The sequence below is a fragment of the Schistocerca gregaria genome, chromosome 5 (genome assembly GCF_023897955.1).
Source record: "Schistocerca gregaria isolate iqSchGreg1 chromosome 5, iqSchGreg1.2, whole genome shotgun sequence".
In the NCBI taxonomy this organism is placed as follows: Eukaryota; Metazoa; Arthropoda; class Insecta; order Orthoptera; family Acrididae; genus Schistocerca; species Schistocerca gregaria.
Genome location: NC_064924.1, coordinates 100,661,034 through 100,805,212, shown reverse-complemented (window position 1 = coordinate 100,805,212; position 144,179 = coordinate 100,661,034). Strand labels below are relative to the sequence as shown.

At 44.1% G+C, this 144,179-nt stretch overlaps 1 protein-coding gene across 1 annotated transcript; it reads left to right on the top strand.

Moving 5' to 3' along the window:
* Nucleotides 1-25,634: 25,634 nt before the first annotated feature.
* LOC126273245 (pro-resilin-like) lies at nucleotides 25,635-140,602 on the top strand. The gene is made up of 4 exons (XM_049976789.1): nucleotides 25,635-25,768; nucleotides 44,090-44,465; nucleotides 56,315-56,586; nucleotides 137,680-140,602. Exons 1-4 carry the CDS (start codon nucleotides 25,754-25,756, stop codon nucleotides 138,031-138,033), a joined length of 1,017 nt encoding a protein of 338 aa, XP_049832746.1. The 5' UTR covers nucleotides 25,635-25,753; the 3' UTR covers nucleotides 138,034-140,602.
* The last annotated feature ends 3,577 nt before the right edge of the window (nucleotides 140,603-144,179 follow it).

Below are 144,179 nucleotides of genomic sequence, written 5' to 3'. Positions count from 1 at the left end.
TGTACGAATGTCACTTGCGATCAATCCCCAGAAAACTTTATTACAAATAGTCAGGAACCATTAACTCATTAGTGGGTATAGTCACAGTTACACAGAGATGACGAAGACATGGGATAGCGATAGCTACTTATTAGGTAGCTATAGTATCGCACACGCAACTTATGAAAGGCCAGTGCATTGGTGGGCCTGCCACTTAGGTGATTTATGTGAAAAGGTTTCGAACGTGATTACGGACGCATGATGGGAGTTAACAGACTTTGAACGTGGAATGGTAGTTGCAGCTAGGCCCATGGGATCCTTACCCAGAGGAAAACCGTGGTCTAGTTAGATGATCCCGGTTTCTTTTGGTAAGAGCTGATAGTAGGGTTCGAGAAGGGCGCAGACCCACGAAGAGAAGGACCCAAGTTGTCAACAAGGCACCGTGCAAGCTAGTGGTGTCTCCATAAAAGTGTGGGGCGTGTTATAATGGCTCCCTTGGTCCAAGTGGATCGTTGACAGGTATCTCCATAATAGTGTGGGGCGTGTTGACATGGAATAGACTGGAACCTCTGGTCTAAGCGAATCGATCGTTGACAGGTGTCTCCATAATAGTGTGGGGCTTGTTAACATGGAATAGTCTAGGTCCTCTGGTCCAAGTGAATCGATCGTTAACAGGTGTCTCCAAAAGTGTGTGGGGCATGTTAACATGAAATACACTGTGTCCTCTGGTCCAAGTGAATTGATCGTTCACAGGAAGTGGTTATGTTCAGCTACTTAGAGACCATTTGCAACCATTCGGGGCGTTCATGTTCCCAAACAACGATGTATTGTTCATATTGACAATGCACCATATCATCAGACTACAGTTGTTCGCGACTGGCTTGAAGAACATTCTGGACAATTAGAGAGACTGATTTGGCCATCCAGATTTCCCGACATGAGTCCCATCGAACATTTATGGGACATAATCGAGACGACAGTCCGTGCACAAGATCCTCATTGGAAACACTTTCGCAATTAAGGGCGGCTTAGGAGGCTCAATATTTATGCAGGGGACTTCCAACAGTTGGACTACGCCGGACAAAAGGAGGTCCAATACCATATCAGGAGATATCACATGACTTTTGTCTCCTCAGTGCAGTAGACATGCAGATAGTGATAAGTAACAGGGAGTTTCATTCTACAGTTACTGGCGCACCCTACGATCAGCGTTTCCACTCACTGATTTATGTGGTGTTTATTCATCTCGTGTTTGCTGTGTGTTTTCCTATTCTTCTCCAGTTCAGTTCAGAATACTCCGTTTTAATTAAAAATTTTCTTCAAGGGACAGTTTGAAACACACAACGATCACTAACGTAATATACCTTTAATTACTTCAGAAGGCATACACTGTTGTAATTGCACTCATTAAAATTCAAATTTTTAACACAAATGCTTCCTTTCCACGCCTCTGTCGAACTCCACATTACCTCTGTTCCCAGCGTTACTAAACCTTTCCATATATGGGAGGTACTATTGCTGCGAAAACCTTTTAAACATTATGACATAAACTTCAATCGGATGATCGTGGCATAGACTGAGATCAGCATATTCTAAAACACACAAACAGTCAAATACTTTCCAATTCCTTGAACACACATGTTACCAGACAACTCTTCCCTAAACTGTCGCGCTGTCCCTCTCTATCGACGTACAAAATCTCGGTGCTATTCCCCGTTCGGCAAGAAAACTTCGGTGCTCTCTGGCTACCGGTGATAATCGCTCAGTGCATCCAGCTTCTAGCTTTAAAGATCACTATTATAGCGCAAGGCCGCCTTATCGAGCAAATAAATCCAACTTCTCGTCCAATGCACTCATTAGTGTGATCCTTTTAGTACTCCCTCAGTGGCTTAAACATGGCCGGAAAGTCATTCACATAGTTGTTCTTCTCTTTTTCTTACTTTTGTCCACGCCTTAATTGATTGTTTCAGTTTACACAACATTATCGTCGATAATTTTTCTGACAAACTGTATAACTAAAGAACTTTATGGCTGACATGTTTGCTCTTTCGTGACCTTCTCCTTGTCGTCAGTAACACTTCATCGTTCAGAAACTGTCTCCATCATATCGCTCGCTGCGGCTATTTCGTGGCGGCCCATTACCTCAAACAATATTTACACTCCTGGAAATGGAAAAAAGAACACATTGACACCGGTGTGTCAGACCCACCATACTTGCTCCGGACACTGCGAGAGGGCTGTACATGCAATGATCACACGCACGGCACAGCGGACACACCAGGAACCGCGGTGTTGGCCGTCGAATGGCGCTAGCTGCGCAGCATTTGTGCACCGCCGCCGTCAGTGTCAGCCAGTTTGCCGTGGCATACGGAGCTCCATCGCAGTCTTTAACACTGGTAGCATGCCGCGACATCGTGGACGTGGACCGTATGTGCAGTTGACGGACTTTGAGCGAGGGCGTATAGTGGGCATGCGGGAGGCCGGGTGGTCGTACCGCCGAATTGCTCAACACGTGGGGCGTGAGGTCTCCACAGTACATCGATGTTGTCGCCAGTGGTCGGCGGAAGGTGCACGTGCCCGTCGACCTGGGACTGGACCGCAGCGACGCACGGATGCACGCCAAGACCGTAGGATCCTACGCAGTGCCGTAGGGGACCGCACCGCCACTTCCCAGCAAATTAGCGACACTGTTGCTCCTGGGGTATCGGCGAGGACCATAAGCAACCGTCTCCATGAAGCTGGGCTACGGTCCCGCACACCGTTAGGCCGTCTTCCGCTCACGCCCCAACATCGTGCAGCCAGCCTCCAGTGGTGTCGCGACAGGTGTGAATGGAGGGACGAATGGAGACGTGTCGTCTTCAGCGATGAGAGTCGCTTCTGCCTTGGTGCCAATGATGGTCGTATGCGTGTTTGGCGCCGTGCAGGTGAGCGCCACAATCAGGACTGCATACGACCGAGGCACACAGGGCCAACACCCGGCATCATGGTGTGGGAAGCGATCTCCTACACTGGCCGTACACCTCTGGTGATCGTCGAGGGGACACTGAATACTGCACGGTACATCCAAACCGTCATCGAACCCATCGTTCTACCATTCCTAGACCGGCAAGGGAACTTGCTGTTCCAACAGGACGATGCACGTCCGCATGTATCCCGTGCCACCCAACGTGCTCTAGAAGGTGTAAGTCAACTACCCTGGCCAGCAAGATCTCCGGATCTGTCCCCCATTGAGCATGTTTGGGACTGGATGAAGCGCCGTCTCACGCGGTCTGCACGTCCAGCATGAACGCTGGTCCAACTGAGGCGCCAGGTGGAAATGGCATGGCAAGCCGTTCCACAGGACTACATCCAGCATCTCTACGATCGTCTCCATGGGAGAATAGCAGCCTGCATTGCTGCGAAAGGTGGATATACACTGTACTAGTGCCGACATTGTGCATGCTCTGTTGCCTGTGTCTATGTGCCTGTGGTTCTGTCAGTGTGATCATGTGATGTATCTGACCCCAGGAATGTGTCAATAAAGTTTCCCCTTCCTGGGACAATGAATTCACGGTGTTCTTATTTCAATTTCCAGGAGTGTATTTTCTGCATACACCTATACGTCCACTTACTAATGATTCACATTTGTGACCTCTTTTACTACCCTGATTGTGCACGAAATACCTTCAGATTTTATAGCATTCATCATATCAAAGAAATATTTATTTTCTGCATTCATATACGTGTTCGAATATTAATTTTTCGGAACTCGTGACTTCTCACATTCTTTCTCTCGTCTCTTATCGCGCTTCCAGAGCACACAATACTTCCTACCTACTGAATTTCTAGACGTACGCTAACTACACTTATTGACAAAGGAAGTTCCTATGTGTGGTTCCCGTATTATGGCAAAGTCAGACACTCGGCCGTCGGCCATTTCTGCCTCGTCCTTTACGGCCACAAGTTAAGACTCGCAACGTTCTCAGTGTAAGAATTTCCATCTTAATACCTAATTTTCTTCCAGCAGTAACCTAGTGCATCCCAGCGGCTTATGTAGACAATTGAAACAAGTACTGACGTGGAAACACTTTTCAGCAATTCGCCAACTTTTCTATACACCAAAACGTTACTGTTTTTTGTGCTTTCATTACCAAACAGTTCGCTGCCACCTTGACTATTGCCAGATATCATGTCTAATTTCTCGCGAAAAACTATCAGTTCGAAAACTTCCTGGCAGATTAAAACTGTGTGCCCGACCGAGACTCGAACTCGGGACCTTTGCCTTTCGCGGGCAAGTGCTCTACCGACTGAGCTACCGAAGCACGACTCACGCCCGGTACTCACAGCTTTACTTCTGCCAGTATCCGTCTCCTACCTTCCAAACTTTACAGAAGCTCTCCTGCGAACCTTGCAGAACTAGCACTCCTTTCTTTCAGGAGTCGGTAGAGCACTTGCCCGCGAAAGGCAAAGGTCCCGAGTTCGAGTCTCGGTCGGGCACACAGTTTTAATCTGCCAGGAAGTTTCATATCAGCGCACACTCCGCTGCAGAGTGAAAATCTCATTCTGGAACTATCAGTTCATTTGCGACATTTACATGAAACACTGGTATTGGTTCCAACCATGGTACAATATTACGGATTTCTCTCCTCTTACTGATAACTGAATCAAATTTACAGTGTGTTAGTTATTGAACTATATGAAATAAACGTAAATTAGTTACAAATAACGGCTTGAACACTCTTTATTCAACATGTAAACGTCACTACAGATATTCGGGTTTAGATTGAAAAACGTTGGATATGCCTGCCATCATTGGCGATGACGTGGCGCGGGCGAATAGCGAAATTCTGCATGACCCGGTGAAGTGTCGGAACATCTATGATAGCCCTACAAAAAGGATTCGCATGTGTTCAGACGCGGAGAATATGGCGGCCAATCAAGGTCCATGCCAGTGGCCACTGGGTACCTGAGAGCGAGGATGCGGTCCCCAAAGTGCTCTTCCAGGACATCAAACACTCTCATGCTTCGATGGGGTCGAGCTCCGTCTTGCATGAACCACATTTTCTCGAAGTCAAGGACAATTTGAATAAAGAAGATGAAATCATCTTCCAAAACCTTCATTTACCGTTAGGTAGTCACCGTGCCATCAACAAACATCGCACCGATTATTTCGTAACTGCGCATTGCATACTACATAGTCACTCGTTGGGGAGAAGAGAATTCTCGCTCGCGAAATGCAGATTCTCAGTCCCCCAAATGATCCAGTTTTCCTTTTTGTCGATCTCATCCAAATGAAAGTGTGCTTCGTTGCTTAACCAAACCATGGATGCTCATACTAATTTCCATCATGCCAACCATGTAGTTTGAAAGTATTAAACCAAACCGTTCAGATGTTATAACGATTTAATTACATATAGTTCAATAATTGTGACGCTGTGCAGCGAGCACAACCTTAACGATTTCGTTAACTCTTTCTTCATCACTATTCTCTCGATCCTATCTGAGTACAGCAAACTGATTCAAATCTGCAGCAGGCAGGATCCTGTGTATTTCGTTCATTATTACTGCAGAGTTATTCTCTTGATTCGCTTGTAATACAACAACATTTGTTAAATCTGATTCATTATTAATTACTTAAGTTGAATTACGTCTTATGGTTCGTGACTAACCTGCACGGCGTCTTCATCATGTACGGAAACAATATCGTCTCGAATGTCTGTAACAGCCTGCACTTCCAAGTGCCCCATAATTTGATTCCTTAACTCAATTTGAACTACATCTTCTAGCTTCTGGCTAACTCGTACTGTGTGTTCACCTGGTACAGATAAAATCCTCACTTTAATATCTGTAACCTCCTGCACTTCAGTACGCTCTTTAATTTGGTTTGCAGTTTCAGCTTCCTGAACAACCGTTACCTTAACTTCTCCCTCGATCTGTTCTCTTTTACTAATATTATTTTCCAGTTCTTTCGTTTCATCTAAACTCGCATCTAGCAATTTCAATTCCATGAGGATAACCCCATCAAGTTTCATTAGTGTAATCGTATGACGCTCTTCCGCCTTTCCTTCTCACTCATCCATCCTCGCAATTAATGATGACAGCACTTCACTGAGAGTCAGTGAAGATGAATTTGGAGCGCGATCGGTAACATCTTATGTCTTCTATCTCTACGTCGCTTACCTATGATGAAATATTGTCTGAAAAAGTTGCCCAAATTTTCAGTCAGAGCTCGACAAGATTTTATAGCGGTACAAAAATTGAAGAAATTGCTTTAAATGGTATAAAATGTAAAATTGTAAGCTTCACAGAACGCTGAAATGTACTGAGATTTTGAATCAGTCAACTCACACATATACCTGGGTGTTTCAATTCGTAGGGATTCTAATTGGGTCGGCCGGTGTGGCTGAGAGGTTCTAGGCGCTTGAGTCTGGAACCGAGCGACCGTTACAGTCGCAGGTTCGAATCCTGCCTCGGGCGTGGATGTGTGTGATGTCTGTTGGGTTGGCAGACGAGCCAACAGCGTGTTACGAAAGGAGGCCGAAATGCACGCGTTTTAGCTCACGCAGGCTGTCATGATGAGGGAAGAACTATACTGACGTGAAGTCTGGAACATAACAAGGAATTAGAATTGAGAAAGCGGACTTAATTAGTTTGAAACTTAATCCGTTAATGATGAACGTCCCTCTTGACGGTACATGATTCACAATATAGTCTGTTCAGAATTCATTCTAATTACTGAAAATGGCGCCTTGCTAGGTCGTAGCAAATAACGTAGCTGAAGGCTTGCTAACCTATCGTCTCGGCAAATGAGAGCGTGTGTAGTGAGTGAACCATCGCTAGCAAAATCGGCTGTACAACTGGGGCGAATGCTAGGGAGTCTCTCTAGACTAGACCTGCCGTGTGGCGGCGCTCGGGCTCCAATCACTGATAGTGGCGACACGCGGGTCCGACGTATACTAACGGACCGCGGCCGATTTAAAGGCTACCACCTAGCAAGGGTGGTGTCTGGCGGTGACACCACAATGTCCTTTGGTTAGTTAGGTTTAAGTTCTAGGGGACTGATGACCTCAGATGTTACGTCCCATAGTTCTCAGAGCCATTTGAACCATTTTTGATTTTAATATTCGCATAGGTAAATCAGGTGGCAGATTTCGGTTCATAGATAGGATGCTAGAAAAATTTAATCATCCTGCACAGAAGGTTTCTTCCAAATTACTTATGAAAACTTCTAATATTGCTCAAGGTTGTTGACACATACCTAGTAAAACTTCGGAGGATTGTCAACGCATATAGCAAAGGACAAACCAGTGAACTGTGGCGCCATTGAGTTAGTAGACGGCTCAGTCTGGCGTCACTGACTGAGGTGTCGTGTCGACTAGACTACCCTTATTGCCAATATGTATGAGGAAGAGTTGGTATCTGTGGGTTCTGTCCTTAGAAGGTCTTTGCTTGCTGATATATATAGGGTGTTCACTGGCCAGAGAGAGTCCGCCAGCACCACCTCCTTCCCATTACCCAGTGTGGCTTTCGGCCATCCTTCTCTTCCGACGACCTTCTCCTTCACCTCACTCATCTCCTTCCTGAACAGCTTAATTCCCGTCGCTCTGCAATCTTCCTCTCCCTGGACCTCGAACAAGCTTATAACTGCGTATGGCATTCCTGTCTCCTCTTCAAGCTCCAAACCTTCGCCCTTCCCATTAATTAAGTCCGTCTGATCGGCTCCTTTCTCTCCCGCCGTCCTTCCTACGTCGCCATCCATAACACGGATTCCTACACCTTTTTTCCCTTCGCCGGTGTGCCCCAAGGCTCTGTCCTCTCCTCCCTTCTGTACCTTTTGTATACGGCAGACATGCCGCCACCTCACCCCCTGTCCACCTTCTCCAGTTTGCCGATGACACCGCCTTCCTTGCCCTTGCCCCCACCCTGCAGCACTGCCAACACCTTCTCCAATCCCACCTTTACCAGTTCACCGCTTGGTGCAACCAGTGGTTGCTCAAGGTCAATCCCTCCAAAACCCAGGCGATCATTGTAGGCAAAACCACCCCTTCCTTCCGCCTCCTTGATTTCTATCTCACCATCTATGGCCGTCCTTTCGCCCTCACTCTCACCCTTAAGTACCTTGGCGTCATCCTCGACCGTCGCCTCTCCTGGACCCCCCCCCCCCTCTCCGGACAATCCAAGTCAAGGCACACTCTCGACTCAAGCTCCTTTCGGGCCGTACGTGGGTTCTGGACCCCTCTACCATCCTCCACACCTATAAATCCCTTATCAGCCCTATCCTTTGCTACTCCCATCTGGCCTGGATCTCCGCCCCCCTACCTTTTATAAATCCCTTCAAATCCTTGAACGCTATGCTCTCTGCCTCACCTATCGCATCCGTCTCCCCTCCCCCACGCGGATCCTGTGCAATCTCATTCCTTTCCCCCACCTCCTCCTTTTCCTTGAAATGATACGAATCCTGTACATCTCCCGCAAACTCGACCCTCCCCACCCGCTTGTCTCGCCCATCCTCTCCCACCCCCGCCCGCTGCTGCAGCTGTATTCCCACGTCCCACCTGGTCTCCATCTCTCCACCCTCCTTACCCTCTCCCAAGGTGGCTTCCGCCAGCTCCCCCTCCCTGATGATGTCCTCCTCCCCTCCATCTACCCCTCCTATCAACTTTGATCCTCCCCACACCCACTTCCTGTGTCCTCTTGGCACCCTCCTTCCCTTCTCTTTCCTTTTCCCCCGTCCCCTTCCTCCACCCCTCTCCCCCCGGGCTCTCCCCCTGTTCTCCCTTCCCCCCCATCTCCCCTGCCCATGGCATCGTTTCTTCCCTCTCCTTCTCCCTCTCCCTCTTCCACGCCTCCTCCCTCCTCCTCTCTTGGCAGGTCCCCGGACTCGTACACGGTTAGTGAACATTTGCCTTGTGTTTCTGTGTGTGCCGTCGTTGCTTCAGTGGTTCAGTGTAATTCGTTTTGTACACCTACGTTCACGTGTGGCAATTTTCGTCTATGTCTGTGTCCAAGTGTCTGAACAACTTTTATCTTGGACTCTACGCCCGTGAATGGCTCCATATATTTTAAAAAGTGTTTGTCTCCGTTTACATGTCCACTGTATTTTTTTTTTCTCTCACATTGTCTTCATTTGTATCTTGTATGTTTCTCTGCGGCCAAAGAGCGGCGTAGTATGCTGCTGCTAGCCCGCCTGTAAACAGGTTTGAAAATAACGATAAAGAAAAAAAAAAGCCAGAGGAAGAAGCACGAAAGTTTGGGAATTGGCGGTAGCGTCGCGACAAGAGTTGGTCACGAGGTCCGAGCGGCCGAAACCACGAGCTGCACAAGCAGGGCCTGCGCAGAGCGAAGATACCGGAGCAGGCCGTACTTCACCGGGGTCAGCGTCGACTACAAACAGCAGGCCGACACCCCGTCGGTTGGTTGGTAACACTCGTGTCGGACGACCGCTCGTGGCCTGGCTGCCCTCTTCTACCTGGCTTCCATCGGTATCACTCAGTAACAGCTGCGACCTACCGTGGAGCCATGGAACTGCTTGCTGATAAAGGGGAGTAACATTCTGTAATCCTCGTGGTCATTTGTTTCATTGTCTACCTGTCCTCATTATCTACTGGTTTGTACCCGACCCTCAGAATTTTACTCGGTCGGCTCTTTGGTCGTAAATACAGGCAGTAGTATAGTACTAAGACACTAGTTGTCGTTCGAAAATTTGTCCCGCTATTATATTGCCTTTCCTTTGTGGTTTGTACCCGATCATTAATGTTCTAATGAATCAGCTCTTGGTCGTAAAGACAGGCGGAACAATGGTACTAAGGCACAGGTTGCCATTAAACAAAAGAGGGGCCTTGTGGTTAGATTTAGCTGTTAACCGGCTCAATTCTTTGGTTGTATTTGTATTTCTCATCATTAGTTATAATCTGAACAATAACCAGCTGTTCTTTTCTGTGTTTGAAAGACCGGGTCATGATTGGTGTATTTTAGCTGGATATTGTGGTTCCGCCGAGTGAGTTCTCTTGTAATAAGCGTTCACAAGTAATGTTTTAACGGGTTCCTTCAGAGCGGGCTTAATAACTGACAATCAGTTTAACTCTGAAAATATTAACAGCCAACTGTCACCAGGGCTTTAGTCAAAATAAAATTGTCAGAAGGGACGGGTTGGGATACAGTTGCACCTTGGCTGCTTATTGAAATGAAGAGGTTGGTTCCGTTGAAGTAATTTTTATCATTGTCATATTGTTGTGTGTTTATCCTTTAAGCAGTGGTGCGTATCTTAACCTCGAACCTTTCGACATACAGCTTTCAAATTAAAGGTTAAGTCATCTGTTTTGAGTAACTGAATCACTCTTGCCATCAATGGTGCTTATATAGTTTTCATGTGTTGCATAAGGGCAATTAATAAGACAGAGTGTGCCCAGCGCGGTAGTAAACACCTCTGTTTCACCCGATAACGGGCGGGCTACAGGTCCCGCCGTCTTGTAATCATTGTCATATTGTCGGCTGTTTTGCAATACAGCAGATTCCTTTTGCAAAGATTAAAAGCTTATTCAGCTTCAGGTTTGTTCATTTTGTTAAAGAAAATTTTATGGTTAAATGCTTCCATTATCTGTAAAATACGGTTAATGTATTCTTAAATAAACAGGTTGTGTAAAAAGAAAGTTATATTGGTGGATCCTACCTTCCACGTTTTCCTTAATTCACGTAAGTGCCACGTATCAACTAGTGATCATATTTTTGTTTTACTTACGGTTAAGTGTCACAGAGATACTAAGAAAACTTGAGTTGTAGATGCTTCATGATGATACAAACCACCGCTATAAAGCCTACTTCCCGTGTTTCATTAGCCTAGCATTAAGTGATGAATCTAGGACTATACAGTCATGTTCAGAAAAAATAGAATACCTTCAACGACTAGGCACACGATGTTCATATTCACAGGACGTGTACACTAGTATGTTCTGCAAAATGATTAGCACTTTAGTCAGCTCGGTTCAGCATGTGTCCTGTTGCCTAGTAGACCTAGGATTCGCCATGGGCCCTGATAAGTGGTTCTGTAAGGTGTCAGGCAAATACAACACCTTACATGAAAACCCTGACATGATAAGCAAATCTAGTAGTATGTCACATAGCTCGGAATAAATCGTGACATTAAATTAACCAAGTAATACGAGTAACGAGTGAGCAAATGGAATACCACAGACCAACACAAGAATGCCTAAATGCATGTCGTGCCTTCCCACCGTGAGGCAGACGCAGTTCCGAGGGGAGAAACGAGGACAGAAGCCGAGAGCAGAACCGTGTTGAGCTAGAAGGCCCTACGATAAGGAACGAACGACCCAGCCAACCTGTACAACTACCACCTGCACGTTTTAGCGTGAGACTGTTTCGCGTCTCAGGTATGTCAAGGACCACCCCCAGCCCATGTTAAAAGCTAGAGCCCTCCAGAAAAGCAGTATAGATCTTACGATAACACAAAAAGGGCCACTACCACCCGCAAGTTTTAGCGTGAGACTTTTTCGCGTGTCTGTTACATTAGGACAATCCTCCAGCCCATGTTAAAAGATAGAGCCCTCCAGAAGAACAGTATAGATCTCACGATAACGCTAAAAGGACCACACCAGCTGCAGGTTTTAGCGTGAGACTTTTTAGTGTCTCTGTTACGTTGCAAACTTTAAAAAACATTGCCCCACCACGAAAAGTATAACGTTTCTCATTGGATAGACAGAATTTTTGTAGGCGGAGCTTAAGGTTAACAATGAGACGCTGATTGGTCAGATGAAAACATAGCCAGATAGTTTTTTTTAAACTAACTTCGGTAAATTGTAGTAAGAAGAAGTTAGGAGAGTTGCTTCCGAGATGGCGATGTGAGCGGAGCTGTGCCGCCGGTCGCTGCCGCCCTGACGCTGCCTAAACACCGACAAGGTAATGAACGCACGCGATGACGCATTTTTGAGCGCATAAAGCTTCACTCAGAACTGCAGAAGTCTCATCTATTACACCGCTTTTTGCGTAATACTAGTGTCGATCGTTAATTAAAACTCATGGTGTTCACATTTGCCACTTGAAGTAAAGATCTGAAACGCGATGATTTTTCTTTTATATAGTTATTGAGAAGCCACATCAGCCACTGTAATTTACGACAAGTTAGATAAGTAATTAAAGATAACTGAGGGTCACTGTAGACCATGTTGATAGTTTTCTCTTTTGTGAAACTTAAATTAAACCTAGACTATAGATGTGATATGGCATAGGTCATCCTTCGATCCATTGTAGAACTTGGAAACCCATTCAGGGAATATTCGTTCACATTTTTATTGAACGCAGTTGGTTTTTACCATCCTGTATTAAAACATTTCCTTTTATCAATAGCGCAATTTATAAACGATGTTTTGTGTTTAGAATAAATTTCCAATGGTAAACTTAACTGCTTATTCGACGTTATTTTACCAGATAACTAAAAATAGGAAAGCCTTGAACCCTTTCCACTAAATTTAGTTAGTATAAAGATTCTTTTACATGGAGTGCAGTGGAGATGACGCTGAGATAATTTAGTATTTGGTTATATCATCGCTAGTCTCACTGAACTCTTCTGAATTATACATGTCATGTGTGGCCTTTCTAAACATTCATGGTGGTGTCTGTTTGTTCTATATCGTGTCTCCCTACCACTTTCGGGCAACGACGCTCAGAGCGTGTTTTTTAGGGAATTAACTAGTTTGAACCTGGGACCTGTTGCTGGTAAGGAGACGCCAGACCACACATGACATGTAGAATTCAGAAGAGTTCAGTGAGACTAGCGATGATATAACCAAATACTTAATGATCTCAGCGTCAGCTCCACTCCACTCCCTGTAAAAGAATCTTAATACTAACTAAATATAGTGGAATGGGTTCAAGGCTTTCCTATTTTTAGTTAGCTGGTAAAATAACGTCGAAAAAGCAGTTAAGTTTACCATTGGAAATTTTATTCTACTCACAAAACATCGTTTATAAATTGCACTATTGATAAAAGGAAATGTTTTAATACAGGATGGTAAAAACCAACTGCGTTCAATAAAAATGTGAACGAATATTCCCTGAATGGGTTTCCAAGTTCTACAATGGATCGAAGGATGACCTATGCCATATCACATCTATAGTCTAGGTTTAATTTAAGTTTCACAAAAGAGAAAACTATCAACATGGTCTACAGTGACCCTCAGTTATCTTTAATTACTTATCTAACTTGTAAATTACAGTGGCTGATGTGGCTTCTCAATAACTATATAAAAGAAAAATCATCGCGTTTCAGATCTTTACTTCAAGTGGCAAATGTGAACACCATGAGTTTTAATTAACAATCGACACTAGTATTACACAAAAAAGGGGTGTAATAGATGAGACTTCTGCAGTTCTGAGTGAAGCTTTATGCGCTCAAAAATGCGCCATCGCGTGCGTTCATTACCTTGTCGGTGTTTAGGCAGCGTGAGGGCGGCAGCGACCGGCGGCACAGCTCCGCTCACATCGCCATCTCGGAAGCAACTCTCCTAACTTCTCCTTACTACAATTTACCGAAGTTAGTTTAAAAAAAACTATCTGGCTATGTTTTCATCTGACCAGTCAGCGTCTCATTGTTAACCTTAAGCTCCGCCTACAAAAATTCTGTCTATCCAATGAGAAACGTTATACTTTTCGTGGTGGGGCAATGTTTTTTAAAGTTTGCAACGTAACAAAGACGCTAAAAAGTCTCACGCTAAAACCTGCAGCTGGTGTGGTCCTTTTAGCGTTATCGTGAGATCTATACTGTTCTTCTGGAGGGCTCTATCTTTTAACATGGGCTGGAGGATTGTCCTAATGTAACAGACACGCGAAAAAGTCTCACGCTAAAACTTGCGGGTGGTAGAGGCCCTTTTTGTGTTATCGTAAGATCTATACTGCTTTTCTGGAGGGCTCTAGCTTTTAACATGGGCTGGGGGTGGTCCTTGACATACCTGAGACGCGAAACAGTCTCACGCTAAAACGTGCAGGTGGTAGTTGTACAGGTTGGCTGGGTCGTTCGTTCCTTATCGTAGGGCCTTCTAGCTCAACACGGTTCTGCTCTCGGCTTCTGTCCTCGTTTCTCCCCTCGGAACTGCGTCTGCCTCACGGTGGGAAGGCACGACATGCATTTAGGCATTCTTGTGTTGGTCTGTGGTATTCCATTTGCTCACTCGTTACTCGTTTTACTTGGTTAATTTAATGTCACGATTTATTCCGAGCTATGTGACATGCTACTGGATTTGCCTATCATGACAGGGTTTTCATGTAAGGTGTTGATTTTTCCTGACACCTTACAGTTCCAAGCGTGATAGCTTCGAGGCGTATAAGGTGAAAATGGCGTCCTGTGGTGTAGCCACCCACGTTGCATTCACCTGGTTCCAAAGTTCACCTGTGGTGGATGGCACCTGTGACAGCTCTGCATCCGTCGTTCCACCATATCCCACACATTTTCGAGTGGTGACAAGTCTGTTGATCTGGCGGGCTAGGGCAAAAGGCTGACATTCTGTGAAGCCAAGAAGGTACGTGTTCGTGCAGCAACATGTGGTCGTGCATTGTCTTGTTGAAATATGGCGTCTGGGGTGTTGTACAAAAAGGACATGGCTACAGGTCGTAGGACGTCTCACTGGTCACAGTGCCCTGCACACACACCGACTGTGGTTTGTGGCTGTAGCCAATAGCACCCCGCACCATAAGATCCTGAGTCGCCGCTGTGTGTTTTGTGCAAATGCAGTCACTGTGATTGCCGCTCCCCCTGTCTGCGGCGAATCAATATGCGGCCATCATTTTCAAACAAACGGAACCTAGATCCGTCCGAAAACACTATCCGATGCGATTCCTATCCCCAGTGACGCCGTTACACACACCATTACCGTCTAGCATCTTTCTGCAGATTCGTCAAAGGTAGGCGAAGAAGTAGAAGGTGCACCCATAACGCACGCCGTAATAAAAGGCGACGAACGGTCACCCTTGATAGTGTACGAAGCGTTCTGCTCTTCCCCTGTTGCGCCAGAGCCGAGAAGGACGCAGATATGTCCTGCAGTGCCATTCGGATGAGGAATCGATCATCTCAGGGGGGTGGGCTGGGTTATGCGACCTGACCCATCTCGTCATTCCGCACACACGCTTTGCACTGCCCAAACACTTCGCCCAACGCGAGCAGCAATTTCTCGAATGGATGCATCACAATCTCTCATGCCAATATTCCGTCCTGTTTCAAACCCACTAATTTGACGGTAGGTTTCGCGCATACATCTGCGAGGCATCCTGCGCGTCTCCTCAAGTCGCACTGATCCGTTACCCTCGGTTTATAGTAGCCCCGGACCTACAATATTTCCGAACCGGGGCAAAGACTTGATAGTGACACTTCCCTTACCCCCTCCCCCACCCCCCGCTCCTCAAACATTTTAGATAGGACTTCAAAAATTAAAAAATTGAATTTTTCAAATATAGGCTCATTTTGTATACCACATTCTTCTGAAGAGTTTGATATAAAAACATATATTTTCGAGAAAAGTTAGACATGTTGTTTGATCTTAAGTGTGGCAAAGTGCAGCGCCACGCCTCTTCACACAATATTCTTCTATCGCACGTCACAGTATTTTACTCAGTGGAATTCAAAAATACACTCCTGGAAATGGAAAAAGAACACATTGACACCGGTGTGTCAGACCCACCATACTTGCTCCGGACACTGCGAGAGGGCTGTACAAGCAATGATCACACGCACTGCACAGCGGACACACTAGGAACCGCGGTGTTGGCCGTCGAATGGCGCTAGCTGCGCAGCATTTGTGCACCGCCGCCGTCAGTGTCAGCCAGTTTGCGTTGGCATACGGAGCTCCATCGCAGTCTTTAACACTGGTAGAATGCCGCGACAGTGTGGACGTGAACCGTATGTGCAGTTGACGGACTTTGAGCGAGGGCGTATAGTGGGCATGCGGGAGGCCGGGTGGACGTACCGCCGAATTGCTCAACACGTGGGGCGTGAGGTCTCCACAGTACATCGATGTTATCGCCAGTGGTCGGCGGAAGGTGCGCGTGCCCGTCGACCTGGGACCGGACCGCAGCGAAGCACGGATGCACGCCAAGACCGTAGGATCCTACGCAGTGTCGTAGGGAACCGCACCGCCACTTCCCAGCAAATTAGGGACGCTGTTGCTCCTGGGGCATCGGCGACGACCATTCGCAACCGTCTCCATGAAGCTGGGCTACGGTCCCGCACACCGTTAGACCGTCTTCCGCTCACGCCCCAACATCGTGAAGCCCGCCTCCAGTGGTGTCGCGACAGGCGTGAATGGAGGGACGAATGGAGACGTGTCGTCTTCAGCGATGAGAGTCGCTTCTGCCTTGGTGCCAATGATGGTCGTATGCGTGTTTGGCGCCGTGCAGGTGAGCGCCACAATTGGGACTGCATACGACCGAGGCACACAGGGCCAACACCCGCATCATGGTGTATGGAGCGATCTCCTACACTGGCCGCCGTACACCTCTGGTGATCGTCGAGGGGACACTGAATAGTACACGGTACATCCAAACCGTCATCGAACCCATCGTTCAACTATTCCTAGACCGGCAAGGGAACTTGCTGTTCCAACAGGACAATGCACGTCCGCATGTATCCCGTGCCACCCAAAGTGCTCTAGAAGGTGTAAGCCAACTACCCTGGCCAGCAAGATCTCCGGATCTGTCCCCAATTGAGTATGTTTGGGACTGGATGAAGCGTCGTCTCACGTGGTCTGCACGTCCAGCACGAACGCTGGTCCAACTGAGGCGCCAGGTAGAAATGGCACGGCAATCCGTTCCACAGGACTACATCCAGCATCTCTACGATCGTCTCCATGGGAGAATAGCAGCCTGCATTGCTGCGAAAGGTGGATATACACTGTACTAGTGCCGACATTGTGCATGCTCTGTTGCCTGTGTCTATGTGCCTGTGGTTCTGTCAGTGTGATCATGTGATGTATCTGACCCCAGGAATGTGTGAATAAAGTTTCCCCTTCCTGGGACAATGAATTCACGGTGTTCTTATTTCAATTACCAGGAGCGTATATATATTTTTATATGGAAGACATCAAGCCTATAATCAGGACAGTGGGAATTAAAATGCCCTATGTGCCTCTCCTGCTCCCAGTAGGCCGGTTTGACATCCTACCCCCTTTAAAAAAAATCTCGTAACTTATACTGGGTGGGATTATTTGTGACGGGGAGAATAAGAACACTTCATAGAATTTGCACTCTTTATTGTCTGTTAGCTAAATCTTTCTCTTTTGTGTGACATAAAATTAAGTACAGGAAACAAAAACTACTAAAGTCCAGAGTCAAGCAAGGCAGTACACATTTCTTCAGTCCTTAGGTCTAACCATTTTTATCTCTAATCTTGCTACAGCTATACACGGCCTCCTATCCTTTCCTGCGAAAGAATCTATACCCCATCAAAGTTCGTCAAACGTTTTACTACATGAAAAATCAAAACCAAAAAAGCTGTTAACAGGAGTAGTAGCGAAGACTTATGTGGTTTCTCGACTTTATTACGTCTATTTTGTCACTGTCTGCTAGATAAAACGAAACAGACCTTTCTAATATCGCAGCAACTGTAACACACGCCAAATAAGCGAGATTGTTTTGGCACAAATGGTCACTTTCGTCTACTTCTTTTACATGAATAACACGACAGAAGAAAATTCACGAAATACCAATATCAAATGCCTAGAAGGTCTACTACAAGCAAAACGTTTAATTTTAGGAAATAGTTTCACATTTCATTCACATGCTCCAGTTTCTCAAGCACGAGATCGAAAAGTAGTAGTGCGAAAGTTTATTATGAATTTGGAATCGTCATATTCTTCCACAAAATCTGTGGATGTCCCCGTTTCTTCTCTTTCCTCGTTCTAACAAACAATCTTCTCATCACTAATTCTGTAACTATTCCTGCTAGTGTCAAAACTTTCTCTCTGGTTAACTACATTAACTCAGTCGGAATCAGAATTTTGGTTATCCCGTCTTTATTCTCCGGTTAGGCCTTATTACTTGTTCGTACAACGCGTTTTCCTCGCAATTCCGAGAAGTGAAATTAGATGGCTGCTAATAGGGGGCTGTTAAACTGGCCCTTGGTAGTGTGGCGATATGGCAAAAAATTTCTGTCGAAACTTCATTTTCTTGGATACACCGAGAAGATTAACGTAATCTTTCCCACCTGTTATTCCTGCTAGTCGTTTATTTCCACCCTGAATCTACGAATTTCGTTAGTAATTATAACAATGCTTATCATTCGTACGCACAATCAACCATATAAACAAACAGCGATTTGCATTCATCCGTTTGCGTTCATTCATCTCAGCTCGTATATCCCCGTCCCATTTTATATCTTCGGAACACAGACTTCGCTGGCAGAGACTTCACGTACACTATGCACACATTCAAGAATCACATTATAATTCGTTCAGAAATCAACTTAGAATGTGTTCCAAATGTTCAAAAATCAGTTGCGTTGCGTTTCAAAATCACATGAAAAATCGGTAGAACAACGTGCGCTCTATGATAGGCGCTTTGTGAAAAAAGGTTTCTTTCTTCAAGAATATGAATCTGGCGCCCCCTGAAATTGCCGCCCGGGGCAGACACAGACACCCAGGTTTTCCGTTTTCCCACCTCCCCCCCCCCCCCCCCCCCAGATCCGGGCCTGGTTTATAGGGACAACGAGAGCTGCAGACGTCACGATATCGATGTTGAGCTTAACCCACGGGCCAACAAGGTTCAAATGCTAATCATTTCTGCAGAACTTACTAATGTACATGTCTCTTGTCATTCAAGATGTTCTGTTTTTTTCTGAACGTCAATGTATTTGAACCCCCACTTAACTCTCCAGTAAAGATCACGAAGACATGATTAGACCAATAACAACACTCACAGAGGCGTTTAAGCAAATCCTTGTCGCGCTGCATACGCGAATGGAACGCGAAGAAACCATGATAACTGGTAGATTGGGAAGAGACTCGTGCATGCGCTTCAAGTGGTCTGCAGAATATAGATATCGATATACCACTCGTATTTACGCAAGCATACGGATCATTCGTTTCGTGGAAAACTATATACAGAATGATAACAAATCGCAGACAAATCCAGCCCCCCTTTTTTATAGTCATCAATATTCTAATTGAACTGATGAGACCTAGCACGAATTCCTTTCTTGTGCCAACCTCTTCATCTCAGAGTAGCTCTCGCAGCCTACGACCTCAACTATTTGCTGAATGTTTTCCAGTCTGTCTTCCCCAACAGTTCTTACCCTCTCTCTAGTACCATGGCAGTTATTGCATGATGTCTTAACACACGTCCTGTATACAATCCCTCTATTATCAGAAATTTGTTCCTCAGATTAAGGCGGATGTTTCATTCTCACAGACTCATTTTTGCCAGTAATACCCTCTTTGCCTGTGCTAATCTGCTTTTCATATACAGCTTCCTTCGTCCGTCATGTTAAGTTTACAGTTAGTCTCATTTATGCCACTCCTCGCTACTCTCGTCTTTCTTCAGTTTACAACCAATCCGTACTCTGTACTCATTGAACTGTTCATTGAATTCAACACATACTGCAACTCTTCTTCGTTTTCACTGAGGATATCAGTGTCATCAGTGAATCGTATCTTTCACTCTGAAATTTAATTTCACTCTTGAACCTTTCACTTATTTCCATCATTGCTTGTTCGAAGCACAGATTGAACAGTAACGGCAAAATACTATAGTCCTGTCTTACGTCCGTCTTACTTCGTTGTTGGTCCTCCACTCTTATTGTTCCCATGTGGTTCTTGCACATACATATTGTATGTTGTGCGACATTCACTATTATTTGCTCCTATTTTTTCTCAGAATTTCGACCATCTCGCAACAACTTTCATTCTCCAACACTTTTCCCAGATCGACAGATCCTATGAATGTGCCTTTGCTTTTCCGAAGTCTTGTTGCCTTTAGCAACCACAACCCAAGTATCCATTTACATCTAGGGTTGGAGGATAAGTTCGTAGTGTTTTTCCATAAATATGAGTACTGACAATAAATGTCAGCAGTGACGGTTACACCTCGGGGATGCAAAGCGTATTACGCCGGACCGTCGCTGATCCACAAGACGCATAACATTATCTATTGCGGAAGCGCGTGCATCTTCGTTCAGGGTGTTGCTGCTCTGTATCTGATCAACCACTCCTTTCTTTGCCTTATGTTAGCATAAAGAAATTATATATCGTAACCAATAACGAAGCAGGATGGCAAATCTATACTCAATGTTAACAAATTTCTCTTCTTCAGAGACGCTTTCCTTGCCATTGCCAGTCTACATTTTATATCCTCTCTACTTCGACCATCATCAGTTATTTTGCTCCTCAAATAGCAAAACTCCTTTACTACTTTAAGTGGCTCATTTCCTAATCTAATTCCCTCAGCATCACCCGACTTAATTCGACTACATTCCATTATCCTTGTTTTGCTTTTGTTGATGTTCATCTTATATCCTCCTTTCAAGACACTGTATATTCTGTCCAACTGCACTTCAGGTCCTTTGCTGTCTCTGACAGAATTACAATGCCATCGGCGAAACTCTAAGTTTTTATTTCTTCTCCATGGATTTTAATACCTACTCCGAATTTTTCTTTTGTTTCCTTCACTGCTTGCTCAATATACAGATTGAATAACATCGGGGAGAGGCTGCAACCCTGTCTCACTCCCTTCCCAACCACTGCTTCCCTTTCATGCCCCTCGACCCTTATAACTGCCATCTGGTTTCTGTGCAAATTGTAAATAGCCTTTCGCTCCTTGTATTTTTACCCCTGCCACCTTTAGAATTTGAAAGAGAGTATTCCAGTCAACGTTGTCAAAAGCTTTCTCTAAGTCTACAAATGCTAGAAACGTAGGTTTGCCTTTCCATAATCTATCTTCTAAGATAAGTCGTAAGGTCAGTATTGCCTCACGTGTTCCATCATTTCTACGGAATCCAAACTGATCTTCCCCGAGGTCGGCTTCTATCAGTTTTTCCATTCATCTGTAAATAATTCGCGTTAGTATTTTGCAGCTGTGACTTATTAAACTGATAGTTCGGTATTTTTCACATCTGTCAACACCTGCTTTCTTTTTGATTGGAATTATTATATTCTTCTTGAAGTCTGAGGGTATTTCGCCTGTCTCGTACATCTTGCTCACCAGATGGAAGAGTTTTGTCAGAACTGGCTCTCCCAAGGTCGTCAGTAGTTCTAATGGAATGTTGTCTACTCCCAGGGCCTTGTTTCGACTCAGGTCTTTCAGTGCTCTGTCAAACTCTTCACGCAGTATCGTATCTCCCATTTCATCTTCATCTACATCCTCTTCCATTTCCATAATATTGACCTCAAGTACATCGCCCTTATATAGACCCTCTATATACTTCTTCCACCTTTCTGCTTTTCCCTCTTTGCTTAGAACTGGGTTTCCATCTGAGTTCTAGATGTTCATACAAGTGGTTCTTTTATCTCCAAAGGTCTCTTCAATTTTTCTGTAGGCTGTATCTATCTTACCCCTAGTGAGATAAGCCGCTAGCCATGCCTGCTTAGCCATTTTGCACTTCCTGTCGATCTCATTTTTGAGACGTTTGTATTCCTTTTTACCTGCTTCATTTACTGCATTTTTATATTTTCTCCTTTCATCAATTAAATTCAATATATCTTCTGTTACTCAAGGATTTCTACTAGCCCTCATATTTTTACCTACTTGATTCTATGCTGCTTCACTACTTCATCCCTCAGAGCTGCCCATTGGTCTTCTACTGTATTTCTTTCCCCGATTCCTGTCAATTGTTCCCTTATGCTCTCCCTGAAACTCTGTACAACCTCTGGTTTAGTCAGTTTATCCATGTCCCATCTCCTTAAATTCCCACATTTTTGCAATTTCTTCAGTTTTAATCTACAGTTAATAACCAATAAATTGTGGTCAGAGTCCACATCTGCACCTGGAAATGTCCTGCAATTTAAAACCTGGTTCCTAAATCTCTGTCTTACCATTATATAATCTGTCTGATACCTTTTAGTGTCTCCAGGCTTCTTCCATGTATACAGCCTTCTTTTATGATTCTTGAACCAAGTATTAGCTATGATTAAGTTATGCTCTGTGCAAAATTCTACTAGACGACTTCCTCTTTCATTTCTTAGCCCCAATCCATATTCACTTACTATGTTTCCTTCTCTCCCTTTTCCTACTGTCGAATTCCAGTCACCCATTACTATTAAATTTTCGTCTCCCTTCACTACCTGAATAATTTCTTTTATCCCGTCATACATTTCTTCAATTTCTTCGTCACCTGCAGAGCTAGTTGGCATATAAACCTGTAGTACTGTAGTAGGCATGGGCTTTGTGTCTATCTTGGCCACTATAATACGTTCACTAAGCTGTTTGTAGTAACTTACCCGCGCTCCTATTTTTTTATTCATTATTAAACCTACTCCTGCATTACCCCTATTTGATTTTTTATTTATTAACCTGTATTCACCTGACCAGAAGTCTTGTTCCTCCTGCCACCGAACGTCACTAATTCCCACTATATCTAACTTTAACCTATCCATTTCCCTTTCTTAATTTTCTAACCTACCTGCCCGATTAAGGGATCTGACATTCCACGCTCCGATCCGTAGAATGCCAGTTTTCTTTCTCCTGATAACTACGTCCTCTTGAGTAGTCCCCGCCCCGAGATCCGAATGGGGGACTATTTTACGTCCGGAATATTTTACCCAATAGGACGCCGTCATCATTTAACCATACAGTAAAGCTGCATGCCCTCGGGAAAAATTACGGCTGTAGTTTCCCCTTGCTTTCAGCCGTTCGCAGTAGCAGCACAGCAAGGCCGTTTTGGTTATTTTCACAAGGCCAGATCAGTCAATCATCCAGGCTGTTGCCCCTGCAACTACTGAAAAGGCTGCTGCCCCTCTTCAGGAACCACACGTTTGTCTGGCCTCTCAACAGATACCCCTCCGTTGTGGTTGCACCTACGGTACGGCTATCTGTATCGTTGAGGCACGCAAGCCTCCCCACCAACGGCAAGGTCCATGGTTCATAGGGGGAGGCATCGGTCCATATTATGCAGTTAAACATAGAAGGCATGAGTCGCAGTAAATGTGAGCACCTAGGTAGAATGGCTAAGGAACACAAGTTGATGTAATTGCACTGCAAGAAACACATTTAGCTCAGGAAACATATCTTAACCTGGGCCAAAATTCAACGATATACAGTGGTGGAAACGGTTCTCTCAGAAACGTATGGGTCAATTACACACATACGCAATGGCATCAATAACTACGAAGTGGTAAAGAAGTCCAACACCTGCAATACTGGACGATAACTGATGAGCTAAAAACCAGAATATCAGCTGCTGTGCCTTCAGTGACAGAAGACACCTTACGCTCAGTTTGGGATGAATTCGGCTATCGGCTTGATGCCGTCCATGCAGTCAATGGAAGACACATTGAACACAATGATGGATTTTTATAAACTTCTGTCTTTCTGAGTAATTCAGTATGCAATTTTTGCTGTTAAATCCTTCTTCCTAAAAAACAATTCTATTTAAAATCGGGTGATTCTTTTTGGGGACACCCTGTATATCGGAAATGTTCGATTTCTCCACTAGTCAGTCAACTGTCTAGCGTCCACAGCTCCACCCATCTTCAAATGACTACGTGTAAAGTCAAATAGCAATAATGAACTACACTACTGGCGATTAAAATTGCTACACCACGAAGATGACGTGGTACAGGCGCGAAATTTAACCGGCAGGAAGAAGATGCTGTGGTATGCAAATGATTAGCTTTTCAGAGCATTCACACAAAGTCGGCGCCGGTAGCGACACCTAAAACGTGCTGACACGAGGAAAGTTTCCAACACTTCTCATCACAAACAGCAGTTGGCCGGCGTTGTCTGGTGAAACGTTGTTGTGACGCCTCGTGTGAGGAGGAGAAATGAGTACCATCACGTTTCCGACTTTGATAAAGGTCGGATTGTAGCCTATCGCGATTGCGGTTCATCGTATCGCGGCATTGCTGCTCGCTTTGGTCGAGATACTATGACTGTTGTCAGAATATGGAATTGGTGGGTTCAGGAGGGTAATACGGAGAGCCGTGCTGGATCCCAACGGCATCTTATCACTAGCAGTCGAGGTGACAGGCATCTTATTCACATGGCTGTAACGGATCGTGCAGCGACGTCTCGATCCCTGAGTCCACAGATGGGGACGTTTGCAAGACAACAGCCATCACTGCACGAATAGTTCGACGATGTTTGCAGCAGCATGGACTATCAGCTCGGAGGTCGTGGCTGCGGTTACGCTTGACGCTGCATCACAGGCAGGAGCGCCTGCGATGGGTGCACGAATGGCAAAACGTCATTTTTTCGGATGAATCCAGGTTCTGTTCACAGCATCATTATGATCGCATCCGTGTTTGGTGACATCGCGGTGAACGCACATTATTAGCGTGTATTCGTCTTCGCCATACTGGCGCATCACCAGGCGTGATGGTATGGGGTGCCATTGGTTACACGTCTCGGTCACCTCTTGTTGGCATTGACGGAATTTCAAACAGTGGACGTTACATTTCAGATGTGTTACGACCCGTAGCTCTACCCTTCATTCGATCCCTACATTTCAGCAGGATAATGCACGACCGCATGTTGCAGGTTCAAATGGCTCTGAGCACTATGGGACTTAACATCTGTGGTCATCAGTCCCCTAGAACTTAGAACTACTTAAACCTAACTAATCTAAGGACATCACACACATCCATGCCCGAGGCAGGATTCGAACCTGCGACAGTAGCAGTTCCGCAGTTCCGGACTGAGCGCCTAGAACCGCTAGACCACCGCGGCCGGCTTTGCAGGTCCTGTACGGGTATTTCTGGATACAGAAAATGTTCGGAAGCTGCCCTGGCCAGCACATTCTCAAGATCTCTCACCAACTGAAAACTTCTGGTCAATGGTGGCCGAGCAACTGTCTCGTCACACTACGCCAGTCCCTACTCTTCATGAACTGTGGTATCGTGATGAAGGTGCATGGGAAGCTGCACTTGCACACGCCATCCAAGCTCTCTTTGACTCAATGCCCAGGCGTATCAAGGCCGTTATTACGGCCAGAGGTTGTTGTTCTGGGTACTGATTTCTCAGGATCTATGCACCCAAATTGCGTGAAAATGTAATCACATGTCAGTTCTAATATAATATATTTGTCCAATGAATTCCCGTTTATCATCTGCATTTATTCTTCTTGTAGCAAGTCTAATGGCCAGTAGTGTACAAATAAAAAATTACAATCTGTAAATGATCCTTCAGCAACCGAAATACCAACACGAAAAACTAAAACGCTACGGACCTATGCACCACCCTATAATGTTTCCAGGAGATATGCACGGGAATGGAAATGCCGAGAGATAAGTAAGATGCAATGCGAGCCGTCGTCACGGCCTTGAAAGTGTGCCGCACACGGTTAGTATGTAAGTGGGCCACGCATCACGCAGGTGCGTGGCCGACAGTAGCGCTGGATCATCCCCGTGGAGGCTGCTTCGCTCGGGCGGCGGAGTAGGGAGAAGAAATCGACACATTGTGAAAACTGGACCCGGCCGGCTGGCTGGTGTCTGGGGGGGAAGGCTGAGCCACGCGCGCGCCCGTCTCTTAACTGGCCCATCAGACCGGCCGACGGCACAGTACCTCTCCGGCAACGACGCTCGCCGCTGCTACCGCCTCTGTACCGGCGCCACATCGCTCCATCCGGAACACAGACACCTTCCGCAGCAACATGACGTCCGTGCAGGTACGCGCCCGCGGCGGAGAAAGTCGGACTATTCTACCCTGTTCTCTTCTGTCTTCTCGCTTTCTACTGCGCGTACTCCGTCCCTCAGGCGATATTTTGTTTGGTCAAATATTTGGTCCGCAGCTCGTGGTCGTGCGGTAGCGTTCTCGCTTCCCGCGCCCGGGTTTCCGGGTTCGATTCCCGGCGGGGTCAGGGATTTTCTCTGCCTCGTGATGACTGGGTGTTGGGTGCTGTAATTAGGTTAGTTAGGTTTAAGTAGTTCTAAGTTCTAGGGGACTGATGACCATAGATGTTAAGTCCTGTAGTGCTCAGAGCCATTTGAACCACCAAATATTTGAGCGAAGCGAAAACAAGACTCTCTAGAAATTATACAATGGATTTTTGTACGACCTTTTTCATAGCCAAACGAAGAGTAGGAAGTGAACAAGTGGGGTATCAGATTCACGAGCATGAGGACTAGTTTTGCAAATAACGCTTTAATTGCTTCAAAGTAAACCATTAATTATAAACTATAATTAGTGTTTTGAGGCGAAATTAGACAGTGTATTTCAGTCCGGATTTTCATAACAAAAAGTAGTGGGACATGAGCAAATGGAGTATCAAATTGACCAGCAGGAAGCCATATTCTGCAACGATAGTTTTAATTGTTTGAAAGTGATCACAGTAATCAAGGAAAACTTTATTCGTGGTTTGAAGGGAAACTAAAATATTTCACGAACAGCTGTGTGAATGAAGTGTCAAAATGTTGTGTTGGCTGAAGAGCCAACACCGTGTTACTAGTTTCGGCCGACATGCACGCGTTTCAGCTCACGCAGGCTGGCGTGAGGAGGGAAGAACTATACTGACGTGAGGTCTGGAACATTCAGAAAGCGGACATAATTAATTTGATACTTAACTTTAATCCATTAATGATGAACGTCGCTCTTGACGGTACATGATTCACAATATTGTCTGTTCAGAATTCATACTAATTACTGAATATGGCGCCTTGCTAGGTCGTAGCAAATGACGTAGCTGAAGGCTATGCTAAACTATCGTCACTGCAAATGAGAACGTATGTAGTCAGTGAACCATCGCTAGCAAAGTCGTCTGTACAACTGGGGCGAGTGCTAGGAAGTCTCTCTAGACCTGCCGTGTGGCGACGCTCGGTCTGCAATCACTGATAGTGGCGACACGCGGGTCCGACGTATACTAACGGATCGCTGATTTAAAGGCTACCACCTAGCAAGTGTGGTGTCTGGAAGTGACACAAAAAATATCAAATCTCAGTATTAATTGAAACTTCTCTGCTTTGTCTTAATAATAGTACAATAAAACTCCGTGCAGAGAGGCCTCGGCACGCCCAACGATACTGACCGACCGCCGTGTCATCCTCAGCGTATACACGTCACTGGATGCGGGCGTGGATTGTGGAGGGAGGTGTGGTCAGCACACCGCTGCCCCGGCCGTTGTCAGTTCTTGTGACCGGAGCCACTACTTCTCAGTCAAGTGGCTCCTCAATTGGCATTACAAAGACTGAGAGCACCCCGCTTGCCAACAGCTCACGGCACGCCGGACAATCACCCGTCCCAGTATTAGCCAAGCCCGACAGAGCTTCGGTGATCTGACGAGAACCGGTGTTACCACTAAGGCAAGACCGTTGGCAACATTAGAATACCGATCTATATTATATATAACATGCACAGTGTGTCCCAGTCCCGTTAGGATTATTGCTATAAAAAACAAGTCATTCATAATGTTTACAAAATTCACTATTTTCATTAAAAAAATAGTCTTCCTCCGAATCAACACACAGCTGAAATCCTGTTAAAGGTGTCTTAAAACAGATACTGTAGTCCTTTTTGTGGAGTTGCATTTGACCGGCCGGGGTGGACGAGCCGTTCTAGGCGCTACAGACTGGAACCACGCGACCATTACGGTCGCAGGTCTGAATCCTGCCTCGGGCATGGATGTGTGTGATGTCCTATGGTTACTTAGGTTTAAGTGGTTCTTGTAGGGGACTGATGACCTCAGAAGTTAAGTCCCATGGTGCTCAGAGCCATTTTTGAGTTGCATTTAGACTGCGCTACAGTTTTCATGGCTGTCCTTAACTGCGTCATAATGTTGCCCTTTAATTGTCGGCTTCAATTTGGGGAACAACCAGACGTCGGTGGGGTCAATTCCGGCGAATATGGTGGGTTATCCCGGACTGTGGTCCGTTTTCAGTCCAAAGGCTCGTTCACAGTCGTCGCTTTGTGAGCTGAGCTCTCGTCATGGAGGAGCAACCAGGATCTGCCTCGAGGTATTCGGATCGAACTGCAGGAATTCTCGCCCACAAATGCTGGACGACTCAAAAAACTTGATTATGCCTCACTGCCCCCACTGTCACTTTGCGACGAGTTTCAGGCACGTATACTGTTACATTTGCGTCCAGGATGTCTGCTGCTTTGACTTTCCACACAGCTGTTTCCGAATCATGAAGAATCGAAACTCCACAACTCGCCACGAAATAGCTTTTAAGCTTGGAATATGAGACAAGTGGTCCTAACGGTACTTGAACACACTGTGTATTTCGTGCTTTCTTAGAAAAACTTGAAAAAAATATGGAAAAAATGTCAAAAGTTTTGTGAAATGATTTAATTAAAAGTGAATAGTGAAGTACATCAGAAAAATATCTTACACGCCTTCGAATGATGCTCGAAATCATTCATAGCGAAGGAGGTGCCGATTGACAATTTGAAGTTCGTTGTTTAAATTACTATCTTGGAATTTTAAACATTACTTGCGGGTATTTCTTTGGAAGAATTTCACTCAGTGGTCTTCTTACGTCAGTAATGTATGAGTACCTCGGCTGCTGTACACGACTTCGATAAACATTCAAGAGTTCGTGAACTGTTTTTCTAACCTATCTTATTTCTTACTTCATTACACTAAACATCTGACCAGTTTTTTTCGATTTTTTTTAATTTCTCTGTGTAGTGTTCTACTGCTTTTATATAACACACAAAGTTGTTAAAATCTTCATGAACTTCTTGTAATGGTGGTCCACAGCCTCTATAGATTCTTTGTTTATAGTATCCATTTCAACCATAATAAAAATAATATCAGTTAGGTTCCCTACAAGTTTAAAAAAATTTTAATTGCGCTCAGTTTGATCAGGCCGAAAACTGCTGCTGCTACGCTGCTGCATTCCCTTAGTTTGTCGAACTTACGAGCACGTCTTTTCTCACTCAGTTACTGACAGTATGTAGTCATGAACCAGTTTAGGCGAATTGTAGCGGAGTAAGTTAGTTTCTATATCAAGAAACACTTTTCCGTTCGGCTCCTGCCTACTTTTAACTTACCACACACTTCTCATTTAATGCACAGCCGCTCACTCCGTAATTTTTAAAATGTTTAGCAAACTAGACATCAAATTTATGGGAACATAAACGTGTTTTGAATTCACTCTGTGCTACAAACATTGTATTGTGCAACAAATGTAAAATGCAAACTTTCACGGTCGGAAATGTCACAATTAGTAAAATATTACGGGCTATTGCGCTGTGGTCGAATGGATTTCACATTAGAACCCATATGCGAACGTCATTTCCAATGGGGATCGAGCTTCTTTGAATGTCCGAGCCAGGGTGCGAATCGGACATTCAAAAAAACTACAATCCCCCTTTAAAATGTCCTCCGCAGATTGGGAAGGGAAGTTGGGTACTAAAGTGGAATCCATTCGACACGGCATATTAACCCGGAACAATTTATTAATCGTGATTGGAATAAATCTATTACAGCGTGTCCGTTATTTCTTCTGATGCGGAACGACAGCCTCTGTTTATTGTTGTGCAACGCTTAAAATGGAGCATTCCACATGCACACAACTGAAAAACATGTTATATATCTGTTTAGTGCTGTGGAAGTAAGTGGATCTGAAGTATTATACGACGTCATCCAGAACAAAACACAACTGAGGCTTGAATGGAAATTTGGACACAAGAGGGAGGCGTATTAGGATAGTCCGTGCATTGTCCCAAGGTTCTTAACAGTCATCGTTGGCTATGGCGTTTGGTTCTCTTCACCAAAGATATTAGCAGCTCCAGCATTTGCCTGACACATGAATAGCAGCTTACTTCGAATAAGGAGAAAAACGTAAGTTAAAACAGATTAGTACGAAAAATAATCCTCTAATATTCGATTGCAATATCAGTGGTGTGCTGCTTGACACACTCATGTCGATTAAATGTCTACCCTAAACGTTGCAAAGCGGCACGAAATGGAACCGGCACCCAAGGTCGTTTGTAGGGGAGGCGACTGCTCAACTTGGGAGAATTCATGTCTCTAGTGGAGGCCGCGTGCGGATCACTTGTACAGCCCATTTCTCAGCACTGCTTGTGTATTTGAGAATCACAGTAGGTCAAATTAAAGCAAGACATGGAAGCAATTCAGAGGCGTTCTGCTATACGTGTTGCCGAAGTTCGAGCAACATGCTGGTATACCAGAAGTACACTGAGAACTAGGATAAGAATCCCTGTTGAGCAAGTTTAGAGAACTAACATTTGCGACACTGTGCAGAATCAGCCAACTGCCACCAACATCACGTGAAGGCTATTTGAGAGAAATCAGGGCTCGTATTGTATTAGATAGTCGTTTATCCATCGCTCCATTTGCGAAGTATGTGCGAAGATGGGAAACATTACGCTCCTCATTCCTTCTTTCCCCATCCCCCAAACTCTTTTACCACAACCATTGGATTAGAACCTGTTTTAATTTAAATGAAACGGTATGGTTTCAAAGACGTTTTCAAGTGTCCCGTAGCACATGGCCCTCCTCCATCCAAATCCCCATTCACTCCTCACCCCACTTGGTATTCCCCCTAAACGCAAACGTTATCGCAGACGCTCTTGAAGTGTAATGGATCAGCACCGCAGCATCGAGTGAAACGCTGGTTCGAATCCCAGCCTTGGTACAAATTTTCATTCATCGCATGTTAGAGGCTTAACAAAGGTCGCTTGAACTGTATAGTTTCATCTGATTAAAGCACCTATGCTTGGGTTTCAGACGGGACGTCCCGTTCCATTCGATGCTGAGGTGCTATTCCAGTGGAGCTGGAGAGTCGCTGCAGCGCTGTTCGAGTCTAGGGGAGATTCCAGTTGGGCTGGGGCGTCAATCTTAATATAGACTGAGGAGGGATGCAGTTATGTAATGACACTGTGCCACAGTGGCATAGTGGTTAATACATCTGCCCAGTGAACAAGAGAACTGGGTTCGAATCCCGGCTTGTGTACGAAGTTTCATTCGTCGCTCACTTTTAATTTGTTTCTGGAACGATGTATGCAAAACATAATGTATGTATGTATGTATATATGTACACTACTGACCATTAAAATTGCTACAGCAAGTATAAATGCAGATGATAAACGGGCAGTCAATGGACAAATATATTAATTATACTAGAACGGACATGTTATTACATTTTCACGCAGTTTGTGTGCATACGTCCTGAGAAATCAGCAACCACTCTGGCCGTAATAACGGCCTTGATACGCCTGGGCATTGTGTTAAACAGAGCTTGGATGGCGTGTACAGTTACAGCTGCCCATACTGCTTCAACACGATACCACAGTTCATCAAGAGTAGTGACTGGCGTATTGTGACGAGCCAGTTGCTCGGCCACCATTGACCAGACGTTTTCAATTGGTGAGAGATCTTGCGAATGTGCTGGCCAGGGCAGCAGTCCAACATTTTCTGTATCCAGAAGGGACCGTACATGTCCTGCAACATGCGCTCGTGCATTATCCTGCTGAAATGTAGGGTTTCGCAGGGATCAAATGAAGGGTAGAGCCACGGGTCGTAACACATCTGAAATGTAACGTCCGCTGTTCAAAGTGACGTCAATGCGAACAAGAGGTGACCGATATGAGTAACCAATGGCACCCCATACCATCAGGCCGGGTGATACGCCAGTATGGCGAAGACGAATACACGTTTCCAATGTGCGTTCACCGTGATGTCGCCAAACACGGATGCGAACATCGTGATGCTGCAAACAGAACCTGGATTCATCCGAAAATATGACGTTTTACCATTCGTGCACCGAGGTTTGTCGTTGAGTCCACCATTGCAGCCGCTCCTGTCTGTGATGCAGAGTCAAGGGTAACCGCAGCCATGGTCTCCGAGCTGATTGTCCATGCTGCTGCAAACGTCGTCCAACTGTTCGTGCAGATGCTTGTCGTCTTGCAAAGGTCCCCATCTGTTGACTCAGGGATCGAGACGTGGCTGCTCTATCCGTTACAGCCATGCGGATAAGATGCCTGTCATCTCGACTGCTAGTGACACGAGGCCGTTTGGATCCAGCATGGCGTTCCGTATTACCTCCGTGAACCCACCGATTCCATATTCTGCTAAGTCATTGGATCTCGACCAACGCGAGCAGCAATGTCGCGATACGATAAACCACAATCGTGATAGGCTACAATCCGACATTTATCAGAGTCGGAAACGTGATGGCACGCATTTCTCCTCCTTACACGAGGCATCGCAACAACGTTTCACCAGGCACTGTTTGTGTATGAGAAATTGGTTGGAAACGTTTCTTGTGTCAGCACGTTATATGTGAGGCCACCGGTGCCAGTCTTGTGTGAAAGCTCTGAAAAGCTAATCATTTGCACATCACAGCATCTTCTTCCTGTCGGTTAAATTTCGCGTCTGTAGCACGTCGTCTTCGTGGTGTAGCAATTTTAATGGCCAGTAGTGTATGCGATACCGTGCTGTTGTCAAGATAGGCAGCAGTTTATTTCGGTGTAAGAAAACGTAATTTGCACATATCGGGGAAAATCTTTACAACCAGTTTAAAAAAAAAGCAAAAAAACAAAAAAGCTGATATTTAGTAGTTACTGTGCGTTAACTCAAACAAGAGTTAATTCTGTTGTGCGTTCGAATACTAAACTAAAATTTTTAGTAACGACAAGCAATGTAACTGGTCAGAGATGAAATACATAATCAACTCTCGTTAGAGTTGTATTCAGTTCATTTTGTCTGACTCTTACCAAACGCCATTAGTAAAAGAGAGAGGTTGCGCAGAAAATATTTGCGATTTTCACTACGGTTTGTTTAGTTAGGATGAGAGGCGTCACTGTGTACTCAGCAAACTATAACAAGATACGAAATGGACTGCTCCCGGAATTCCAGCTCGTTACTTTCACTGCTCCCTGTTGTGACCACGCGAAGCGTTTGCTGCAAGCGCGGCGTTCCTACATTCTGAGTTTCGGCTGTTATTCGAAGAGTAAGGTTCTCTCTGAATCACTGACTTTCTTGTAACGTCTGCAGTTGTGCTGCAACTGCAAGACTCTCCAAAAAAAGGGAACATGTAACACGGTGCCCTGCACAGATATCGTTATTCATTCCCGTGGCTTTTTATGACAGGGAAGTTGCTCCAATTCTCCTTCGAGTGGAGTAACAAACTGTGCTATGATTCACTCTCTAGGAAGACACATACGACATTCTCAGTTTTTGCAGACACAACCTTTTCTTAGCTCTTTTGCTTCACTTCTCTATGACGACGCTATCCATTTCACTCGAGAACCGAAAACATCGTTCTCGTCTTCCTCAGGAATTTCACGTTCACGGTATGTGTGTAAAATATCTTTTCTTTCGTTTGTTTCCTTGAACTTAAGGTACGAGTAGCACTATGTGAAAAGATACTCAGCGGAGATTGACGTTCGACATCATATTCAACGACAACGTTTACCTAGCTGTAATACACTAATTAGCCAACTTCAACTGTAAGCCCTGTATAAAGCGACATGCAACTTTTTTAAAAATTCTGTCAATGTGTTACAGTAATGGTATTGTAGTTGTGAATACATTCCGGTTCATAAAAGGTAGAAATTTCTTTAAACGGGCAAACCATTAAACAAACATTTCAAAAAGGTAAGAATTATGTGTAGAAATAGTGGGGCTATTCCGTCCACTCAAGAGGCTATCCCACCCAGTGTATTTCAGTGTTCAAATTACAAGAATTTATCACAAGTAAACATTTTTCGTCCTCTTGCACCCACACACACTTCGTGAAAATACGAGTATGTAGCACATTACTGGCAGTTTATCCAGACAAGCTGTCTGTAAGACTTGTTACTGCTTGTTTCACGTCTTCCTCGGACCATGAAGCACTTGGCCTTTTTTTCCCTTCGTACGTACGGACCATCTGAAAACAAACCAAGAAAATGTGATCTCTAGATTTCTGCAGCAAAGCAACAATTAAACTGATAATCTGACTGAGCGGAAATAGCCCCAACTGTACGGGGCAAAATAGCTCCATGTGCAGTCATTTCAAAAGACGTCGAAAATCAGACCTTTGTGGAAAAAGCTAGCAATATTTATCGCTGAAAACACTGCGTAATCTGTGTTCTTATACAAGTAACAGCGATAGTTTTAAATTTCACAGTATTGTGCATGGTCACCTTAATTTGTAGGTTGTATACCTTAACTATGCAATTGGTTTACCTCTAGAGTTTGTTCTTCTGTCCTGTCAATAATGCAAAAGAAAATGCTGTTAACTAGAACCACATGCGGCGACACAGAGGTACTGGCAAAACGACCTTGACTCGGTGCGGAACTAGCGCACTGCTGCATCACTTCTTATTTCCGGTGGATAAGCCTCGTGATCGGTACAGCTCTGCTGTACCCAATTAGTAGTTACAATGTATAATTTCGGAGACAGACGAATTGTACGTGAAATTTATTGAATCAATAGTCTGTCCCGTTAATTCTTCGGCCGTTAAGAATTGCTGAATCATTCACCACACATAAAAGGCGACGAACTAGAGGCCTGCATACTGAAAGGGGTACATCAGCGAAGTAAATTGTCACGAGTGTCGTTCAAGCTCTGTATTGAGGGAGCCAGTGGGGAATGTAGAGACGACATGAAATAAACAAAACTTCATGCACCGGAAACCACAATAACACGATATACTGCCGACGTAGCAGTCACTGAGGAAGACTGAGAGAAACAGCGAAAAACGTTAGCAAGAATGAACGGGATCTTGAAACAGAACTATAACATAAAGGGAACTGAGGGTATGGAACCACCAAAATATGCAGCCACTCAAGCTGGTGATATACCACTTACAGAACACTCATCAACCAGATGGATAGCATCATCAGTGACAAGTCTAGCTAAAGAGTTAAATGTTGCGTCCGCAGGAGCTCAGATTTAACATATTTCACCTTCTAGAGTGTGGACCAACACAGTTACAAGACTTTAAACCAGTCTGACATGGCAAAAGTTCATCCGCTACAAAGAGCTGAACTGCACATTCAAAGGTAGCTCGTTACAAGGAAAAGGCCCTGCCATTGTCTGTAGCGTGGTCTTGTATGGCTCGGAAACGCAAAGTATCGGTGTACGCGACAAGGGACGTCTGGAATGAAATACTTTGGTCAAGGAGGATGGAGAAGATCTCCTGGACAGCAAAGCTCATAAACGGAGAATGCTTAGGAGAATACGTGAAATTCCAACAGTTTGGCGTTCTCTATCGACACAACAGTTTTTTAGTTAATCTAACGGAGGGAATGATTCCAGGCAAAAGAGCACGGCCTCTGACTGCAGCTGCCAACTACACACATTGTTTCTGGTTACGGTACAGAGGGAAGGCGTTTCCTTTCAATCCTTCCAGCATACAGTCACGACGTTGTATTATTTTCTGTTCAAATATGTTCAAATGTGTATGAAATCTTATGGTACTTAACTGCTATGACAAACACACACACCCATGCCCGAGGGAGGACTCGAACCTCCGCCGGGACCAGCCGCACAGTCCATGACTGCAGCGCCCTAGACCGCTCGGCTAATCTCATGCTGCTATCTTCTGTCATTTACACATAATGTAATAAGTTTTTATAATGTTTTTATGATAAATAGTGTATCTAGTTTACCTTGATTTCTAGGACTTCTTTTCTTGTTGGAAGTCAAAAGAGAAGGTACTTCCGTTACGAAAGGACTCCTGTATATATATTCGCAGCTGCAGACATCCGTACTGGAACACTGTCATATACACTGATGCTCATAATTTAAGGATAATTGCAGAATGTGGTGCCACACAACGTGGCACTACACAAAACTGGCGCTAATAAAATAGGAACATAGACCTGTAAGTCCACAGTATTGGTGAGAAGTTGAGAAAACCGTCCCGACACACATGTGCTACAAAACGCCAGTGTTACCTGCGCATGTACACCAACATCAATATGGGATATGATCACCGTGCACATGTACACAGGTTGGTATACTCTGGATCGGGTGGTCAAGCAGCTGCTGTGGTATAACCTCCCATTGTTACACCAGTGCCCTGAAGTGTCCTATGGGTTTGAAGATGTGCAGCGGTACGTTGACCGAGAGCATCCCAGACGTGCTCGATGAGGTGTAGGTCTGGAGAACAGGCAGGCCACGTGTACTCCTCCACGTTGGAAGCTCGGTGGGGCCGTGCGTTATCAACCATCAGGAGGAAGGTGGGACCCACTGCACCCCTGAAAAGGCGGCCATACTGGTACAAAATGACGTCCGGACACACATGACCTGTTACAGTTCCTCTATCAAAGACATGCAGGGGTGAACGTGCACCAATCATAATCTCGCCCCACACCATCTAAGCACGACCTCCATACAGATCCCTTTCAACGACATTAAAAGGTTGGTATCTGAGTGCTGACTAACGTCAGATGAAAACCCGGTTAGAATCAGTGTTCAAACTATGCCTGGACTCGTCCGTGAACATAGCTTGGGACCACTATTCCAATGACCATGTACTGTGTTCTTGACACCAGGCTCTACGGGCTCTCCTGTGACCAGGGGTCAGTGGAATGCACCTTGCAGGTCTCCGAGCGAATAAACCGCGTCTGTTCAGTCGTCTATAGACTGTGTGTCTGGAGACAACTGTTCCAGTGGTTGCGATAAGATCCAGAGCAAGGCTACCTGCAATACTCCGTGGCTGTCTGTGGACACTGATGGTGATATATCGGTGTTCTTGTGGTGTTGTACACTGTGGAAGTCCCGTACTGTAGCGCCTGGACACGTTTCCTGTCTGCTGCAATCGTTGCCATAATATTGAGATTTCACTTTGTGGCACATGGAGGGCCCGTGCTACGACCTGCTGTGTTTGACCAGCCTCCAGTCACCCTAGTATTCCACCCCTCATAACGTCATCATCAATATGTGTTCTTTGAGCCATTTTCAACACAGAGTCACCATTAACAGATTTGAAAAGGTCTGCACACTTACTCGCTGCACCGTACTCTGACATGCACCAACACACCTCTGCGTATGTGGTCTGCTGCCAGCGCCACCGTGCGACCACCGCAGGTCAAATGCACCGCATGGTTATACCCCGTGGTGATTTAAACCCGCAAACCGCCCACCAGAGCGTTGTTTCACCATGTATCAGCATTATACTTAATTTATGAGCAAGAGTGTAGTTTTGAAAGCATACCGCCTCATGAAAATTGTAAACCGAATGTTCAAAAGAAGTTCTTCATAAGTTTTAGCGTGATTTGCATCCCAAATTTTCAGCCGTGGATCTCTGGTAACGTTATCAGACTCGGAAAAATCTTTACTCACAAAATGGAAGCTTTGCAACTCTGCATCTCATGTGCTCTAAGACAAGTAACCGACGCACCACGAAGGGATTATCCGAATTGGACAGAAATCGGTAGAGGTGGTATACATTTATAGGCGAACAAAAGGTGACTATTTCAGAAAAATTTGATGATTTACGCAAGAGAAAGAGCTTCAAAAATTGGGTAAGTCAATAACACGTTGATTCGCCTCCGGCTCTTGTGCAAGCAGTTATTCGGCTTCGCCTTGATTGAATTTTGGATGTCCTCCTGATGGATATCTTGCTAAATTATGTCCAATTGGCGCCTTAGATCGCCCAAATCTCAATCTGGTTGGAGGGCTCTGCCCAAAATGCTTCAAACGTTCTGAATTAAGGAGAAATTCGGCGAATTTGCTGTCCAAAGTAGGGTTTGGCGTGAAGATAAGCAGCAGAAACTCTCGCCCTGTTTGGGCAGGCAGTATCTTGCTGAAATGTAAGCACAGGGTGGCTTACCGTGGACAAAAGAAACGGGGAGTAGAATATCTTCGACGTACCGCTGTGCTGTAAGGGTATCGCGGCTGACAGACAAAGAGGTCCAGCTTTGAAACGAGTTGGCACCCCAGACAATCACTCCTTTTTGTCGGGCCGTATGGCGGGCGACGGTAAGGCTGGTACCCCACCGCTTTCCGGGAAGCCTTCAGACACGTCTTTGCTAATCATCGGGGCTCAACCCGAAGATTTGGGGAGCCATTTCTGTTCATAGCAAGATACCTTTGTTTGTCATCCGCGGCACTCTTACAGCAAACCGGTACGTCCACGACGCCCCGTTTTGTTGCCCTTCATGGCAAGCCATTCCGGGTTTACATTGCAGCAAGGTACTGCCCGCCCGCACACGGCGAGACGGTCTATTGCTTTTATTCGTGTTTGTTAAACAATACCATGGCCAGCAAGGTCGCCGCATCTCTTCCCAGTTGAGAACGTTCGGAGGGAGCATTAGGGGGAGGGGGGGGGGGGGGGTTGCAACCAGCTCGAGACTTTCACGATCTAACGCGCCAACTGGACATTATTTAGCACAACATCCCTCAGCAGGGCATCCAGCAATTCTACCAATCAATGCCAAGCCGAACAGCTGCTTCCATAAAGACCACATGTTTACCAACAAGTCATTGATTTTGTCAGCTTGTGAAACTCTTTCTCTTGAATAAATCATCCAATTTTTCTGAAATTGTAATCATTTGTTTTTCCGTAAATATACATCGTATCTACCGATTTCTGTCCCATTCGGAGAATTCCTTCGTGATGAGTCGTTTTATGTTCAAATGGATCAAATCGCTCTGACCACTATGGGACTTAACATCTGAGGTCATAAGTCCCCTAGACCTTAGAACTACCTAAACCTAACCAAGCCAAAGACATCACACTTATCCATGCCAGAGGCAGGATTCGAACCTGCGCAGTTCCAGACTGAAGCGCCAAGAACCAATCGGCCACAGCGGCCAGCTCGTTTTATCTCTTAGAGTGTATTTCTGAAGGACACGGATTAACATATGAAGCACATTTACTGCCTAACCAATAGCAGTGCGTGTAACGGACTTATCTTTATAGGCTAAGCTCGACCAGGTACATTGTATTTGGCTTTTCTTATACACTACTGGACATTAAAATTGCTACACCAAGAAGAAATGCAGATGATAAACCGGTATTCGTTGGACAAATATATTATACTACAACTGACATGTGATTACATTTTCACCCAATTTGGGTGCATAGATCCTGAGAAATCAGTACCCAGAACAACCACCTTGATATGACTGGGCACTGAGTCAAACACAACTTGGGTGGCGTATACAAGTACAGCTGCCCATGCAGCTTCAAGACAATACCATTGTTCATCAATAATAGTGACTGCCGTATTGTGACAAGCCCGTTGCTCGGCCACCATTGACCAGACGTTTTCAATTGGTGAGAGATCTGGAGAATGTGTTGGCCAGGGCAGCAGTCGAACATTTTTTGTATCCAGAAAGGCCCGTACGGGACCTGCAACATGCGGACGATCATTATCCTGCTGAAATGTAGGGTTTCGCAGGGATCGAATGAAGGGTAGAGCCACGGGTCGTAACACATCTGAAATGTAACGGCCACTGTTCAAAGTGCCGTCTATGCGAACAAGACGTGACCGATACGTGTAACCAATGACACCCCATACAGTCACGTCGAATGACACGCCAGTATGACGATGACTAATACATGCTTCCAATTTGTGTTAACCGCGATGTCGCCAAACACGGATGCGACCATCATGATGCTGTAATCAGAACCTGGATTCATCCGAAAAAATGACGTTTTGCCATTCGTGCACCGAGGTTCGTCGTTGAGTACACCATCGCAGGCGCTCCTGTCTGTGATGCGGTGTCAAGGGTAACCGCAGCCATGGTCTCCGAGCTGACAGTCCATACTGCTGCAAACGTCGTCGAACTGTTCGTGCAGATGCTTGTTGTCTTGCAAACGTCCCCATCTTTTGACTCAGGGATCTAGACGTGGCTGCACGATCCGTTACAGAAATGCGGATAACATGTCTGTCATCTCGACTGCTAGTGATACGAGGCAGTTTGGATCCAGCACGGCGTTCCGTATTACCCTCCTGAACCCACCGAATCCATATTCTCCTAACAGTCATTGGATCTCGACCAACGCGAGCAGCAATGTCGCGATACGATAAACCGCAATCGCGATAGGCTACAGTCCGAATTTTATCAAAGACGGAAACGTGATGGTACGCATTTCTCCTCCTTACACGAGGCATCACAACAACGTTTCACCAGGCAACGCCGGTCAACTGCTGTTTGTGTATGAGAAATCGGTTGGAAACTTCCTCATGTCAGCACGTTGTAGGTGTCGCCATCGGCGCCAACCTTGTGTGACTGCTCTGAAACGCTAATCATTTGCTGCATATAACAGCATCTTCTTCCTGTCGGTGAAATTTCGCGTCTGTAGCACGTCATCTTCGTGGTGTAGCTATTTTAATGGCCATCACGGTGCACGGCATAGCTGCGGCTACGCGTTTTTACTTCTGGCTGCAGGAAGGTGTCTTTACTAGTGCTCGGTGGTTCTCTACGGACCCTCGGTGGCTTAGCACGGGCTGTAAACGCGATTGCCGCCCGTGCCTACAAAAGCACACGAAAGGCCTGGTCTCTCAGACTCCGCAAACCGCAGTCCGTTGGGAAGCTATTTGTGTGCACAGAGACCCCCGCAACCGGCCACAGAGAGCGGAAATGGACACCTGAATTGACTCGCCTCAAGACACTATGTTAGCTTTAATTATAAACGTAGGCTTCTGCTGCCATTGTCACAGTCAATAAAATTTTCTGGCTCTGTGGCCGCATTATCAATATGTAAAGCTACCAACGTTTCGGTCACTGTTGCATGTGACTTTCCTCGAGGTGTTTTTGTTTACTGTAAAACTTGCAACAGTGACCTAAACGACGGTAGTTTTACATATTGACATTGCGGTCACAAACCCAGAAAAAATTTACTGTTAATTTGTAGCTTTATTCCTGAGCTAAAGAGCCACACACTTTCTTCCAACATACGAAGCATGTTCAGAAAATGAATGTACTAAATTTTATATTTTTTTAAATTACCGGATAGTGTTGACACACTTGTTTATTTTTTCCATATAATCGTCATCTCGCTGAATACATGTGGCGAGCCGTGGCATAAGCCTCTTTATGCACTCCTCGGAAAGGTCTTCCGCCAGCTCCTTCTCCCACTTTCTGCATCTGCTCATCGGTTGAAAACTTTATACCACTCATGTGTGTCTTCAGGGAGGTGAAAAGATGGCAATCCGAAGGTGCCTAGTCAGGGAAATACGAGGGTGGTTTAAAACATCCTAACCAAATGAGTCCAAGTGCCCCTCGGTCGCTAAGGCTGCCTAAGGACGGGCGTTATCGTACAGCAGGTACACTCCTCTCGCCAAAATTGCCCTCCTTTTGTTCTAAATGCTTCTTTTTAGTTTTTTTAGGGTCTCACGTACCGTTTTGCATTGGTGATCACCACCGGAGGAAGAAATTCAACTAAAACCATGAGTCCTAAAATGCCGAGGCCGTGATTTATTTTATTATTTGTTATTTTTTATTTATTTATTTATTTATTTATTTTGCCCGATATGGTACATTTGATTTTTCTAGCAGCTTGGGAATTGGTGTGACGTCACTGCGTTGACTGTCGCTTTGTCTCAGGCGTGTAATGAGTCACCAGTGTTTCATTTCAAGTCATAATAGAGCTCAGAAGGCTCTCACCTTCCAATTCAAGTCGCTCAAGACCCTCGCGAGCACTACGGACCCGATTTTTCTTTGGTTGCTCTGTCAACTGTTTTAGTACCAATCTTCCTCAGTTTCCGATATCGTAGCGTTACTGCGAATGTCTCGTATTGGAGAGTTCTGGAGTTATGGAAACACCGTATAACTTTCATCCACAGTGACTCGGTGGTTTACACGAACAGATTCCTCGATTTTTTGCACCTACTGGTCAGTCAAACTGAGTCTTTCACTCCTCTGTTTCATCATGAGCGTTTCTTCTGCCTCCACTAAACTCCCTACACCATATAAACACAGTAGTTCTGCTCATAACATCTCCTTCCAGTAGGAGGCGAATCACAGCACTTGGAGGGATTGCTTACCGACGTCTCTCACGCAACTGGACACTGAAGCGAGAGTTTTCTTGTCGCCATCTTCCTATAATTCTCGGTCTGGTCAGGAGATCTCCCTCTAAAACACTGTGTTGCAAAACTACAAAAAAAGAAAAAAAACCACAGTCCGTTCTGGGCACAGTACACTTACTTTCAGAACGTGTCTGGTAGTTAAGAAAAATAAAGAAAAGGAAAATAATCAGACATCGCCTACCAATATGAGACTGTGAAGTCACAATGTTCAAGGCATAAACTAGTCTACTTTATGACGTCGTTGCTGAAACTATTTGTCAGAATTTGGTATCTTACAGCTTTCTTCCTACTGACTGCAAAAACTTATTTTGGTGTAGAGTGTGTGCTGTGACATTCACAGCTGACGTGAGAAAAAAATAAGAAAATAGAAAGAGAGAGGGAGAATGCTGTTATGCGATTGACATCTATATCTACATACATCCACCATACGGTGCGTGGCGGAGGGTACCTCGTACCACAACTAGCATCTTCTCTCCCTGTTCCACTCCCAAACAGAACGAGGCAAAAATGACTGTCTATATGCCTCTGTACGAGCCCTAATCTCTCTTATCTTATCTTTGTGGTCTTTCCGCGAAATGTAAGTTGGCGGCAGTAAAATTGTACTTCAGTCAGCCTCAGATGCTGGTTCTCTATATTTCCTCAGTAGCGATTCACGAAAAGAACGTCTCCTTTCCTCCAGAGACTCCCACCCGAGTTCCTGAAGCATTTCCGTGACACTCGCGTAATGATCGAACCTATCAGTAACATATCTAGCAGCCCGCCTCTGAATTGTTTCTATGTCCTCCCTCACTCCGACCTGATAGGGATCCCAAACGCTCGAGCAGTACTCAAGAATAGGTCGTATTAGTGTTTTATAAGCGGTCTCCTTTACAGATGAATCACATCTTCCCAAAATTCTACCAATGAACCGAAGACGACTATCCGCCTTCCCCACAACTGTCATTACATGCTTGTCCCACTTCATATCGCTCTGCAATGTTACGCCCAAATATTTAATCGACATGACTGTGTCAAGCGCTACACTACTAATGGAGTATTGAAACATTACTGGATTCTTTTTCCTTTTCATCTGCATTAATTTACATTTATCTATATCTAGAGTCAGCTGCCATTCTTTACACCAATCACAAATACTGTCCAAGTCATCTTGTATCCTCCTACAGTCACTCAACGACGACACCTTCCCGTACACCACAGCATCATCAGACAACAGCAACACATTTTTATCCACCCTATCCAAAAGATCATGCTCGTACCTTAGTTAGGATTTTGCAGTGGGGCACCGAGTCAAACGCTTTCCGGAAGTCAAGGAATATGGCATCCGTTGCATTGTTCGCAAGATATGTGAAAAAAGGGCGAGATGCGTTTCGCAGGAGCGATGCTGATGCATAGACAGCAACTTGTCTGTCTCAAGGAAATTCATTGTATTGGAACTGAGAATATGTTCGAGAATCCTGCAAAAAACCGATGTTAAGGATATTGGTCTCTAATTTTGAGGATGCGTCCTTCTACCCTTCTTATACACAGTTTGGAATTCGTATATATTTTTTTCATTTTTGTTGAAGCTGTGAATGAGAGGCCATTAATCAATAACTGATTCAAACGCATAGTCATTTACACAATCGCGTGATGGTGTTAAGATAGTGGAGCTTATGGCTACGGATCAAGTGTGGCCTCTCTCGTTACAAGATGAGCTACTGTGACCTGTAAGGCATGTTCAGGATATTACAGTGCCTCAAACGCTAACTAGGGCCTCATATTTCCGTAATAGGCTCATTAACCGACAAGCACCTTACTTTCCTCTACGTTACACCGCAGGCCAGAATCACGAAAACCGTAGTGGATTGAGAATTAAGAGGTTCAGCGCATGCAAGTGAAACCCGAGGCTGCAGTTCCGAGGGCCGTATAACACTCATAACGGCGGAGAAAAGGACGCTGCGTCCATCGGCGTGCCCCGCGGGCTGAGACCGAAAGCGAGCGACCGCCAGTGTCCCAGATGCCGGCGGGAAGAAAGCCGTGAGTGAGTGGTTCTGCTCTCCGCCGCCGCAGGTGCTGGCTCTGCTGCTGCTGTTGGCGGCGACGGCCACGGCCGCGTCTTCGAGGCGCGCGGCGGCCAAGGACGCGGCCGCTGACGTCATCTCGGGGGTGTCGCTGGACCGGCCGCACACGCAGAGGCTGCTGCGGCGGCAGCTGCAGGAGCTGGAGCGCCAGGACAGGCGGCCGAGGCCCGGCGGCCGCGACCGGCGCCGCTACGCGCTGGGGGGCTTCGGAGGCGGCGGACTGGGGGGCGCCAGCCTGGGGGGCGCCAGCCTGGGGGGCGGAGGACTGGGGGGCGCCAGCCTGGGAGGCGGAGGTCTGGGGGGCGGCTTCGGGCCGCTCGTGCTCAGCCCCTCCCTCATCGACACGTCTTCTCTCGGATCTACAGGTACGTACACAGTAACGGTTTCGGTTTGGAGCATATCAGCATTCAGCACATGTAGTTGTTGTCTTCAGCTTGGAGATAGGTTTGCTACTGGTCTCAGCGCTAGACAATCCTGTACAAGCCTCTTCATCTCTGCATGACCATCGCATCCTACTCCCATTTGACGCTACTTACTGTAGTAGAGCCTTAGTCTCTGTATACAGTTTTCACCCAACCATACTTCCCTTCGATACCAAACTGATGATTCCCTGATACCTCGGCAGGTGTCCTACTAACTGATCCCTTTGTTTACTCAAACGGCGAGCCGGTGTGGCCGAGCGGTTCTAGGCGCTTCAGTCTGGAACCGCGCGACCGCTACGGTCGCAGGCTCGAATCCTGCCTCGCGCGTGGATGTGTGTGATGTCCTAATGTTAGGTTTAAGTAGTTCTAAGTTCTAGGGGACATATGACCTCAGATGTTGAGTCCCATAGTGCTCAGAGCCATTTGACCATTTTACTCAAACTGTGACGTAAATTTCTCATCAACACATAAGCAGTTTCGATTTAGGCATCATTACCTGTTCCAGTTTCTTGTAGGCTGCACCTGATCTTTTTGTACTTTTTTTTAAGATGCCCAATATTTCGTTTCCCACTGGAGTGTATATCTGCGTATTAGGTTAGGAATACGTTCTTCAGACATCCTTTGAATGTACAGATGCCAATGTTTTCTGTACTACTCTGTTATTTAAAATATGGTTTTGAGGTTCATTTCATTTCTGATTTCACTATTCCTCATCCGACTGATGAATCTGTAACTAACAGGTGGTCTTAGGAGTCTCATTTCTGTTGCTTCTACCCTTCTCCTTTCACTGGGAATTTCAAAAATGTTCAAATGTGTGTGAAATCTTATAGGACTTAACTGCTAAGGACATCAGTCCCTAATCTTACATACTACTTAACCTATATTATCCTAAGGACAAACACACCCATGCCTGACGGAGGACTCGAACCTTGGCCGAGACCAGCTGCACAGTCCACGACTGCAGCGCCCCAGACCGCTCGGCTAATCCCGCGCGGCACTGGGAGTTTCAGTCAAAGTGTTCGACCCATACATTAGAACTGGTAATTCCATCACATTATAAAATTTTAGTAGCGTCTCTTTCCTAACGTTTGTGAGGAGAGTGCGATTTATAGTACCTACCAACTGTTGAAACTTATGCAGTTTTTATTCTTGATCATTGAATGTAATGTATGAGATCTCACAAGCTAGGTATTTAAAAGTACACTCATGCTCATAAATTAAGGATAATTGCAGAACGTGGTGCCACACAAGGTGGCACTGCACAAAACTGGCGCTAATAGCATAGGCACATACGGAACACACACGACACAGATCTGTAAGTCCACGGTATTGGTGATAAGTTGAGAACACCACCCCGAAACACATGTGCTACAAAGCGCCACTGTTTTGCGCATGTACCCCGACATCAATATGGGATATGATCACCTTGCACACGTGCACAGGCCGCACAACGGGTTGGCATACTCTGGATCAGGTGCTTGAGCAGCTGCGGGGGTAGAACCTCCCATTATTGCATCAGTGCCTGTCAGAGCTCCTGAAGTGTCGTAGGGGTTTGAAGATGTGCAACGATACGTCGACCGAGAGCGTTCCAGACAAGCTCGGTGGGGTTTAGGTCTGGAGAACAGGCCGGCCAGTCCCTTCGCCTGATATCTTCTATTTCAAGGTACTCCTCCACGATGGCAGCTCGGTGGGGCCGTGCGTTATTATCCATCAGGAGGAAGGTGGGGCCCACTGCACCCCTGATAATGCGGACATACTAGTGCAAAATGACGTCCCGATACACCTGACCTGTTACAGTTCCTCTGGCAAAGACATGCAGGGGTGTAGGTGCACCAATCATAATCCCACCCCACACCATCAAACCACGACCTCCATACAGGTCTCTTTCAAAGACATTAAGGGGTTGGTATCTGCTTCTTGGTTCACGCCAGATGAAAACCCGGCGAGAATCACTGTTCAGACTATACCTGGACTCGTCTGTGAACATAACCTGGGACCACTGTTCCAATGACCATGTACTGTGTTGTTGATACCATGCTTTACGGGTCCTCCTGTGACCAGCGGTCAGTGGAATGCACCTTTCAGGTCTCCGGGCGAATAAACCGTGTCTGTCCAGTCGTCTATAGACTGTGTGTCTGGAGACAACTGTTCCAGTGGCTGCGGTAAGGTCCCGAGCAAGGCTACCTCCAGCACTCCGTGGCCGTCTGCGGGCACTGATGGTGAGTTATCGGTGTTATGTTGTACACTGCAGAAGTCCCGTACTGTAGCGCCTGGACACAATTCCTGTCTGCTGGAATCGTTGCCATAATCTTGAGACCACAATTTGTGGAACAGGGAGGGCCCGTGCTACGACCTGCTGTGTTTGACCAGCCTCCAGTCACCCTAGTATTCCACCCCTCATAACGTCATCAATATACGTTCTTTGAGCCATTTGCAACACAGTCACCATTAGCACGTCTGAAAACGTTGTACACTTACTCGCTGCACCGTACTGTAACATGCACCAACACACCTCTGCGTATATGGACAGCTGCCAGCGCCACCGTGCGACGACTGCATGTCAAGTGCACTGAATGGTCATACCCCGAGGTGATTTAAACCCGCAAACCGCCCACCAGCGCGCTGTTTCATCATGTATCAGCATTATCCTTAATTTATGAGCATGAGTGTAGTTATCTGTTCTAGTGGTTTGTCATCAGTTATTATTGTTATTTTTAAATGCTTCTTACCATGGAATGCCAGTATCTTAGTTTAACCTTTGAAAGTTGTTCTACTGCAAGAGGAGATCAAAAAGTAATCGTTTGTAGTCCGTACAGTCCAGAATCGGTATGTCAGTTATGCAAAACTGTTGTGATCATTCAGGCAATCATACTACCGATGCACCAGACTGAAGATACCGTTTGGTAAAACACCGTGTCCTGCGACGTGAAAAAGTTCGTAACCGCCTGCTGCACATTTTAAGAGACCAAAGTCTTGATAATCGCGAGGGGAGAGATCTGGACTATAGGGAAGCAGCTCAAATGTCTCCCACTTTAGTTGTCCTAACTTCTGCGTTATGATATTTGCGACATAAGGGGTCTTGTTTTGAATCACGACCAGCACCGTGGTTTTCGCATTGTTCTTTCTCCGATGGATTTCCCACATGCATTGTTCATTCTCCGAAGGGGTTCTACCTGTGTTTGTCATTCAGCAACTTAGAAGGAAATAACAACACATTCGTCCTGTTCCCATTTGGTAATAAAGTCGCCATAGCTGACGTTTCCACATTTACCGCACGCGAGTTGTAAAGACACGAATGCCACATTTATTCCTTGGCTTCTATACCCGCATCGAAGTCGCGCTACGTTGCATATACGCCGTAGCAAGGCCTCAAACTGAAATTGTTGATCACCCCTTATAATACTATAGCAATCAAGGGTAACAGGAAGTGCTTAAATCCGCTACTTCTTCATCAGTTACTCGATCTGCTCAGTTAATCTTCAGTTTTGTTGTGTAGCTCCAAATTTAAAAAGCTTCCATTCTCTTATTGTGCCTGCTGTCTTTCTTCTGCATTTCACTTTCGTACAAAGCCACACGACAGACAAATACCTTCAGAAAGACTTCCTAACTCTTATATATAGATGTCGATATATTTGTATGTCTCTTTGTCAGTAAATCTCTTGTTGGTACGGGCAATCTGCATTTTACGTCCTCTCTACTTCTGCCATCGTCTGTTATTTCGCTCCTCTGACAGCAGAAAAAATATACTATTTTCAGCATCTCCGTTTCAAATATCATCCCCCAGTATCTCCTGATTGAAATGAAATACATTCCATTGGCACTGTTTTGATTATGTTCGTGTTATTCTTTTAATTTCTTTTTAAAGACACGACCCATTCCGTTCAACTAATCTTCCAGGTTATATACTGTGTCTGACAGAATTACAGTGAAATCAGCAAACAATAAAGGTTTTGTTTCTTCTTTTTCTTGGAGTTTAACTTCCTTTCCAAACTCGTCTTTGGCTTCCTTTCCGCTTACGTAATACACAGATAGTATAATACATGGACCAGACTATAACTCAGTTTCTCTCTCTCTCTCTCTCTTTCTTCTCAGGTACTGCTTGTCTTCATTACCTTCGATAGGATCGTTTCTGTGCAAGTTGTAGCTAACCTTCCGCTCCTTTTATTTTATTCCTGCAATTTTGATATGTCGAGCCATGCCGCCTCTATATCCGTACATCATTGTGAAAGTGTTGCCGGTGCACGATTTTGTGCACGATCTGACCTCTAGATTATGTCCCACAAATGTCGAATTGTAGTCATGTCGAGCAACCTGGGTTGCGAAATCGTTCGTTCAAATTGTCCAGAATGTTCTTCAAACCAGTCGTGAACAAAACCAACGCGGAGACGCATTATCACTCATAAAAATTCCATCGTTGTTTCTTGCCATGAAGTCCATGAATGCCATAAAATGGTCTCCAGGTAGTCGAACATAACCATTTCCAGCCAATGATAGCTTCAGTTGGACCGGAGGACCCATTCCATTCGATGTAAACATGGCCCACACCATTATGGAGCCACCACCAGCTTGCATAGTGCCTTCTTGGCAACTTGGCTCCATGGCTTTCTGAGGTCTGCGCCACTGTCGAACCCTACCTTCAGCCCATACCAACTGAAATCGGGACTCCTCTGGCCAACCCACGGTTTTCCAGTCGTCTAGGATCCAAACGGTATAGTCAGGAGCCCAGAAGAGACGTTGCAGACGATGTTGCGCTGTTAGTAATGGCGCTCGCGTCATTCGTTTGCTGCTACAGCCCGTTAACATCAAATGTCGCCACATTGTCCTAACGGATACGTTCGTCGCACGTCCTAAGTTTATTTCTGCGGTAGTTTCACGCAGTGCTGATTCTGTGTTAGCACTGACAACTCTAAGCAAACGCCGCAGCTCTCGGTCGTTAAGTGAAGTCCTTCGGCCACTGTGGTGTTCATGGTGATAGATAGCGCCTGAAATTTGGTGTTCTCGTCACACATATGTAATAGCTCTGTGAAGCAGGGTATGTTGCCAGATAGACTGAAGTATGCCATTGTTAAACCACTGCATAAAAAAGGGGATACGTCTGATGTGAACAACTACCGCCCAATCTCTCTGCTGACTGCCTTATCCAAAATTTTTGAAAAAGTAATGTATTGTAGAGTAGCTTCACACCTTTGTAAAAATAAAGTTTTAACAAAATATCAGTTTGGTTTCCAAAAGGATTTTTCAACGGAAAATGCTATATATACTTTCACTAATGAAATGTTAAATGCTCTGAGTAACCGGAAGTCACCTGCTGGGATTTTTTGTGATCTATCAAAGACTTTTGATTGTGTAAATCATGGAATCCTTCTAGATAAGCTCAAGTACTGTGGTATGAATGAGATAGTGCTCTAATGGCTTAAATCATACCTAACTGGAAGAGCGCAGAAAGTTCAAATAAGCAGTTCACATAATACGCAAAAATCTGGTGATTTCTCAAACTGGGGAACAATGAAGAGTGGGGTGCCGCAACTTTCGGTTCTCGGTCATTTGCTGTTCTTAATATATATTAATGACTTGCCATTCTGTATTCACGAAGATGCAAAGCTGGTACTTTTTGCCGTTGATATAAGTATAGCTATCACATCCAACAGACAAGAATTAACTGGTGAAATTGTAAACGAAGTTTTTCAGAAAATTAATAAGTGGTTCTCTACAAATGGGCTCTCATTAAACTCTGACAAAACACAGTATATACAGTTCCACACAGTAAATGGAATGACACCATTGATAAATATAGACTTCGATCAGAAATCGGTAACTAAGGTAGAATATTCAAAATTTCTAGGTGTATGCGTTCATTAAGGTTTGAACTGGAAAAAACACACTTAGGATCTGCTGAAACGTTTGAGTTCAACTACTTATGCTATGAGAGTCATTGCAAATTTTGGCGATGTATATATTTCAGCAAATTAGCTTACCATGCCTATTTTCATTCTCTGCTTTCCTGTGGCACCATATTCTGCAGTAACTCATCATTGAGTAAAAGAGTGTTCATTTCACAAAAGCGTGTAATCAGAATAATTGCTGGAGCTCATCCAAGATCATCCTGCAGACACTTATTTAAAGAGCTAGAGATCTTCACTGTAGTCTCACAATAAATAAACATATATATATATATATATATATATATATATATATATATATATATATATATATATATACTCCTGGAAATGGAAAAAAGAACACATTGACACCGGTGTGGCAGACCCACCATACTTGCTCTGGACACTGCGAGAGGGCTGTACAAGCAATGATCACACGCATGGCACAGCGGACACACCAGGAACCGCGGTGTTGGCCGTCGAATGGCGCTAGCTGCGCAGCATTTTTGCACCGCCGCCGTCAGTGTCAGCCAGTTTGCCGTGGCATACGGAGCTCCATCGCAGTCTTTAACACTGGTAGCATGCCGCGACAGCGTGGACGTGAACCGTATGTGCAGTTGACGGACTTTGAGCGAGGGCGTATAGTGGGCATGCGGGAGGCCGGGTGGACGTACCGCCGAATTGCTCAACACGTGGGGCGTGAGGTCTCCACAGTACATCGATGTTGTCGCCAGTGGTCGGCGGAAGGTGAACGTGCCCGTCGACCTGGGACCGGACCGCAGCGACGCACGGATGCACGCCAAGACCGTAGGATCCTACGCAGTGCCGTAGGGGACCGCACCGCCACTTCCCAGCAAATTAGGGACACTGTTGCTCCTGGGGTATCGGCGAGGACCATTCGCAACCGTCTCCATCAACCTGGGCTACGGTCCCGCACACCGTTAGGCCATCTTCGGCTCACGCCCCAACATCGTGCAGCCCGCCTCCAGTGGTGTCGCGACAGGCGTGAATGGAGGGACGAATGGAGACGTGTCGTCTTCAGCGATGAGAGTCGCTTTTGCCTTGGTGCCAATGATAGTCGTATGCGTGTTTGGCGCCGTGCAGGTAAGCGCCACAATCAGGACTGCATACGACCGAGGCACACAGGGCCAACACCCGGCATCATGGTGTGGGGAGCGATCTCCTACACTGGCCGTACACCTCTGGTGATCGTCGAGGGGACACTGAATAGTGCACGGTACATCCAAACCGTCATCGAACCCATCGTTCTACCATTCCTAGACCGGCAAGGGAACTTGCTGTTCCAACAGGGCAATGCACGTCCGCATGTATCCCGTGCCACCCAACGTGCTCTAGAAGGTGTAAGTCAACTACCCTGGCCAGCAAGATCTCCGGATCTGTCCCCCATTGAGCATGTTTGGGACTGGATGAAGCGTCGTCTCACGAGGTCTGCAGGTCCAGCACGAACGCTGGTCCAACTGAGGCGCCAGGTGGAAATGGCATGGCAAGCCGTTCCACAGGACTACATCCAGCACCTCTATGATCGTCTCCATGGGAGAATAGCAGCCTGCATTGCTGCGAAAGGTGGATATACACTGTACTAGTGCCGACATTGTGCATGCTCTGTTGCCTGTGTCTATGTGCCTGTGGTTCTGTCAGTGTGATCATGTGATGTATCTGACCCCAGGAATGTGTCAATAAAGTTTCCCCTTCCTGGGACAATGAATTCACGGTGTTCTTATTTCAATTTCCAGGAGTGTATATATATATATATATATATATATTCACTTATGAAATTTGTTATTAACAATCCGAACGAATTCAAAAGTAATAGCAGTGTACATGGCTACAACATTACGAGAAAGGATGATCTTCGAAACTCAAGGTTAAATCTAACTTTGGCTCAGAAGGGGGTACATTATGCTGCCACGAAAGTCTTTGGTCACATACCTAATAGCATGAAAAGTGTGACAGATAACCATATAGTATTTAAAAGGAAATTAAAAGAATTTCTTAATGGCAACTCCTACTCATTAGATGAATTTTTGGATATAATAAGTGGGTAATTTCCAAAACCCCCACAAAAAAATTAAAAATATTAAGTGTCATGTAATATTTTGTGTAATGTAAGATCTTGTATAGACACCTTTTATTAACCTGACACGTTCCACATCATTACGAATCGTATTCATGATCTATGGAACAAGTACTAATCTAATCTAATCTAGCTCTTGCCACTGTGGATCTCAGAACGTTGAATTCCCTAGCCATTTCTGAAATGGAGAGTCCCATGCGCCTAGGTTCAACTACGACTCAGCGTTCAAAGTCTGTTAATTCCCGTCGAGCGGCCATAATCACGTCGGAAACGTTTTCACGCGAATCACTCAAGTACAAAGGACGGTTGCGCCAGCGCACTGTCCTTTTTCCCTCGTGCAAGTGGTACTATAGCCATCTGTGTCTGTGCATATCGCTGTGACAAGAGCTTTGTCATCTCAGCGTATTTGTCTATACATGGTGATATGTGAGTGGTTCGAAGACTTCTTAAATAATAGAAAAAAAACGCAACGAACTTGAGTGAAGTATAAAGATATGTGAGTGGCTCGAAGACTTCTTCAGTAATAGAACCTAGTATGTTGGTATGTTGTCCTCGACCGCGGATGTTCATCAGAGACAATATCGTCAGGAGTGCCTCAGGGATGTGTGATAGGGCTGCTGTTGTTCTCTATACAGGGTGTTACAAAAAGGTACGGCCAAACTTAAAGGAAACATTCCTCAGACACAAAAAAAAGAAAAGATGTTGTGTGTCCGGAAACGCTTAATTTCCATGTCAGAGCTCATTTTAGTTTCGTCAGTACGTACTGTACTTCCAGTTGGCCCAATTGAAGGAAGGTAATGCTGACTTCGGTGCTTGTGTTGACATGCGACTCATTGCTCTAAAGTACATCAGTACGTAGTATCAACAGGTTAGTGTTCATCACGAATGTGGTTTTGCAGTGAGTGCAATGTTTAGAATGCCCATTCGATGTATGGATTAGCACGGGGCAATAGCCGTGGCGCGGTACGTTTGTATCGAGACAGATTTCGAGAACGAAGGTGTCCCGACAGGAAGACGTTCGAAGCAATTGATCGGCGTTTTAGGGAGCACGGAACATTCCAGCCTCTGACTCGCGACTGGGGAACACCTAGAACGACGATGACACCTGCAATGGACGAGGCAATTCTTCGTGCAGTTGGCGATAACCCTAATGTCAGCGTCAGAGAAGTTGCTGCTGTAAATGGTAACGCTGACCACATCACTGTATGGAGAGTGCTACGGGAGAACCAGTTGTTTCCACACCATGTACAGCGTGTGCAGGCACTACCAGCGGCTGATTGGCCTCCACGAGTACACTTCTGCGAATGGTTCATCCGACAATGTGTCAATCCTCATTTCAGTGCAAATGTTCTCTTTACGGATGAGGCTTCATTCCAAAGTGATCAAATTGTAAATTTTCACAATCAACATGTGTGGGCTGACGAGAATCCGCACGCGATTGTGCAATCACGTCATCAACACAGATTTCCTTGAACGTTTGGGCAGACATTGTTGGTGATGTCTTGATTGGGCCCGATGTTTTTCCACCTACGCTCAATGGAGCACTTTATCATGATTTCATACGGGATACTCTACCTGTGCTCGCGAGAACGCTACAGTCGCAGATTCGAATCCTGCCTCGGGCATGGACGTCTGTGATGTCCTTAGGTTAGTTAGGTTTAACTACACTCCTGGAAATTGAAATAAGAACACCGTGAATTCATTGTCCCAGGAAGGGGAAATTTTATTGACACATTCCTGGGGTCAGATACATCACATGATCACACTGACAGAACCACAGGCACATAGACACAAGCAACAGAGCATGCACAATGTCGGCACTAGTACAGTGTATATCCACCTTTCGCAGCAATGCAGGCTGCTATTCTCCCATGGAGACGATCGTAGAGATGCTGGATGTAGTCCTGTGGAACGGCTTGCCATGCCATTTCCACCTGGCGCCTCAGTTGGACCAGCTTTCGTGCTGGACGTGCAGACCGCGTGAGACGACGCTTCATCCAGTCCCAAACATGCTCAATGGGGGACAGATCCGGAGATCTTGCTGGCCAGGGTAGTTGACTTACACCTTCTAGAGCACGTTGGGTGGCACGGGATACATGCGGACGTGCATTGCCCTGTTGGAACAGCAATTTCCCTTGCCGGTCTAGGAATGGTAGAACGATGGGTTCGATGACGGTTTGGATGTACCGTGCACTATTCAGTGTCCCCTCGACGATCACCAGAGGTGTACGGCCAGTGTAGGAGATCGCTGCCCACACCATGATGCCGGGTGTTGGCCCTGTGTGCCTCGGTCGTATGCAGACCTGATTGTGGCGCTCACCTGCACGGCGCCAAACACGCATACGACCATCATTGGCACCAAGGCAGAAGCGACTCTCATCGCTGAAGACGACACGTCTCCATTCGTCCCTCGATTCACGCCTGTCGCGACACCATTGGAGGCGGGCTGCACGATAAAAGGGCGTGAGCGGAAGACGGCCTAACGGTGTGCGGGACCGTAGCCCAGCTTCATGGAGACGGTTGCGAATGGTCCTCGCCGATACCCCAGGAGCAACAGTGTCCCTAATTTGCTGGGTAGTGGCGGTGCGGTTCCCTACGGCACTGCGTAGGATCCTACCGTCTTGGCGTGCATCCGTGCGTCGCTGCGGTCCGGTCCCAGGTCGATGGGCACGTGCACCTTCCGCCGACCACTGGCGACAACATCGATGTACTGTGGAGACCTCACGCCCCACGTGTTGAGCAATTCGGCGGTACGTCCACCCGGCCTCCCGCATGCCCACTATACGCCCTCGCTCAAAGTCCGTCAACTGCACACACGGTTCACGTCCACGCTGTCGCGGCATGCTACCAGTGTTAAAGACTGCGATGGAGCTCCGTATGCCACGGCAAACTGGCTGACACTGACGGCGGCGGTGCACAAATGCTGCGTAGCTAGCGGCATTCGACGGCCAACACCGCGGTTCCTGGTGTGTCCGCTGTGCCGTGCGTGCGATTATTGCTTGGACAGCCCTCTCGCAGTGTCCGGAGCAAGTATGGTGGGTATGACACACCGGTGTCAATGTGTTCTTTTTTCCATTTCCAGGAGTGTAGTTCTAAGTTCTACGGGACTAATGGCCTCAGAAGTTGAGTCCGATAGTGCTCAGGGCCATTTGAACCATTTTTTCTACCTGTGCTGCTAGAAGATGTGCCTTTACAAGTACGACACAACATGTGGTTCATGCACGATGGAGCTCCTGCACATGTCAGTCGAAGTGTTCGTACTGTTCTCAACAACAGATTCGGTGACCGATGGATTGGTAGAGGCGGACCAATTCCATGGCCTCCACGCTCTCCTGACCTCAACCCTCTTGACTTTCATTTATGGGGGCATTTGAAAGCTCTCTTCTACGCAACCCCGGTACCAAATGTAGAGACTCTTTGCGCTCGTATTGTGGACGACTGTGATACTATACGCCATTCTCTATGGCTGCATCACCGCATCAGGGATTCCATGCCACGGAAGGTGGATGTATGTATCCTCGCTAACGGAGGACATTTTGAACATTTCCTGTAACAAAGTGTTTGAAGTCACGCTGGTACTTTCTGTTGCTGTGTGTTTCCATTCCATGATTAATGTGACATGAAGAGAAGTAATAAAATGAGCTCTAACATGGAAAGTAAGCGTTTCCGGACACGTGTCTACATAACGTATTTTCTTTCTTTGTGTGTGAGGAATGTTTCGTGCTAGTTTGGCCATACCGTTTTGTAACACCCTGTATTTCTATACCAGCCGCTGCCTGTGTTGCGTGAGTGACAGTGGTGGTTGCGCGCTGCTGCAGGCCACCAGCCGCGCACGCCGGTGTACCACGCGACGCCGCTGCAGCCGTTCGGCGCGCTGCTGCCTTCGCGGCCGGCGGAGGAGCCCAAACCCATAGAGGAGGAGCAGCTGGAGGACCACGAGCCGCCCCCAGCGGCAGTCGCCGTGCCCGCCCCGGCCAGCCACGGCCAGGAGCACAGCCCGGCCGCCGCCAGCTACCAGAACGCGGAGTACAAGATCGTGGAGCCCGCCTACCGCCACCAGCTGCACCACGACGAGGACGAAGGGCACGGGGTGAGCGCCCTTTTCCTACAGTTCCGGACACTAAAGTAGTTTAGCTTATACTACAACGAAGTGTTATAGCATTTTACAATTGAAAGAAACCAAAGCGATAGCTCGTTTTTTTACTTTACAGGTTACTATTCCTTGCTGTAGGGGCTGTGATTTTTGATATTTTTTTGTCTAAACCAGCAAGGCAAAACAGAGGCCACTACTTCCACCACATCCAGTGGATTTAGTGCTCACATACTCACACTGAGCCGTGAACATTGCCCAGTTTATCAATGGGGAATAGTTGAACATGATTACTGCTAGAATGAAAGGATATTGCGCAGACATGGCTTAGCCACAGACTGGGGGATGTTTCTAGAATGAAATTTTCACTCTACAGCGGAGTGTGCGCTGATATGAAACTTCCTGGCAGATTATAACTGTGCGCCGCACCTAGACTCGAACTCGGGACCTTTGCCTTTCGCGGTCAAGTGCTCTACCGGCTGAGCTACCCAAGCACGACTCATGCCCCGTCCTCACAGCTTTAATTCCGCCAGTTCCTCGTCTCCTACCTTCCAAACTTCACAGAAGCTCTCTTGCGAACCTTGCAGGACTAGCACTCCTGTAAGAAAGGATATTGCGGAGACATGGCTTAGCCACAGCCTGGGGGATGTTTCTAGAATGAAATTTTCACTCTACAGCGGAGTGTGCGCTCATATGAAACTTCCTGGCAGATTAAAACTGTGTGCCGGACCGAGACTAGAACTCGGGACCTTTGCCTTTCGCGGGCAAGTGCTCTACCGGCTGAGCTACCCAAGCACCACTCACGCCCCGTCCTCACAGCCTTACTTCCGCCAGTACTTCGTCTCCTACCTGCCATGCTACAGAAAGTGAGCCCTACCTTCATCTCGCAGCAACACTGGCAGTCTTTACCACTTCAACTGGCCGCCCAATAACGGAGAGAATCTCCTTCGATACAGAGTGACATATATCATTAGTACCGACATAAGCTACCACATGCAGCTGGGTGCACACTTTGCTCTTCAGGACACCCAGAAGCACCCATTCTACAACTAGAATGACTATTCCCAGTAAGCACACAGAGTGCACACTGAATGCCTGCCTCTCCTTGGCAGCAGTGTCCATAAGGGTCCCATTATGTGCCTATCGGTGCAGTTCCCAATTACTAGTAATCCCAACCTCTGTTACTGCCCAGATCTTGCAGGCCGAGGGGCTTCCTCTGGAACAGAGCAAGCAACAGCATCTGGTTCAGAATGTTTATTAGACACAGACAGCACCCGAAATCTGTCCTCAGACGAACCAGGGAGGCTCTGTGATTGAAACCCTGTAAAGTATTTTGCTGCCTGCCACCCCTTGGAACGAACTCCCACATGACCACGCCCATCGGTGACAACCTCAAGCTGCGTAACCAGAACCACCACAGCCTGGAACTGTGACTGAAGAATCACCACCTGAGTTCTCTTCAGAACACAACAATCACAGTTCCTATCGATACTGAAGACAGCGGTAATACATCCTAGACAGTTTTTAAAACGCGGCACTGTACCCGATAATAAACAAACACGCAAGAAATTTAGGGGATTAAACTAAAGAGTTCAGAGGAAATAAAATAAGTCACTTCTTATGAGAAGCCGTGTCAGTTCACAAATGAAATGGTGTACTACAATGCACTGCAGCAGCTATGAAAGCTACCACATAACTGCCAAGTACCACGAGTGAATGGATCACGTTTATTTCTAACCAAGACACACAGTGTATACCGTCTGGATTTACACTGCTGTATAGGTACGTATATTCAGTGCAATGGAGATATAAAGAGAATTTAATTACTCAGTAACGAACCACCAGAGTCATGGCTTTGTTATATCAAAACATTTAGAAAATATCTTTGAAAAATATACCTAATTTTTTCAGTGGTGTTCTTGTCCCCACTGTATAAAATACTTTGTTACCCACTTAGAAACGATGGGACCTCATAATGCATAAAGGTGTAATACGTAGCCATTTGTGGCAGTATGCCAGGTGCTGTGTGTCGTTTAGTTATAAAAACACTGAAAGTATATTTTTTTTAGTTTTTCGTTAGGATCGTTTATAAATGATAATGGAATACCGCTGTGATGTTAGGTCAGGACATCGGCTGCAACAGCGGGCGTTACCTGACCACTAACAGGTCAGTTACTAGAAAAAGAGCGTTCCAGTATTTTATTGAGACATTAATTTGTTCAGTGTCAACAGATTCATCCGAGGTGAAGCGATAGATGTCAGACAACTTCTTGTGTAAGTTGTTTGCCCACCGGCATAATCGTAAAAGATATATAGATGGTGCGATGGTTTATAGTCGTGTTGAAATGTGGGTTATCCAGACCTCTCAAAGTAATTTATCAACAGTTTAAAAATAGGTGGGGTTTTGTATTCAGGAAAAAATACAATTCCATTTCAGGTATTTCCAAAACTTTTTAAAGAGAAAAACCACTTTAACAGTCGCACGGAGTATAAAATTTTTTCTTAGAACTTTAAGGGCTTAAGGCCTTTTTGTTATATATAAAAAGAATATTCATTCTGTTAATAACCAATTTTAGCCGTGTTATGTGTCAAGTGAAATATTTAAATTACGAGTATATTTAATTTAGAACGTTCATGACAGTTTTTGATGTACTCTACAGAAACAGGTCACCAGAACTGCATTTCGACGGTAATTTATGTTTGCCTTCGTGCCACATATGATTCTTCTACGTCACGTGAACAATGGAAACCTACGGATGAATGAATGACTCTGACTGGCCAGATTTCATTCAGTGATGCCTGATGGCTACAGTCGTCGACTTCGCTCATTCCTGTAGAACGAAAGAAAAATAAAAAAGTAATCATCCATCACCAGCGCTGCTGATTCATCATAGCGCTGTTATTTTAATATCGCGGTCTATATTATCATGCGACAGGATGCGAATTAATGCTTAGTTAGTTGAAATACTCGTTTCATGGTAAAATCGCACAATTTGCAATCGGGAAAAGTGGAAAACACACGAATCCTTTGTAGTCACGAAGTTCTTTGTGTATTATTTGAGCCTGCAATTGCGGAACAGATTTAACAGCGCCACAAAGAGCTGATTGAAGTAACACATATATTTCGCTGTTCCCGAGTGCAGTTAAAAACAGACAACAGACAATAAATAGAATATTATTCATCGTTAATAATGGTTTAAAAACGGTGCATTATAACATGCATCACATTAACCGAATGTATGTATGTATCTACTATCAAAGAGAATCTTGCCTGTTGGAGGGATATTTTACCCTGATCTGTAGACGACAGGATCTCTTCTAAATGCAGTCGGTTAAAATTTGTGAGAAGCTTTTCCGAATATTCTGTTTAAAATTATTTGAGAAATTTTCATTACTCCCGTACGAACCTGCTTTCTAGTGCATCCGCACAGTCAAAGAATGTGATCGAAAACACGTTTGCCAGAAGCAGAACGAGCGTTAAAAAGTACACTATCATACCTTTCTTCTGATATTGTTTTAAAAAGACACTTACAGCTTAAATCGATTATCGTTACACGAAATACGAGAGTTGGAACCTAAATAGTGGAAACTATTTATTTACAAGCGATACAAAAGAGTTACATGTTTGCACCTGTTACTATCCTTCAAAGTAGTCAGCAGCGTTGCAGAGAACCCGTTGCCAGCGACGTGGAAGGCGTAGTATACCGTTAGCAGAGCCTGTTCTGTTGATGGTGCGAATGTAGTGGTCTACTGCCTTTCGAATCTCTGGAACAGTAATGAAGCGAATGCCGCGCAATGGTTCCTTCATTTTCGGAATCAAATCAAAGTCACAAGAAGTCCGGGGACTATGGTGGATGGTGCAGTACTTCCCATTCCCATAGACCCAACAGAGCAGCCATGTTGTTGTTGTTGTTGTTGTTGTTGTTGTTGTGGTCTTCAGTCCTGAGACTGGTTTGATGCAGCTCTTCATGCTACTCTATCCTGTGGAGGCTTCTTCATCTCCCAGTACCTACTGCAACCTACATCCTTCTGAATCTGCTTAGTGTATTCATCTCTTGGTCTCCCTCTACGATTTTTACCCTCCACGCTACCCTCCAATGCTAAATTTGTGATCCCTTGATGCCTGAGAACATGTCCTACCAACCGATCCCTTCTTCTAGTCAAGTTGTGCCACAAACTTCTCTTCTCCCCAATCCTATTCAATACCTCCTCATTAGTTACATGATCTATCCACCTTATCTTCAGCATTCTTCTGTAATACCACATTTCGAAAGCTTCTATTCTCTTCTTGTCCAAACTAGTTACCGTCCATGTTTCACTTCCATACATGGCTACACTCCATACAAATACTTTCAGAAACAACTTCCTGATACATAAATCTATACTCGATATTAACAAATTTCTCTTCTTCAGAAACGCTTTCCTTGCCATTGCCAGTCTACATTTTATATCCTCTCTACTTCGACCATCATCAGTTATTTTACTTCCTAAATAGCAAAACTCCTTTACTACTTTAAGTGTCTCATTTCCTAATCTAATTCCCTCAGCATCACCCGATTTAATTTGACTACATTCCATTATCCTCGTTTTGAGTTTGTTGATGTTCATCTTATATCCTTCTTTCAAGACACTGTTCATTCCGTTCAACTGATCTTCCAGGTCCTTTGCTGTCTCTGTCAGAATTACAATGTCATCGGCGAACCTCAAAGTTTTTACTTCTTCTCCATGAATTTTAATACCTACTCCGAGTTTTTCTTTTGTTTCCTTTACTGCTTGCTCAATATACAGATTGAATAACATCGGGGAGAGGCTACAACCCTGTCTCACTCCTTTCCCGACCACTACTTTTCTTTCAGATTGCGCTATATGCGCCCGCGCATTGTCGTGCAAAATGATGGGTGGGTTGCTCATAAAGTGTCGCCGCTTCTTTCGTAAAGCAGTTCGCAAGTGGTGCTCCAAAAATGCACAGTAATACTATCCATTGACGGTCTGCCGTGGAGGAATGTAATGGGTTCAGTACAGTCGTACACGAGAATCACCATACTTACAGTCTGGAGCTAGGCGACCGCTACGGTCGCAGGTTAGAATCCTGCCTCGTGCATGGATGTGTGTGATGACCTTAGGTTAGTTACGTTTAATAAGTTCTAAGTTCTAGGCGACTGATGACCTCAGAAGTTAAGTCGCGTAGTGTTCAGAGCCATTTTTTTCACCATACTGGGGCTCTGACGCACTTTCGACTTTCGCGGCGACCCATGATGACGCCATTCGTTGGACTGGCGTTTCAGTTTTGGCTCGTACGATGTGGCCCGTGTCTCATCCAGCGTTACGATACGGCGTAAGAAAGCCTCTCCTTGGCGCCCATAGCGCTCCAAGTGCGGCTGAGTAGCGTCTTAACCCATCTATTTCTGCGTTTCCGTCAAGCCATGCGGAACCCATCGTGATACAATTTTTCGCATGCCCAGGCGTTCCTTGAGGATGCGAAGAACAGCCGTACGCGCTAATCCGGTTTCGTGGGCGAGCTCACGAATTGTATGGCGTCGATCACTGTCCACTGACGCGGCAACAGCTTGCTCTTTTTTTCAGAGACGCTAGGACGACCTGCCAGATGCATGTCCGCCACAGTTTGCCGACCTTCGTTGAAGGCTTTTACCCAACGTGCCACTGTTCAGCACGGCCATGCGGATTCCCCGCACGCCGCTTGAAGACCTTGATGACACTGTCGTGCTGTACGATCTCTGGCAAGTTCATTCTTGATCCAGCTCCGTCATTCCTGTTTAGAACACATAGTGACACCGTTACGTCAGACCAATTGCTCACAAGTGACTGTGTTTCCCTCGACTGCGCGCACACTGGTGACGTGGGACGGACGAGTCCATTTGCTCGGAGGTAAGGTAGCTATGTCAACAACGTGTGCTGTCAGCAACAACAGTAGATTCCATTGCATAGTGTCTCCACAGCAGTGCTGCTACTATTTAAGTTCCAACCTACGTAATTTGACGCGCAAAGTCTCGGCGACACCTTGCTATCCCTACTGGGCATTTTACAGTAAGTCATTGTGTCGTATATCCCGGGTGATCAAAAAGCCAGTATAAATTTGAAAACTTAATAAACCACGGAATAATGTAGATAGAGTGGTAAAAATTTACACGCATGTTTGGAATGACATGGGGTTTTATTAGAACAAAAAAAAACAAAGTTCACAAAATGTCCGACAGATGGCGCCGGACAGAAAAACGTCAGTGACTGCGCATGACAATCGTGTATAAAAGGAGCTGTAATGAGAGAGAGAATCGGATGCGCCAGCAGTCGCAGCGTATTGACGTTACCTGAAAAGGCACCTTTAGTGAAGCTATGTTATCAGAATGGGGAATGTGCTAGTTCAGCGTTACGATCCTATCGCCATAGGAAGGGGATTCGAACGGGTAAAGGTCCGTTGACAAATGCAGCTGTGTCGAGAATGATTTCGAAGTTCGAAGCCACGTGATGTTTAGACGATAGACCCCGTAGTGGCCGAATGAGCACAAGGCGTAATGCTGCTAAGACAGTTCAGGAAGAAATGGAGACTGCAGCTGGTTCATCTATGCACGGGGAAGTCCGCGCTCGTGCAGTCGCACGTTGCACCGGCATTCCATACACTACTGTTTGATTGGCACTTAGGCGTACCCTCCGATGCTATCCATACAATATCCATCGGCATCACGAACTGTTACCTGGCGATGTAGTGAAGCGGAGGGCATTTGCGGAGTGGGCGTTTCAAAAGATCGCGGAAGATGACGATTGGTTGAGTAACGTGTTGTGGACCGACGAAGCTCATTTCACGCTCCGAGGGTCTGTGAACGTCCACAAGTGCAAAATTTTGGCTACCGAAAATCCTAGAACTGTCGTGGAAACTCCATTGCACGACGAGAAAGTCACGGTCACGGTATGGGTTGGAGTTACCACATCTACCGTTATCGGGCCTTTTTCTTCGAGGAAATGCGTGATTCTGGTTTTGTAACTGCTACCGTGACGGGTGAGAGGTACGCCGATATGTTACAGAATCGCATCATCCCCAGCCTGGCTGCTAAACACTTCCTCGAACGTACGACGTTTATGCAGGATGGCGCTCCACCTCATATTGCTAGACGCGTGAAAGATCTCTTGCGCGCATCGTTTGGTGATGATCGTGTGCTCAGCCGCCACTTTCGTCATGCTTGGGCTCCCAGGTCCCCAGACCTCAGTCCGTGCGATTATTGGCTTTGGGATTACCTGAAGTATCAAGTGTATCGTGATCGACCGACATACCTAGGGATGCTGAAAGATAACATCCGACGCCAATGCCTCACCATAACTACGGACATGCTTTACAGTGCTGTTCACAACATTATTCCTCGAATACAGCTGTTGTTGAGGAATGATGGTGGACATATTGAGCATTTCCCGTAAAGAACATCATCTTTGCTTTGTCTTACTTTGTTACGCTAATTATTGCTATTCTGATCAGATGAAGCGCCATCTGTCGGACATTTTTTGAACGTTTGTATTTTTTTGGTTCTAATAAAACCCCATGTCATTCCAAGCATGTGTCAATTTGTACCTCTCTATCTACATTAGTCCGTGATTTATTCAGTTTTCAAATTTACACTGACTTTTTGATCACCCGGTACTACGGAAACATTCCTTGCCTATTGTTTGTCAGTCTTGTGATGAGTTTGATGCAGTCCGCCACTACTTTCCCACCTGCACCCACCTGTTCATCTCGAGCAGCTTTTACGCCCAACGTTGTCAATTGTTTGTCGGAGTTATAATCTCTGTTTTGCCTTATAGCTTTTAACTTCTACCAATTTATTCGGTATAATAAACGTGACTGAAAATGGAAGCGTCTAAGTAGCATTCGCAATTTCAAGCTTACCCAGCGCGACACAAAAATGAAAGCAATATTAGAGCTTCAAGTACCATCGACGACAGAGCACAAGCTTCGACTGAGGAAGCATAGAGAAGAAAACTGCGTGTGATGTATCCAAAGGGTCCATCCTAGCATTCACCAGTAACGGATTTTTGGAAGCTGAAGATAACCGCTATCGAGATGACCAGGTGGAGGATTTGAACCAGTGCTCTGACGAATACAAGTCTAGTGTCTTTCTACTGTATAACTTTGTCCTGTTCCTGACATGGAGAACGTATGTGATCAAGCTTCGGAGGTGGTACTGATTGAGTGATTTATACAAGATTCAAATGTCAGAAATTCCTACAGATTTCAGGCTTATATTTCGGCATCGCAGAACATGTCTGCATAGTCCCATCACAAAGTGTTCTGTCGTGCCGTGGAATAATGGAGGTACAGCTGCAAACACGGAGTGTTTTTCCTGACATCCATATCTTGTCAAGCTAGTAGAGAAGCGAAAGTGTCCTTCAGCAAATATATTACTGAAACACAGAAATATAAAAGCGAATTTGCGAAAGTTAATGTTTCAGTGACTGAATTTTATATTTTGTAATTGCAATACTTTTTAATTCTTCTCTTTCACACTTGGAACTTGTTTCAGAAAATAATTGGTGTCAGATGAATAAAATACGTAACAAATGGCACACGCCCATTTCTATTACTCGTAAGTAACCAAGACTTGCGCTTCAGTGCTTTAATTGCAAAATAAAAATTCTATTTCCAGTAATAGCTGTATATATGAGACGACAAGCGGAAATGTCAAGAAAATAAACGCGTTTTAGTGGTTAAATCCTGTGTAATAAATAAGATACGATAGATTTATTGCGCTTTGTGCTGTCATTTTGGACTTTACAACTCTCATATGAAGTTTACGTGTATCTAGAGTAACAAACTACCAATTGTCAAAAATACTGATGTATTCCCATCGTTCCTAGTACCACATTCCATCTAGAATAACATATTAGGGTATCAGTGGAGATATTTCAATGGAGAAATAATACAGCCAACCTGATGCAGATAATTGTTGAATACATTTACCAAGGTTTCGACACCTCTAAGAGAGTATTCATCAGAATGAAGATTTAAAAACCCTATAAAATAATACATAGAAAGATGAGTTTTACAGTTACATTAACCAAGATTAAAAAGTGTCATAACATAGAAAGGTTACTTACTGTATAGTTACACTGCGAATAGGCAATACTCAATGTTTAGAGTAGACATACTCAAGCCAAAAATTAAAAATTAAAAGCGCTCCAGCGCTTGGTACGTTCACCTTGCAAGGAACAACATCAGTCCGAGAGGCCAAGTGGCTTACATTGCTACGAAAACAAGACACAGGTTGCGACCGCCTTAGCGGACGCGTACAATGACATATTCCCATTTGAGAAATTATAATAGGAATAATCGAATTAAACACCAGTTAATTATAGAAAAACAAAATTAAGAATATGAGAGCTTAATGTACTCTTGAAAATAGAAAGTAATCAAGTAAACGAAATACAACTGAGAACCATTTATTAGACTGTACTGAAATGCCCATTACGTGAAGCACGGAGTACTGTACAATGTTTTCACGAACAGCTGCATAGTCCAAAAACATCTGCATGAAGGAAACTTTAATAGCCCAAATCTATATGAGATTTGAAGGAAAAGATGTTTCGGAACTAATAAAGGAATCAAAAATCCGCGGATAGTGGATTAGGGTCTATCACTAAAATTCTTTGTGCTGGGTTTATATTTACGAAGATAATTAAAATGCTCATATGCTTCATTTAAATTTAAATGATTCACTCCAGTGTACAACAGTTAAAGTGACCCAGCCTAATTCTTACTCAATTGAGGATTACACATACTTCTGTCGACCTCTTTTGATTGGTCACTGCGGAGGAAATTCGTGAGAACTGTTTCAGTGAATCAGTGATAATACCACATCGTACGGAAAGTAAAACATAATTGACAAAACACGCTAAAAATACTTCTACATAGCCACTATTATGCAGAACCATACTTCTTTCTTTACGCTGGATTATTATTTGAAAAACAGCTACTTTATTCCCACGTAGTTGTTTTATATTGTTCAGATATCTGCGGCAATTGCGTATTTGAGAGGTAGTGGTTAGTGTTTAACGTCCCGTCGACAACGTGGTCATTAGAGACGAAGCGCAAGCTCTGTTTAGGGAAGGATTGGGAAGGAAATCGGCCGTGCCCTTTCAAAAGAACCATCCCGGCATTTGCCTGAAACGATATAGGGAAATCACGGAAACCTAAATCAGGATGGCTGGAGACGGGATTGAATCGTCGTCCTCCCGAATGCGAGTCCAGTGTGCTAACCACTGCGCCACCTCTCTCGGTGCGTATTTCATTAACTGTCCTAACGTATCTGGAGGGTTAGATCCGACACCTTTAAGTGAATATTGACGATTTATACTTACAAACTGTCTATTCACACCAATGTGGCCACTTGTCAGAAGCCAGAATAACCACCTTCTGCACCGTAGAACGCTGTGAAACGTGCAGGAAGAGAGTCAGTGAGGTTGTGGAAGGTACCAGCAGGGACCTGGAGTCATGCCAACTCCAGTGCCGTTGCAGCTACGCTAGGTTTCTCGGTCGAGAATCCATGGTGCGAACAGCCCAGTCCAAGTGGTCGCACATATTCTCGACTGGATTTAAATCCGGGGAGTGTAGTGGCCAGAGGAGTACAGTAAACTCATCCTAATGCTCTTCGAACCACGCACGTATACTGTGGGCTATGTGACACTATGTATTGTATTGCGGTTACATGCGATGTTGTTGTTGTTGTTGTCTTCAGTCCTGAGACTGGTTTGATGCAGCTCTCCATGCTACTCTATCCTGTGCAAGCTGCTTCATCTCCCAGTACCTACTGCAACCTACATCCTTCTGAATCTGCTTAGTGTACTCATCTCTCGGTCTCCCTCTACGATTTTTACCCTCCACGCTGCCCTCCAATGCTAAATTTGTGATCCCTTGATGCCTCAAAACATGTCCTACCAACCGATCCCTTCTTCTAGTCAAGTTGTGCCACAAACTTCTCTCCTCTCCAATCCTATTCAATACCTCCTCATTAGTTACGTGATCTATCCACCTTATCTTCAGCATTCTTCTGTAGCACCACATTTCGAAAGCTTCTATTCTCTTCTTGTCCAAACTAGTTATCGTCCATGGTTCACTTCCATACATGGCTACACTCCAAACAAATACTTTCAGAAACGACTTCCTGATACATAAATCTATATTCGATGTTAACAAATTTCTCTTCTTCAGAAATGCTTTCCTTGCCATTGCCAGTCTACATTTTATATCCTCTCTACTTCGACCATCATCAGTTATTTTACTTCCTAAATAGCAAAACTCCTTTACTACTTTAAGTGTCTCATTTCCTAATCTAATTCCCTCAGCATCACCCGATTTAATTTGACTACATTCCATTATCCTCGTTTTGCTTTTGTTGATGTTCATCTTATATCCTCCTTTCAAGACACTGTCCATTCCGTTCAACTGCTCTTCCAAGTCCTTTGCCGTCTCTGACAGAATTACAATGTCATCGGCGAACCTCAAAGTTTTTACTTCGTCTCCATGAATTTTAATACCTACTCCAAATTTTTCTTTTGTTTCCTTTACTGCTTGCTCAATATACAGATTGAATAACATCGGGGAGAGGCTACAACCCTGTCTCACTCCTTTCCCAACCACTGCTTCCCTTTCATGCCCCTCGACTCTTATTACTGCCATCTGGTTTCTGTACAAATTGTAAATAGCCTTTCGCTCCCTGTATTTTACCCCTGCCACCTTTAGAATTTGAAAAAGAGTATTCCAGTCAACATTGTCAAAAGCTTTCTCTAAGTCTACAACTGCTAGAAACGTAGGTTTGCCTTTTCTTAATCTTTCTTCTAAGATAAGTCGTAAGGTCAGTATTGCCTGACGTGTTCCAACATTTCGACGGAATCCAAACTGATCCTCCCCGAGGTCTGCATCTACCAGTTTTTCCATTCGTCTGTAAAGAATTCGCGTTAGTATTTTGCAGCCGTGGCTTATTAAACTGATAGTTCGGTAATTTTCACATCTGTCAGCACCTGCTTTCTTTGGGATTGGAATTATATTTTTCTTGAAGTCTGAGGGTATTTCGCCTGTCTCATACATCTTGCTGATCAGTGCCTAGGAAAAACAAACTGCATGTAGGGATGGGATGGATTCTGGTCCCAAGAACAGATGTAGATGCGTACTTTAATTGATCCATTGCCTTCCAGAATGACGAGATCACCCAGGGGATGCAACGAAAACATTCCCCAGACCATAACGCTCCCTCTTCCGCCCAGAACCTTTTCGTTGATTGTTGCAGTGCGTTTGCTTTCAAAAGTGTCACGCCGTCCACGCCAAAGGCCATCTGTCGGATGGAGCAGGAAATGTAACTTATCTGAAAAGACCACCTGTTGTCACTCATCGGACGTCCAGTTGCGGCAGTGGAAATCCCAGCCCTCGTCGCTGATGAACAGCAGTCAGTACAGGTGCACGCTCCAGGCGTCTGCCGCTGAGTTCTACACGCAGCAACGCTCGCTATTGGTAGCCCCCTGGTTCATATGAGCGGTCAGATCCTCAACAGTTGCAGTCTGTCCGTCCATAGACATCTCCTGAGCGGTCGTTTGCCCTCGTTATCTGTGGCCTATGCCTCGGCGCCGGTTTCGGATAGTGGCGTTTTGTCATGAATGGTATTCTTTAACCACTGCACCACGTGGACAGTTTACAAACGTAGCTTCCACCCATGGCCCGAAAGCCAATTGAAACGTCCCCTTGAAAATTAAGAATAACAGTGCTGGAAAAACTCTTACGTTGTTTGCTTTTCACACAGGTGAGCAAAACTGAACGTACTCAGACATTTCGCTCTTTACCTGTTCTGATCAACACTAAACTGCCACACAATATTTTAGCGCAACGCAATCTGACTTAACAATAATCACTACAAAAGAATGGCCCTCACTAACAATAACCTATACCTTTCATGAATCACTTACCTCACAAAGATCTTCGTTACTCGAACTACTGCAATACCGCGAGCGCCGATACTGCCAGCTAAATAAAAGATTCTTACTACTGAAGTCACTAACTACTGATAGGCATAATTAGCAAATGAAAGATTTTGGCCGGCCGCGGTGGTCTCGCGGTTCTAGGCGCGCAGTCCGGAACCGTGCGACTGCTACGGTCGCAGGTTCGTATCCTGCCTCGGGCATGGATGTGTGTGATGTCCTTAGGTTAGTTATGTTTAAGTAGTTCTAAGTTCTAGGGGACTGATGACCACAGCAGTTGAGTCCCATAGTGCTCAGAGCCATTTTTGAAAGATTTTGATAGAGAACGAACAATGAATTTACCTTAATAATGTTCAAAAGTCATCATATATATCAGTTCATGATATCTAGTATTACAAATTTGCTCTTTCTGATGGACACACGTCCAGATCGTCCGCTCTCAAAATTCTGCCATCTCTCTCCCCACATCCACCACTGCTGGCGGCTCACCTCCAACTGTGCAATGCTACGCGCTGTTCACATCCAACTGCCCAACACTATATAACGATATGTTTACGTAATGTGAATACATAAACATACAGTTATAAATGTCCCCGTTCGTAGTCGCTAATTATAACAATATGTTTACTTTTGTGCTGTAACATATAGCTATAATCGGCGGTGGAGATACATTTGTGAACGCCGACCGTGTGCGGCTGTTTCTTGTTGTATCGTCTGATCAGACGGAAGTTGCATTGCAGAGGAGAGTAAATGCCTATTCAAAATATAATTATTTTTGGATAGCTAAACATGAATTTGCTAAGAGACCGTATTTTATCATGCATTTACGAGTAGAATATGGCGCGGAGAAAATATTTCGCCGCATACAACTTCCTTCCGATTTCGACGAAAGAATTCGTGACTGTGAACTCTCTATTTGGCAGAAACATAAAGAAAATTAAATAACTTTATGAAGGAGTGAGACAGATTCTATATTAAATAAATAGTCCATACACCAGTTCCATTTAACTCTGAATTTATGGCAATTAATAGATGAACTTACACTGCAATGAATGATTTAACCTGGATGCCGTTTTGACTGGCACTTCTCTTCTCGCAATGAAAACAATTCCTTTGACGGTTTCACATACACGTCGCACAATAAATTTACTGCTATGCAGTATTGCACTTTTAGTATTGTACTTTTACTTTACACTAAAATAATATTATTTTTAACGATAATAATACGGCGGCAAGACATGCGCGTCCGAGACAAGTTACAAGAGACAAGAAAAGAATGAATAACTGTTCATCGAGAATATCTCGTACATAAAAAAAAGTGTAAAAGTGTTCTTCTTCTGTCCGTTTCTCGCGCCGCGGTTTTCAAAGTCAATAACTCACTGCATCTCTGACGGCGCTTCGACAATAAACAAGTTACGGCACAGGTCGTTCACCTTTTACATTCTCGCAACGTTATTTGCTAACTGTAGCTGTTGCCGAGCGACTGCTCGATTAGTGAATGATTTAAAAAGATAAGGCAATCACATAATGTTACAACTACAGTAGCGAATATTACAGTAATGCCAACCAGCCACAGACTGCACACAGCACAGTCAGTGATTTTCATACAGAGCGCTACGTGGTGTTACCAACATAAAAACCTAAACAGCCTACTTACACAGTGATCAGCTAAATTTATCGCTTTCCACACTATGACAATGACTACACTGTTTCCCGCGTCCTCCCCCCCCCCCTCCCCCCCTTCCCTTCAACACTTCACACGATTTATATACTCTCCACTGCTAGCGTTGCCACGTGCCACCTGGTTATTGTACGTTGATATCGAACATAAGTGATGGTCACATTACTATGACGGGACCGTATATACTGGTAACAGCCGTCTATATTATATTTCATTGTGAACATATTGATCTCTGGCTTGGTTATGATACGGTACAGCATTAATGGTTGTAGACGTGTGAATGTGATCAGTGCGCTCTTTGTTAGATTACAACAATACCTTCTAAATGAATTACGAATTAACAACCAGTCGAAATACATACGTAGGAATATCTTCTAGAAAACGGTAATGCAAACACATCATTGATGAGGATAAGACAAAACGTGACTGACGGAGATAACTGTTTTATTTCGTTTATTTTTTTATTATTTTTTTTCTCGATGTGACGTTCGACAGAAGCGAATTATTTCAGATGATCGCTTTTTATGAAATAACTGTTCCATGTAGGATACGAGCTTAGCAGTATTAGTCTCCTCGTTAACAGAATAAACAGCTAACTTTGGAGCGCTGCAGACGGTACTGAACTAAAGTTGAACTAAATAAGCCCTCGGTCACAATTTTTAGTCTTTTTGACCAGGTTTCAACCCTTCTATGAGCGCCTTCATCGGAATTAAATTTTAAAGTGGTCTATAATATAAGCACAAATTTATGGGAAAATTTTTATTTAGATATCAGTGGAAGTAGTGACTAACAGTACAAGAAAGGAACAGTATTTACATGTCTCATATAAAATAAATATCAAACCAGACATGTAAGTACTGTCTCTTTCTTGTATGGTTAGTCAATACTTACAGTTTTATATAATTTTTTTCCATTAATTTGTATTTATGTAATAGGCCGCTTTAAATATTTAATTCTGACGAAGGCACTCAAAAGTGCTGAAACCTGGTCAAAAAGACTAAAATTTATGACCGAGGGCTCATTTAGTTCAACTTTAATTTATAAACGGTCGCTGAACCAAGCAGACACGTTTAAAACTGTAGAGAACTGGTGCCAGGTCATCACGTGATCCTGTATCACTGACGTAGCTAGTGGCAGTAAAGTAGGGGGCCATTCTGCTGTATGGGATCAGCACAGTGAGATGTGGAAAAGTGTCAGAACGACAGAAAAAGAGTTATCCTATTTGACGTACCCGTGACCAAGCCGTTAGTGAAATTTCTCGTTTTGGTGGCGTCTGAACGCGGACTATCTCACTCGTCAAAGGGACGGCTTACACTGACAGCAATGTAAGACAGTGTAAAAAGATCGTAACCGACAGGGATTAGAGACGAGTGTCACGCTGGGATGGTTCCTTCAAAGGGCACGGCCGACTTCCTTCCCCATCCTTCCATAATCCCACGGGACCCATGATCTCGCCGTTTCGTCCCCTCTCTCAAATGAACCAACCAACAAGTCTCATGCATTGGCTGGGACAGTCGGTTTCAAGTTCGACAGGAATTACTGCTGTCAGGGATTGTACGTCTATCTCACCGAGGGCCGCCGCTGTGGCCGAGCGGTTCTAGGCGCTTCAAACCGGAACCGCGCTCCTGCTACGGTAGCATGTTCGAATCCTGCCTCGGGCATGGATGTGTGTGATGTCCTTATGTTAGCTAGGTTTAAGTAGTTCTAAGTTCTAGGGTACTGATGACCTCAGGTGTTAAGTCCCATAGTGCTCAGAGCCATTTGAACCATTATCTCACCTAGTTTCCAATCGAAAACCGCCAACGGAACTGCATACAATGAACATTTAAAGTGGGTACCTCGCCAAATAACTGCTCGCAGCGGCTCATGCAACAAATAATGTAGAAACAGAAAGTAGCTGATATGGAGGCTAGTAATGTGGTCGAAAAGTCGTGATTTTTACAATTTTTTGTAATGACTTATGGCGTAGTGTGCATTGGTTGTTCAAAGGGGACATTTACGCGCGGGGTGTGCAGGGTGTAATTCGCACCGGTGGCGGTGGAACGATGTTTTAGGTGTGTCTTCCGTACCACGACATCGGCGCGCTCATTCAGAATATCATCAACATGAATCAGGATGTCTACTTCACCACTTTTGGTTACCAGTTGCCGCTGTTTCGTCTAAATCTTCATGGTGTGGAACGTGCGGAGGTCTCAAATTGAATCCAGAACATTGATACGGAGACTTACGCCACCACCCTTCCTGTCCCCTCTGCTGTAAATCCAATGGGAAAAATGTCGACACTCCACGGCGGACCTGGATGGTCACCCATCCAAGTACTGCGCATGCCCGACGGTGCTGAACTTCGGTAATCTGATGGGGTTATTATCACGGCTAGAGCTGATGATACAACGTATTATTGTGATGTCCTGTGCTGTGATTAATTTTTCGTTCAGTGTGTTTAGTAACACTGAGAAAATCATTTTTCAAACCAGCTGAAACGTTAGTTCAGAAACTTAGGAGCATAATTTCAACTGTGACTCATCTTTAACTTTCTGCGGAATACGGCGCTTCAATTCGGACAAAATTCAATTTTAATTTCCCGCCATTTCCTAGTTCCCCCGGAAGTTGCGACTGGCGTTCTTGAAAGCCATAGCCATCTAGTAAATAGTGTGAACTTGAAAATGGCCGAGATGTTACGGATAAGTGCGGAGTACAAACGATGAGCCGCGATTATTGCGCTGGGAGTTCGCCTACTGAAATAGTTCGATTCTTCGGGTACCCGAGATCAACTGTTTATGATATTGTGGCCAAGTACAATACCTCGAAGAAGTCTGGGGGAGGTTTCGCTAACCCGGCGAGGAAACCTCATTCGAGGAAAAGCTTGTCATGAAGTGCGGCAGTCATCGAAAAGGCTCAGGCGCTAATTTCGAAGGACCCAGGCAATCGCTGAAGAAACTGGCATCAGTATAGAATGTCAGTGAGCGAACAGTGCATCGGATGGCACAGGAGGACCTCATACGAGCCGTTTAGTACAAAACTGACTCTCCGATAACATTGACATGTAGTGGTCAAAGGAGTTCTGGCCCCCGAATAGCCCGGATTTGTGCCCTCTCGACTTCCATGTGTCTAGCGTAGTCAAAAGAGCTACCAGGAAGACGAGGTCCCTTAATGTAGCATCCCTACGCACCGCTATCGAAGCAGAATTCGCCATTATGGACAGTGCTGTTTTACATTGAAGCGCCAAAGAAAGTGGTATAGCCATGCAGAGATATGTAAACAGGCAGAATACGGCGCTCCAGTCGGCGACGCCTATATAACCCAACAAGTCTCTGGCGCAGTTTATAGATCGGCTACTGTTGCTACAGTGGAAGGTTATCAAGATGTAGGTGAGCTGGAAGGTGGTGTTATAGTTGGCGCACGAGCAATCTCCGAAAATCTCCGAGGTACCAATGAAGTAGGGATTTTCCCGTACGACCACTTCACGAGTATACCATGAATATCAGCAATCCAGTAAAACAGTCTCCGACATTGCTGCGGTTGGAAAAAAATCCTGCTAGAACGTGACCAACGACGACTGCAGATAATCATTCAACGTGACAGAAGTGCTACCCTTCCCCAAGTTGCAGGGCCATTGGCAAGTGTCAGGGTGCGAACCATTCAAGGAAACATCATGGATATGGGCTTTCGGAGCCGAATGCTCAGTCGAGTACCCTTTGCGTGACACAAAGCTTTACGCATCTCCTGGGCCCGTCATTACCGACATTGCACTGTTGATGACTGGAAACATGTCGCCTGGTCGGACGAGTCCCGTTTCAAATTCTATCGAGCGGATGGTCGTGTACGCGTATGGAGACGACCTCATGAACCTATGGACCCTGCACGTCAGCAGGGGACTGTTCAAGCTGGTGGAGGCTCTGTAATGGTGAAGGGCTCCTGCAGTTGCAGCGATATAGGACCCCTGATACGTCTAGATACCACTCTGACAGGTGACAGGTAGGTAAGCATCTTGTCTGATCACCTGCATCCATTCATGTCCACTGTGCATTCCTATGGACTTAGATGATTCGAGCAGGACACTGTGCTGCGACACCACACACGTCCAGAATTGCTACAGAGTGGCTCCAGGAAATTCTTCTGATTTTAAACACTTCCGCTGGCCACCTAACTCCCCAGACATGAACATTATTGAGCATATATTGGCTGCCTTGCAACGTGCTGTTCGGAAGACATCTCCACCTCCTCATTCTCTTACACTTTTATGGACAGCCCTGCATCATTCATGGTGTCAATTCCCCCCAGCACTACTTCAGACATTAGTCGAGTCCATGCAACATCGTGTTGCGGCACTTCTGCGTGATCGCTGGTGCTCTACACGATATTAGGCAAGTGTACCAGTTTCTTTGGCTCTTCAGTGGAAAGAGTGCGTGCGATTTCAGGACTAGATTGGAGGCGGTCATTGCGGCTTAAGGCGGCTACATCGAGTAGTGTTACTCTTGAAAAATACCAGTACTTATATGTAAACGGATTTTCATTTTCATTTGCATTTTTTTAATAAATTTCATATAAAGAAAGATTTCCTTTGTCCGGATTTGAGCGCCGCATTTTGTATTTGTTGGCGGCGGTGAATCTTCCTCTGATCCGTCTAGTTGGAACGACAAGCTTCCGTTTCTGGAAAAAATGTCTGTTATTTTGTATGAGCAAAACAATTACGTTCCAATTTTCGGCACGTTAGCGTTGCTGGACTTCAGCAATTACCCGCACGTTCAGTTCGAATGTGCATTATGCCCGCCTTGTCCGTTCATCATACCCTCGGTGCTGGAACCTCCCTTTTTTTTCCTAACTAGCAGTAATTTTTGATCGAAACTAATGGGCGGATCGAGTGAGGAGAATCGTTTAATTGCAATCAGGGAGCCTTTTATCCGGGGCGCGCCCGCCCTAACCCCCTCTAACTGCCATTGTTTAGTTAACCCTATCAGCGCCCGCGAGGGTCGCTTTGTGCGGGTAATCCAGCGGACCGCCTGCCGGCTCTCGATGCGCCGCTCCAGCTCCCCCTGCCAGCCGGTTTGCCTCTGACATTTCGCCCCCTCGCCCTGCCGCCCCCGGCCACGTGCACCTCGCAGTGGCCTTCCTCAAATAGCATTGCTCACCACCAACTAATAATGGTTCCCATGCTTATAGCTTTTTTTACATTTCTAACGAAGGTGTTTTTACAAAAGTTCCGCTCGTGCACTTTTTTATCACCATGAAAATATCAGTGGTTCGGAATTTGGTACTGTTATGAGACTGTAAAAAGAAGCTGCCCTCAACTCGAAAGTTGATCTAAACAGCACATCACCAGACATGGCCTATAGGAGGTGCTATGCTCTTCCTTTTCTATCTCTAGCCTCACATCTGAGTCACCCCAGGTAGTAAAACATTGAGGGGACAAAAGTCATAAGATAGAAATATGGACATATACAGATGGCGGTAGCATCGCGTACGAAACACATAAAAGAGCGATTAGTGGTGAAGCTGTCTTTTGTACTCAGGTGATTCATGTGAAAAGGTTCGCGGCATGATTATAGTCGCACGATGGGAATTAACAGACTTTGAACGCTAAATGGTTGTTGGAAATAGGCGCGTGGAAAATTCCATTACGGGAATCGTCTGGGAATTTAATATTCCGAGATCCACAGTAGTGAGAGGCTGCCAAAAACGCCAGATTTCACCACGGGCAACACAGTTTCTGACTGCCTTCACTTAATGACCGAGACCAGCAGCGTTTGTGTAGAGTTGTCAGTGGTAACAGACTACCAATACTGCGTGAAGTAGCCGCAGAAATCAATGTGAGACGTACGACATACGTTTCCGTAGGACAGTGCGGCTAAATTTGGCGTTAATGGGCTATGGCAGCAGACGAGCGACTCGAGAGCCTTTCCTAAGACCACATCAACAGCAGCGCCTCTCTAGGGCTCGCGACCATATCGGTTGAACCAAAGACTACTGGAAAACCGTGGCCTGTTGAGATGAGTTCCGATTTTAGCTGGTAAGATCTGATGGTATGGTTCGAGTGCGCCGTAAACCCCAGGTGGCTATGAATCCAAGTTGTCAACAAGCACTATGCAAGTTGATGATTGCTCCATAATTAGTTCAAGCGGCTCTGAGCACTATGGGACTTAACATCTGTGGTCATCAGTCGTCTAGAACTTAGTACTACTTAAACCTAACCAACCTAAGGATATCACACACATCCATGCCCGAGGCAGGATTCGAACCTGTGACCGTAGCGGTCACGCGGTTCCAGACTGAAGCGCCTAGAACCGCACGGCCATACCGGCTGGCTGCTCCATGATGGTGTGGTCTACGTTCACATACAATGGACTGGGTTTTCTAATCTAACTGAACAGCTCATTGACTGGAAATGTTTATTTTGGCTACTTGGAGACATTTTGCAGCCATTCATGGACTTCATGTTCCTAAACAACAGTGGAACTTTTGTGTATGACAATGCACCACGCCACCAGGCCACAGATGTACATGATTGGTTCGATGGACATTCTGGCCATTTTGAGCGAGAGATTTGGGCACCCAAATCGTCCATCATGAATCGCACCGAACATTTATGGCACATAACCAAGAGGTCAGTTCGTGCAGAAAATCCTGCACCAGCAACTCATTCGCAATTATGGAAGGCTATAGGGGGGGCGTGGCTCAATATTTCTGCCTGGCACTTACAACGACTTGTTAAGCCCATGTCACCTCAAGTTGCTGCACTATACCTGGAAAAAGGAGGTCCTTCACGAAATTAGAAGGCATCTTGTCACTTTGGTCTCTTCACTGTAAGGGGCTTGCGAATTAACGTGGACTCCGAACCTTCAATGTAAGGGGACTTGCGAATTAACGTGGACTCCGAACCTTCAGTGTAAGGGGACCTACGAATTAACGTAAACTCCGAACCTTCAGTGTAATGGGACCTATGAATTAATGTGGACTCTGAACCTTCAGTGTAAGGGGACCTACGAATTAACGTGGACACTGAACCTTCAGTGTAAGGGGACCTACGAATTAACGTGGACTCTGAACCTTCAGTGTAAGGGGACCTACGAATTAACGTGGACTCTGAGCCTTCAGTGTACGGGGACTTGCGAATTAACGTGGACTCCAAACCATAGTGAAAATTCCTTGCCCATGAACAACTCATTCCCACCGACGAAAAGGTGATGAATGGTACGTAGAAGTCATAGGACCGATAAGAGACAGTAAAGATTACAGGTGCTTGGGAAAAAGATCCTGACACGACCTGTCACAAATGGCAGGGGCCTGGAGATTTTGGATTGTGATGTGGAGAGAGAATGGGAGTTACGACACATAAAGTATGATATGGAGAACAACCAACAAACCCAGACGACGAAAGAACTCTACCATGAACCTTTACAAAAAGAAGGAGCACCGTATTGAAATGCTGACTAACACAGGGACCGAGCCCGCTCGCCAACACAGATTTCGTCCAGATTTATGGTATGTTCGGGACTTGGTCTTAAATGAAAGTGACAGAAACGGAAGTGAGACCCGTCAGTCGTACCTAGCCACCAGCGAGGTCAACCCCTGATGATGTCGGACAGTTGTTCCAAAGAAATATTGTGGGATTTGCACAACGTCATCCTGCGGCACACCCGTGAAGACTATTTACAGAAACGGAAGAGTTTAGAAAATATAGCATTTTTTGTCGTGGGTGGCAACAGTTGGCGCAGTGGAAAGGGTATGGGACTGGGATCTAAGGAGTGTGAGATCCAGTTCTTCTACAGAATCTGTTCCTATTTTTTTACTTGCAATTTGTATGATGCTTACACGGCAAATAAACCGAAAAAATGTTCGGTATATTTTATTTAATAGTATTTTCATAAAACGCATAAAATAGATAGGCAAAGAAAATTTGCTGGATGAAAACGTGGCAAAATGTAGGAATTTCGTCCTTACTTCACCAAAATCTGGAAAACGTACAGCCTTATACAAAAATGTTTTGATTGATATGACGAAACCTCACGTGCAGGAGTATAAATTTGTTCTTTTTACTGACTCGTATGGACGAGAAACATATCCACAATTACTCAACCGACAGTTATCAAGTTGAAAAAGGACGGTTGTCACGCAGTGTTGCAGTGATTTACCCCGCCCCACATGCCCCCTCCAATCCCCGCCGACTGCATTCGCTACTGCAGCGCTGCGATGTCACATTTTCTCTCTCTCATCGAGATCAATTCCATTGCCGATATTTGATGAAATGATTCGTTAGATATGGTTCGCTTCCTCACTTTGCGATGAGGGAGAACCTTTTATGAACTGAAACCAGTTTCGTTTTTCAGTAGAAAATCTAAAACCAATATCTAATTGTAGTAATGCGGCGCCTATAAAAATGGCAAGAAAATTACTGCTCCCCTGTATTTACGATTATCACCCCAGATTACGTAAGTCATCAACTGTAAAATAATAAACGTATCCAGTTTTGTATACGAAGTTCTCGTATACGTCTTACAATCCATTCATAGAAATTTATTTGCAATCCCAAATTTTCGATGACCGTTCCCTTTCATGCTTTTCGTAAAAATGTTAATAATGCAATACACTGAGTATTATTTCGGTGTGTTTGCAGTGTGAGTAACGTAAAATTCAAAATAACGACCATCGGATTACCATTCAAATGCTCTTTCCTCAGCGCCAGCGCCTCTCTGGAAAAAAAATAGAGTGGTCCGTGCATCGCCCGCCGTGTGCCAAAAATGTGGTTTTCTCTGAACGCTTTGTCATCTAGACTCCCACTTTTGTCACTGTCATTTCTGGCCAAGCCCTGCATTCACCGTAAATGCAGATGAATTCCGTGGTGACGACATGGCTCGGTTCCCCGGTAACGCACAGATGAGTGAGCATGTTACCAACTGAAACGGACAGTAGAGAGATTCTGTAATTAGAATGAGAAAAGTATTAAAACTGCCTATCTTTTGTAAATGCCTTTTCGAGAAAGAAGAAAGTTTTGACAGAATGCTAAAGGAAACTGGTTTTGTATATTGGACGAAAATTCATGACGAATACAAACATATTATCCTAAATTACATGTCAATAGAAAAAATGGTAGATACAAGAAGAGTATTTGAAGAATGAGACAAGGCAGTATATCAGAAAGAACCGCTACAGAGGAAGTACTCGGTTGAACACAGAGAGAACGTGATGTAACTGAAGACATCTCGAAGAAGCCTTTGGTCTCTAGGAGAACAACGTTAAACAATCAGTAACTGAATGAGCTGTCGTTACTACAATTAATAGTTTCAAAGTACGTAAAGGGAACAAAATAAAAGAGTGAGAGGTGGAAAATTAGTAATAATGAGAAAATGTGTTGAAGAATAAAGAAAATATCAAAGTTCTTGGCAAGGTAAAAGTGAAAACTTATGTAAAGATGGTTACAGAATTAATAAGTGAAGTAACGCCGATAAAACAAGTATTCTAAACTTCTTGAGAAAAAATCGGCAATTTGTTGGATTAAATAGAGTAAAACTATGGAAAGAATTAACGTTCAGCTATTAGAACTACTACGATGGTTTTATTATAGGTGAAATATGTTGAATTAGAATCTGTGAGAACCTGTCAGTGCAGAGAGAGAAAAAAAAAACATTGTGAGGAGAAGAATAAAGAATAATTGACAAGTAAATCCTTGTAGGAAAAAACGACAAAGGAGAATCTGAAGTCGTGAATTGTGCTGCTCGTTGGTATGCGAATTTAAGAAAGAGGTAAAGGGTGGCTTCATCCCAACTGAAACATGGCGAAACCGAAATTATTAACAAAATGAGAAAGGAAACCGTTGCTTCAATGAGGAACCGAAAGTTGTATGGCAGGCCACTTTTTATGATAAAACGAGATTCTTTTTCCTTGTTTCATCTTTCTGAGCGATTAAAAGGTTACTTATATTCTGTATAAGCAACAAGGAACAGAAGGCGCTGCTACGACTATATGAAATCCGTAGAGTCGCTCGTTTAACGACAGAAATCACTCAAAAAGTTTCTTTACGTAAGCAGCGTTTCACAAGGTGCCGGGCCAGATTGAAGGGGGGGAAGACTACTTACCTCGCAGGAGCGGCAGATGGAGTGGTTTTTCCTCTCGCGGACGGCGAAAGCGGTCGGTCGCAGGAAACGTAATACATTAAAGGGCCCTCCAAACGGACGGTTACCGAGTCGGAGGTCGAGGACCCGGCGAACAGAACAAATCGGCGCGCTTGTTGGCTCGGAAAGACAAATGGGATATTTTAGGAAGGAACGTACGCGCATAAAAGAGTTCCTTTCCCCCAATGATGGTGCTCCGGATCGGTAAATGAGGGGCGGCTTAAGCGGAGGAGAGAGAGGAGAGAGAGAGAGAGGGGGGGGAAGGGGTGGTAGAGTAGGAGATGAGATCGGAGAGCGCTCTCGGACGGGCGGTGGGCGCAACCAGTGCCGGAAGTAGGGGAATGGGGGGAGTGGAGGGGGGAGGCGGTTAGCGGAGGCTGCACAGTGGCGCCGGAAATTGACGCCGGCGGGGCTGGACCCTCTGATCGAGCAGCCCTGCAAACACGGCGCCGTTCTGTGTGCCCGATGGCGGACGCCGACTCGGCGTGTGTCCAGTGCCTCGGCCGTTGTCCTCTCGTCTCAAGGGCCAGTGCACCGCCGTCCTAGCGTGTGCTTGAGGGCTCACGACAGATCGGTTTGGCGGTCTGCGACTGCCGGCTACACTGCCACCGGGCGCTGGCAGCTCGGTTGCGTCTCACGCCCCATCGTCGAGCGGTCAGTCCCATTTTCAAGCCGATCACAGGAAGAGATTCCTACTCATCTTGGGACAACTCCCTCCAGAAATCTCACATTTCCGCCCGTCTTCAACAGTAAATATTTCTGCCAGGGCGCCGCCATGTTAGCCGAAGAGCTTAGCGCCACAGATAAAATACTCCAAGTCAGAGATGTTGCGTGCAGTTCAAGGTCACACACTGCCTGGCCGCGCCCATGTTGGCACTATAGTTCAATGCTTTGCTTCGCGGTTCGCGCATGCCCTCCCAAACGCGGGAGATTGCTGCGTTGCCAGTTGTACGCGCCAAGAGAAGCAGCGCCATAGTATAGTTCGCAAACTTATGTTTAGGGGGGAGCGCGCACTTTATGGAGTAAAGCCGCCGCGGCCGCATTAACCCTTTCGCGGCTACAGAGACGTGCTCCCAGCATTCCGCGCTGTGCGCGATTTTGTCATCACTGCACTTCTCGCCTGTGCAGGCACATGGTGTTTCGACTGCTTTGTCACCCTTCATCATTCGATTTCACAAAAACTATTTGGGCCAAAAATTTGATTTTTACACATATTCTTGACTTGATTTTGTTTCGATGTTCAACGCAGTTATTGTGCAGCATTAGGTGTAGTAAAACATTGCACGAAATTTTGAATAGTTTTCAGAGGCAAAAGTCCATAGTGTATACTTTCTGTATGGTCGAATTTAGTTTAGAAATTTCAAAAAATTACATTTCGATATTGTTTGTAAATAAAGAAAATATTAAGCGCCGATCAACGTTTGAACTCAGAACCTTTCACTTAGCAGCCAAATATCTTAACCTTTATGCTAATGCATCTCGTCAATCAACATACCTCCCAGAGGACTTTAAAATATCACCACCGACAAACACCATTGGTATGATTATGAATTACTCACGTTTCGTCGAAGTACAATAGGAAATAAACAATTACCGCTGTTCTTTATTGCGAAAAAGCGGTTAGTGAGAATGATACAAACACCTCTCCTTGCTATCGCTTGAATTAGGTGGCTTATTGCTGGTTTGGTTTAATTAATTAATAGAATATGAAACAATTGGTATAAAGAATGCGTTTTCCAAACTTTCTATAAAAGAAAGTCTGCTATCAAGACATTGCTTTTGTTAAATTACTTTATTTATGGCTGAACGTTTCAGAAACTGAAGACACTCGTCCGTGCTCTGCACTGCAGTCGAGCTCTGGCAACGTGGTTCTCTGTTCATTGGCTGAATGTGTTTTGTGACGTCAGATGCGCAGAACGAACCTTAACTCGGCCGCGATCATAAATGACGCGCACTTTAGTTGTATGATAATCGTTAATATTTTTTTAAAAAAGGAGACAAGGGTAAGAGATAAGAAACTTTATTGTCTATAATACAACATACAGTCACCACTGATCTTTATTTTACAATTGCCATTTCCGACTTTCGCCCATATAAAAAGGTACTCATCAGCATTCAACTTCTTCTTTCTTCTGGTAGACAAAACAAAAGGCATAGAGGGAACAAGAGTACCATAAGGCTGTGTAGCCAAGAGTCCTGTAGACTCAGCACTACCCCATGTCTTTCAGTCCAAAATTTTAGCATCTGGAAATGCTTCAAGGCCATTATAGTCTGCATGATTGCCCCAAACAACAGCCGATGTGAGCCATGTTGAGCCTCCAAACACAGCTTGTACATCATAAGTGAAGTTCAGACGCAGTCCCCGAAAAACGTTGGGACCTCCAATCAATTGCTGTTTATTGAACTGTACAGCCAATTGCTTTTAAGCTCCGATAGCCAGGTACACTGCGCCGCCAGCGATGTCGGTAACCTAGACGTCGCAGAAACGTTGCTGAGGCACTGCTTTCGATTTCGCGATGGTTCTGCAGGGATGAAGCCACCCTTTACCTCTTTCTTCAAAAATGGTTCAAATGGTTCTGAGCACTATGAGACTTAATTTCTGAGGTCACCAGTCCCCTAGAACTTAGAACTACTTAAACCTAACTAACCTAAGGACATCACACACATCCATGCCCGAGACAGGATTTTCTTAATTATGTAAATAATGAAGTACAGTGCCAGTTAAGTCTTTTTGTGTGTACCAGGACGCATTTCATAAATTTATTCCCATTTTCAAAATATGTGGTAATTTAAATTAGTAGTGTTCCAATAGCCGCACCCTCGAATCTTTAAAGAACCGAATTCCCATGTGGAAGACAGCTTCAGACTGTGATTATGAAAAGCCAACTTTTCACTCATCTCAATGTTCATGACTTCATACCTCCTGAAAAACAGAGGGATTCTTTGATTATCTACAATCTTTCAGGAATGATGGAGAAGGCTAAATCTATCAATCTGATACAGGAAATGTATTCGCAGTTCCGAATATGAACCACCTTCGGCTGTGTAGTAGAATAACGATTATGAAAATTTTTGCTCGACCGAGACTCGAACCCAGATTTCTAGCTTTAGTTGAACAATCGCCGTAAGCAGTTTTGTATCTCATTTTGTTCGTTATTGTTTGTTCTATTTGTTCTGAGCGGAAGTTCGATGACACTTGTGCTAGTTCGTTGATCCATTAACACAGTTATTATTATTATTATTATTACAGAGGGTAGCTAACCCTCTTACCGAACACGCTGTGCTAGCGTGCCGGCATCACTTTGGCTATCCGTTCACGAATCACGATCACAAACAAATGTTGTCGTCGTCGTCGTGTCACAATCTGCACTTGAACGCTACTATTTTTCTGTCCAGAAAGAACACATGTTTGAGAGTTTTGTAAGTTAATAACTTCCCGTCCAGAAAGCACGTATTTATTGAGAGTCGAAGGCCTGTTATTGGTGCATAAATACGAAATAGCATTGCGTGTGTAGTTAGAAAGTGCGATGCAACATTCCTTCGGACATGTATGCATTCTTCGAAAGAACATTGGATCGTGTTTCTTAATAGCGTAGGCACTGTTATTTCGCAGCTATCAATTTGAGATAAGGGGCGCTGGTCCGGAAAGGAAGAGGTCGAAATTTAAAAGAAAACAATTCTGATACGTCTGACAGTAGAATAAAAATGCCGATACTGTTGTTGGTACGATTACCGTGTAAGCAGTTTCAAGAGACAATAGTTAGGACAAAGACAGTAAAAAATGTGTGGTTAACGTGGGCTAAAATGCATGCATTAAGCGCTATGAGCAATTGTTCATTTACGATACTGTGAAACGCATTCTTTCTACTACAAGCCCTGTGGTTTCTGTATTTCTGGAAGAAGTAGTATGGCTGAAAACAATACAAAAATGTCTAGTAAAGATCAGCTCTAACGTGCATGCCTGAAGAGCTACGAGCACTTATTCAGTAGAAGATGTATTTGAACCAGTAGTGAAGATGAACAGGTCCTCATAGCTCTAAAGATATGCGCTTTAGAGCTCATGTTAAATAGACATGTTGTTTTGGTCCATACTACCTCCTCTCAAACTATGGAAAGCAAAGAGCTTGTACTAGATGAGATGTGTTTTAGTCACAGCTCATAAGGTATGCATTTTAGAGTCCACGTTTACTAGACTTTTTTGTTGTTTTGGAACATACTATCAACGCATAACGTTGTCTGACATACAGGCCTAGCAACCGCAGCACCGGTTCACGTATTCCACTGACAGAGGCTATAAATTTCGAATCAGTCATTTCCGAATCAGAATCCCTTACCTCAGATTTGTACATATACCTTTCTCCAGCATCTCTGAAAGTTTGTACATCATCACAGAATGACCCTACATGTGTGACACAATGACATAACGTTGCAGCTGCGTTCAGTGTTATGTGTGGATACTGTCTGCAAAACTTGTTGAAGATACAGGATGTTAAAAAAAAAGTGTCGAATATTTTGCGAAGTGGTAGTACTCATCGAAACAAGAGAAATAAGTCCAATAACATGCGTCCGAAAACGCATACTTTCCGACGCGCGACGCTTGGTTGCAGATATTAACACAGTCGTTGCATTGGCACTCCGTCAAATGTGTCGGCAAGGTATTATGATGTCTTGCTCACAGTTTTGTACCTGCCATTAAATGGTCTACAGTCAGTTGTGTCGTTCGAGTCGCCTTGTTTTTTGTGCCGTTTTACGTGCCTTTATGTTTTTTGTGCCTTACTGTGGAGAACTGACAACCCTTGGTACGTATAATGTTGTTTTACCTTCTTCCAACGCGGATTCGCATCTGTGTTTACTGTTATTGCGCTGTTTGTACGTCCAAAGGTGTAGTGCATTAACATTTTCACCCTTCCACTGAAACGTCCCCTTTGAACAATTATACAAGACTGTGCTTAAACTGACACACAATATTTTTTTTAGCGCAACGCAGTCTGACTTTCAGTAATCCCTACAAGAGAATGGCCCTGACTAACATTAACCTATATGTTTCACCAATCACTTACCTCACAAAAATCTCGAACTACTGCAATACAGCGAGCGCCACTACTGCCAACTAAATAAAAGATTCTAACTACTGAAGGCACTAACTACTGATACGCATAGTTAGCAAATGAAAGATTTTGATAGAGAACAATGTATTTACCTTAATAGTCATAATATATAAATCAGTTCGTGACATCCATTCTTACAAATTTCAAAACTCCGCCATCTCTCTCCCCACGTCCACCACTGCTGGCGGCTCACCTCCAACTGCGCAACGCTACGCGCTGTTAACAGCCAACAGCCCAACACTACAATGCCGATTATTGCAACAATGCCAACCAGCCAATGACTGCACACAGCACAGCCAGTTATTTTTCATACAGAGCGCTATGTGGCGTTACCAATAAAAAAAAACCTAAACAGCCTACTTACACCACCACTAGGTAGCAATGAAAGCCTACTATTCGACAAGTGAAGTGGCGGTTTTGATATTCTGCTATGGTTTAGTAAATAGACGTAGCCTGCGAGTCCATGCCCTCGACGCTGGAAAATAACCACTAATAAGCTGTTCGGCAGACTTTTCCAGCATCTCAGGGACACGGATACCCCTGGAACTCGGAAGGCTGACAGTGAAAGAAAAAATGTTCAGATGTGTGTGAAATCTTATGGGACTTAACCGCTAAGGTCACCAGCCCCTGTGCTTACACACTACGTAACCTAAATTATCCTAAGGACAAACACACACACCCGTGCCCGAGGGAGGACTCGAACCCCCGCCCTAGGCCGCTCGACTTATCCCGCGCGGCGACAATGAAAGGCCCCGCACAGTTCGCACATCTGACATGGAGGAGCGTGTGCTACGTTCGGTGGAAGAAACCCCTGAGGCCAGTCTAGATTACATTACATTAGTACTTGTTCCATAGATCATGAATACGACACTTCGTAATGATGTGGAACGTGTCAGGTTAATAAAAGGTGTCTATATAAGATATTACACTCCTGGAAATTGAAATAAGAACACCGTCAATTCTTTGTCCCAGGAAGGGGAAACTTTATTGACACATTCCTGGGGTCAGATACATCACATGATCACACTGACAGAACCACACAGGCACATAGACACAGGCAACAGAGCATGCACAATGTCGGCACTAGTACATTGTATATCCACCTTTCGCAGCAATGCAGGCTGCCATTCTCCCATGGAGACGATCGTAGAGATGCTATATGTAGGCCTGTGGAACGGCTTGCCATGCCATTTCCACCTCGCGCCTCAGTTGGACCAGCGTTCGTGCTGGACGTGCAGACCGCGTGAGACGACACTTCATCCAGTCCCAAACATGCTCAATGGGGGACAGATCCGGAGATCTTGCTGGCCAGGGTAGTTGACTTACACCTTCTAGAGCACGTTGGGTGGCACGGGATACACGCGGACGTGCATTGTCCTGTTGGAACAGCAAGTTCCCTTGCCGGTCTAGGAATGGTAGAACGATGGGTTCGATGACGGTTTGGATGTACCGTGCACTATTCAGTGTCCCCTCGACGATCACCAGAGGTGTACGGCCAGTGTAGGAGATCGCTCCCCACACCATGATGCCGGGTGTTGGCCCTGTGTGCCTCGGTCGTATGCAGTCCTGATTGTGGCGCTCACCTGCACGGCGCCAAACACGCATACGACCATCATTGGCACCGAGGCAGAAGCGACTCTCATCGCTGAAGACGACACGTCTCCATTCGTCCCTCCATTCACGCCTGTCGCGACACCACTGGAGGCGGGCTGCACGATGTTGGGGCGGGAGCGGAAAACGGCCTAACGGTGTGCGGGACCGTAGCCCAGCTTCATGGAGACGGTTGTGAATGGTGCTCGCCGATACCCCAGGAGCAACAGTATCCCTAATTTGCTGGGAAGTGGCGGTGCGGTCCCCTACGGCACTGCGTAGGATCCTACGGTCTTGGCGTGCATCCGTGCGTCGTTGCGGTCCGATCCCAGGTCGACGGGCACGTGCACCTTCCGCCGACCACTGGCGACAACATCGATGTACTGTGGAGACCTCACGCCCCACGTGTTGAGTAATTCGGCGGTACGTCCACCCGGCCTCCCGCATGCCCACTATACGCCCTCGCTCAAAGTCCGTCAACTGCACATACAGTTCTCGTCCACGCTGTCGCGGCATGCTACCAGTGTTAAAGATTGCGATGGAGCTCCGTATGCCACGGCAAACTGGCTGACACTGACGGCGGCGGTGCACAAATGCTGCGCAGCTAGCGCCATTCGACGGCAAACACCGCGGTTCCTGGTGTGTCCGCTGTGCCGTGCGTGTGATCATTGCTTGTACAGCCCTCTCGCAGTGTCCGCAGCAAGTATGGTGGGTCTGACACACCGGTGTCAATGTGTTCTTTTTTCCATTTCCGGGAGTGTACATTAGACAAAATATTACATGACAGTCAATAATTTTTGTGAAGGTTGGAAATTACCCACTTACTATATCCAAAAATTCATCTAACGAGTAGAAGGAGTTGCCATTAATAAATGCTTTTAATTTCCTTTTAAATGCAATATAGCTATCTGTTAGACTTTTGATGCTATTACGTAAGTGACCAAAGACTTTTTTGGCAGAATAATTTACCCCCTTTTGAGCCAAAGTTAGATTTAATAGCAGTGAAGATAATCCTTTCTCCTAGTGTTGTAGCCATGCACACTGTTATTACTTTTGCATTCGTTCGGATTGTTAATAACAAATTTCATAAGTGAATATATATATTGTGAGGCTACAGTGAAGATTTCTAGCTCTTTAAATACGTGTCTGCAGGATGATCTTGGATGAACTCCAGCAATTATTCTGATTATACGCTTTTGTCCAATGAACACTCTTTTACTTAATGATGAGTTACCCCAGAATATGATGCCACAGGAAAGCAGAGAATGAAAATAGGCATGGTAAGCTAATTTGCTGAAATATATATCGCCAAAATTTGCAATGACTCTAATAGCATAAGCAGCTGAACTCAAGCGTTTCAGCAGATCCTCAGTGTGTTTTTTCCATTTCAAACCTTCATGAATGCAGACACCTAGAAATTTTGAATATTCTACCTTAGCTACGTATTTCTGATCGAAGTCTATATTTATTAATGGGGTCATTCCATTTACTGTGTGGAACTCTATATACTATGTTTTATCAAAGTTTAATGAGAGCCCATTTGCAGAGAACCACTTAATGATTTTCTGTAAAACATCGTTTACAATTTCACCAGTTAATTCTTGTCTGTCGGGTGTGATAGCTGTACTTGTATCATCGGCAAAAAGTACCAGCTTTACATCTTCGTGAATATAGAATGGCAAGTTATTAATATATATTAAGAACAGCAGAGGACCCAAGACCGAACCTTGCGGCACCCCATCCTTGATTGTTCCTCAGTTTGAAAAATCACCAGTTTTTTACATATTATGTGAACTGTTTATTTCAACTTTCTGCATTCTTCCAGTTAGGTATGATTTAAACCATTTGAGAACTGTCCCATTCATATCACAGTACTTGAGCTTCTCTAGAAGTATTCCATGATTTACACAGTCAAAAGTGTTTGATAGACCACAAAAAATCCCAACGGGTGACTTCCGGTTACTCAGAGCATTTAATATTTTATTAGTGAAAGTATGCATAGCATTTTCCATTGAATAACCCTTCTGGAAACCAAACTGACACTGTGTTAAAACTTTACAATACATTACATTTTCAAAAATTTTGGATAAGGCAGTCAGAAGAGAGACTGGGCGGTAGTTGTTGACATCAGACGTATCCCCTTTTTTATGCTGTGGTATAACAATGGCATACTTGAGCCTATCTGGGAAAATACCCTGCTTCAGACATGATGCACATGCTTCTGTACTTTTTAATAAACTTTCTTAATGTAGCACAATAGATTTTATAATATTTGGCTGTTTCTGGGTCATTACTCTTTCTTGTTGTTAGATACAGTTCCATTTTTTGGTTATGAGGTATTTTTATTCCTTTAGTAAGCCTAGGTTTTTTGCATAGTTTCTTTTAATTAGATTTAACTACTTTCTCGGTCTAACAGTTTTCAATATCTCTTACAAGTGCATCATGAAATAAGTTATCCCAGTCTAACTGCTGAAGATTTTCTCTGAAATTTCTAATTGTTGAGTCATTAATTGAGTGCACAACTTTGGAGCATAGTTTTGAATTGCTGAATTGTGCTATGTCACATACTGTAACTAGCTGAGCATCATGATCAGAAATCCCATTCTCAACAGGACAAGAATTTATGTTTTTAAACCTATCTATAAAAGTGTTATCTATCAATGTGCTGCTGTCCTTTACCCCCGGGTAGGAAAATTAATTAATTGAAGGAACTGAGCAAGACTTCCATGTCATTCTTCCTATTACACTCTTTCAATGAATCAACATTGAAGTCCCCACAAATAATAATTTGCTTTCCCCTATCTGACAGATAGTACAACAAGGCATCCAAGTTTTCCATAAATAAATGAAAGTTTCCTGAAGGGGATCTATACACTGTTACAATTATAAAAGAGCCCTCCTTCAGTTTAAGTTGACAGGCACATGCTTCTATATATTGCTCTAAACAAAACATTTTTGTATCTAAGCTTTCTACAAAGTGATAACTTTTGACATATGTGGCAACTCTTCCTCCCACCTTATTCTCTCTACTCATATGTGCAACTAGTTTATAACCGCTGATATTTACCTTTTGCATATCAGACACAATGTGATGCTCAGACAGGCATAGTATATCTATTTCATTATTAGATTCAATGACATGTAAACAAACCAGGAGCTCATCTATTTTATTCTTAAATCCCGGAAATTTAGGTGAAAAATGGTAATATCATTTTTTACTTTACTTTTCTGAGAATCTACTTTTTTCTTGAATCAACCAAGATTTTGATTAAATATGGTAAAATTATTATTTACTTTCCTGTTGTGAGAATTTTGTAAGTTTTGGACTTCTTTACCACCTGCCTGCCTGAACTCCTCATTGGATACTGATATTAGCCTAAAAAAGAGGTACATCCATGAGTACTAGTGTCCCCCCTTATAGATTTCGCTAACAACCCTGCCAGTTTACCTTTCCCTTTCCTACTGAGATGTAGGCCATGCCTTGTGAAATCCCTTATATCAATAGCCTCGACAGGAACCAATCCAATGTCTGACAGAGTGGCCGCCCTACGCAACTGATCCAACTCCATATCTACCCTCCTGACAGAGCGGTTCAACTGGAGCTGATCATGCCGCTCGAAAGCAGGCACCAGCCCAACATTGGTATGGGTCGTTGGAGAGGCTATTTTCACCATCTCACACTCAATGCTGTAGACCTGATCCCTGTCAATACTGTTTCCCACTCCACCCACTATCATCACATGATCCTGCTTTATGAATCCCTTGCACAAGGAACCTATATCCTCTACCACCTTGCTAAGACTTGCACTTGGCTTGAAAAAGTTTGTGACCTGGTACCTGTCACCTAATTTTTCCTGCAAAATCTGGCCCACACCTCTTCCATGGCTACTACCTAGCAACAGAACTTTCCTCTTACTTTCTACTTTTTTTGAAACAGTTGGTTTCCTAGTGACATTCTGTTGCATCTTAACTACATCTACATCTACTGCAGCCTCTTCCTTACTTAACTGTGGTAGCAAGGCAAATCTATTGATTGTGCCAATTGGGAAATTGTCAGACACTGTCCTCTTTCTGTGGCCCCTGTTACCGGCTACCACTTCCCACCGCTGTTTGCCCTCCTCCCCCTTTAGCCTCTTCAGTGCCTCCCTCGCTCTGTCCAAATCAGCCTGAAGGGCTCTAATTTTCTCCTCCTGTTGTGCTATAATCCTATCTCTTGAGCAAACCCTGCAAGAGAATGGAAGAGTCTAGTTTGCTTCCCCAATTCCCACGCCGCTACAATTTCCTCAATGAAACCACCTGTCACAACAACTGCACAAAACCCCTGAACTAACTTTCCTACTGCAGCTCACACACTTAGTATCCATGGTAGTTTGGAAATTAGTTGAAGAGATTTACTAAGTGATAACGATAATATATTAAATACAGATGCAAAAGGACACTAAATATGTTTTGGAAACTAATATGTATGTAAGCTATTACCAAATGCCCTTAAATTTGCAGCAGCAGCAGAAGGCGTGTCTCACTCTCTTTTAGATTAATAGGGCGCTACCACCAAGGTTACCTAGGGCGCATTATCTGGACTTTCTCATTAGTGTATTGCCTACCTTGCTGGAGGCTGTGACACTGCAACAACGAATACAAATGTGGTTCATGCATAATGGCGCACCAGCACACTTGTGTCTCAATGTGCGCGAACATCTAACGCAGACATTTCAGGACAGCTGGATTGGTCGTGGCATGGGGGGGGGGGGGGGGGGACACCTTGACATTTTCGTTCCACAGAGCCCATTTTTCTAGACTTTTATTTATGTGGACACCTGAAGGAACTGGTCTATGCTTCGCCAATTAACGATGTGCGGACACTACAGGGTCGCATCTTCAATTCGTGCCAGCAGGTACATCCGCAACCGGTTATACTTCAGAGGTCACCTCATTCCTTACGCCGAAGGGCAAGAAGGCTGCAGTGTCGTGGGTGGACGCCATGTTGAACACCTCCTGCAAACACGTGATTACCGCAGAAAGTTGGATTTCAGGACCCATGTTTACTGGACTTATCTCAGGAAGTATGAGTTTCCGGACCCATGCATATTGGACTTATTTTTCGTATTTCGATGAGTACTACCACCTCTCAAAATACTCGAAAGTTTTTTGAATATCCTGAAGAGTTACTAGTAAAAAGCAATAAGTTTACGTCATGCCTGATGCTCTTGAGTAATTGTGTTAAACTTTTGCTCTTAATGAGTAGATTATGGCAGTATTTTTAATTTTAAATTCGGTTAGTAACTAAACGAAATACCGAAAATCAAGTTTTTGTTGCCCCGAGAAGTCATTAGCCAGGCAACCTGCAACCGAAAATGTGATCCTCTTAGCCGTTTGCTAGTACAGCTGAGATGAATACTGCCTCAGAAAATGAAAATAAATTTGTGCAATGCGTCGTACCACGCATGAAAAAACACAACTGCTGCAGTACTTTACAAGTTAAACCAATTCTGAGACAAATGTGAGCTTTCTAAAGACGTTGATGTTAAGAATAAAATTAACATTTTTCTAATTTTTCTCATGCCAACGGCCTTGCCACGGAGGTAACAAAGGTTCCTGTGAGAACACCGAAGTTAGGGGTCATTGTGCTTGGCTGCACTTAGATGAGTGACGACGGTCTGCCGAGTGCTGTTGGCCAACTGAGGAACTACTTGATTTATAAAATACCAGCTCCGGTCGCGAAAACTGACAACGGCCGGGAAATCGGTGTGCTGAGCACGTGCCCCTTCATATCCGCACCCAGTTACACCTGTCGACTGAAGATGACGCGGCGGCCGGTCGGTACCGTTGAGCCTTTCGAGCCCTATTCGTACGGAGTTTTTTTTCGCATGGAAACATCACCAGCTTGACCTCATATTTTAAGGACCACACTTGTAAGATATCAGCCCTGGAAATTAATCCCGCTCGAAAATATTGGCCATAATTTTGACGGTACACAGTTATGACCTTCTGAAAGTACCGCTTTTAAACTTTTGCGTGCACCGGTTGTTTGTCATCCTCTCCTTCCCACTGCAGCCGCTGAACGGCCGAGCGTGAAGTAATATGCAGCGGAATGAGAAAGAGGTTTATGAAATACTGTTTTGTCATTGGTAATAAGCTTTGTTTATTGCCTCAAAATGTTTGGTTCCTAACCCGTCGCTGGGAGCCAGACGTTTTTTGTTTAGAACATTTTTATGTTGCGATTTCCAAATGCAGTATAAATAAACGAAGCAAGTCAGTTCTCGTTAAACAAGTAGCGCAACGGTATTTAATTATTGATATTGCTGTTGAACTTAATTTTCTTTGGATTTTAAACATGGTTCTGTTAGAGTGAAGGACAGTTGCAAGCGATGCCCTATTCTTGAACATGACAAGGGTGATCCAACTGTAAACTGAAAATCATTAATTTCGATTCACAATGCTTCTTCACTTGCTTAGGTTTATTCATCTTGATTTTGAGCCTCATACATAGCTGGAGAATATCAGCACGATAATAATGATCGTATATGTATGTGACTTTTATTCTACGGGAAAAATAATATGTTAACATAATTTTTCACGGGGAACAACATCTGTTCTCGAACAAGGTTTCGTAGCACGTTGGGCAGACATGTCCACAAACTGTAACTGCACTTGTCGTTGTGAACACATGCGGCTGTTCACCACGCCCCCAGCTCCTCCAAATGGTGCACCTAATCTGAAGATGGCCAATTAAACGTGCCGAAACTGGTCATTTCAATAACTGAGATATTCTGCGATCTTGACTGTTTTCACTAACTGATCGTCAAGAACAGATCGCTGTTACCTACTGACCATGTTGATGAATGAATGAATGTCGTGTGACTAGGGCCTCCGTTCGGCGACTTGCGCGTCGATGGGGATGAAATGACGGTGATTAGGACAACACAACACCCAGTCCCTGAACGGAGAAAATCTCCGACCGAGCCGGGAATCGAACCCGGGCCTTTAGGATTGACATTCTGTCGCGCTGACCACTCAGCTACCGTGGGCGGACACCATGTTGATTAATATTATAGTTACGTCCCCTCCCCCCCTTCTTCCCTCTTCCCTATTCTGCGATTAGGAGGGCTCTGCTGTAGAGTATATCGCACTCTGGCAATAGGAGGCTGCAGTGGGACGGAGCGAGTGCCAAACAAGCTGAGAGAGCCATAGTTTAAAAGCTGTACTTTCAGAAGGTCGTAACTGTGCACTGTCACAATTATGGCCCAAATTTTTGCAAGGGATCGATTGCAGGGGCTGATATCTTGTATATGTGATTTTTTCCTTAAAATATGTGATCGATTTCGTGGTGGTGCCCTGTCAGCGTATTGCCAACCAACATTTATTTATGTCTTACACTAGAATGAAGAGAAAGGCAATGATGATGGTGAAACCTCGCCCAAATACATATCAATAGTCAGCTAAATCAAGAACTTGTGTCCAGAATGAAACTTCTGTTATGGAGCATGCGCTGTTTTGAAACTTCCTGCTAGATTTAAATTCGAACGCGGAATATTGCTCCTCAGTGTTATCGATTGAGCTTTCCAGTCACATTTTCCTCAGATTTTCATGAATTTAAAACATTTTCTGCAACCAGTAACCTTAAAATTTGAAAATAATACAATAAATTGCTTCTTCATAGAGTTTAACAATCTTCTTGAGAGCTAAAATTACTCTTCCAAAAACGGAAATCTTCTTGAAAGCGATCTGAGTCTTCTTGGACGATAAAAGTCGTGTTCTTCACCGAAAATTTTCTTCAGAGCAGTGGTTTTGTTGAAATTTAACAGGTGATCATGGCGCCGTTTTGTTATTATAGCTACGAGTAGGTAATTCTGAAATTTGTTTCTGTTCTCACTCTTGTCTGATCAACATCCAATGCTACAAAGAAGGTAACGTAGATACTTCATTTTCTGCGTACGAGTCTCGGTCCGGCACACAATTTCAATCTTCAAAATGTTAGCAGAAGGCAGTACGCATGGAAAGTATTTGAGATTGTACATATTAACGGTGCTGGTCGGGTGCATGTATTCAGCATATCATTAGCGCGACTGGTGTTATCAGTTAGATGCCTTATATGGTACTCAACCCTCATGGAAGCATTTAGTTCAAAGACGTGTATGGCTTCGATCTATTACACAAGAAACATTGGATGACAAGATTGTAGCAGTTTTATAAACGTTGCCAAAAGTTTACAGGGGCTCATGGAGTTGCTTTAAATTCAAACAAAGGTATTCCACATGCGGTTTTTTTGTGTTCTAAGATACTATTAACGTAACGTTATAGACGAACTTTTACTAATAGCTTTCAGTATCAACAGCCCACAATGCGTACTACAAGGATAATCCCAAAAGTAAGGTCACCTATTTTTTTATAAGTACGTAGATCTGTTTATTTCTACAATGGTTTACATCATTTTACAGCTTGAACATTTAGCTATTTTTCGACATAATGATCATTTCTGTCGATGCATTTTTGTAGATGCTGTGGAAGTTTTTGTACGCCCATGTCATACCAGCTTGCCGCCATGCTGTTCAGAAAGTTAGGAACCACTTCTTTCGCCCCGTCGTCGGAGCTGGTGTGACATAGGCATACAAAAACTGCCACAGAGTCTACAAAAATGAATCGACAGAAATGGTGATTATGTCGAAAGATAGCTAAATGTTCAAGCTGTTAACTGATGTAAACCACTACAGAAATAAACAGGACTATGTACTTATAAAAAAAATAGAAGACCAGTATTTCGGGATTACCCTCGTATATGTGTCTAACACATACTCAGAACAAGCTTGTGTCTTTTCTTAAATAAATCATTTTTCCAACTAGTCTGATGTGACACAGCATGAGCACTTGTCGTGTGGCAATTGCTTCACCTCATAGTAACACATCTTATACCTAACATCCTAAGTTATGTATCGGATAAATTATTATCTCTGACCACTTACAGCTCCCTCTGGTTCCATGGAAGTTATTTCCTGATGTCCTTTCACACGGTTTGTCATCTACTCCAGTGGTCATGACTGCGGCCCACGGTCCTCAGTCGCATTTTACAATAACAAGCAGCTAGCAAATTACAGCCGAACCCGCTGGGTCTATGCGCCTTGCCACGGTTCGCGCGGCTCTCCCCGGCAGAGGTTCGAGTCCGCTCTCGGGCATGGGTGTGTGTGTTGTCCTTATCACAAGTTAAAGTTAGATTCAGTAGTGTGTAAACCTAGGGACTGATTACCTCAGCAGTTTGGTCCCATAGGAACCAACGTTAAGACCTTCCTAAAAGTGTAGTTTTCTTACTCATTAAAAAGCAAGAATACTTACAGAGACAGTAATGTTTTAAGATGAGCTTAAGTTTAATTAAGTTGGTGAATTCGGCCGTGAGCTAAGTAAAGTTGGCCGCTTCCCTGAGCGGCAGAGGCGTACGTCGCGAGAGAGGACGTGAGAGGTGGAGCTTTTATCCTTTGTCCTCCAGTACGAACAACCCACGGGAGAGTGTGGCTCGCACCGATCACCTGCTATGGTATAAATTTTGACACCTAAGTGAGATCGAATCTTGAATCCACGTTATAGCATCTTGAAATGCGGTACATATTTATTGCGAGGTATAAGAAATTAATGTTTAATAAACGTAAAAACGGTCCGTACTGGGATGTGATGCGATGTTTATTTAATGGTGCTACTATCTACGTTCGACTAAGCGTCATTGTCAAGCACATTTGTGACATCTATATATCATGTAATTTTCAAATCACTCTTAATTACAGGTAAAAACTAGCCATAATCCGTCATTTTATGAAAGGATCAACACTACAGTGACACCTTTTAAGATCGTATTCTACTTTTTACTTGTATTTAAGAGTGAGCTGAAAGTGACATAAAATTACAAATGAGCTTGACAATGAAGCTTAGTCGATATCAGTTACTCACAAGATTAAATAAACATCGCCTTACAGCCTACTACGAACCTTGTTTACTTTCATTAAGCATCTGGAGACAGCGAATCCCCACAGAAACAAAATTTTAAGGAATTAAAATTGTTATAATACAATTCAATGAGTAGAGTATAAAAGACATTCCAAACATTTGGGTAATATTTGTCATCGCGTCTCACAGTGTACGTAACACATTGTGTATAACTAAAATTTCGGTTATTCAACAATCATCTCCTCACACAGACAACACACGACCACTTCGTCAGACTATTACGGATTTACGCCTTCAGCGTCACTCAGGATGCCAGCAATCAAAGAGAGAACAGTTGACAAGAAGTGTTCGTAATAATGCCGACTTCTGATGGGTCCAGTGACCAAATTACCGCGCTCTTACTGTAGTCAGTCTATCGTGGGCTCATAACATAGTAACTGATGTAGGTTATCAGTTAATAATAAGACTATAACGTATGTGGTCAGAAGTGCCACCCTACAATGTCAGTATTGGCTCTTGAGCAAAACAACTTGAAGACCACTAATCTAATCCCTTCTTTTAGTTTGTGATTTCCAAATAGTGCTTCGGCTTCTTCGCCGGTGCGATTTCTGTATGAATCTAGAAATCCCCCTCTCTAGTGAACCTTAAGAGTTCAGGTAGTCTGCATTACATTAGTGCTATAACACTGATACTTAGTCAAAGACGCTGGAGTGTGAACAAGAGAAGATCAGTGATTGTGACCCATTCTTCTGGAAACCACTTCTAAAGCGTACCTTATAGTGATTGTCGCACTCTTGGTAAAGTACCTCTGTAACTCTACGAGGAAGGGCAAGTGATAAAGAAATATTGTTCTTCACTGCTGTTCAGTTTATATGTTTTCATTCCAAGCCTCATACAACTCAGTCTTAGCGGGTGCTGTTCTACAAGTGGCAGTCAAATGAAAACGAGACAGATGCGGGAAAAAAGTAAGTAAATTGTTTATTATTTTAAAAATAATCGTCATAACTGTTAACAAAGTGAAAGAAGATGGTTAATGCTGTAATGGTAAAATGTTTGCGGTTGCCTACTGAATCATGATTGTGTCTAGGCGTCAGCTATTCGTTCGAAGCAAATCGACAAGTCGGTGGGCCCTCACGTTGCCAACGTTGTTTCGACTGCGCTGCAGAAATTACGAAAGGAAGCCCTAACGCGTACTCTGAACAGTCACGATCTCTTCACATGCGATTTCCGTATTTTTGGAGTGCCGAACAAAGACATTAGTTGACGTCAATTTGCTTCGGGCGAATTGTGCACTCCTGGGTACAATCATGGTTCCACGGGCAACCATAAACATTTTTCCATGAAGGCATTCACCGTCTTGTCTCACAGTAGGGTAAACAGTTACGGCTATCACTTTTGAAACAATAAACAGTTTACCTCAATTTTCCCAACTGCCTCGTTTTCATTTGACTGCCGTTTATACTTAAATTTAGTTTTGAACGGTGCGCTTTATTTTACGAAAGTATCGTTCTGATTTTGCATTAACGCTCTACAAAATTCAGTTCAGGCAAATTCGTGGAATTTCACGTTTCTGCTGGTCGATATTAAAATTTCTATCTCGTATTCAATCCATCAGAGGTGTTAACGTGCACAATGACGCTTATCGCCATTATTTACGATTCCAGGTACTATTTTTTTTCTGGTGAAAGCTCAACACCGTGGAACAAAACATTCGACGAGTAAATCAAAGCGAACCCAGCGGGTGCGGGACGCGTCATTAATTTCCTATGTGCAGCTACAGTACCTGCTAGTGCGTCGCCATAAGCGCGCTTCAGCTGTTCGCTGCGGGCGACCCCATCGTCACGAGCGGTATTTGCGGTGATTAATGAAATATAAAATCGTCCGCCCGGCGTAAATCACAATATTGCATTTTCGTCGTCGCTCTGTGTTTGTGGTCGCGCCCGGAGGCGAGCGCGCGCGACAGGTCGGGGCCGAAAGTCCATCTTCCATGTTTCGCGTTTCATTAATTTTTCGTTAATACGGCGCGCGCGCTATCACCGCGTGTTTTGCGCCGGAGGTGCGAACACGTTCGCGGACTCATTTGTCGTGGATAATGCTCTTCCTGTCGGAGTATTCACTGGACCGTGTTACACTGGAGTGTGCTTGGTGTTCGCCAGGTGGTATTGTATTTTTATCTGTGGCATCAGTTCATTAAAAACATAAACTCAGAGTGACAATGGAATCAATTGAGCACTTGGGATAAAAAAGGTCGGTTCCTGAAAAGCCGTGTTACGAGTGGGTGATATAATAACAAAGCAGTAAGAAATGGACTGAGGTAACAAAAGTTGTGGAATAGCGATGTGCTCTTATACAGATGGCGTTAGTCTAAACATTCATGGTGGTGTCTGTTTGTTCTATATCGTGTCTCCCTACCACTTTCGCGCAACGACGCTCTGAGTGTGTTTTTTAGGGAATTGACTAGTTTGAACCTGGGACCTGTTGCTGGTAAGGAGACGCCAGACCACACATGACATGTAGAATTCAGAAGAGTTCAGTGAGACTGGCGATGATATAACCAAATAGTAAGTGATCTCAGCGTCAGCTCCACTGCACTCCCTGTAAAAGAATCTTAATACTAACTAAATATAGTGGAAAGGGTTCAAGGCTTTCCTATTTTTAGTTAGCTGGTAAAATAACGTCGAAAAAGCAGTTACGTTTACCATTGGAAATTTTATTCTACTCACAAAACATCGTTTATAAATTGCACTATTGATAAAACGAAATGTTTTAATACAGGATGGTAAAAACCAACTGCGTTCAACAAAAATGTGAACGAATATTCCCTGAGTGGGTTTCCAAGTTCTACAATGGATCGAAGGATGACCTATGCCATATCACATCTATAATCTAGGTTTAAATTAAGTTTCACAAAGGAGCAAACTATCAAAATGGTCTACAGTGACCCTCAATTATCTTTAATTACTTATCTAACTTGTCGTAAATTACAGTGGCTGATGTGGCTTCTCAATAACTATATAACAGAAAAATCATCGCGTTTCAGATCTTTACTTCATGTGGCAAATGTGAACACCATGAGTTTTAATTAACGATCGACACTAGTATTACGCAAAAAGGGGGTGTAACAGATGAGTCTTCTGCAGTTCTGAGTGAAGCCATATGCGCTCAAAAATGCGGCATCGCGTGCGTTCATTACCTTGTCGGTGTTTAGGCAGCGTCAGGGCAGCGGCGGGCATCACAGCTCCGCTTACCTCGCCATCTCAGAAGACTTCTCCTTACTACAATTTACCGAAGTTGGTTTAAAAAAAACTGTCTGGCTGTGTTTTCATCTGACCAATCAGGGTTTCAATGTTAACCTTAAGCTCCGCCTACAAAAATTCTGTCTATCCAATGAGAAACGTTATACTTTTCGTGGTGGGGCAATGTTTTTAAAGTTTGCAACGTAACAGAGACGCGAAAAAGTCTCACGCTAAAACCTGCAGCTGGTGTGGTCCTTTTAGCGTTATCGTAAGATATATATTGTTCTTCTGGAGGGCTCTATCTTTTAACATGGGCTGGGGGATGGTCCTAATGTAACAGACACGCGAAAAGGCTGACGCTAAAACTTGCGGCTGATAGTGGCCCTTTTTGTGTTATCGTAAGATCTATACTGTTTTTCTGGAGGGCTCTAGCTTTTAACATGGGATGGGAGGCGGTCCTTGACGTAACAAAAACGTAAAAAAGTCTCACGCTAAAACGTGCGGGTGGTAGTCTTAGAGGTAGGCTGGCAACGTGGGTGTCCAGTCCGTCGCTTATCGTAGGGCCTTCTAGCTTAACATGGTTCTGCTCTCGGCTTCTGTTCTCGTTTCTCCCCTCGGAACTGCGTCGGTCTCACGGTGGGAAGGTATGACATGCATTTAGGTATTCTTGTGTTAGTCTGTGGTATTCCATTTGCTCACTCATTACTCGTATTACTTTGGTTAATTTACTGTCACGATTTATTCGGAGCTATGTGACATACTACTAGATTTGCTTATTATGTCAGGGTTTTCATGGAAGGTGTTGGATTTGCCTGACACCTTACATTAGTATCGTGTACACAATGTATAAAATGGGAGTCCATTGGCGGAGCTGCCATTTGTACTCAAGGGACTCATGTGAAAAGGTTTCCGACCTGATTAAGGCCACACGATGGGAATTAACGACTTTGCACGCCGAATGGTAGTTGGAGCTAGACACATGCGATATTCCTTTCCGGAAATCGTTTGGGAATTTAGTATTCCGAAACGTACAGTGTCAAGAGCGTACAGAGAATACCAAATTCATGGCGTTACCTGTAACAACGGACAACGCTGTGGCCGACGGCCTTCACTTAACGACCCAGAACAGTGGCGTTCGCGTTGGTTTGTCAGTGCTAACTGACAAGCAACACTGTGCGAAATAACCGCAGAAATCAATACAGGACGTACACGCACGTATCCCTTATGACAGTGCTGGTAGGGGTGGCCGGGCTGTTGTAGGCACTACAGTCTGGAACCACGCGACCGATGATCTCAGAAGTTACGTCCCATAGTGCTCAGAGCCATTTTTGAACCTTAGGAGAGTGCTGCGCAATTTGGTGTCAGTGGCTATGACAGCAGACGACCGACGCGAGTGCTTTTGCCAACAGCACGACATAGTCTGCAGCACCTTTCCTGGGCTCGTTGGACGCTGACCCTTTGAAAAGCGTGGCCTGGTCAGATGAGCCCCGACTTCAGTTGGTAAGAGTCGATGGGAGTGTTCGTGTGTGGCGCATACCTATGAAGCCATGGACTCTCGTTGTCAACAAGGAACTGTGCAAGCTGGCAGTGGTTCCATAATAGTGTGCATTATGTCTACGTGGAATGGACTGGATCCTTAGGTCACACTCAGTCGACCATTGACTAGAAATAGTTATGTTTTTATTTTTTATTTTACTTATTTATTGTTCCGTGGGACCAAATTAAGGAGAAGTCTCCGTGGTCATGGAACGAGTCAGGTGAAATATAAGAAACGTGTTCAGGCGACAATTCGTAAGTTTAAATAAAGAAAATCAGCAATGTAACACTGGAATTTGCTTAATTTTTCAGCTCTTCCAGGAGCTCCTCGACAGAAGAGAAGGAGTGAGCCATGAGGAAACTCTTCAGTTTAGACTTAAGTGTTTGGGCTACTGCTAAGATTTTTGAGTTCTTGTGCTAGCTTATTGAAAATCGATGCAGCAGAATAGTGCACTCCTTTCTACACAAGTCAAGGAAGTGGATTCCACATGCAGATTTGATTTCTGCCTAGTATTAACTGAGTCTTTTGCTACTTACAGATTATTTCCAACCATTCAGGGTTGTTTCCAAACGACTATAGAATTTTCATGGATAACAATGCGGCATGCCACAGGGCCACAAATGAGCGCGATTAGCTTGAAGAACGTTCTGAACAATTCGAGGAATGCTTTGACCACCCAGGTCGGTCGATATAAATATCATCGAACATTTATAGGAAATAATCGGCAGGTCAGTTCGTGAACAAAATCCTGCACCAGCAGAACTTTCGCAATTATGAACTACTATAGAGGCAGCATGGCTCAGTATTTAATCACTGGACTTATGACGGCGTGTTGAGTCCATGTGACGTCGAGTTCCTGCAGTACGCTGGGCAAAAGGAGGTCAGACAACATATTAGGAGGCATCCCATAACTCTTGTCACCTCAGTGCATTTAAACTGAGTTTCAGTAGAACACGTTCACGGTTTTGACAAGACAGTACTTTCCAATCCTTCTCACATCTTTACCCCTTGCTCAAAATTAGACGTGAGCCAACATTACAACGAGGTTTTCAAATTTATTAAACTTCAAATTGAAAAAAAGTATTTTATTTTTTAAATGACGAGAAATTACTAATGATTAGTTACTTCACAAATAAACAACAACTGAATGTTTTGAAGCTCTTTTTAGGTATGTTCGGTGTCCCCCAAACGCTTGACTACAGAGCCGGCCGCTGTGGCCGAGAGGTTCTAGCCGCTTCAGTCTGGAACCGCGCCACCGCTACGGTCGCAGGTTCGAATCCTGCCTCGGGCATGGAAGTGTGTGATGTCCTTAGGTTAGTTAGGTTTAAGTAGTTCTAAGTTCTAGGGGACTGATGACCACAGATGTTAAGTCCCATGGTGCTCAGATCCATTTGAACCATTTGAACGTTTGAATACACCCTGAAACGGGACACACAAGTGACTTCCAAGGAGCGTCTTTTGTAGCATTTTCCCAGTACCCTGCTATTGAATTGAACTGTGCGACCTGCCTTACCTACAGTTGAGCCGATGTGTTCATTCCATTTCATATCCCCATAAATTTTTACACACAGGTATTTGTATGACTGACGGACAATAACTGTGAGTCACTGATATTTTAGTCATAAGATAGTACATTATTACGTTTTGTGAAATGAATAATTTTACATTTCTGAACATTTAAAACAAGTTGTCAATCTTTGCACTCCTTCACAATCTCATTAGAATTTGACCGAAAATCCTTTTTGCTCTCGGCAAGAGCACATTAATGGAATATTCACATTCACTCATGTAAGTTGTGGCGAATGGCATCAGTATTCTTAAGGTTTGCCCAACAGCTGTAGGTACCTTGCTCCAAAATGTTACCTCTCCTAATCCGTCGAAACCTTGTTCAGTGTTATCTTTTCGCAGACATCCAGAGATTGTAACTTCCTGGCAGATTAAAACTCTGTGCTAGACCGAGACGTGAACTCGGGACTACTTGCCCGCGAAATTACAAAGATCCGGCACACTGTTTTAATCTACCAGGAAGTTTCATATCAGCGCACACTCCTCTGAAGAGTGAAAATCTCTTTCTCAAGAGATTGTACTTTGGCTCATATTTACTAACCTAAAATATTCCTTCGGGTGGTTCCCGATGAGCAAACAGCTGCCATTAGAAACTATTAATGACGGGAAAAGCTAAATATTTGCATGGATGTTTGAGCATTCTTTTTTTCTTGCGTCGAGCATCATTGTCAGCTCTGTGAATGTTGAAACGTCATCAGGTTTAGCCCTGCGTCGGTGAGGCCTCAATTTTTATCGTGCGCTGTTAAAAGATTCACCATATTGCGTATTTATTTCTCTAAAGAGATGCACGAGGTATGCCAGTTTTGAATTAACACATAATCTGTTATTTCAGATGAAGAGGCGTGGTGAGTACCTGACTGGCGAAATACTGTGCGACAAGCGACGTGCTAAATCTGTGTGCACTGCCTGAACGAAATGGCTGCGATAAAATCGCTGATTGCACTCTAATTCCTAATAATATTATTCACACATTCATTTCACAATCTGTGGCGTCTCCCTCGTCGCATCATAGCCAGGCGCTAGTATTTGAAAATTTTAGGTAATAATAATTTATTCTAACGAAATACTAACAATAGATATGACCCCTTTTTGTTTGCATTCCGCAGGAAATTTAGATTTGCTCCACCCCTCCCCTCCCACCCTCTCCATCCCAAGGAGATAGTATACCAACAGTGAGTCGCTTTTGTAGGACATAAAAACAAAGAAGTAAAACATATTTAGTATTTTACCTGTGGTTCATTTCTCACACGTGGCTTACAACATACGCTGATAGCACAAAGCTTATGACCACCGGCTTCTTAACTGTGATGGTCTATTACCGCAGCGATTCTGCGTGACGCGGATTAGACAAATCCTTGGAATGTTTCCGGAGATATAAGCCACCAGATGTCTACGTAAGGACAAGGGAATTCCCGTAAATTACGGCTCCATGGTTTGTAGCGGTTGATAGCGTCCCAGATGTGTTTCATTGGGTTCAGGAAACGCGAATTTGATGGGTGAAACACAAACCTGACTTCAGTAGTATGCACCACAAACCAGTTTAGCGCGATCTTGTGACACTGGCCGTTATCCTGCTGGAAGATGCCAACGCGGTTATGGAAGGCATTAAGCAGGAACGGTCGTAAGTGGTCCACAGTCATATTCAGAAAGTGTACAGTTGTTCCGTCGAATACTACCACATGTCCCATGGACGCCCATGTGAATGTCCCCATAGTATAATATTGCTCCCACCGGCATGCGGCCGTGTCGTGGTGCAGATTTGGAGCAGACGTTCTCGTAGATGACGATGTATCCAGACACGACCACCGAATTATTATAGCAAGAACGTGATCCATACGTTCAGGCGACACATTTCCATTGATATATGTGGATAAACATGGGCAAGTAGGGGTCATCAGCTTCAGAGCCCCATATTCAACGAAATGCGCTGAACTGTGTGCTCCGAAGCGCTTGCGTCTACTCGAGCATCGTACTCTACTGCCACAGATCGCCACTTGTGCTGCTTGGGAGAGCAGGCAAGCGTCCGACCTCCATATTCTGGGGTAGGCGTGGACATCCAACACCTTATCGCTTAGTCGTGGTTTCATGGTACTTCAATCACTTTCCATAGATGCTCAAGACAGCAGCACATGAACAGACGACCAGCTTGTCAGTTCCCGAGATGGTCGTTTCCATGTAATGCGCCTCGACAATGTACATTTTGTCAAAGTCAGTGGAATGCTCCATTTTCAGTCCGTATCGTCTGCGAAATGATTCCCCTTTCGTCTCTGCTACGTCATGCAAGGTGTTTTACATTTGCCTTTACAGGATTTTAGGGATTGTAGATGGGACTTAGTAGACGAAGTTTTTACAAAGAAACCATGTCTGGAAATGTACTGTTCGCATATAAAATAAGTTTGCAGATCGAATCACTTTCAAATCTCCCACTTCACGGTACGCTCACGAACTGAGAAGAGGGTGACGTGGTCAGCCTTTGTCGTGCCTATGACGTCACATCACATTTTCGTCCGACTACAACAGCAACTGGGAGAAAGTGGTACGTATCTAGCCGGCTGCTCCACGGACACTCCGCACTTTTGATGTTGTAAAAAACGCGCTTCGTGGCGTATAAGAGAACCCGACCACGAGTACTCGGAACACTGCTCATTTCATCGACACGTGTAGAGCGCATAGTTCAGAACTCATTGTCTCCGCTGTGTGAGTACCGTGAAGCGGAAGATTTGAAAGTGACCGACCTTCGAACTTATTTTATATGCAAATGGTTATACATGATCTAGATTCAAAACTGACTGCAAGTCATCTCTACAGCCCCTAGAAGCCTGTGACGCTATCATCAAACACCATACATACTTTCCTTAAAGCATCATGTGTTCACAGTGCCATATCATGGAATTCATCCTTACCGCGTTCGGCAGAGGTCTTCAGTGTAGGTTAGTTTTGCAGCAAAACGTGGGTCTATAGTAAAAAATTACAGAAAGAAAGAAAGTAATGAAGAAAGAAAGGAGTGAAAGAAGGATTAGAATATGCCACAAAATTTATGTTCAAGATCCCAGAATCATAGAAAATGAAGAAAAGCTAACAGCCAAACGCCTCTATTGTGACCATTAGTGTCTTAATGAGCTCGGGTGAGCTCACTTGGCCAAGAATATAGGCAGTGATCTTGTGAAAGATTCACTCCGAAATTCGCGTGAAATAATTTAGGAGCACCTATGAAGTTTGGAGAGTAAGTACCGGCAGAGGTAGGGCCGTGAGGGTGCAGCATGAGTTGTGTCTGGCTAGCTCAGTGAGAAACAGCATTTCCCGTGTGCAGCAAGCACCCGTTTTCGTGTTGTGGTCCACCGCAAATCGCATGGTATGTTACTCACAACGTATCTTGAAGTCAATGGATTCGTCATCTCTGTGTCTGTTACTGTTGGAGTAATGAAACTGCATCACGGATCCGCTGTGGCAGGACCCCGGAGTACAGCATAGGAACCACTGGTTTAGTGGGTGAATGTGAGTTCTGAATGGGGAGAGTTCGAATAGTCGACCGGCCACTTTGCCAGTGATTTTTTATAAATTTCCCAATCTATATTACCACGGCTGCCGGTTTCCTCGACTCTTTTACATCTATTACGCCTTTAATTAGTCAGGTCTGGAGCTTACTCACTACCTCTTTTGCTGCTGGTCACCAAGATTGTCTCTAAGACGTGGACCACACTAGGCCGGTAATCTATTCCGTGGTGAGTGATTTAGTGACTTCGTGTATTTAGGCAAAAATTATTTAAACAAATAAAATGGTAAAATCATTTCAGGACTTTGAATGGGTCATGTAAAGAATAGCTCGATGAATGGCTACTAACTCGGCGTTTAATAGGGCGCTTCTGCAGGTATAAGACGTATTGCCTCCACTGTATTTGGTCATTAAAAAATGAGGCTCCTATTGGGACACATATATGTACCTATTGCTGTGTCGTCCGAACAAGACACAGCCAGGACAAAAGCACCACAGGTGCTGGTGCCTGTGCCATAGAGACTCGCCACTTGCGCGAACTCCACCAGCGCAACGGGCGGCTCTGAAGATGGAGATATCGACCTCGTCTCGGCCAATTGCGGCCGAGTACGGTGGTGTGCGTTCTGTAAGACCTTCAGTACACACACCATCATGTTATTTGACTTGTCGTCGTAACGAAGTAGCCGAGTGTCAGGAATATGTCTCGTGGTCTTATCGTGGAGTGTTTATCTTCTGCCGTCAGGTCAGACGATGGAAATGCCACTGGCACGCTTAGAGTAGCAGATTGACAGTGACCAACTTTAAACAGAACTTGATTAATGTTCACCCATATTTATTAAAATAATAACAAGGATAGAAATTACTTAGCTTGGTTCTGGATGGTATTTACAATTGACAATCTGAAGTTTCTTTGGTATTGATACGTTAATCGTATTCTCACATATATCTCTGATACTTGACAAAAGTGTCTATACATTTATCTTCAGGGCTGTGTACATGAATATGGTAATCTTATTAGGCGCAGACTGAAATTTGACTATACACTGGTACAGACAAATGCAGAACTCGTACAGACTGTTGCAGACAAATGCAGACTGAATAATTGGTGGTCAGTACACTCATTATAATACCTCGCGCGATCCTGTATCACTGCGCGAGTGTGATCCGCGAGGAGAAAAGGTTCTACGTTAGCAGCAAACTCATTGGCTGCATTACATATTAATACGCGGATCGGCGGAAGCAGAATTTGGTCTGTCTCTATGGCAGCGCCATCTCATAGTGCGGAGACGGACGGGCGCTGCGCCTGCGCTGTTGTGCTTAGCGGGGCGCGCTCTAGTGGGAAAGTTGTGTACGCGCTGACTAAGCGGAACTATGTACACAACTAGTACAATCTGCCAATGGCCGGACAAGAACGGACAGTCGGTGGTTAGAAGAGCAGCTCTCGTCCAGGTGGTTATAGATCATCGTCCAGGGCTGACTTAGAAAGGGAATGTCGTTTAGTGACCTCTTATAAGTGACCATACAATTACGGTAAATTGCATTTGCTGTGCTCTGTGGAGTTTACCTACGATTATTCGCACTTAGCCATTGGGGGCCTTTTTTGTGGTATATTAGATGCAATGCTGCAGACTTCGTTACTCAACAGTCACAAAGATAAGCATACCTTTTTAACTAATTTGTGTGACTTTATCACTAACTTGTTGAAGTGTTGTAGAACCTTGGTTCTCCTATCCCGTTACCTGACCCTAGCTACCTGAACATAGCTGTGTAATAGTGGCAGGGAGAAATTGTCTTAGCGGTGTACTGCACTAGAAACCGTTTCAGGAACTTACAGACTCGACCTTCCGCAACAACAGTGGCAATTCGGCCTCCACAGCAGTAACGACGAGGCCTTTGCAAAACCGGCGTTACAAAACCTATCATGCCAATTACGATCCGATTTCAGCCTTACCTGAATACAGAAGTGAGATTGCTGTCGAACCGTAACCTTAAATGTAACCTTCCCCCCAATTAACAGCACTGATCCACAGTGCACGCTTTCGCAGGTTTCCCGTCGTGCCGAGGTGGTGCCTGCTAAATTTTAAAGCCGGGTATCTGGAAAGCTTCCGCGCGCAGGCGGACTCGTGAGTGAAAAGTTTCCAGTAAATTCGGCGGGAAATTATGGCGCGCGCCAGTGGCTAGTCGCTAATGCACGCACCTTGCGGCCCACGGGACAGCTGACGGCTTCGCTCCTGGTACAAGCGAGGACCGCGCTTCCAAACTTTGGAAACTAAATTAACGTGTAGAGCGGAGTCCGCATACGTGTGTACTCGCCGCGCATGAACGTTGTAGGCGGGCGGTTAGCTCCTGCCAGCGAAGTCGCGGAAGTTTGTCGCGAGTGCTGAGTGGTAGACCCACCAGGAAGTGCTCACGGGGTAACTCATGGACGTAACGCACTGTCTTTGCAATTTTCGTTACGTCCCTGAACTTTCTCGCGGCATCGTCATTGCGTAACAAAGTCACTGATTTTTCAGTGGCATCAGCTGTTAACTGTCAACGCTATGAAGATTACTTCCGTTTTCACGAGTATGACTGAATTTTACCATTAGGGAATCATACACACATCAAAAAAAGTTTTGCATCACCTCGTTTCCGAGGTTCAGGAATTTGGAATAGAGATCAACATTAACATCATTTCCGCCCTTTTTATTGTCCATGAAAATCACACATTGCATGTTGTACCATGATACAGTGAGACCCTCTGAGGTGGTGGCCCAGATTGCTGTATATACCGGTACCTCTAATACTTAGTGGTACATCCTCTTGCAATGATGCATGCCCGTATTCGTCATGGCATACTATCCACAAGTTGATCAAGAAACAGTTGGTCCAGATTGTCCCACTCCTCAACGGCGATTCGGCGTAGATCCCTCAGAGTGGTTGGTGGGTCACGTTGTCCATAAACAGCCCTTTTAAATGTATCCCAGGCATGTTCGATAGGGTTCAAGTCTCGAGAACATGCTGACCACTCTAGTGATTATCCTGAAGGAAGTCATTCACAAAATGTGCACGATGGGGCCGCGAATTGTAGTCCGTGAAGGGGAATGCCTCGCCAATATGCTACCGATTGGTTGCATTATCGGTCGAAGGATGTCATTCACGCATCGTACAGCCGATACGACACCTTATTGACCAGCAGAGGCGTACGTCGGCCCCACATATTGCCACACCAAAATAGCAGGCAATCTCCACCTTGCTGCACTCGCTGGACAGTGTGTCTAAGGCATTGAGCCCGACCGGGTTGCCTCCAAACACGTTTCCGACTATTGCCTGATTGAAGGCATATGCGACACTCATCTGTGAAGACAACGTGATGCCAATTCTGAGGGGTCCATTTGGGTTGTTGGGCCCATCTGTAACGCGCTGCATGGTGTCGTGGTTGCAAAGATTGACCTCGCCATGGACGTCGGGAGTGAAGTTGCGCATCATGCAGCCTACTGCGCACAGTTTGAGTTGTAACACGACGTCCTGTGGCTGCACGAAAAGCATTATTCAACATGGTGGCGTTGCTGTCAGGGTTCCTCCGAGCCATAATCCGTAGGTAGCGGTCATCCACTGCAGTAGTAGTCCTTGGACGGCCTGAGCGAGGCATGTCATCGACATTTCCTGTCTCTCTGTATCTCCTCCATGTCCGAACAACATAGCTTTAGTTCACTCTGAGATACCTGGACACTTCCCTTATTGAAAACCCTTCCTGGCACAAAGTAATAATGCGGACGCGATCGAACCGCGGTACTGACCGTCCGGGCGTGGTTGAACTACTGACAACACGAGCCGTGTACCTCCTTCCTGGAGGAATGACTGGAACTGACTGGCTGTCGGGCCCGCTCCGTCTAATAGGCGCTGCTCATGAATGGTTGTTTACATCTTTGGGCGGGTTTAGTGACATCTCTGAACAGTCAAAGGGGCTGTGTCTGTGATACAGTATCCATAGTCAACGTCTATCTTCAGGAGATCTTGGAACCGGGGCGATGCAAAACTTTTTTATTTGTGTATATGTTATTTCTCAAGTCAGCATCACTTTCTCTCAAAAAATGCTAATCGTTCGGTGAAAAATGTATCGGCAGAAAGGTTTTGTAATCAGCTTCTGACATGGAATATCGATTTGGCGCTAGAATTTACTATTTGTGGAAAATTTTAACATACAATAGACATTAAACTACCATATGCAAAAGGGCATCATGGATAACCACCTTCAAACCTATATTTTACTAAGCTAACTTATTAATCACGGATAAGAGACCCCCTTTTCATATTAACTTATCACAAATACCATTTAATTTGTTTTAAAATACTATTAACGGGCCGGCCGGGGTGGCCGAGCGGATCTAGGCGCTACAGTCTGGCACTGCGTGACCGCTACGGTCGCAGGTTCGAATCCTGCCTCGGGCATGGATGTGTGTGATGTCCTTACGTTAGTTAGGTGTAAGTAGTTCTACGTTTTAGGGGACTGATGACCTCAGAAGTTAAGTCCCATAGTGCTAAGAGCCATTTGAATCATTTGAACTATTAACTGGTAACTTGTAAACAGCATAGTCATAGATAATAACCGTGACTTCTGCGGTAGTTTGTTATCTCTGCCCGTCGTACAAGTTGCGTTTTTAAACGAATATACTTTTCGAAACAAACATGTTTCTTATTGTTGGCAGCCCCCTTTATCCCAGCGAGTACATTAGTTCCAAATACGGTTATTATTTACAAATATAAAACTGCAGAAGTTTGTTCCTTAGGGGTTCCCTGTTTACAGCTAATGCTCAGCTGTCATACGTTTCCAACTGACACGAAAACAGCTGCCTATTACAATTCCCTTTGTGATCACTATAACCGCATGGGCAGAAGCTTCAAAGATCAGAATGTATATATCAATCCGTGTCTTTCCTCGTAGATAGTTGTATGTAGCCTTTTCAGAGGTGACTAAATCAACTCACATTTTTGTAATACATTCCCCTTCACTATCTGCAACACTCGGCCAACACTGAGGTAACTTTACGATTCCGCAATTGTAGAAATCACGGGTTTTTGAGGTGAAGAACTCGTCAAGTCACGTTCGGACCGAATTTTAATCTGGAAGGAAGTTCCTTGAAGTGTGTTCTATAGAGAGCGGAAAAACTGGTGAATAAGGCGGATGTACAATGACTTCCCAACCCAACTCCTGTGTAGTGGTTTTTTTTTTTTTCAGTATAACAGGATGCCGGCTGGCGTTATTGTGGAGTAGCATCACTTCAAGTAGTCTTTCTGGTGGTTGTTCTTGGACTGCGTATGTAAGACGAGTCAGTTGTTGACAGTAAATATCAGCTGTGATGGTTACACCTCGGAGAAGCAATTCGTAGTACACCACACCATTGCTGTCCCACCAGATGCATAACATTACCTTTTGTGGAAACGTGCGTGTTGTTGTATGGGGAGTTGCTGCTTTCTTTGGGCTCAACCGAACATCTCTTTTCCTGCTACTAGCAAAAAAATACGATTTCCCGTCAGCATTAATCATACAGGATATGAATGGCCAATGTTCGCAAGCCAATTGATGACGAGCAAGATATGGCCACCAGCTGATTTTTATGATTTTGGCACAGGACGTTAGGTTCACATACATCCGATTTATGAACCTTCCTCATTGCATGCAAATGTCGCACGATGGGGGCATCACCACAGTTGATAACATTTACCAGCTCTCGAGTACACTGACGTGTCTCATTGTTGAGTAATGCCTTTAAACAATCTTCATCAAATCTTGAAAATCTTCCTAAGCGTGGAGAGTCACTAGTGTATCCTCCTTAACAACGATAAAACCATTTTCTTAATCCAGTGGCACACTCCCCGTACTCCCCACACACGGCGCAAGTGTTTCTGGCTGCATCCGCTGCTGTCACCTCTCTACTGAACACAAGCAGAAGAATATGTCGAAACTGTTTCGATTTCTCCACTCGGCACTGCATTTTCTAACGTCCACCACTCCTCACTATCTTTAAATGACAAAATTACAATACATAAACTCAAATAGAAACGGTGAACCAAATAAAAAATACCAATCGATAAATAAACCTACAGTAACTGGAATACCAACATGCAAAACAAAAATGCTACGAACTTACGCACCAACCTAGTAATATAATGATGTACAATAAATTCATGATTATTGTATCAAGACGTTCGGTTTATTGTCACAACTACTGTTATCACACCGACTACACGTATTACAAATATTATCATTATTTAAAATCATAAAAGTGAGAAAGTTCAGCAGGAGCCGCCTTGTTAAGGTTCAAATGGCTCTGAGCACTACAGGATTTAACTTCTGAGGTCATCAGTCCCCTAGAACTTAGAACTACTTAAACCTAATTAACCGAAGGACATCACAGACATCCATGCTGGAGGCAGGATTCCAACCTGCGACCGTAGCGATCGCGCGGTTCCAGACTGTAGCGCTGTAGAACCGCTCGGCCACCCCGGCCGGCCCTTGTTAAGGTATAAATAATGATACCCTACCTTCTCTTCTGTGTCTCACCGAGACTTAACATTACTTCCCCTTTACATGAGTAATTTGAGGCCAGATTAACTTTACGGCAACGCTTTTCAAACTGTAGCTCTCAGCGGTCCCCAAGAAGGCTGTGACCGTTAGAGAATGTTCTTGTGTGAAGACGGACGTCAGGAGCGTAGAGATACATTCCTAAGAGGAATTCGACGTTTGAGGACCAGGCAGGTAATGGCAACATAACAGATCTGGAGAGTTCCCTCAGGGCTCGGTGCCAATCGTTTGAATGGCTGTTTAAGGTGGCAACAGAAAACGGTGACTACTCTGAAAATCTGCTGTTTTCTTTCAGGAGCCGAGGTTTTGAATAGGATCAAGCACGAGCACTCAGCCTCACTTTCGTCGGAATTCTGGAGCAGGCAAGACCCATCGTCCGTATTCGTCACAGAGGTCCTCGTGGGCAACAGCCAGCCGTATTCGGCACAACACGACGAGTTGCTACGGCTTACTGGCTAGGTGACGTGACATCATGCTACACCGCTGCTCTTCACTTCTAGGATTTCCCTGTCTCTCGCTCGTCTCCACCGTACGGCGATTTCATTGACTGCATTTTTGTGACATTTATTATAATTGATGCTTGGCCGCATGTTAATCTATTACTGAAATCCAGTGCACTCTCTCCTCCCGATTTCAGTACTTAAGATTTGATTTATCAGTTGGTTTGTACATCTTGACTGCAGAATATATCGCAGTTTTAGGGTCAATTTGGGCACTTCCCAGTGTTATTATTGTGGTACTACCCTTCCTGTTTATCTGTTTGCTCATGATGAGCTTCGATTAATCAGTGTTCAAAGTGGCTGCTCGATTCACACCTGCAAGAGGGATCAAGTCAGATGCTTCCGTGGCCACCTTAAATGGGCCCAATTTGTTAGCGGAAGCGGTGGGCAGGCGATGTTTACCACCACATGTCCTTAAAATATGAGTTATCACGAATTGCACGAAAGTTGGCAAAGTTATACAGTGTGATTCTTTTGAGCTTCCTGAAGCGTGGATGATTCAGTCAGCAACTCATGGAGCAATGTTCCGTCTTCGCAACTTCATGAAAGGCAGGTTGGGTTTTGGTGCATACGCGTTTCGGTTCTTCTATTTATGAACGATCTTCAGTAGCGACTTCCAATGCTGGTATTCCATGTGTTTTGTCCTGGAGACGTGTTTACTCGGTCATCATACTCCAGTGGCCGATTTTCGGCCGTTTTTCATCCATATGAATTGCAAAACTTCACTTGCACTTTTCATTGTGTCTTGAAAATTTTTGCGTGTGCAGTTGAAGTGTTGCAATAAATGTGGGTGAGAAAACGCCGACAGTTGTCCGTCTGGAGGTAAGTAACCCAGTAAACACATCTCCAAGACTACACATGGACTAGCAGTATTGAAATCGCTACTGAAAAAACTGCCTTTCATTTAGTTACAAAATTGTAACATACCTCTATAAATTTTTGAAACAACTAAGGAAAGACGGAGAAAAAAAAATGACAATGTTTTATTATGTTTATGTGAGTGACTTTCGAAAATCACCTGTAACTAAAAAAGACAATCGTGTAAACGTGTCAGTACGAGAAACCGCGCGAGATACTTCTCAGTTCATGTTAACAAATGAGACGGATGCGTACAAGAGAAAAGCAGGCTACGTTCTGTCGATGGCATTTGCGAAATAAGCCTGCCAGTGACGCGCAGCTACTACCCTATTTCACGTGGGTCGCTACTGTAACTTTTAGTGCATTTTGAAGCCGAAGGGCTTCGTTTACAGGAAGCAGCTCCATGAAATCTTTCTAATCAGATTGTTTTACATACGAATTACTTTTACATTCCTCCAGCTCCCAATTTTCCTGTCTGTCCTAGCGTTTATCCCGCCCTAAGCTGCCTTGTTCCCATACTGTGGTATACTTTTTTTATTAATTTTATAGCAGGATGTTCTTCCTTGTCACCCAAGGCTTCGGTTATCCTAAGGGATGGAAGTACTGTGCGCCACCTTCGAATGGTGTAAACTTAGTTCCTTGTATTATCGTAATTTCCGAGGCAAAGGTTGGCGAACAGTCCAGCATTTGCGAAAATGAGCGTGGAACACCTCCTAAAATGCACGAGCAGAGTGGCCAGTGTACCACAGCAAGGGTCGTTAATCGATCTGGGTCTAGTTCACCTATATGTCCCTCAAGCTAGAGCGCTGCGTGTTAAGCTGTACAAGTAGATATTCCAAAGTGCCATTCTTATGACACAGATAAGTACCTACTGATACACAAATACTAGTTTGCGTGAAAAATAATACATGACTTTCGATTCATTTTAGTATATCTGTATGTGGTTTGATTTCCTGTACACGTGTAAAAGTCCCCCTTATATACATCGTGTTTCATTATTATACGCTAACCTAATGGTGGAAGATATCTAGGAAGAAAGAAGCTCGTAAACATTTGCTGCGTAACGTATAATATGAAGTGAGCCATGTGCCGCAAAATACGTTGGCTTGAAATGGGATTTCTGAGTTGGCTAAGTAGTTCAGGTGAAATCCACGACAGCAGTTTGGGCTGCCCCATTCCCAGTAACGCTTTTTGACGTCTAGTTTAAACTTGCTTGAAGTTCAGAGATACAGTTCTAAGCAATTTATGAATACAAACGCCTGTTTCATGTATGAAGGTATTTAGTCTTCAGCATTTGTCTGTGTTCTACTTGTCTGCGTTCTGGTTGCTGGTTTATCGTTGAATGGGATATTCCGATCCGTTACATATCGATACGGATAGCTCCCAAGGAATCCCTTCAGGAATGGCGAACTAGAGAGTAATAAAGAAACACCGGGCTATTTGGAAAGTAGGATCCGATCAGCCAGAAATGCAAAACACAGTGAAAATGTAATGAAGCTTTGCACATATGCCTTGGCCACTGTGTGTAGTACGCCCGTCGATCGCGTTACGTCGCTCTCTTCGCGTCTGAGCCCACAGTGAGAACGTAAAGATGGCTAGAAAGTAGTGTTTCCCGCCAAGTATGAAGGCCTGGTGACAGATTTCGCCTGAAGCTATGCAATTCTAATAATATAACTGTGACGCGTTTCGTTCTACACGAAAATCCTCGGCGCACTCTGCAGGGTCAATGAAGATGCTGCAGCAGCATTTTAGATGGGAAGTGTTTGATCATCCACCATACAGCCCATAAATGGCTACCCCTGAGGTTCATCTCCGCTGAAGTAAACCGCTGGCTATGAAGACATGAAGACAACCTTTTGGCACAATGACCTATACACCAGCGTAGAGAATTGGCGGAAATCACAGTCGGCTGCCTTCTATGACAATGGTATTGGAAAGTCCAACGCTACGACAGATGTCTAAGTTGGAACTACGACTATGTAGATAAGTAGCTGCAAGTTGTAGCAAACTATTGCAAATAAAACAATTTTGACTTTTACAATCGTTTCCAGCATTTCGATCGACCCTTACTTTCCGAATAGCCCTCATATATCATCAGGCGCTATTTCTTTGGTGTTTCGCCGGCCATTGTGACCTCGCGGTTCTAGGCGCTTCAGTCTGGAATCACGCGACCGCTACGGTCGCAGGTTCCAATCCTGCCTCGAGCATGGATGTGTGTGATGCCAATAGGTTAGTTAGGTTTAAGTAGTTCTAAGTTCTAGGGGACTGATGATCTCAGATGTTAAGTCCCACAGTGCTCAGAGCCATCTGAACCATTCTTTGGTGTTTCGGCAGATACTTGCAATTTCGTTTTTCCAGTCTCTAGCTGGAATCTCATGCGATGCTCATTGTCGATATAAAGCGTCGATTTGTTTTCCATAAGAAACTAATTTATTTTTCGCCATGCGATGAAGTGGTCCTAAGTTATTCTAGTGCATTATTTGTTTTATCGATATTTACCCACACGGGCAGTAAGAGAATAATCAGTAAGAGAATAATCAGTAAGAGAATAATCAGTAAGAGAATAATCAGTACTCCAGGTACTCAAGCAGTGATAGCTACTGCCATGTATCAGCGCTGCTCAGTAGCTGCTAGGGTAGTGGTTCTTCTTCATGTTTTACTGTCTGTGTTTACACACAGCGAAATAACATGCTTATTTCTATAGGGTTGTGGAAATGAAAGGGCTCGGAGAATATTTCATGTATGTTAAGATAGGCAACCCTGCTTACATCTTTTGAATTTGCCTGGGCTGCTTATCTTAAGGAGCCTGACGACTTTCCGAACCAGTTTTACATCGCCCATCGTGTATTACGTCTATTACAAATAAACTCGAGGAGGTTTTTGAAATTATATTCTTTTTAACCTGAAAGTTGTACATGTTCCACAAGAACAGAAACACCAGGGTTTCTGATCTAGCGGTGGGCAGAGGGTGTCCTACGGAAGTCTTCCCACATTCATAGGGCATCTTCTGAATTGCGATTACCAATAGCCTCAGCATGTATTTGCACAGTGTAACATACTCATCAATTTTTTGATCTACTGGAAACTTTGTCCTAGTTCTGCGCATCACATCAAAATGTTACATATCTTGCTGCCTCTTCCATCATGATGATGCCCATCGATGACTCATTTCGCGATGACTTCCAGGTTCAAAAAATGGGTCTGAGCACTATAGAACTTAACATCTGTGGTTATCAGTCCCCTAGAACTTAGAACTACTTAAACCTACCTAACCTAAAGACATCACACACACTTCCATCCCCGAGGCAGGAGTCGAACCTGCGACCGTAGCGGTCACGCGGTTCCAGACTGCACCGCCTAGAACCGCTTCTCCACACCGGCCGGCTTAACTTCCAGGTGTCCGGTCGAAATATTGTGCAGTGAAGTGAAAGACAATCCGCTGCAAGCCCGAAACTTCTCCGAAAACAAATTCTTTGGCAAGTGTTGACCTGAAATATCTCTTCTAAAATATTTGCAAACCTCCAAACAAATTATGCAATGGTTTATATTGGCTCAGTGAGCCTTCTGTTGTGGTCATGTTGCTGAAAGCCTAATGGAGGAGAAGCCCTCGTAGTTGACGCGGCTTCACTTCTTGCACGTAGAAGTAACCGCCTCGTGTAGATGAATGAGACGAGTGTGCATAGTGTAGTGTGAAGTTTAAGTTGTGGTAGATGATGATATATGACCTATTCGTACCGAGAAACACCAGGTGGACCACCGTTCCTAACTAGTATCATTCAGCCCTACTCCTCGGAGTTCTCCGGGGATGTTTGGGATTTAATTCGGGCATTTAGTAAATTGTGATAATTTGACTGATCTGCTGATCAGCAGTATAACAGGCAACATTTGTCCTCCCAATGGTCTCCCAGATCCCAGCGATGAAAGTTGTTTGCACCATTAAAATTCTAAACGAGTCCTCCGAGTCGAGCCCCACCATAGAAGTATACGTTACCGAGTAAGTTCACTGGTATTAAATTTTTTTGAACACTTTTCACTGCTATGCCGAATTTTTTTCCTTCCACATATTTTATCTTAAAATTACTGGTTGATTACGCTGCAATGACTTAAAAACTTAAACGACAGAAACCGTCCTTTGAAGTAAATGTATCTTATTACTATAACATAGGCTCCTTCTTCTGCAGTACTGCGAAATATGCCCCAAAAGAACAGTTCCCACACACACGACAGCTGAAAGACTGTGCCCTCGAAAATAGCTGCCTTGTCTTCTATAATATTTCCATAAGAAAGGCGAAGGAGACTTACTTTAGACGATAAATTAAAATATAATCGTATGTGTTAGAAATGTTAATCACATTAACTCTTCTAACAAAGCGTATTAACCATGAGATGCAATAAATTACTTGATAAATGTTGTTGAAATAGTTTTCGAGATAGGTTGATTTGGTTCCGGTGATACCACAGATCGTCAGTTTCGTGTAGTCTTTTTTTCTTGTTAGCAAATCATTTCTCTCCTTCTATCGTATTCTGGCAAAACGAATAAATGCTGTATAGTCGAATTTTAAAAAAAATGCTCACATTTTTGTGAAATCCTAAGAGATCAAACTGCTGAGGTCATCGGTCCCTAGACTTACACACTGCTTAAACTAACTTGTGCCAAGAACAACACACACATGCATCCCCGAGGGAGGACTTGAACCTCCAACGAGAGAGGCCTCGCATTCCGTGACATGGCGCCTTAGACCGCTGGGCCACTCCGCTCGGCTCGAATTTAAACATTTATGTTAAAAGCGAAGTTCAAATAGAAAAACTGCAGCGCTAGTTTTCACATCACGACATAACTGTTATTGCGAAAACTTTAGTTTAAAATTCCTCATAGTAAATAAAGACCCACAGATATACTAAAGACGTCTGGGCGAAAGTAAAATATCGAATTGGGACCATTCTTTTGTTAAGAAGCACCTTTTGATTAAGAAAAAAAAGGATTGAATGGAACGAAAGAAAACGAAGAATTTCAGCTGGGAGCAAGACAGTCTTTATAGTACTGACTAACGCGAAGTTATGGATCTTCAAATAGAAGGCATCTTTTGTTCTTCGCTACGGATCTCGTCTTTTTTACGGCCCGCGAGATGAGCAGCTTTTCAGTGTGAATCGGATGCTTGGACAGGTAAGAAGAGAAATAAAAAAGGAGAAAAGACAGAAAGGATATGGAAGGACGTGGCAGGGCGGTGGAAGGGACAGGGGTAACTCATTCAGCGGGGAATCCCCCCAGGGCGTTGCGGCTGTTACCTACAGGGCGCGGTTCTCCGCTGGAGAATCCGGGACGCCCCGGGCCAGCAAAAGTGCCGGCGAGGGAGTCGACGAGCGATCGATGCTGCGGTCGAACAAAGATTCGACCGCGGCCGACAACCTGTCGACAACTCTTTAATTCCAGCCCAAGGGCTTACTGCGGGCCATGAAAAAGCTGCCTGGGCCAAAACTGCAAGCCGTTCGTTCAGAAGTGGTTTTCAATGTGCAAATATAAGCATGCTGTTTAGTTATTTATTTTTGTTTTTAGCTACGTTCTGTAAAATGTATCAGAGCCATAACCTCTAATTAATCTGTTAATTGGTACAAAGCCACTAATTAGTTTAGGTATCTTCATTTTTGGCGGCAAATCTGACGCCGAACCGATGTATGGCTCGTTATGGATGATACGCAAACTCATGTAGAGCAACGGGTGGGGAAAGAACTGCTCCAGTTTCTCCTCACATTAATTTGAAAATCTACGAATTCTGAATATGTTAGTTGCACCATGTCGCCCTATGCGGTGGCTAAAGATCTATAAAAGCTCTTTGAGGTTTTGCTGTTCAGAATCAATTTCAATAAAAGAGCTGACGATGCTGTACAGACACCGTGATTTCTCGATGGTAAAGACGACTGGGCTAATATTCTTCCTTAACAATAATTGTTTAAATTTTGAACTTGTCATAATTACGCCTTTTTCAAGGTGTGAACTACACATTCCACTGTTCCGCTGTCTGGAGATGCTCTTTCGTGCTAGATTTCATCAAATTTCGGAACGTTTTATGGCGCGAGCGTAGTTTTAACGGCTTCTGTTGGTTTTGTGTTCGTGCTATCCGTCTGAAAGCCTCAAGTGCACTACACGTTTACTGCGCTGATGAATTTGTTAACTCCAATGCCAATTAAAGTTAAAAGAACACTAAGCATGGAGAGACATCAACGTAGTTCATAATCTGAATGAAGTTTATAAAGAATTAGACATATTTTAGGCTTCAGTGCAGTGTTTAATTATCATAAAATAATTGTACAACTTTCCTACATCATTACTACCTTCCGAGGCACTCACGCAGTAAACATTTAGAAAATAAAAAATTTTGTGCAGAGCAACATATGGAAGCATGTGCCACTGAACTAAAACTAAATGATGGCACTTTCCTAATTGTAATAGTGTATAGGTCCCCCTCAGGGAATTTCCAGCTATTTCTAGAAAGCTTGGATGCTTTGTTGTGCTATCTGTCAGACAGGGGGAAGCAAATTATCATTTGTGGGGATTTCAATGTTGATTCCCTGAAAGAGTGTGATAGGAAGAATGACCTTGTAGTATTACTCAGTTCTTTCAATTTGAGCTCCGTCATTGATTTTACTACTCGGATAACAAAGAACAGCAGGACATTGATAGATAACTTTTTTTATAGACCGAGATAAGTTTAAGGACATAAATGCTTATCCTGCTGAGAATGGTCTTTCAGGTCATGGTGCACAGCTAGTTACAGTACATGGCATAGCTCCATGCAGTATATCAAATCAGAATTTCAAAGCAGTGCGTTCAATTAACAATATAAATACTGCAAACTTTTGGGAAAGACTAAAGGAGCTAGACTGGGATGAAGTGTATATGGAACCCGGTGCAAACTTGAAATATAACTTATTTCACGATACATTTTAATGGTATTTGAATATTGTTTACCCAAGATAACAGTGAAACATAATTCCAAGAAAACATATAAAAAACCTTGGCTAACTAAAGGAATAAGAATATCTTGCAATCGTAAAAGAGAACTGTATCTAACAGCAAGAGGGAGTACTGACCCCGAAATTGTTCAATATTATAAAAACTATTGTACGGTACTAAGAAAAGTTATTAATAAGTCCAGAAGCATGTGTATCATGTCTGAGATCAGTAACTCTGATAATAAAATTAAAGCAATTTGGAATTTTATTGAAAGGGAAACAGGGCAACCAAGAGCACAGGAAGACTTTAGTGCCATAAAACTGAATGGCAAGTGTACTAACAAACAATATGAAATTGGAAATATTTTCAATAATCATTTTTTAAATGTTGTGGAGAAATAGGATCTAGATCTTCACTAGAAGACGCAAGGCTTCTAATAGAGGAGGCCATACCTGTGCAGTTTGAAACAACTTTATTTCCATGAACCTCTCCCTCTGAAATCAGTAAAATAATAAACTCACTGAAAAGTAAAAGCTCTTACGGAATTGATGGCATTTCCAGCAAGATACTTAAAGCTTGTTCCTCACAGATAAGTAGGATTCTCAGCCACGTATGTAATACCTCTTTGGAGCAGAGTGTTTTCCCTGATAGACTGTAATATGCCATTGTAAAACCATTGCATAAAAAGAGTGATACGTCGGATGTCAACAACTATGGCCCAATCTCTCTTCTGACAGCTCTATCAAAAATTTTTGAGAAAGTAATGTATTCAAGAGTAGCCTCCCATACATGTAAAAATAAAGTACTAACAAAATGTCAGTTTGGTTTACAGAAAGGCTTTTCAACAGAAAATGCTATATACGCTTTCACTGATCAAATATTAAATGCTCTGAATAACCGGACATCACCCATTGGTATTTTTTGTGATCTCTCAAAGGCCTTTGACTGTGTAAATCATGGAATTCTTTTAGATAAGCTAAATCATTATGGTTTGAGGGGGGCAGTGCACAAATGGTTTAATTCATACTTAACTGGAAGAATGCAGAAAGTTGAAATAAGTGGTTCATGTAATGTTAATACAACAGCTGATTCCTCAAACTGGGGGGCTATCAAGCACGGGGTCCCACAGGGTTTGGTCTTAGGTCCTTTACTGTTCTTAATATACATTAATGACTTACCATTCCATAGTGATGAAGATGCAAAGTTAGTTCTTTTTGCTGATGATACAAGTATAGTAATAACATCCAAAAACCAAGAACTAAGTGATGTAATTGTAAATGATGTTTTTCACAAAATTATTAAGTGGTTCTGAGCAAACGGACTCTCTTTAAATTTTGATAAAACACAGTATATACAGTTCTGTACAGTAAATGGCACAACTCCAGTAATAAATATAGACTTTGAACAGAAGTCTGTAGCTAAGGTACAATTTTCAAAATTTTTAGGTGTGTCCATTGATGAGAGGTTAAACTGGAAGCAACACATTGATGGTCTGCTGAAATGTCTGAGTTCGGCTATGTATGCTATTTGGGTTATTGCACATTTTGGTGATAAGAATCTCAGTAAATTAGCTTACTATGCCTACTTTCATTCACTGCTTTCGTATGGTATCATATTCTGTGGTAATTCATCGTTGAGTAGAAAAGTATTCATTGCTCAAAAACGTGTAATCAGAATAATTGCCGGAGCCCACCCACGGTCATCTTGCAGACATCTATTTAAGGATCTAGGGATCCTCACAGTAATCTCACAGTATATATATTCACTTATGAAATTTGTTGTTAATATTCCAGCCCAGTTCAAAAGCAATAGCAGTGTGCATAGCTATAACAGCAGGAGAAAGGATTATCTTCACTATGCAGGGTTAAATCTGACTTTGGTACAGAAGGGAGTAAATTATGCTGCCACAAAAGTCTTTGGTCACCTGCCGAACAGCATCAAAAGCCTGACAGGTAGTCAACCAACATTTAAAAATAAATTAAAAGAATTTCTAGATGACAATTCCTTCTACTCACCGGCAGAATTTTTAGATATAAATTAAGGAAGGGAAAAAAAACTAACTTAAGCATTAGTGTCATGCAATATTTTGTGTAATGTAATATCTTGTACAGACATCTTTCATTAACCTGACACGTTCGACATCATTACGAAGCGTCGTATTCATGATCTATGGAACAAGTATTAATCTAATCTAATCTAATCTGAATTCAATGCAGTTTTTCCACCGTAGCTGCGTAACCGTATATGACACGAGATTGCTTTAGTATTTATGTAGCTCCCTGCCGCCGTTGGATAAGCAGCTGCAGCAGCAAGTCGTATAACCCTACCTTACTTGTTTGTTAGATAGTTTAATTAATTTCTTTGCGTGTTTTTGGGTACTTGCATTGTTTAATTCATATATTTCGGGCGTATTATAGTATTTGAGGGTTGTAGCATCGCGCCTTAGTACCTGGATAGTGTAAATTCGCGTAGTCGTCTGTCTTCTGTTTTTGTTGTGAACGGCCAGTGTCGGTTGGTCACAGCCATTGTGCTCCCTGCCGCCGTTGGATAAGCAGCTGCAGCAGCAAGTCGTATGACCCTAGCTTACTTGTTTATTAGATAGTTTAATTAATTTCTTTGCGTGTTTTTGGGTACTTCCATTGTTTAATTCATATATTTCGGGCGTATTATAGTATTTGAGGGTTGTAGCATCGCGCTTTAGTGTTTACTTATTTAAATTGCGTGTGAGTTTCGTATAGGAGGTGCAATTTCGAGTTTTAGTTACTGTAATCGTAAATTCAGCAGATTGTAGCGCAGTCGTTAGGCATTTGTACAGGTTAGTTGATACATTCTTTGCGTGTTTCGCTTGAGTTATCTAGGCACGGACTCGTGTTTCAGTAACTGTTGTTCAACATCGATTAGAATGGACAGGGACTGCGATTGCTGTGTTCGGATGAGGGCTGACTTGGCATCCCTTCGCTCACAGCTGCAATCGGCGCTGACTTCGGTCGCGCAGCTTGAGGCTGTTGCCAATGGGCACCACTGTGGGGAGCCGGACTTGGGTATCACGGGGATGTAAACCTCGTCCCGTCTGTCCACAGATCGGTCTGCCGCTGTGGTTGCCCCGGTTGCTGCCCGCAGTGGGGCTGAGCCCTCGCCTGTGGTTGATTGGGAGGTCGTTCCAAGGCGTGGCAGGCAGCGAAAGGCGTCCCCCCGGAGGCTGATCAGAAAGCCTCCCCGGTGCGTCTGACAAACCGGTTTCAGGCACTGTCTCTAGCTAAGCCAGATGCATCTGCCTGCCCTGTTTCAGAGGATCATTCTCAGCCTTCAAGGTCCGGGCAATCGCAGAGGGTGGGCTTACTGGTAGTTGGGAGCTCCAATGTTAGGCGCGTAATGGGGCCCCTTAGGGATACGGCGGCTAAGGAGGGGAAGAAATCCAGTGTGCACTCCGTGTGCATTCCGGGAGGAGTCATTCCTGATGTGGAAAGGGTCCTTCCGGATGCCATGAAGAGCGCAGGGTGCAGCCAGCTGCAGGTGGTGGCACATGTCGGCACTAATGACGTGTATCGCTTTGGATCTGAGGAAATTCTCTCTGGATTCCAGCGGCTATCTGATTTGGTGAAGGCTGCCGGTCTTGCTTACGAGATGAAGGCCGAGCTCACCATCTGCAGCATCGTTGACAGAACCGACTGCGGACCTTTGGTGCAGAGCCAGGTGGAGGGTCTGAATCAGAGGCTCAGACGGTTTTGCGACCGTATTGGCTGCAGATTCCTTGACTTGCGCCATAGGGTGGTGGGGTTTCGGGTTCCGCTGAATAGGTCAGGAGTTCACTACACTCAGCTGGCGGCTACACTGGTAGCGGAGGCTGTGTGGCGTGGACTGGGCGGTTTTTTAGGTTAGAAGGCCTCGGGAAAGTGCGGGATGGGCTGCAATGTCAAAGGGTGCTTGGCAATTACAGGACGTGCTTGGATCAAGGAACAGTCGGAATTATAGTTGTAAATTGTTGTAGTTGCGCTGAGAAAGTCCCTGAGCTTCAAGCGCTAATAGAAAGCAATGAAGCTGATATCGTTATAGGTACAGAAAGCTGGCTAAAACCTGAAATAAGTTCTGCAGAAATTTTTACGAAGTCTCAGACGGTGTTCAGGAAAGATAGATTAGGCAGAATTGGTGGTGGAGTGTTTGTGTCTGTCAGTAGTGGTTTATCTTGTAGTGAAGTCGAAGTAGATACTCCGTGCGAATTGGTATGGGTGGAGGTTATACTTAACAGCCGAATTAAGTTAATAATTGGCTCCTTCTACCGACCCCCAGACTCCGATGATACAGTTGCGGAACAGTTCAGAGAAAGTTTGAGTCTCGTAACAAATAAATACCCCACTCATACGGTTATAGTTGGTGGGGACTTCAACCTACCCTCGGTATGTTGGCAAAAATACTTGTCCAAAACCGGTGGTAGGCAGAAAACGTCTTCCGAGATTGTCCTAAATGCTTTCTCCGAAAATTATTTAGAGCAGTTAGTCCACGAACCCACGCGAATTGTAAATGGTTGCAAAAAGTGCCACTAGAAGCCTTCCTAAAAGACAATTTCCATTCCTTCCGAACTGACTATGCGAATGTAGACGAGATGTGGCTCAAATTCAAAGATATAGTAGCAACAGCAATTGAGATATTCACACCTCATAAATTGGTAAGAGATGGAACGGATCCCCCGTGGTACACAAAAAAGGTCCGAACGCTGTTGCAGAGGCAACGGAAAAAGCATGCAAAGTTCAGAAGAACGCGAAATCCCGAAGATGGGCTAAAATTTACAGACGCGCGAAATTTGGCACGTACTTCGATGCGAGATGCCTTTAATAGGTTCCACAACGAAACATTGTCTCGAAATTTGGTAGAAAATCCGAAGAAATTCTGGTCGTATGTAAAGTACACAAGCGGCAAGACGCAGTCAATACCTTCGCTGCGCAGTGCCGATGGTACTGTTATCGACGACTGTGCCGCTAAAGCGGAGTTACTGAATGCAGTTTTCCGAAATTCCTTCACCAGGGAAGACGAATGGAATATTCCAGAATTTGAAACACGAACATCTGCTAGCATGAGTTTCTTAGAAGTAGATACCTTAGGGGTTGCGAAGCAACTCAAATCGCTTGATACGGGCAAGTCTTCAGGTCCAGATTGTATACCGATTAGGTTCCTTTCAGATTACGCTGATACTATAGCTCCCTACTTAGCACTCATATACAACCGCTCGCTCACAGATAGATCTGTACCTACAGATTGGAAAATTGCGCAGGTCGCACCAGTGTTTAAGAAGGGTAGTAGGAGTAATCCATTTAACTACAGACCTATATCATTGACGTCGGTTTGCACTAGGGTTTTGGAGCATATACTGTATTCAAACATTATGAATCACCTCGAAGGGAACGATCTATTGACACGTAATCAGCATGGCTTCAGAAAACATCGCTCTTGTGCAACGCAGCTAGCTCTTTATTTGCACAAAGTATTGGCCACTATCGACAGGGGATCTCAAGTTGATTGATTCAGTATTTCTAGATTTCCGGAAAGCTTTTGACACCGTTCCTCACAAGCGACCTCTAATCAAGCTGCGGAGCTATGGGGTATCGTCTCAGTTGTGCGACTGGATTCGTGATTTCCTGTCAGGAAGGTCGCAGTTCATAGTAATAGACGGCAAATCATCGAGTAAAACTGAAGTGATATCAGGTGTTCCCCAGGGAAGCGTCCTGGGACCTCTACTGTTCCTGATCTATATAAATGACCTGGGTGACAAACTGAGCAGTTCTCTTAGACTGTTCGCAGATGATGCTGTAATTTACCGTCTAGTAAGGTCATCCGAAGACCAGTATCAGTTGCAAAGCGATTTAGAAAAGATTGCTGTATGGTGTGTCAGGTGGCAGGCAGTTGACGCTAAATAACGAAAAGTGTGAGATGATCCACATGAGTTCCAAAAGAAATCCGTTGGAATTCGATTACTCTATAAATAGTACAATTCTCAAGGCTGTCAATTCAACTAAATACCTGGGTGTTAAAATTACGAACAACTTCAGTTGGAAGGACCACATAGATAATATTGTCGGGAAGGCGAGCCAAAGGTTGCGTTTCATTGGCAGGACACTTAGAAGATGCAACAAGTCCACTAAAGAGACAGCTTACACTACACTCGTTCGTCCTCTGTTAGAATATTGCTGCGCGGTGTGGGGTCCTTACCAGGTGGGATTGACGGAGAACATCGAAAGGGTGCAAAAAAAGGGAAGCTCGTTTTGTATTATCACGTTATAGGGGAGAAAGTGGGGCAGATATGATACACGAGTTGGGATGGAAGTCATTACAGCATAGACGTTTTTCGTCGCGGCGAGACCTTTTTACGAAATTTCAGTCACCAACTTTCTCTTCCGAATGCGAAAATATTTTGTTGAGCCCAACCTACATAGGTAGGAATGATCATCAAAATAAAATAAGAGAAATCAGAGCTCGGACAGAAAGGTTTAGGTGTTCGTTTTTCCCGCTCGCTGTTAGGGAGTGGAATAGTAGAGAGATAGTATGATTGTGGTTCGATGAACCCTCTGCCAAGCACTTAAATGTGAATTGCAGAGTAGTGATGTTGATGTAGATGTAGCATAATCTAAGGCGATCAACTGTGAAAAGTTCAAACTTTCTGCAGGATCTGGCGTCATAATCTATATCCCGGTCCGGATTGCAGCGCACACTTCGCCCAGAATAAAACTTATTTACATACGAAGTCGAATATTTGAACAGATTGAAGATACACTTACAAAAGTCCTGACCTCTCTGACATCGTATTACAGGAATAATGCACTGAGACCAAGTCCATCCGTACTCAAAATCAGCACAATGAAATCGTCGATATGTCACGGGAAGACTAGTTAACAATACATAGTTAAACACGCACTATCCGAGAGTTAACTTAGACTGGTCTTTTCAACCATAAGAAATGACGTCCTTAGAAAACTGATGAACGTAAAATGGTATCCATCTTATTCTCAAAACAACAACCTACAGATTTGTTTTTCTTCAACTCAAAGTCCCTCCCAGTTTGAATAGATTTGTCCACGCGGAGAAAGTAGGTACCATTTTTAATTAAAAATACTGTGCAATACCTTGTTGGACAAAGCAGCACGTTCCATCAATGCGATGAACACCTTTCCAAATTCAGGCAAAACTCTGAAGAAAGACATGTCATGTATGGAGAACAGGACACTTCTAGTATACATGAACGGTTTAAATCAAGCGATCGGGCGAGATGCCGCTGTGGAAACACACCGGAATCGTAATCGCAGCGACATTGGTTGAAATCCGCGTCCGACCGCCCTGACACAAGTTGTCCCTGATGTCCATAGATTACTTAAGAGATATAGAGCGATCATTCTCTTGGATGGGTACGACAGATTTTCTTTCCTATTCTCACCCAATCCGATTCCTTTGCTTTGCCCATAGTGACCTAGACGTTGGTGGGGCATTAAACCCTAATCTTCTTCTATCTAAAAAGCAAAATCAGGGAGAGCTTTCTTGATACGGCCTAGTGTAGAATCTCCAAACTGGAACTCACTTCTAGAGGTTGATACTATTGGCTTGGAACTTCCACAGAGGACTTGCACGGCTGCTACGGTCGCAGGTTCGAATCCTGCCTCGGTCATGGATGTGTGTGATGTCCTCAGGTTATCCAGGTTTAAGTAGTTCTAAGTTCCAGGGGACTGATGACCTCAGATGTTAAGTCCATAGTGCTTTGAACCATTTGAACTACCGATCTTTTATAAGTGTAAAACATTAGTTCATGTTGTTTTTTTTTAAGTTGATGTCGTAGTAAGAAGTAACAATACGAGAAAAATGTTTCCATCAGTTCCGTTTCCCAACATGAGGAGGCGTGGGATATACAGCGTTATTCGCAAGCACCTCCGGGATTTTTTCATAAGATAGCTCCCAAAAAATTACTAGCCGCACAAAAAACAGACACACATCACTGGAAGGAGGAGCTCACCAACTTCGGAACTGCAGGACTGCAGGTGCCCAATATTGGCTCCGTTTGTGACAGGCCGAACGAACTCGACGCAGCAATACGGAGTGGAGCGGCGGGTTAACAATCAAACGTGAGTACAGCACAATCACAGGTGCAATATGTAATTATAAGAATCCTGAAAAGGATTGGTTTACTTCCCTACAGCAGTAGGATACTGACACACAGCAACAACCTGCAACCAATTTCCACTCGTTCTCTGATAACTTATCGGCGTACAAATACGTCCCAATGGTAGTGAAAGAGTCAAAGACGGTGCACAAACTCGGATTGGGAAAGTACGGGAACGGAAATTACCCACGCTCTTTCAAATGAACGATTCCTGCATTCTCCTCGAGCGATTTGCAGAAATCACGGGAAATGCAAATCTTGATGGCAGAACAGGTTTTGAACCTCCTTACTCCTGAGGGCGCCGACAGCCTCAGACAGGTAGGGGTAGAGGTATTTATCACACTGCACGGACACATCAGCAGCCAATTTCTCTCGCTGGTTCTGCACGGAAATTATCAGAATAATTAAAGGCAATTAATGGCACTGCTCTTTGGTCGGCTTATATTAGAGTTGACAGATGATGGGGGAACACTTATCGGGATCGCTGTACCTCGACACACAGCTACCAATAAATTCAGATGTTTTCGAGTTCTGAACATCGCACGACAGCCGTAAATGTTAAGTGGTGAAAACTCCGCAAATATTTTGGTTAATCAAATAATGAATCGTAATCGTATCCAACTTTCGGTCTCTGAGTATTTGCCAGGACATGCAGTTGACCAACGAATTGCTTGTTTTACTGGGACAAGGGTATTTCACAAAGCGTGACATTTAAGTACACAAATCAATTATACACTGCGAGGGCTTGTGGTGCGCATACAAATGTTACGTGGCGGCGCAATTCCGGTCCCCATTCAATTAGAGCGGACCCAGCACGCCGCTACGGACGCGCCACGGGATTATTTAAACCAGATCAACTGTTCACTGTTTTCTCGTCTGTATCTACGGTTTTTTTTCTGAGACGTACACAACGAATACATAAAGTTATAGCTTGAAGTAATCCGACTGGGAAAACCTTAATAGTAATTCAGCCACTTTTATTCGAGTGGAATTGTTTCACCGGCATTGTTAAGTTTCTTTCGCAAGTTTTAAAAAGCACAGAAGCAGCTGTAAAATTTCAGAGTGTCGTGATATAAGTTTTCCACTGAAATAGGATGCAAACTCACTGGTTGAAATGCAGGTGAGTATCAAAGTTTGGTTTCAGTTTCCATGAAATGACTCTTCATATAATTCTCAGTGCTGTGACTGGCCGCTAGCGCTGTCGAAAACCATTGCAACTAGCGAGCCGGCTTAAGCCACGTACAGGGAATAATAATGAGACTGGCCACAAGTCAACGAATATCATCCATTGAAAACTGGACAAATAAAGGGCCAAGTTATTTTAAAAAAGCAAATATACAAAATTAGTTAATGTCGAAATTATTATTCACTTACTTAAGAGGTTCTTTAGAAATGATTCCACGGAAAGCAGCGGACTTAAGTCTGTGTTCCCTTATTGGCTGTTCGACAGCAATGACGATTACGTTGTAGTTTGTTACATGGCTCAGTGCATGCTGCGATCGGCCAAATACGTAGAATCCAGCAGCTCTCACGAGTAAAAATGTAAATGTGTGACTAGGGCCTCCCGTCGGGTAGACCGTTCGCCTGGTGCAAGTCTTTCGATTTGACGCCACTTCGATGACTTGCGCGTCGATGGGGATGAAATGATGATGATTAGGACAAGACAACACCCAGTCCCTGAGCGGAGAAAATCTCCGACCCAGCCGGGTATCGAACCCGGGCCTTAGTAGTGCGGCCCTCAGGAATATTGTTACTTCCTTTCCCAAATCCACTGGGTAAGTGTTTAGAGAGCACTAGAATCTATCTGAAAATCCTGCCAGTGCTGCATTAATTTTCACCCTGTTTAGAATAAAGTGAGCTACTGTGAAAGCACAAATCTATCTTTCATTAATTAGGCAATACTTTCTTCCTTACACACAAATTTTATCTATGCATCGTGTGATAGAAACATTTACTTTCATCAAGTAAGTTGACCATTATGTGCTCATAACCTCATTGCCAAAAACTTTACTGACCGAAATCGCACATCCTACCACTGTAGCGTAATAAACCACACTCTGAAAAACCTGTTTTATTGCGACCATTAGTATAGTGTATCATTGAAACTTCGTACTTTCGTGACTCACGCGTATAAATAAGAAAAACATTAATTACGGCCTGTTAGTTTCTAAGGTGATGGTCCCTTCTGACGCTAATCGCCGGTGAGAAAGGAAAGAGGGTTCACAAAGAAAGAGCGTTTTTAACTTTTGTGGCATGGTGTTTTTCCCTTCATCTCGTATAATGGTAAAACTTCTATGACAATTCCAGTAACTGAGGAAAGGGTGTAGAGCATTCGCCATGTTCGTTTCGTGACAGATACAGCTCCTTTACATGCATCTTTTATTAGCAAAAGCCACAATGCAGCACAAGCTTGCAAGTACAGAGACATCCTAGTTTCCATCCCGTCTTTCGAGGTTAAAATATAACCTACTTCATACATAAAATAGATTATAACCTAACCTAATCTCGATCTCGTCAGAAACTGACGAATGAGATGGAACACACAGTGATGAAGCTGTCAGGTGATGTTATCGGGCAACCTCTGGCGACGGCATCTGACGACCTTTGCCGTTGCCACTGTGAACGCAGCCTTAGCAAAGACACACTCGTCGGCCGTCTGATGCCACAGTTCATTAACACCAAATTTCGCTGCTTTGCCCCAACGGATGGTTCGTCGTACGTCCCTCTTGATCTCTGCGGTTATTTCACGCAGTGTTGCTTGTCTATTAGCACTGACAACGCTATGCAAACGCCGCTGCTCTCTGTCGTTAAGTAAAGGTCGTCGGTCACTGCGTTATCCGTGATGAGAGGTAATATTTGAAATTTGGTATTCTCGACACACTATTAACACTGTGGATCTCGGAATATTCAATTCCTTAAAGATTTCCGAAACTGAATGTCTCATGTGTATAGCGCCAACTACCATTCCGCATCTGTTAATTCCCGCCGTGCGCCGATAATCACGCTGGAAACCTTTTTACTGCATCGCTGGAGTACAAATAACAGCTCCACCAGTTTATACTTTGTCTACGCAATACATGTTCATATCGCTGTCCCATGACGTCAGTGTGTATTAGGTATTCGTAGAATCGCGTCACTAAAGCAATAAAAAAATAGCACACGCCCGTTGGCCATTTTGATCACAATGACCATACATCAACACGATATAGACCCATTCCGCAATTGGTAAAAGGTCGATTTTATCACTGCTACTGTATCACGAAGCAAATACCGTCCGCACTGGCGGAATGTTACGTGATACCACGTACTTATACGTTTGTGACTATTAAAGCGCCATCTATCACAAAGCGAAAAAAATGGTGCAACTAAAACATTCATATTTCTTTACGTACTACACGAAAATGTAATAAAAATGGGGGTGCCTATTTAAAAAAACGCAGTTGATATCCATTTTACCTATGGCAGCGCCTTCTAGTGGGGCAACCATAGCGCCATCTGGTTTCGCCCTTCAAGCTAGACTAGTTTCGTTCTTTCTAGTTTTTTCGTTTGACGCTTATTTCGTGAGATATTTGGCGCGCCTAGAATTACTGTGCGCGCGTCCGGGATAACGCCCAATTTTCCAAATTCCTGATAAATACGAATAAAATGTTTAATTTCTATCTTTGAAGTACGCACTATTTAAATATATAACCCATATTGGTCTACGGTTACGATTATTGAATTTATTAACAAATAAAAATATCCGAGTTTAAGTCCTAACATTGGCCTTACGGCGGAAAACTTTAACTTTCGTCGCTTAATCGCTGCTCCTGTATTCTGAAAGAAACCTAAACGGTACATAATCTGTACCAGAAGACTTTATTTTACTAAAAGATTTAAGTTGCTTCACTACTCCGAGAATATCTACTTCTGAGTTACTCATGTAGGCAGCTATTCTTGATTCGAATTCTGGAACACTTACTTCGTCTTCTTTGGTGAAGGAATTTCGGAAGATTGCTTTTAGTAACTCTGATTTAGCAGCACTGTCATCGATAGTATTTCCATTGCTACCGCGCAGAAAAGCCAACGATTGTGTCTTGCTGGTAGCATACTTTACATATAACTAGAATATCTTTGGGTTTTCTGCCATGTTTCGATACAGAGTTTCGTTGTGGAAACTAATATAACTAATGTAAGCGTCTCTCAAATTTCGAGCTTCTGTAAAATGTCGCCAGTCTTCGGTATTTTGCGTTCGTTTGTATTTGCCATGCCTGCTTTCATTCTTTCTGCAACAGTGTTCTGACCTCTTTCGTGAACCATGTGGGATCAGCTCCGTCTTTTGTTAATTTACTTGGAATAAATCTACCAGTTGCTGTCGATACTATTTCTCTGAATTCAAGCCTCATCTCGTCTGCTTTACACTGTTAATTTGGAAGCAGTGGAGATTGTCCATCAGGAAGGGGTCAAGCGAATTTTCACCAGCTTTTTAAATAGATATACTGTTAGTTAATTTCTGCCGGATTTGGGAATTACGGTATTCAGTCTTGCTACGACAACCCTGTGATCAATAATCCCTGTATTCCTTAAGTCTGGATTATTTGCTGCTAAGTTTACTATTCGCCACTGCACTCATGAACTAACTGCTCGAAATAATGTTCAGAGAATGAGTTCAACACAATAGCACTATTTCGGATGATGTCTTATGGATACGTCCGGATTTAAATATGTATTTTCACCAACATATCGAGAATAAATTGAAGCCACCACCAACTATAATTGTATGGGTCGGGTACATATTTTAAATTAGACTCAAGTTCTTTTTTTAATCTTGTCTAGGTCGGTGCCTGAGAAATGTAGTGCTATAATCGAGTTTCTAACCGCTGAAAACGTAGATCCACGCGTGGAACACCCTCCCCTTCAGCAATACAAAGCAGACCACACACATACGAGAGCTGCGACATCTGCAACAATCCTACACCTCGGGGTCGCTGTCATCGATCATCCTCCATACAGTACCTACTTGGCCTCATCTGATTTTCGTCTGTTTCTAAAACAGAGAACACCTCGAGGGCTAGCGGTGGAAGCAGAGGTGAAGTTGTGACTCCGTCAACAAAAAGTCCAACGTTTAGGAAGTCGGCGTCAGCTTGCGCTGGCCTCTCGGCAGAGGTAGCTCGCACCTGGTATTTTGTGTGAATGATTCCAAGAAGTTCCGCCGTTCATTGCTAGATCGTGTTGGCATCGTTTTTACTTCGGCAAGGTACTGTAACTGACCCTGTTTCACCTAGTTTGCACGAAATATTTAAAAATTATACATCAAACATTCTTCGTGATTCATTTATCACTAGTCTACAAAGCTTAAGGACGGAAATAGCATTCTCGACATAAGTTACTATCAATTAACGTAGTTCATGAAATTTGGACCATACATACAAGAAACTGCTACAGTATAGTACAGAAGGTAAAGAAATTTACAATGGCACGAATTGCTCTCCAATGTGGCCACAAGGTTGGTAAGGATTTCTTGTGGCTGTTAACGCTTCATTACAGCTCTTCAGCCGAGAGAATTTATGAAATGTGAAGATACAATTTGAAAAAAAATATGTGTGTCTGTAAACCATGACGTACCTAATTGTCTACAAACTGTGAAGCTTTTAGTAAAGTGTATTCGTATATAAGTTACTAAAACCATCATGGTTTATAGATTTATATACACATGTTTTGAAAATTATTAAAACAGGTGTTGGCACACTGAAAATATTAAACAACATGTGATTGTACGCACAAACCTTCTTCGTGACCCATTCTTCACTGGTGCACAAAATTTAATGAAGAAAATAACTTTCATGTAATGTCTTACCACCAAGTAATATTGAACGATGAAACATGGATTGTTGGGGGAAGAGTGTTTTGGAAAAGTTGTGGGATCCAAGAGTCGGAGAGAGACGGGAGGGGGGTGGCCGGGGGAGTAAAGGGGGGAGAGGAGCGCTGACAGAGAAAGGGAAGTGCTGGAAAGATGAATAGGTCTCTGAACGGATTTCCTGGCTCGTACGGGTGGGCGGTTAAGGTTTCGTTCTGATAGGGTAGGGAGGCTATGTAGGTGGAAGGTTGATGGGATGTTTTGATACAAGAAAAACAGAGCACAGGGGTTAATGAGAGCAATATTTAATAAGTAATGCAACATTTTTTTTTCTCGGCCAGTTTCTACTGAAAATATTTGTTGTGGGACAACATGGATTATTGCCGCTTCAGCACCTATAGTTTCATGAAGTTTCGATAGGTGTAGCCCTCAAAACGACATCTGTAACGTAAGTGCGATCCAAGCAGAGAGCTGCCATTGAGTTCTTTTGGCGCAAAACCAGAGCATCGCAGATATTCAGTGGCGCTTGCAGAATGTCTATGGAGACCTGGCAGTGAATAAAAGCACGGTGAGTCGCTGAGCGTGGCGTCTGTCATTAAAACTCCATTGGACTGTTCTTCCTCATCCACTCCAGAGCTCGCACCTTCCGACTTCCCAGTGAAGGCTGCACTTTGCGGGAAGCAGCATGTGGGTGACGGGGAGGTTATTGATGTGGCAACACGCTGGCTCCAACGTCGACCACTAGAGTGGTACCATGTGGGCAGGCAGGTGTTCCCAGAAAGCTGGAGTAAGGCCGTCGCATTAAACGGAGATTATGTTGAAAAATAGGGTTATGTAGCAGAAAGAGTGGGTAAAAATATGGAGTACTGAAATCCTGAATAAAGCCAAAACTATTTGCATTACGTATTGAACAATCCTCGTAATTAGAGACCAAACGTTAGGGTTGTTGCTAAGAATGCAGACTAGCATATACTTTTGGTTTGTCGCCTGTCGCACCTTCTGACCTTCGCCTCCGTTTCTTTGTGCTTGCAGCAGTACGCGGCCAAGTATCAGTTCGGCTACCAGGTGCGCGACCCCAAGACTGGTAGCTACTTCGGGCACACCGAGTCTCGCAGCGGCCACCTGACCAAAGGACACTACCACGTGCTGCTGCCCGACGGCAGGTTGCAGAATGTGCAGTACTGGGCGGATCCGTCCGGCTACCACGCACAGGTGTCCTTCAACGGCGTCGCCAAGCACCCTCCGTCAAGCAACTCGGCGCACAACCACGCGCCTGCACCGCTGCCTACGCTTGCGCACCCCGGCTACGGCTACGGGGCGGCGCTCAAGAGGGTAGCCGCCGAACGGAAGGAGGGGGAGGCGCAGGGGGAGGGCGACCAGCGCTGACGTCACACGAGTGGTCCGCTCTGAGGGTGTCGGCGGCGTAACGGAATACTCTGCTCTCCACGTGCAATTAGCTGCTTCCTATTCAGTCCAGTCTCAGTAACACTTGCCCTGGCAGCGAACCATGCAGTGGCCTGTGAGATCCAGTATCATCATAATCATCATTTTCCTCTTAATCACTGGTCTCAACCTTAAAAATCTCACAATATTCTCAACATTCCTTCCCTTGCTTTTATCTTGTAGCAAGCAGTCACGCCACTCTTGATTCCATATCATTTATGATTGCTTGTGAACTCCATTACTAGATAATAAAATTAAAAAGAGGGGTCCTCAGTTGGAAGATTTGTCTGAACATCACAGTGCATCACTGGGCATTGTAATGACGGTATACCTCACACTGACGTCTAAAGCCCCTGTCTGGATTTTATCTGGAGAATGTAACCATTCAGCTCCTACTGGATAAGAAAATAAAAAGAGGTCATCAACCGGAAGGTCGGCTTGAACACCACAGTGTGTCACTGGCCATACTGTTGTAGATGACATGCCCTTTGCCTTCTTCCGACTTTTGATCCGTCTTACCTAACCAGGCATAGTGGAACCAACTAGTTAAAATGAACACTTGACTCCAAACCACGACGTAACTTGCATTTTCTGTATTAACCAATCATTATGAGAGATAAGAGGCAAGTGACAGGACAATGGGGACGTAAAACTTCCTCTTTAGTTTCACTTTGCAAGAACAACACAGATCTATATCCTCACTGAAGGTTGCCTCAGAAAAATTTCACAGGAAACTATCTCAAACTTATTCAAATACCCAGTGAATGTTTATTCTTCCAAAGACTTCAAGATTTTAGTTTCTATTACTTCTTCGCCAGGCACAGATGATGGTCTAACCGAGAGAAGTTTGATTATAGATGATCAAAGTTTCTTTCTGAATCGAATATCGGTACTGAACGAGAAAAGAGTAGTTGTATTGAAAGTTCTGTACACTCCTTAGAAAGTTTGACTGGAGCACATGAACAGTTGATCCCGATCGAACGTTTTTATGTGCCATAATACTTTGTGCTTAGGTCATATGTATCTATGGTAAGATAGAAAGACTGGAACACTGCAGAGTTTAACTCATCTCTTTCCTGCTCTTGCAGATGGTAAAAATCCAGAAATAACTTCCACAGTCGGCATCAGAGCTAGGTGGCGAATTTTCATAACCCATACCGTTCCTTAAGTGTTCCACTTTTACCATAGTTTATTGGTCACAGTAGCAAATAACAGTCAAATAATTCTTATCTGCGAACGATGTGATTTATACCATCTGCATTCTATTCTTATTTGATCTGTTTGTCTATGGCGGAGACAGGATCTACATATTGGATTAGACTGTGAGGTACTAACTATAAACCGTCAAACTATTTGCTCTATTTTTCCCGGCGCCGAGGTCGGAGCAAAATATTCAGACTTGTCACAAAGCTGTGGAGAAATATGTGTGATCAAAATATTTTACATACTTACTTTAAATCAATTTTTCTAAATTATTTACGTGTTACTACGGAATTCGAAAACAAGTGGTCAAATAGTTCTCGCTTCACAGGCGTAATTAGTGTTGACACCCGTAAATGTAAGTAATGGGAAATATGCCGTCACCCATTAAGTATCCTGTCACTCTATATCATCACTGCCGTCAGAAACGATTCGATTATGGTCGCGTTAGTCAGATTCTGAGTTATCAGTTTTTAAGATTCTCGAATAAAAGAAGTCTGTTATGGTTATTCTGATTCCTCCTGTAGAACTAGAGGATGGTGCCGTCACATTTCTCATTTTGAGTCTGCTGATGGACGTCGTTCGGGCAACAACACTTCCTTTGAGTAGATGTTCTTTAACAACAGTATGAGGCTCTATTCCACGATATGAGCTGCCGACACACCCTCAGATGAAGCATCTATTACCTATCCTAGCTGTAACATGTATACTGCCATAATTTATTTCATTACTCTAGCAGTGTCATCAGCTACGTTAGACAAAGACTCACTCATCTAACTCATCACTACATGCTTCCATTTCAGATATCGCAGCATCTTTCAGTTAGGCAGGCAATACCCAACGTTCGCCGAAGCATACAATAACGTCCACAAGTACAGGTAGTTACCTGCCGCGATGTTCAAACTACTAGCAGCCTATGCTAAATGTGAAACGAAGATTCTAGTAGACAAATCGTCTTGTTTAAGGAAACATGTATAGAAACAAGAAAAGATGATTTGTGACGAATGTACAATAATTTCACATGAAATACCTTACAAATTTTTACTTTGCGTGATTCTGTTAATTTATATACTTTAAACTGTGAGACATACTCTGTTTCAGAAGTGTTTACTACAAATGTATTTTAATATTTTATTGTGCTCTTTGTAGGTTTACAAATGTGATAGAAGGCCACTGGGAAATGTGCAATATTGTATTGATCTCAGACAATACACACCACTTACCTGATATCCAGAGCTGGTCTCCTATCTTATACACTTTTTATATTTTTGTATTTGTTGTGTTTTATATAATAAATGTTTTCGTTGAGAAACAGTTGTTTGAATGAAAACCGCTTTGCTCTGTTCTGTGTTCCCACAGCCACAGACTTTCCTATAGCCATTAAGCTTGCACTTACCATGACACTTTCATTTACGATTCAACAGTCGCAATTAAGTTCTTCTCTTCAATTGGTATGAAATTGCACGCAGCGACTTTGAACACACACAGTCCGGTTTTTGAGCCGATGTGGCATCTCTTTGGAACTATCTTTCGATCAGTCAGTGCCCAAGAAACTAGAATGCTAGGTGAGTATCTTGCAAAACCATTGCAACTACAGGAGTCACACAACAACAGGTACCAATAACAATAATTTCAACCTCCATTTTATTGTCTTAAGTCTATGTCGTTTTACGTCATTTTGCACCCATACACGGATATCAGTAAGTAACAAAACTATCAAAACAAACAGTTCCACTGCCTAACTATATATAAAGGTCAACGACCAGACGGGTAAGTACACGTGTTGTTCTACATGTTACCAGTTGCTGTTGTGGTTGTGACGTACCTTATTGGTGGTCTAGGAGATGCGTCTTTGACTAGTAATCAAAATATCACACGTAACATCCCAGTCTTGTGTGATACCCCAGCCGCCGTTAATTTTTTTTTTGTGAAAACGATCAGCAATGGCCGCCTTTGACTGCTGGTATAAGGTGCCATACTCGTACTGACAACTACCTTGTTAAAGAGGCCGGGGAAGCGGTCAAAACTACAGCGCATCTTCTAGTCCTTGGGGCCGACAAATCAACCATGATGAACGACATGAGCGTGCAGAGGCAATGGAAACCACTGCATTAAAAATACAAAAGGTATATCCTCAGGACATGGGGCCTCTACATGAAATAGTATCGTTATTATCTTTTCATTTTCAAAAGATTCTGAATAAGTCCCCCATTCGGACATCCGTAACTGGTCTATCAAAGGGGAGAGGGGTGGGAGGATACCCATGAGAAAGAGACTGAATAACCAACGTAAAGATAATATCCTACGAGTTGGAGCGAGGAACATCAGAAGTCCAACATGGTAGGGAAGACATAAAATCTTAAAAGGGAAATAGAAAAGCTCAATGTAGACTCAGTGGTTAATTGAAATGCACTGGAAAGAAAACAAAAATGTATGGTCAGAGTGGTACAGGGTAATACCACCAGCAGCAGGTAATGTTATAATGCGATTCGTTGTAAACATAGGGGAGAGAGTGAGTTACTGCGGACGATTCAGTGAAAGGAAAGTTCGCAGCTAAATCGACAACAAACCACCGCCAAGAATATCAGTTTCGATACACTTGCCGACGTCAGAAGTAGAAAGCGAAGATATTCAGAAAACATATATGATGATATTGAACGGCTACAGCAATACAGTATATAAAGGGATATAATACACAATAAGACTGGAGATTGGAAGGTGTCAATCGGGAAACGAGCAAAAGACAGCGTAAAGGAAGAATATGAGCTTGACAGTAGGAATGAGAGAGAAGAAAGACTGATTTTGTGCAATAAATTTCATCCAGTAATAGCGAATAAATTGTTCAAAAATCATACGAGGGGTGGCATAATTTGAAAAGAACGGAAGTAACGGGAAGATTCTAGCTGCATGATACCATCGTCACACAAGAATTCCAAACTCAGGTATTGAATTGCGAGGCATACCCAGGGCCAACTGTAGACCATCTCATCCAAATTATCCTGGCACCTCTGCGTAATGCGTTACTGACCATTAAGCGTCACGACAGGCGAAATAAACCTATCAGGAGACTTCAGTGATATCGAACATAGGCTAATAATTAGATATCGCCTGCGTCACAGATCCATCAGACATTTCAGACTTTCTAAACCTGTCCAAGTCGTCTGTTGGTGACGTGACTGAAAGAGGAAACGCGAAGGAACAACAACAAGACCATAGAAACCTCACGTACTGACGGACAGAGAATGCTGGGAGGGTGAGAATGAGGAGGGTGGTAGCAAAAACCTGTGTGAATTCGGCGGAAAAATTCACTCATAAGTTCCACGCAGCTACAGCAGTGCAGTTATCACAATAGAGAGCTAAAAAGAGTGGGGTACGATGGGCGAGCGGCTTCTCGCAAGCCACACGTTTCTCTAGCCATTGCTAATCGACGCCTGAGTGGGTGTAAACAGTGACACCACTAGACAGTGAATGGCTGGAAGCGGTTGATTTGGAGTGATGAATTTCGCTATACCCTTGTGGCAATCAGATGGAAGGGTTTGGATATGGCTAATATTATCTATTATCATTTACAGGGTGTATCATAATTAATGGGCTAAACACATAACGTTGAAGGTATACGATACTAGAAGCAAAAAATTCCTGTTAAAGTGGGATGTAAAACGCATACCTGAGGAGCTAAGGGCATTTCTTCATCTTCGATACTATGAAACAAATCTCTTTTAACGCAAGTGCTTTGCTTTCCGTATTTTAAGACGAGATAATATCGATCAAAACAATAAGAAACTATCTCGTAAAAATTAGCTCTAACATGCGGATCTTAAAAGCTATGCGCACTTGTTCAGTAGCAGAGATGTGTTTTACAGCAGCGAAGATGAATAAGTGCTCATACCTCTTAAGGTAAACACTTCAGAGCCCAGGTTCACCGGACAATTTTTTTCTTTTTCTGGTCCATACTACTGCCTTTCAAAATACGGAGCCGGCCGCGGTGGTCTCGCGGTTCTAGGCGCGCAGTCCGGAACCGTGCGACTGCTACGGTCGCAGGTTCGAATCCTGCCTTGGGCATGGATGTGTGTGATGTCCTTAGGTTAGTTAGGTTTAAGTAGTTCTAAGTTCTAGGGGACTAATGACCACAGCAGTTGAGTCCCATAGTGCTCAAAGCCAAAATACGGAAAGCAAGGAATTTGCAGTAGAAGAGATTTCTTTCACATTGTCCAAGACGCGGTGGTGCCCATAGCCCTTCAGGCATGCATTTTAGAGTCCATGATTACTTAAACCTTTTGCTTACGGCATGGTGTAGTTTCAACTATATACGTGTAAGTCATTAATTACGATGCACCCTGTATAGCTCCTACAATGCAGTACGGAAGAAGTTGTGTTATAGTATGGGGGTGTTTTACGTGGTTTTGGAGTGTAGTCCTCTTATTTCGCTTAAGAAAACACTAAATTTGGAATGATATGAACACTTTTTACAACACTGTGTACTGAATTCAGAGGAATAACCGTTCTTACACGGTAATTCTATCACCATGACAATGCGCGCTGTCATAAAACAGCATCTGTGGGGCAGTGTTTTGTGAGCAATAACATTCGTAACGGACTGAACTGCCAGAAGCAAATCTCCTTTAACGCAAGCGCTTTGTTTTCCGTATTTTGGGTCGAGAACCCAATGGAACACTTTTTGAAACAGAACGTCGACTTCGAACCAGATCCGAGTGCCCAACATCCCTACATACCCTATTTCCGGCTTTTATGGAAGAGCCGCGCGGGATTAGCCGAGCGGACTAAAGCGCTGCAGTCATGGACTGCTGGAACTTGGCGGAGGTTCGAGTCCTCCCTCGGGCATGGGTGTGTGTCTTTGTCCTTAGGATAATTTAGGTTAAGTAGTGTGT

Excerpts from the sequence above, each read along its gene's own strand:
- LOC126273245 (XM_049976789.1), top strand. Across the intron at positions 44,466-56,314 it reads GTCTTCTCTCGGATCTACAG|GCCACCAGCCGCGCACGCCG; the intron begins GTACGTACACAG and ends GCGCTGCTGCAG. Across the intron at positions 56,587-137,679 it reads ACGAGGACGAAGGGCACGGG|CAGTACGCGGCCAAGTATCA; the intron begins GTGAGCGCCCTT and ends TTGTGCTTGCAG.